General features: G+C 38.0%; 1 protein-coding gene across 1 annotated transcript; it reads left to right on the top strand.

Moving 5' to 3' along the window:
* The first annotated feature begins 32,822 nt into the window (after nt 1–32,822).
* On the top strand, nt 32,823–107,505 carry HHIP (hedgehog interacting protein). Its single transcript, XM_027692730.1, has 13 exons — nt 32,823–33,397; nt 40,442–40,637; nt 47,797–47,953; nt 48,807–49,008; nt 84,822–84,973; nt 85,397–85,570; nt 86,887–87,030; nt 87,922–88,043; nt 90,083–90,206; nt 90,865–90,995; nt 91,591–91,672; nt 101,849–101,997; nt 104,212–107,505. The coding sequence occupies exons 1-13, from the start codon at nt 33,131–33,133 to the stop codon at nt 104,403–104,405; spliced, it is 2,094 nt and encodes a 697-aa protein (XP_027548531.1). The 5' UTR covers nt 32,823–33,130; the 3' UTR covers nt 104,406–107,505.
* Nucleotides 107,506–144,179: the final 36,674 nt, after the last annotated feature.

Raw genomic sequence — 144,179 nt, 5'->3', positions numbered from 1 at the left:
CTTTAGAAAGGAGACTCTTCATATCATAGAATTGAAGCCTGCATAAGAAAACAATTAAGCATATAGATCTGAGTGTTTCCCATGTTTTATATGCCTTCCCTCAGGTAAGAACAGAAATACCTGCAAAAACAACATCAGTGTACGTAGCCACATAGTTTGGCCTATGTTATGTAATCCAAAAATATTTAAGTTAACAAATCCTGACAGCTTCCTCAGCATGACCATTGCCTCTTCCCAGTCATTTCCAGAAAGGTAAGTGTTGCAGCTTACTGTAAATCATAGAAGCATAGAATGCTTTGGGTTGGAAGGGAACACAAAGATCATCGAGTTCCAACCTCCCCCTCACCAGACCAGGTTGCTCAGAGCCCCATCCAGCTTGGCCTTGAACATCTCACAGCCTTTATCTGTCTCTTTAGGGTCAGATTTTCCCAAGTCTTGCCTACCTCTCCCCTCCCAACAAGGCCTTCCCCTGACTTCAAAGGTATCAGACACAAGCCAACACAAATTGCTCTAATAAATCGAACCCTCATCTATTTGGTTGCTTCCTTCTCCCCATCTGAGCATCTCCTGTTACCCTGGGCAGCAGCACATGCCAGTTCAGGCAGGGGCAGCAGCACAGCCAGCTGCAGGTAGCACAGTCCTGACTTGAACAGCAAATGAGGAGAACTCCCCACTGCTGCCCTGATCCGTGCACAGCATTCCAGCAAGACAGAACGGTTTGGGTTGGAAGGGACATGATCACAAAATCAATTGGGTTGGAAAAGACCTCTGAGATCATTGAGTCCATCAAGTACTGTGAAGAATCGTTCTGGTGGATGGTATTTTTAGATTATGTTTAGGACAAGCCACAGAGGCTGTAGCCTGGTAAAGTGTGCCTAAGAAATGACACTGCTATGCATAACACATTTTTTGCTACCTGAGAGCAGATAAATAGGGTAGCAGGATAGTTAGAAATGTCTGCTGCCTGAAGAGCACTAAAAGAGAGGCCAGCTATTAGAGAATTGTCCTTGTCTCAAGCATATTTCAAGGCCAGGCTGGAACCAGATTGTACACAGATCCCAGAAACTTGACACAGGTATGTAAAATAGAGGTTGGAATTCTGGATGGTAATTATATTCATACCATATGTCCACTGACATATGGTGAAGGCACAGCTGGAATTAATGGAGTTTTCTAATATTTATTCAAGTCCTGCTGCATGTCCATACCATCCTCAAAATGTTGCCTTTCCTGAAAATTCTGGTGCGATCAGTTTTCCAAATCCCCAAGGATTTGATTTGTTCCTCTTACTATTTGCTAGCCTTTTTAATTCTCCAAGTATCCTACAGGCCCTGGATTGGTCAAGGGACTAATAGGCTGTGCGGTTAAAGAATCCAGTGGACTAAGAGCAACACTCATCAAAGACTTGGATGGAGGTGGCCAAAGGCATCACAGAACTGAGGGTGGGCCTGTTCCACAACTAAGCCCTGCATAGCTTCAGTCTGCTCAGTAATTCTTTTCAATTCATGCCTCCCCCACAGGGTGAGAAAGCTGGAGTAGGTGGCCTGCTGGTCCTCTGCCAAGCTTCTTTCCCCAGCTCCTCCAAATGTCCGGACTTAACTAAGGGAAAACATACTGGCTGACTTATCAAGCCTTCTTTCCCCTGCACTGTTGACCCACTGACCCTTCCTGCCTCATACCTCTAACACCAGTTTAGTTGCTCTCGTACAGAGTCTCACAGTCAGTCTTACCACCCCACTTGGCCCTTGCATTGTCCCCCTCATGTCCCTGATAAATCTGTTGCTATTTCCCAGTCTATCCCATCTCTCCTAACACATGCCTTCTGTGCCTCTGCTCAAACTGTCTCTTAACCCAAAGGCCTGGATGAGCATGAGGGAATAATGGCTTTTATGCTATAAAGTGGGCAAGCCTTGTTCCCAGTTTCAGAGCCCTGGTTCTGATCTTCCTGGGTGGGCTAGTCATGACCCTGTCTTGACAAGAATTAAGGACTTTCCACATGGGTTGGGCAATATTTAGGCACGCGGCATGAGGGAAATGAATCAAAACAGGGATGGGTGGAGGACAGAAGGCTAAGTTGGCAGGGGAGAATCATATGAATGTGAGAAAAGCAACTTAGAAGGCCAGAGGACTTTATAAATCTATGTGGATGGATATCTGAATTCAATGAGTACTGCAACCTTAGGAGGTGGGATTAAGGAGAAGAGGAGAAAAATAGGCCAACGACTTGTACAGCAAGACTTAGCTACCAACCTTCACATAACTACCTAAATGAAAGAGAGAATCCTAATATTAATTTCAAGAATATTTTCCAGGAAAACAAATTTCTTACCCATCTCTATTGAAAACACACAACCTTATCTTTTAAAACATTTCTGTAGCCTAGTCTATTTACTGCGCTCTCCGATGTTTCTGGAAGTTTGGTGTTTAGAAGTAAGTTGCAATTTTCTGGGATGGATAAAAAAATACTATAATAACTTTACATCCATGTACGTACATTCAATGTAGAAATTAACTCTTTGTAATACCATTTATATTACGTTCATCTCAGCAAGTACTTTCATTATGACCAAGGAACTAATTTTAAAGTAAGTATCAGTGAAAAGCAAAACTAGGCATTTGCATCAGAAATTGGAATTTAATAAAATTACAGCATGTATTGACCAGGACAGAGTAGTAATACTGTATAACTTTTATGATCACTAGTAACCAAATAAAATAAACTTTAAAAATATTTTTTTTCAAACAGCAAGTCATACCATGTTCCAAATTTCTGAAATGTTTTGTTAATACATTGTTTCAAATAACTATATTTAATCACTTCACTGGTTTATGGTTATTCAGGAAAGATTTTTTTTTCCTTGGCAAACTTGTCACTACTATTTTTCTTTCAGCCAGTAAATTTGACTCATGTTAGCACGAAACAGGAATTGAACCATCTTATATTTAAAAACACGATAGCTTTTTGATGGACTCTTTAGAGAGCTGGATTAGACCCACAGAGAAGAGAGATTAGGCTGGATTAGGCCCCCTTCACTCCATGATACAGTGTATAAACTTAAAAATTGAATTTCCTGTTTCCTACAAGCACTTCCACTGATTATGCTGTACCCATTTACAACTTGTTAGTTCATTTTTTATTTCTCCATCCTCTCTAGACCATGCTGTTCGTCACAATTCAGGCACAGTTTCACAAGTAGTTTCTTTCACAATCCACATCCACGTTGCCACCAAAAGAGAAAGTTCTCCCTATTTCATTAAACCCTTGGCCCCTCCTTTATGCCAGCTCTGGATTGCTGGGATCAGATGGATTGACTCTATTCAGCTGAAAACTACCAAAATTAATTAATTAGTTTTCAGGCAGATCAGTTCTCTGGTCCAGCCACTCACCCAGCTGCATGAATGCTGGTGCCAGCGGAAGAAAGGCATTAGAACCCATTGCCTGCAGCGGAAAAGTGGTGGGACAGTAGCAGAATAGACTTAAACTGGTTTACACCAATTGTGAAACTGCAGCCCTAAAATCACATGTAACTTTGCTGAACATACCGATCACCATCTTCTTCAATAGAGAGGATAATAAATAAAAAGGGAGAGAACAGTGATCCAAACAAAACAGCACTTGGAATACTAAATGGTCAATTAAATAGTTGTTAATGTGACATGGTGAATATGTACAAACTAGAAACTAACATATGACATTATGAAGCACTGTATCACTTGTTTATTAAAATGCACACTATTCTGCATTGTTTGTTCCCTTAGGATCTTACTGAAAAAGGGACCTTTTAGATAAATTTCTGCTCCTCAGCTGTTTTTTATGCTTCACAAGTGCTAATGTTTTTATTATTAAAACATTATAAACCTGTTATTAAACCTGTTATTAAACCTCACCTAACAAAAATGCCTGGATTGCCATTTCATCACACAATGAAAATGTTAAATAAATTTTATCCTCATCTTATGTCAAGCCAAGCCCCTTAAAAAATAACTTTTACTATTACTGTACACATACCAGTTATATATTTTTGAAAAAATTGGAAATGTATTATTGTGATCAGTCCAGCAACAATAAATATATTCATGTACAGGTTTCATCCACTTCCTCACTGTTCATACACTTTGTTTTATTTGTTCCTGTTACTTTTAGCCCCTAAAGAAGATCCTAACAGGTAAACATAAATGGGTGTTGCATATGTGAAACAAGAAAGACATATCAAGTAATGTACCTGACTAGGACACAAGGCACTAATTTTCTAGAAATGTACTATTCATATCTGTTGAAACTATTTTGCTTCTAAAAGGAAAAAAATTAGTTACAAACTCTCATCTTTATCCCTTTCATCTTAACTATACAGTGCTCAACATAGAGCATTTCCTGGGATTCCACCAATTTTATCCAGTCAATAACTGGATAAAGTCAGCTCCACAAAATGTTATTGCAGAGCTCTGCTGAAAAATCAAAGTAAGTTTTCTCAAAGAACAGCTGACTATTGTCAGCTATTATATACTACTAGGGAGAAGTTTGTCCCAAAATACTAATGTGATCAAGAAATAATTATCTTCCTTCTCTCAAATATCATATTCCCAACTATTCCAGTAAGAACTTTGTCTTGTTTATTTCTCCCATGGATCCTCTAGACCACACTATCTAAAATATTTAAAATCATCACATTACTTTACCATAACTGACATGCTCCAACCCTACCTAATTTCTGAAGAGCCCCCTAAATCCTGCACTGACACCAGCATATTGCAATCAGGAAACAAAAAGAAAAATCCAAGGAAAAAAAAACCAAACCAAACCCCAAAAAAACGGGAAAGAGCCAGGTATTCTGGCTTTTGTTTTTCCATTTCACCTTAAAATGCCAGAAGTCATTTGTCACTCTTACTGAATTACCTCATAGGCATTCAAAGTCCGCCAAGTCCTTCTCACTATTATTTCCTTCAACCTTTCTGTGTGATGACTAATCTGCTGCAGAACTACATGATGTAACACAATGGTTAAAAATAGTAAGGAGTATCTTTGCTTTCTTTTATTGCCAGTCATTTCGAGAGTTCTTCATGCCCTCACGTAACTTTCTGTCCTTATAAAACAGAATTTTAAGCAGCCTTATGTCCTTCAGTAACACTTACACATCAGTCTGTTTGCTCACACTGTATTATATATACATATATATCTGCAAATGTGTAATTATACACATCAAAAATGTATATATTAAGGCTACAACTTTAAGCACCGAAAATTTAGGAAACACTGGAATAAGTGTTGTTGGTACAACCCTACTGTTGGTACAACCATACTTAAAAAGTAAAGAGTGACAGAGGCCCTACAAAAATATCAGAACAAAATGAATAATTCTACCTTTGAACAAGGATTTGAAATGTCTGCAATAAGTAGGGCTTGGGATCATGCATGATAAGGGCAAAGCAATGTATTTAATAGCTGCTCATTAAGTGCATCCTGTGTGAGGTAGGAATTCTGTGGAAAAATAAAGTAATCTCATAATTAAATGTAAACATATGAGGGACCAAGTTTACTCCATCAAAACCTCCCAGTCTTTTTCTCATTCATTCCCCTTATCGCAGCTCTGTTATCCCCACCGTCCACCCCTCTCTTGGTCTTGTCCCAATTCCTTTTTTTTATTTACGTATATTTGCCTTTTCCTCATATACATTCCACCAAGGCACCTCCTCCTCTCTGTTTCCATGGGAGTAACAAACAGCACAAGCAAAACAGATTCCTTGATTTGCTCCAGTGACTGGACCTAGATCCAATCCAGTCTGAAACAGCCCAGGAATATATGTGCACAAAGCAGGAGTTCAGTTCAAGGTTATTGTATTTAAAGAAGAACACAACTGAAAACTTGATTTTGTCACTGGTGGAACTCTGCAACTTCAGTGATGTGCAATCCTATGAGCAGAAGCCATGCCTTAGGATGTGTTTGTCTGTTCCAAGCACTGTTGAACAAAATGTTGGAGGTCATGTAATTAAATATGGTGAGTACACAAAAGCTCAAATCAAGCTGCACGGGTCATGCTAATATATTAAGTCCTATTATTTGACTTCTGAACTTGACAACACTGTGTCCTTTTAATACAGGTTGTGTATTTATGTAGCTGTGCTTGTATGCAATTTATTTTACAACAAAACTGAATTTGATCAATGCTCCTGATATGAGCACTTCTCACACTGCTTTACAGTACTGTGATTTTCAGTGTAGTTATTTCTGATGCATACTAATTTCCCAGTAAATTATTGATTTCTTTTCATACAGATAAATACTGCCACACATACATCAGGTTTTATACATGCAGTCATATATGTACAGGTACCTGCACACTCAAACATTATAACAAAGAGAGTGTACAAAGCCATTTATGTCTACTACATTTTGTGTATGGCCATGTTGGACTGCATTTGTTCTACTGTGTTTTATGGAAGATTATCTTACTAAGATCCTATTCAAGCTCGCTGCCAGAAAATTTCAGTTTAGCACTAAACTGAAAGCTAAACTAAGGCAATAAACTAAACTCACCCCTTACTCCCGGAGGGAGTCCAACAAAAAAAAGAACATAAAAGCTGCTTGTTCAGCTGTGACACTCCTCTTTTAAAGCCATTGTATGACTGCCTTTATTTCAATGACACATGCTGCCTGTCAGAAGGTGATAGTCTCTGTCATATTTATTAAAAGGCATTTTGGTACTAAGCAGCCTTAAGTAGCTAACTAAAGACTGTGACATAAATCATGTATGACATTATAAGACACAAAAAATGGTTCTCAAAGTAGTTAGCAACAAGTGACCCTATCACACAATATTTTTAGCAACATAAATGAGCAGAAAAATATAGGCTTGCAGGGTAGAAGCTTCAAAACATTTGAGTGTCAAAAGCCACTATTCCCAGGAGTTGAATTTGATTTTGCCTCTCTTTGATAACTGAAAAGGTATAGAATCTTGCAAGCTCGAAGAAAGCTTCTAGCTATGCCTTTTGACGGACTCATGAGAATTGTTTTATCTAACTATTTCTGCATCTGACTAACTCTGTTTTTTTAAAGTGTTCCTGATTGCTGATCAAAACATGCAATAAATTATGCTTTGTTTTAGAAGTACTTATTTACTATGCCTTTTCTAAAGGTAATCTTCTAATGCATTATCTTTTACAAAGCAATAAAGTAACATGGCATTTTATGCCATCAGTAATTTACATCATAGAAAGGTCTGTACAAAAGACTGGAGTGCAGAGACATCCAAGCTCACTTTAAGCCAAGTACAAGAAAACATCCTGCTGCATGGCCATGGAGGAACATATCAGCTTATTTACTTTGGAAAACTTGCATGTTTCCCCAGCAAGATTTCTGCCAGTGGTTAAACTTTCCTATTTATACAGGTATTTGGGTACTTCTACATTGTACTAGATGTGCAGGTTACATTTATACATCTCTGGTCCTGCCTGAATTCCACAAGACTTCTTGATTTGGCAGCATTTGTCACATTGCTGTTACTATAAACTTGAAAAGTGGACTTCTTTTTCCCTTGGAGATACCTAGTATGCAATCCTGATATTATACTAGTATGTAATCCTGGTCACATATGCAACTAAGGTTTTTAAACACACTAGGCATTACTTTTCTCTTACTGTGCAACCCTAACACCAGTGCATTATCGGGTAATCGTCATTAAAATTGGGACACTTATCTTAAATCTTTTCCTTTGAACAGTAAAATACAAGGAAATACAAAATCTCAAGGAATAAACCACAGTTTTATTTTGTGGTGTCACTTTATGAATATTACACGTGATTGTTTTCATAAAAAAGGTGAACAATTACTTTGTAAAGAAAGGAAAAGTTGGTTTTGGCTGCATAAGAAAACAGTAGTAAAACAAGAGACTCTGTAGAAGTCCTCCTAACAATATTTACTGTAAAGCAAACTTACAGCTCTGTAGCTTGACTGTATAAGAGAACAGAAAGACTTGACCTCTGCTTGGCTAAAGGAGGAGGATGTGAAGAAAGACAAGGAGGCTGATATGGGGAGTGCAAAGGTTGAAGTCCTAAACCAAGCTACTGCAGGCCTTGAAATGAGTATAAACCACCAGAATCAAATGGCTGTGAGATTCAGTGCTGCTTATTTCTTTCTGCAAGGAAGTAGATAGCAATGTTCAACACATATTGAAGTACATAAATATTAGGTCTTCAAATTACACATAGAAAATAGATGGGTTTAAGGAAAAAAAGAGATGAAAGTTAAATGTACTGTCTGTACTACTTAAGAGTTTTCATGTTAAATTTCTTATTCCTAAAGACTCCATTATCCTTAGACTAAGCAGCCCCATTTCTGTAAAGCAATCAGAAGCACCATCCTATCAAAAACCTATTTTGTGGGTAAGAATTTGAAATCTCAAACCTGGACAAGTAATCACTTTGAATGATTGCTGCTGACAAGTTTGCTTCATGTTATTTCTTGACATTGTAACTGGGTGGTAAATAGTTCTTTTCCTGTGAAATTTTGAAATCTCAAAAATATTTCTTCCCCACATTAGAATTAACCCCAGAAGTTTCAAAGTTTCCCCACATAAAAGCAAGGAAAACAGAGTCCAGAACAGCCAACAGGCATTGTTGCCAGTGTCTTTATTTTAATGTCAGAGAAGGGATTTGAAACTCAGCCTTCTGCAACCCAATCCCAGTGTCCCCTTTATTTCTCATATTTTTCATTCATTTGTTTTCTTTCCTCTTCATTCCTAGTAAAAGTGTTCATGAATTAGCATTTGCAGGGGAAAAAAATTATCCTTCCTTAACAGTTTTTATAGAAACAAAGAGGAAAAACAGCCAGGCATTTTGCTTGCTCTTACTTCACCAAGCAAAACCAGGTATGTGAAGAAACATATTAATTTGCTTGATAAAAATATATTTGTTTTAAGCAACTTGAGATTATTAATCTAGTCAATTCTAAGATGTAAGTGTAAGGATGCAAATCATTCTGTTAAATAAGATACTACAATAAATCAACGTACTATTAACAACTATTCCAAATATTCTAGATTAAATTGGAAGTAAAGAGATCGGGCTAACATTATTACTCAAAGAATTTTCACCACTCATATGAATTTAAATTATTTAAGCCAGTTTCAACATTTGAAGAACTTTCCTACTCTCAAGGGAGATATTAAACGTATACGTCAGTAATTCACAGATTGCTGCTGCTGCTAGTCATCAGAATCTGGCTTTAATTCCATCCAGTTAAAATTTCTCTTCAAATCAAGAGTGTTTAATTCACTAAAAACATACCAAAATCAAACAGAAACTAAATAAACTTCGTAATTATAGACAATTTAAAATGATACCTTTCCTTTAGGACCTGAGAAAGGGAGGTACCTTAATATCTGAATTATCTGGAGAGAGAGCTGTGAGCTAATTTACATGGTAGTAATGAGCACATAGCTTTCAAATTACTTCCTGAACCATTTGTAGACTGAGCTGACTGAACCTGGAGTCCAGGGAGCAAAGAATATGACACTATGGGGAAAAGGAATAGTTAAGCAAAAGGAGGTTATAATAAACATTTGGATGCAATTTGCATGGGCGTGAGGAAAAAAACCTGGATCATACTGTGGCAAAGAGTTCACTAGTCTTCATTTCCCACCCTTCATACATTTCAGGGCTACTGTAATGCTGCACTGTTCCCAGAAGAAACAGAAGATGAGGTAGTGGTCTTGACATTTCAGCCTGCCTTAGGCAGGGCTCTTGTTTGTTGTCTCTTCTTGAATGACAGCGTGGTTTCAGAACGGCCAGCAGAAGATGTTAAATTGTTAATTTGCCCTTTCATTCTCCCCAGCTATTAATCAGATAGGCAGGGGCTTGCACTTCTGTTCTCTCTGAAATTCTCTTGTACCATTCCTCAATAAACCTGGCTATAAAAGATGGCTTTCAGAGCAGTCGCCAACCATGGAAGGGATTAACAAATCATTTAACTGCTACATGGCTACTTGAGGAAAGAGGGGCTTTATACTCAAGATCTAACATATTCTCTGCAGATACTGAAGCTGAATTGCCAAAGAGTTTTCAAGGAATGCAAAGTGGACCCATTGCTATGTAAGAATTCATTTACAGTTGTATTTATTGAACAGCAGGGTAAGTCATTCCTTTTCGATTTCTTTCCTGCAATGAGACCAAGTGTCAGCTAGGCTTTAGCAGAACTATGTTACTTTTACACCAGAGGGAGAGCTGGCCTGACAACCTTTATTTCATGTAGACAGTCAGATACACATTTTAAAACTCCCAGTGACTACTCTGTTCCCCTAAAAAAGTTTTTTTCTAGAAACTCCTGTTTTTCAGATGAATCTGGAACTTTCTGTGATGTTAGGCAAATAATGCTCTATCTAGGAGTCTTCTAAACCTTTGTGTGGTTACACACTGATTTAATAGATTTAAGCTCATATCTGTAAAGAACCAATAAAGTGCCTTACTTATACACTTCTGCTTGTGTTAAAAAATTCTTATAGCTGTTTCACTGAGAGGGTCTTCAATCTTCCTTCTTTGAAGAAAGGACTTAAATTTGGCAGGGTCCCTTTCACTGTCACTATGCAGTCTCAGCTTATGAGGATAAGCTCTAAACTTCTGAGAAAAATCAGGAGTTTGCACGTGCTCGATGAAAGCTTGCTAGAGTGTATCAAGCAACATTCTTTACAGAGTCTGTTTTCACATTTTGTCTTCCAGACTGAACAGAGCTTTTCCTTGCAATAGCTCCTCATGGCTGCCAGAAACAATTATGGCACTGGGCACTTGAACAGAAAAGAGGCAAACAGTCTTCCTGTGTTCTCAATGTTCTTCTTGTTATACACAGAGCTCAGAGAAAGAATCACTTGGGTTGGAAGACACGGTGCTCATAAAAAGAGTGAGTGAAAAGTGTATGGGAAGACTTGACAAGAGAAAGGCAGAAGGTGCAAACTGTTGGGATAAGTGTGAAAAAAATTAATTAGTACTACTAATTCCAACTTAGTACTACTAAGTACAACTACTTCCCACAAGAACCTGGAAGAGGTCACAGAGTTCTCAATTTTTAAGATTCCTCTGCTGTAGGTATACTGTTGGGAAAGTCACTGCTAAACTGCATGAGTCTTCTTCATGCTGTGGTCAATCCCCAAAGGAGGTGATAGCTTATGGCTGTTGCCATATACTTCATTTGGAGATACGCAAAAGTCTGTGCTACAGGTCTGTAAAATCTCTATTTAATATCAAGATTGCAGTCTGTGTAGCTCCACCTAAGAACAAATTCTGTTTTTCAGGAAGGCCTTATTTCCTTCAGGTATTCTACCTTGTCAGATAAGATGGTACATGAAAAATCTGGATAAAATATGATACATGTTGCACAGTCTTATTCAAAGTTTAAAACATATCAGCATTAAGTTCACCTGTGCAATCTTTAACTGCTTCCTGTGTGGATAATGATTCTATTTCAATTTTTCTAACATGAATTTGGGATCCCTGCCTCATTCAATAGTCAGGAAGTATAGTGTTTTGGGAACAATTAAGACTTAGGCTTTGAATAAGGACATTGTCATTAGACTTCTGCCTCATTTGCTCTAAAAGGCAGACAGTAGCCTGGAATAAAGCAAAAACAAAGATTGGTCTTCTCTTCTGAGTGTGAATTTAAAAGTCTCTGTTGAGCTGAATAGGAGGAGATCCTGAGGGAAGGAACAGCACTGTAGCCCTTGAGGGAGTAGACTGTGTCAAGAGAGAGGTGAGGGAAGAGAAAGCAAGGTCTCACTAATGCAATGGAAGACTGCTCTATTGGAACTGTGCTCTGCCTCTGAAGTCTGCCAGAAGACCCGAATTCTTACAACACTGACATAAGTCAAGAAGATCTCTGTTTTTCACACTTCAAGCTCTATAAGCACCTCAGAACCATAGGAGCAATCAGGCCTAAAGTCTCCTACGTTTCTGAGGACAAAACAGGATTTGCTTTCTCAGTGTTTCAAGTACACAGATATTTCTGTGGGGACATGGAAAGGAGCTAATTTCACAAAATAAATTATTTCTTGCTTGCAGGAAATTCATTTAATATAGCAGTAATTGCATAGAAAATCCCACATGGAAATTAGTTACTCAAAGCAGGGTTTGGCTAGAGGTCACAAACAAAGCAAAAGAGGAAAACATTGATTATGCAACCACAAAGTTATGCTGTGTTGTCAGCTCAACAGAGGTATATTTAACTGGAGCAACACAGCACCATATACGGATAGACAAGCTTGCCTGGACGACAGACACTGTGCCTTCTGGGACTAAACACCCTACTGCTCAATAGGGCTATTAAGATAAAAGATTCCTGAATTAATTAAAATAAACTTATTGCCCAGAATTTGTTGATATTCCTGTAAATAACAGGTGCATGCTAGGAACTAGGATGTAGGACTACAGGAACCCAAAAGGACTAAAACATCCCCAGCTTCCATGTGAGTTCAGAAGCAGCCAAGAGAAGAGTGTCTGCTTTTCTGCACATATAGTTGGGAAGCAGATAACTTTTAACTCCTTGCCCTCCACTATGATATGTTGCACCAGAACATAAAACTACAGCATGTCTTACACCTTGAATAACTTTGGAGATACAATTCTGCCTCTTTTGGAGGGCTGCAATTTCATGTCATTTCCTCACAGGACTTAACTTGGAAAGCACAACCAGCAACTGATTTAGTAACCCATGTGTCTCAGACAGGATAAAATATTGCAAAGAGTCCTGAATTCACATAATTTTAAACTTATGAAGGAGTGTCTTCATGTCTGAGGATCAGATTCTTGAAGTCCAGTCTGTGCAAATGTTACTTACATGGCTCTTGGCTCAACGGAGGGACCACAAACGTTGTATACTGTGGAGCCACTCAACATAATCTGAAGAGAATATTTCCTTCAGTGCAGCTGCAAAATACCATAAATAGGCATTCCCTCTGCTTCCTTACAAAGATCTCAGACTTGGCTCAATAACACATCTGCTTCACTTGGGGGAGAGAATCCCCTTCATTTCTTTCCTGCAATTATGACTATGTAATAGAATCAGTATTTGAAAAAAAGGACAAGTGTACATTATGGTCATCTTCTCTGACTTCATTATCTATAAAAGACAAAAAGGTTACAACACTGTGCTGGGGTAAATTTCACTCCCTATATGCCCTCAAAGAAAAATTAATGCTCAACAAGGAAGGGAACAGAATAGCAAGGAAATGAAAGGCCTGTTCTAACCACTCTCTGTCCCACTTGTCCCAAACACTATGGCTTGGAAGCTAAGTCAAGTTTTTTCCTTTTCTGTCAAATGGCTATTGACTTGAACAGATTAACTTGTTATGAAAGTTGTTTAGGTATATGTATTATAGTAATAAGGGATATATGTGCATGGTTCACTCTGATACTGAGACAGTTTACACCCATTGCAAGTGACAAAATTGGAGATTGAGTGCCCATAGCCATCCAAAGTACAGTATTGCCTGTTATTTCTCCCCTATTGTCATTAAATTGCTGTAAAAATTAATAATTCACATGTCAAAATATCACAACTGTAATGAACTTCTAACATGCAATCTAGTCCCAAATAAAATGTTCCTTTGTTTTTCAATAAAGAAAACATTTTTATCTACATTATTTTTCTCTTCCTTGAGACAACAGTTGAAAACAATTAGCATGTAGAACATTTTTTACTCCCCATTTTTTATGTGCATTCACCACAGACACAGTGGGCATAGGCTACAGCATTTTGTGATGTCCTCCCTTCTGACTTTGTAAGTCGAGTATTCATAGAACCATAGTTTAGGTTTGAAGGGACCTTTTAAAGAACATCTAGTTCCAACTCCCCTGCCACAGGCACATATATCTTTCAATAGATCATAGAATCATGGAACAGTTTGGGTTGGAAGGGACCTTGAAGATCATCCAGTGCCAACTCCCCTGTCATGGACAGGGACAGAGTTGCTCAGAGCTCCATCCAACCTGGCCTTGAACACTTCTGGGGATGGGGCATCCACCACTTCTCTGGGCTACCTGTTTCAGTGTCCCACTACCTTCACAGCAAGTAATTTATTCCCTGTGTCCAACCTAAGCCTACCCTCTTCAAGTTTAAAACCATTACCCCTTGTCCTGTCACTACATGTTCTTGTAAAAAGTCTCTCTGTCTTCCTTATAAAGCCCCCCAAAGTACTGAAAGGCCACAGCAGGAGCTCCCTGGAGCCTTCTCCATGCTGAATAACCAAAACTGCCTCAGCCTGCCTTCCAGCCCTTTGGTAATTTTTGCAGCCCTCCTTTGGACTGTTTTAACATGTCCATGTCCTTCTTGTACAGGGCAACCCAGAACTGGCTGCAGTTCCCCCCCAGGTGGGGTCTCACAAGAGTGGAGTAGAGGGAGAGAGTTACTGGCCACGCTTCTCTTTAAGCAGCCCGGGATACAATCAGCTTTCTGGCCTGCAAGCACACACTGATGGCTCATGTACCATTTTTCATCCACCAGCACCTCCAAGTCCTTCTCTGCAGGGCTGCTCTCAAGCAGTTCATCATGCAGTCTGTACTGGTACCAGAGACTGCCCCACCTCAGGGGCAAGACCTTGCACTTGGTTTTGCTGAACTTCATGAGGTTCCTATGGGCCCAACCCTCCAGTATGACAAGGTCCTTCTAGGGAACATCCTTTCCCTCAAATGTATCAACTGCACCATTCAGCTTAGTGTCATCCAGAAAGCTGCTGAGAGTGCACTCCATCCCCCTGTCTATGTCATTAACAAAGATCATAAACAGTACTGGTCCCAGTACGGACCCTTGAGGGACATCACTCATTGCTGGTTTCCCTTTGGACATTGAGCCATGGACTGTAACTTACCCTTCTAACAGTCCTTCCATCAAATCAATATCTCTCCAATTTAGAGGCAAGAATGTTGTGGGGGACCACATCAAAGGCCTTACAAAAGTCCAGATAGATGACATTGATAGCTCTTCCCTTGTTCACTGATGCAGTTATCCCGCCATTGAAGGCTGCACGATCGGTCATGTACAATAGGCCCTCGGTGAATATTTGTCCTTGGTGAAGCCATGCTGGCCATCCCTAATCTAATTTCTGCAAAATGTCGCATGCCTTGTTGATGTTTTAGTTAAGGATATGCTTCTGTCACTTTAATTTAGCAAAACTCATGGTACTCAAGTGTGTGATACCATTTCCTAGACTGATACTTCCAGGAAATGCGGCTTTTAAGCAGAAAAATGTTTCAGCCGCAAACATTGTGGTATCTGATTATTCACTGGGCTGCGAAGCTACAGAGGATTCACTGGTTTTCAGCACGCAGTATACTGTTATAACACACAACGCCCACTCATAATCTTTCATAGCCAATGAGGGGTGACTAGCATTTTAGAACTGCTGACAAAGCTACTAAAATGATCTTTTATTTTGGAAATTGAGTTCTTACACATATTGCAATAGAAAAGCTTGTGAAGTTTTTATAGGACTGTTACTCCAGCTATGCCAGTGACTGACTAGATTCTGCCTGTGGTTGTGCTTCTACTAAATCAGGGTAACAACTCAGAAAATAAATCTAGTCACAAATTTTGGATACTATCACCAGTAAGATCCAAAAATTTTGACAAATCGCTGCTCAATGGGTAACTAAGACCTAAATTCCTCTAGTTGAGCACTTCCTGCATCCAAGCAAGGAATAATTTAAACAGTGTGAACTACACCCTTTTTCAAACCCATTAGTTTCCTAGCACTTCATTGTCTTATCAAGAAAATTTTGCACCCTGCTTGAAATTGCCTTAATGAATAGTGTGTGTCTGGTACCCTCAGTAAGCTGGTTCTGCTGCCATTTCCACTGATCCTGTTTTTTCCATCGTGTGTAACAGAATAGTCACTGCTTGTTCTCACCTCTGTGCTACTTCTTCCTGGTTTTCAAACTGCACCAAATACTTGCTGCATATCTTTATTGCCTCTGATTCACCATCTTTTCATACTTCATGTATGGCTATGTAGTTTCCTCATCTTATTTATGTATCTGCTTCTTTCACTAACTCTCCTTATCCTCCAGTGCTATTTCTTTCTCCAGGAACATTTCCAGAGACATGCACCCTACAACTGTTTGTTAAATATATTTAATATTTGTAACTATGTTTTGCCTCTACTTAAACTTTATCTATTTTAAAATATGCTGTCACATAGTCCTTCTACAACATGGCTGACTGTAATTTTCAAGTAAAATTCAGTTCACTGATGAATTATTACCCATAAATAATCAGGGTATTTGTTGCTGTTCCTGTTAGAGGCTTTAATTCAGTTATTTATTCCTGAACAAAAGTTTTCTCTGAAAGTTAGCATATGTCTTAATTACTTCAGCTGTTGTCTTCCCTTCCTCTTTTCTGTCATCATCAGTCATCGCCCAGACGTAAGGCAAGGTTAGGGAAGACAAAGGAAAACAAAGAGGGGTGTAGGATAGTGCAGGAAAGTGAACAGAGCAGAAAGAAGGAAAACGACAGACTGAAGGATATGGGGAGAAACTGTGGAGGGGAGGAACACCAAAGGAAAACAGGGATGAATCAGTGTGAAAAAGAGAGCTGAGCATGAAAGGAGAAAGGAAGGAAAAGGAAAGAAAGACTTGGGGAAAACACTATAGCTATAGACAGCATAAAGAGTAGACAATAAGAAAGAACAGGCAAAGAGGAGACAGAAAACAAAATTAATCAAGACCAAAAAACAAAAGCCCCGGGGAGATGATCAGTATCAGAAATAAGGGGTGTTTTTAACCAAAATTGGAGATGCATGGTATAATGGGGAACACTACAGACCGGAGTAGAACAATAAACAGAATAAATACTTTAAAATAAATGAGGACAGAGTGACTAGAGCAGTTGTGCTGCTGTACACTCTAAACAGGAAAGGAGTTGTAAGTTATGAATATTAAACTGGTGTTTCTCTACAATTTAAAAGGAAAGCAGGATGCTAAAAGGCATTAGTATAAAACTAAAATGTGATATTATGTTGGGGTTTTTCAGCTACATTCTCCTTGATACCTCTATGTCCTACAGTATATTGAATAAGGATAATAAAACTGGCAGAGCTCTGCTGTCATCACACAATGATATACAGTAACAGTAAATGTACATTTTACATTTGGGTATATTCCTCCTGATTGCTTATTTCAGCCTTTTGCCAAGCCGTAGTCTGCCCCATTCTTGCTCAACATTATAAATATTTTTAATGGAAATGGAATACACATCAAAAGATGTGATATTATTGTTTTATGAGGCACTGGTTAGACCTCATACTTAGTTGGGCTCATTTTGCTACAAAAAGGCTATTATTGTACAACATAATGGAGTACATGGGACAAGTTCAGCTTTTGAGATGATTTCTTATGAGAAATTGCATGCTGGCAGATGCACTGATTCTAAGTGAGGCACCCATGTGCATCGGAAGGTAGAATATTCTCCAACAAAAGAAAAGTGCAAAGTAGCCAAATGAAATCCTTTGAAATTCCATTGTCAGTTTGACAAAATATACTTAGTTCTTATGGTGCTTTCACTGCATGGAGCTTGGTTACTGCCATCATGCTCATCTTGCCTAAGGAAAAACGGCAGAGCGACCTGACAGAGGGCACTTGGCAGATGCAAAGCCTGAAATAATACCCTGAATTAATAACATCAGCCTTGTTGAAGTTGATATTAAAAAATTCTAACTAGCTCCAACTGTCTCGGGGCTCAAGCACAGTTTTCCTCTCTGTTTGTCTATTAATTTATTAATCTAACCAGGAAAAATGACTGTGGCCTAGTTCTTTTAGGGACAGGTGCTAGGTTCCACTTGTAGCATCTTCTTTGAAGACTTGTTTTGAAAGGGCAACTAGCCCCTCTAGACACCTGGCTGTGCTCAGGAAAAGGGATGTCTAGTGCCAATCTCTTTTTCTGGGTGGACATGGCACAACAGTTGGACTTTGAGTGTGCTTATGTATCTGAGCAATAGATAACATTTGCTTGTGAGGGCAGTGCATGCCCTTACAGGCATTTCCTAGCTCCTCCTTGGCAAATGCAGCAGGCCAGATGGAACTGTTCCTTGGGCTGCCAGTTGGACCACCCTGGTTTGTACCAAACAGGATTTTAAAAAACCCAAGGGGATGGAAAACGTCTGAAAATTAGCAACTAAAAATAAACAGGAAATGAAGGCAGAACTGTTTCACATGAAGAGCCATAAGTAAATGAGACAGAACCATCCAGTTAGAGTTATCAAAATTATGAATTTAAGTAAAAACACTGAATAGTGAAAATAATTCCAGGGCAAAAGGGAAAGGAAGAACTATATTTAAACAAAAAACCCTAAACAACCACAGCTATAACAATGCTATCACTAGAACCACACCTAGGTAAAGGAATGTGTGCAGCACCTATGCTGTGCAGCTTGAAATTATTCTTCCTTTAAGTAATAGCTTTGAGATATTAAGGCTCACAACAAGTACATGATGGAATTTTGTATTCTGTGATTTGTACTGCATAACCATGAGCAATTAGATAGGAGAAAGTTACTGCATAATAACAACAAGAATACTTCAGCAGTTATTCAGGATCAGTTAAGATTTAATGCAGATCTTCTTTCCAGATGGATATAAGACACTGTTGCGGTCTGTGAGAACACATTATTTTCAAAAGACATTATTTAATGGAAATATCATGCCAAAGAGAAATAGCACCACCTACAATTTGATAGTACTTTTTAAAGCTGAACATGTCAGAAGAATCTCTCAAAAAATACAAGGCCCAATCCCCTACTGCAAAGATAAAAACTAGATGATCTACACATGACCTTTTCCTTCTGTAGGTTCTGGTACGGCAAAGACCTATGAAATTGCTTTCTGACTATTCTACTTTTCCCTCAAACCAACAAAATGTAACACAGAAAGTAAAGCATAAATGGATTTTATTTACACAATGTATCGTGTATGCTAATATTGAGACATTGAGTGAAATACTTCACTATGCAATTCCTTTCGGTATTTCACTCATCTGAGACCTCGAGACACTAAAGGCTGTGTTTTATAATTTTGGAGTTTTACACAAATGCGGGCACTGGAGCACTTTCGTCATCTAAACAGTTCCCCAAGAAATTTAAACACAGTGAAGCACAATCAAGCATTATCAGATAGCTTATTAAGTAGGACTTGCTAGGATACTTGAACTGTTAACCAAAACAACATAAGCAGCCCATGTTTGTGCAGCAGACTGGGAGCCCTGGAAAGTCTCGCTCTTCTGCAAGGTGAATGCCACTGAATAACACTTGATTCCGTGGGAGAGATGGGGGGCTGGGGAGGAAAACAACAACAAAACAATAACAAAAAAGAGACTTTCCTTTCCTGCAGGACATATGGAATGCAAAGCATATGGGACAGCAAACTGAAGAAGTATCACTCCAGAGTTCTTTGGATTTGGTGAACTCTCCCTACAGCAACACAGTGAGAATCTTAGGTGTTTCCATACCATCTCTAACTCAGCACTTTTTGAGGCAGCTGCCTCTATAAAGTGGCATCATAGAAAGGATGTCTCAGTGATTGCGCTTGTCTGCCAAACTTCTTAAATTAACAGGTGAAATAGCACTAGGTCTTTTTTTATTTCATCTTTTTTTCAGTCCCATTGCTACAAGCATAACCTGAAAATTATACTACATTTTTCTGGATCACCCTGCCTTATGATTACTAGCAATATTTCTGTATTTGCAATATAAAGTAATGGGGAGAAGACTAATTCAATACAAGACAGGTTGACTAACAAAGAGGACCTCATAAGACCATTTAAGAGGGTGAAAGGAAACTGCATCCTGCTTTAGTTGGCAGGCCATTTTCCTTTCTTTTGCTACTACATTTCAATATTCTAAAGCGATAATGCACAAGATGGAGCAAAAGGCATTTCGTTGCTGATTTTTGGGTATGTTTTTATGCCTTTCAAAGAAAATAACACAGAAGGGTCTTTACAGAAAGACCTTGGGGCAGATCTGTAGCTAGAAATTACCGTAACTGAAGTCAACAGAGACGTGACAGTTTCAAACAGCTGATGAGCCTCCTCTTCTCTTTTAGGACTGAGACTTGAATGTGGCCATAAAAGGATCACAGAAAGTCCCATCAGAGAATTTCCATGCCTCAGACATCAAGCACAAAAATCTGCCTCTGATACAGGTTTTAATGAAGCTTAGTTATTTTTACTTCTTTAATTGTAAGAGCTTGGATACTTCAAAAGCTTAGAATTTTTCAAATTTTCTGTAACTTAGAAATTTTCAGTCTCTTAGAGAGTAATGGCCTGTTTTCCTTTCCCAAATTTAAAATTTACATTAAAACCTAAACAATAAGTAAATTAATAGACCTATTAATTTGAGATTTTCTTTTCTTTTTAAAATAAGATGCAATCTTTACTCATTTAATTAGAATTATTCATAAGACAAAATCAGGAAATTATCATTCTGAATATTATCTATAGCTCAGAGTTCACATCAGAGTTCAGCAAGTCTCAATTACTGCCCAGAGATGTTTAATTTAATAATAGAAGGAAGCATGCATTTTCTCCATATACAACAGTATTCTAATAAATGTTCATTCTACAATCTCCATATTTCCTTAGTTTATTTAAAATTTACCCTAAAATTAATCTATAGACTACTGTAATATGAATTAGATGACAAAATCAAATGCAGATTGCCACTGTGCCCAGTAACATACAAATACATTTAAAATACACATGGAAAATTAATTAAACAAAAGACTAGAGTTATAGTGAACTAACTTGCATAACAAAGATTCTTAAAATAACTGTATTCATCTTCCTACTTCATTACGTGTCTCATTCCAGTGCCATCACTGTAGTAAGTAAATTTCCAAAAGCCAGGTGATTCAAACACCGTTTTAACCGTGACACCATGTGAAAATAAAATTATTTTTGATGCACATTGTGTCAAAAACTCAATGTAGCTCCTGAAAATAGTGCTTTGTAGCAATACTCATATTTTTTAGTGTCAGCCAAAGTATTTAGTGAAAACTAATTACCCATTCTCAGTATGAAACATGGATGGAGTTGGCGGTAGAATCATACTTGGGTTGCAGCATTCCTCGCCATCTCAGCCAAAATTCACACAGCCAAGGGTGTTGGCTACCTGTAAAACAGTGATATCATCATTTCCAATTGTCTCCTTTCTACAGATATGTAAACAAGTCACAGCATCAACCAATACGGCTCTTTGCAAAGCTTTATTTCCACAAACAAAGCAAATTCAAGAAACCGCAACAACACAGTATTTTATGTGTTTTCAAAATGTAAAACTATTAATGTGAAAAAGAAGGAATATTTATCATTTATTTGAACAGGAATAGTTGAGTATTCACGTGCTTCTGACACATATTGATGCAACAGACCCTCAGTTCTTTTCCATCAGGACTATAATAAATATTCCAAAATGTTTATAAATCTGCAGACTCATAAAGCACTAAACCTGTATGACAAAGCACAATAGCTCTCAATTTTTGTTGCTTTATGTTAAAACAGTTATTCAGAGCACTTGATACCAATGAAAAAATGCATGTTTATCACATATAATAATTTAATAATAGAAACTGCAGTGATACAGTTCTTTTCTACTTTGTGGATTGCCATACACAATGACGATATCTTACATGCCAAATGAAGCAATGAAACATTATTCTCATTTAAATACTACAGAAAGTTACAACACAGTCTGGTTAAACAAATTACTGTGAAGATCTTAGGTTTGGGAGTGCAAGAAAAATTTCCTATTATAAACAGTACTTAGCACTTAAGAAGTGCTTTGCATTTCCACAACACTCCTCAAACAAGCCTTGTACAGGTAAGGTCACTGAAATGGATATCTTTCTCTAAGAAAGATTTAAAAATATGTGTTTTCTCAAATAAGAATCAGAATACATTGCAACTGTTTCTGTTTCAGGGCTAATCAGAAACCATGGCTTCCTCAATTGCTCAAAAGTTAAGTGGTACACGAACCCATTTTATTGTCCTATCAACAGAAGACTGAAAATATTCCATATTAATGTAATATTAATGAGTATAAAAATAAACATAGGTATGTAAGTCAACAAATACTGTACATGTAGATAGATAGCATCTTTGCACTCCTGAGAAATAAAGTATCAGCTGAAGTTCAGGTCCTCCACATTAAGGGGAGGATCAAGACAGAACAAGGGGTAATGACTTTAAACTGACAGAGGGCAGGTTTAGATTGGATATTAAGAAGAAATTCTTCACTGTGAGGGTGGTGAGGAACTGGAACAGGTTTCCCAGAGAAGCTGTGAATGCCCCATCCTTGGAAGAGTTCAAGGCCAGGTTGGATGGGGTTTTAAGGAACCTAGTCTAATGCAAGGTGTCCCTGCCCATGGCAGGGCGTGGAACAAGATGACTTTTAAGGTCCCTCCAAACCCAAACCATTCTATGATTTTATGATATGAAATTCAGGGGAACCTGTTGAATGGGCTCTGGATTAAGCCACAATGGAGAGGATAAAGCATATCTGAAAGAACCTTGATTTCATTATTCACTTTTCCTTGTCTATTTTATCATTAATTATAGTTCTTTTCCTTAGTATTTTTTCAGTACTAGTTTAATTTTATTTTTATTCATAAACTTTTATTTTCTTCAAATAAAAGGATCTTTATTTAGCTCTATCCATCACTGAGTGAATTGCTGCCAGCTTTGTGAAAGGATGTAAAAAAATCAGGATTAACCCATTTAAATATTATATCTTTTCAGAATTCCATCTCATCCTAATAGCTGTAGGTAGGTGGATCTCAAGATACAGTATGGAATCCTATTTGAGAAATCTCTAATTAAGGATCAGCAAGAAAGAAGAGAAGCACAGGACTGTTTCCCCATCAAGTTCTTTTTCTAGAGGTGTTCTATTTATGTCCTATATGATTCCCTTCCTGTAGGAAAGCAGAAAGATAAACAACTTATAATTACTATATTATCTGCTTAAAATTACATTTTTAACAGCATGTTAAAAATTAGTATTAAAACTTTAAAACTCTGTCTCCTATGCAAAAATTTATTATACCTGTCCATTCAGCTCTGTCAAAACAATTTCACTCTGCAGACTTCCAGACTAGTTCATTGATTTCTTGGTACAACAGCACTCTCAGGGAACATACAGCTGTCACTTAGAAGTGTTTCCCCAAAGTTTTGTCTGGACAGATTACCTACTCCTGAGACATGCAAGTGCCCCTGATGTTAAAGTTCAAACCCTTTGGAAAGCCATGCTTGGTGGAGCGATACGCAAGCCTCCCACAAGAACTGAATGTTTGGTGTGAGGTTCTATAAAAAAACAGAGATCCAGAGAGAACAACCCACACAGTCCCTCTGCTCCTTCAAGCTGCCAGAGGCACAAGATTCAAACGTCCTCAGAGGCTTCCTTCCTTACGTATATTCAGATAAGTTTATGATAAACAGTTCCACAAAAGTACAGTGCTAGCATCTCAGACTTCATATTAGAAAAAAATGACTGCTGGAACAAAGAATTTCCTCATGAACATCCAACTGATCCTTGAGTTTCCAAAAAATGTTGAGTGGCAGTAGAAACTCACTTGACTTACACTCATACTTGACTGATTTGCTAGCAAAATTCAACAACTGGTCCATGACATGCACATTGTTCTGCAAACAATGTATTTCCATATTAAAAATCATTAAGTATCATTATTCCAGTGGATGGGTCTTGAAAAATTGATCCTGATTATTGTCCTTTATGGAAGTCAACACTTAATATCTGAGTGGTGACCTATACCTACTAGTCTTACCCCAAACATAGAAAGTAGTCTGTAATTTTCTACCATCCCTGGAATGCTATGATTCTGTTCTAAATAATCATTTAGGCCCTACTCTAAAAAATTATATGGGGAGTAGGAAAGGTTAAAAAGCTGCAATAGTGACCACTTTATACCATGTTTTTGCCAGAACTAGAACTGAAACTCTGCAGTAAGGGTTAAGTGCAGTCTGTTTACCTCACTCAGACAACATCTAGTCTGCAGTGACCATTCCTTGGGAAATTAGGGATTCCCTCACATCTGTAACAAATTACGTGGAGCAGTACAGCTCATCCTTAAAGTTCATTTGATAGTGATTGTAATACATGCCTTAAGGTTAGGATGGAGTGCTTAACCCAATCACTTGATTATATGCAGAATTTCAAATGCTGCAGAAGCCAGGCTGCTTATAGAAGTTCTGGGATTGAGGACAACTCACCTGGAGATCAAGGCCATTATTGTTCATATCCTACCACAGGCAGACCACATTCATAGGGAGAACACTACTATCTAACAGGGAAACATACAATAGACTAGAAGAAGTTTTTTATTAGAGTTGTCCAGGAACAGATGGTTCCAGCATCTGCTATTCTGTCTCCTTATCCTGGGTAATATATTTATTTTTTAAAATAAGGTTTGGCCTTAAGTTCAGTCAAAGTTCATCTGGCATCCACATCAGTTTACATCTTTATCCAAGGATCTTCTTTGTTCATACATCTTACAGTCAAATGAAAGAAATTATTCACACATTGCCACCTGTGTGTGAACCTACCACCTACTTAGATTTATTTCTCACTGAAGTTAATGGACTCTTCATCTCAAGGTTTAGAAGAACGTACGCAGTCCAATCTGTCTTTGAAGACCACATTCCTGGCAGAATAGTATCAGCCTGCAGAACCAGGGAGTCCCAAAACCTGATGGCTTGACAGGGCTCTATGCAGATAAAGCAGCTTTATGACCACATCCTAAACTACTAGCCAAACTAGTGCCTACATTCCATTTTAAGTACTATGAAGTTGAGCACTGTCTTTCAGTTAAAGCTTCACTGTTGTAAATAACCTAAGATCCATATGCTTGAAATTTGCTGTGCATCACATGAGTGTGAGGGGGAGTAAGCAGGCCAAACTCAGTGACTTCAATATCACTGAATATCCTGAAGAGCACCCTCTGTAAGAATTAGCTTTTTACAAAATCACCTGCTTCCTCCAGCTTTTTCTTTACATAGCTGGGACTCAGGCTATAGTTTTAATCTTCTCCAGACTGATCTCATCTGGCCAGGATTTAGGCTGTTAACACAATGTTCTCAACACCCCTTCAGGGAAACAAGATAGAAAAAGTTAAGAAAAGAGAGGTCAAAATTTGTAACCACAGGCCAGTGGAGGCTAAATGGACACTAGGAAGGATGGCCCGATGTATGGATCACACTGCACAGAGAAGACAGCCCAGCAGTGCACATGAGCTTGCAGAGGGATGTGTGATGCCAGAAACCTGAGGCAGCGTTCAGCACCATTCTGAATCGCTTAACATGGCAGAATGGGTGATTCTGAGCACGCTGTTTGCACGTGTCTGAGAAGAGTGCCAGGCACACCAGTACTTTCCCCTGTGTGTCAGAGCACTGAGTAGTTGTGTGAACAATGCACTGAGGAGCAAATATAATTGAGATGAACTCCCTACTTTCCGAAAGAGAACTTTTGATACTGAATTAGAAGCATCTTTCTGAAAGCTGCATTACACATATGAATTAGACACATGCTGTTCCAGAAAAATATGTAACAATGGTTGCTGACTCTATTGCTATTTTCCACCTGTGTGAGAAAAGCTTTTTTACTGTTTGGAAACTATCCTTAAATAGCACAGTTAACGCAGCATATATGCCCTATACACAGCAATCCTGTACATGGTTCCTTACCATGTATTATATGAAAGCCACTATCAAGAATTTCCCCAGGATTCCATATCAAACAGGAATTGACTCACATTGATGTATGTAACAAAGTGAAATGCATGTGCACTGCATCAACATAGGGAAAACCTGTAGAATCCTGTCTGACATCCCAGTCATTGAGCAGCTTCATGACCGCTTAGTTTTAACACTGTCAGGCTATAATTTCCATCCCCACACTCAGCAGGCAACAAAGAATACTGGGCACAAATATTTCAGTCCATTATTTAGTTCTGGCATGCAGAATATCACTTATTCAGAAAGACCTTTATTGCTTTGAGAAGTATTACAAGCATTTCCGAGTTTCCTTGATGACATCTTAAGCAAATTGTTCCTACACCAAGTTATGGATACTTCAAACACTGGAGCAAGGGGCAGCATACATGTGGCTGGTAAACTGCAGTACAGAGTGGGATTACTACAGTCCCTGGGAGGAAAGAAAGATTTTTCCCACGGCAGCTTCTTTTGTCTCTTTGTAGCACACATAAATAGAGACCCGCCATTGAGGTGAATTACAGCAGGTAGTGAAAGCATGCAGATTATAGGCAAGAGGGCCTCTTGAGTCTTCATTCCCTCACAAAAATGGTTTGCTTTATCTGTCTTCTAGTCAGACCAGCCTACATTGCAAAATTGAACACATGTAACTGAAGGTTTGTGTTAGCAGCTGACGTGATGTGCTAAAATAATCTGCAGTTCTTACTCCCTGATGGGCCAATCAAGTGGAGTTAACATCAGCCCAATGCTGCTTTTGTACACAGACAGGATTCAGGTTTTTTTGAAGTCATGTTTAGAGAGTAGACACATTAGTTCACAGACCCAAATGGTCCAGGTGGCTTCAGCTGAGCTGGTTTAGAAGATTTCTAAGAGCCATGGGGAACTCTGTGGTAAAGACATGCGCTAAAAACCTGTCTGTGACTGTCTGGGCACCTATTTTCCCATAAAAAAATATCCTAACAAGTCCTGTTCATTCATGTTATACCAGCTTTCACACCTTGTATTTGTGGTATGCAAAGACAAGCAACATGTTATTCTCAACCCCATGAAACGGTGTGGGCTATAGTATATGGTGGATAGAACCAACCAGAAATGTTTTGACCAACTGAAAAAATTCTGTTACATCACAAACAGAAACATAAGCAAAAATATAATGGTTTTATAAACTCCTGACTAACCACAAGATGCTTTAGTGAAACCATTCCAGCAGTTTTCCTTCTTCGTTACCAGAGGAGTTGCTACAGCACATGGGATTGTGGAGTTCACAGCTGTGGGGAACTCCTGCCATAAAGACTGTCCCAGAGTCAGAGTTTCCTGATATTTCAGTTCTCTGCCTGAAGCCACAGGAACCCCAGCCCCAGTGATGCAGCTGAGAGCCAGAAAAAACTCTCAGCTTCACTTCTAATGGGACTCTCAGGACACTTGGGCTTTCACCCAAAAAAAGCCAGAAGCACAGGAGCCCAGACTGCCAAACCTTGAGATTCCTGCCCAAGTCCTCATTCCAAATTTCCAGATTCCTGTGTCTCTGTCCACCTAGCCAACAGAAAACAAGGAGACAAGAACTCTGAGTTTCAGGAGCCGCAGCTGAAGCAGAAGTCTCAGAGCTTGGACTCTCAAGCTTGGTGTTGTTTCAAAATAATTTAAATTAACTCTACGACTATGTGATATTTAGGAAGATTTTTCTGTTTTCCTTTCTAAATGAAAAATAAAAAAATCCAAATTAAAGGCTTCCCCCCCACCACCTCCCTGAATTGAATCTGGAAATGGAACTCTAATTTTGAACATCTACAGTGGAGAATCCATGATCAAGTGTTTCTCACTTGTCTACGATAGAGTGACCCCAACAAGAACACAGAATTTTAGAACATCTCAAGCTGGAAGGGACCCATAAGGATTATTGAGCCCACATCCCTGCTCCTCACAGAACTACCTAAAACTAAGAAATAAAGTCAAATCATTGACTTCACATTGACATCCCACAGTTTATAGAGAGGGCTTAAAACAACAAGTATAATGGACTCAGTGAAAAGTGTAATGGTGACAAGATACGGAGAGATTCCATTCTCATTTCATCTGACAAGGAAGTGGTTCTAAAAAAAAAAGAAAAAAGCTTTTTTCTCTTTACAAAATAATTTAAAGAGAAAAGTGTATTTCAGAAGTTCAACTCAAATGCCAGCTAAAACAAGAGCAGAGTCACTCTCCCAAAAACTGAAATCCACCTGCTTCATCTAGTTGAGTGCCCTTGACACAGAGGGGTGATGTTCCTCTACTAGTACTTTAAATACCATAATTTCTCAGATGTAGACCAAGGCGAGTGATGGTTTGTCTCCTAGCCTGTTCTAAAACTGCAATATTCATTGTCATGGCATGCCAGGTATTTGCCACCAGTGTGGAAGGTTGGAATTTAGCCCTGATATCAGTGCTGAGAAGATACATCTCATACTACATGGGCTTAGCTGTGAAAGCAAGGTGACCACATATAAAGTTCTCCTGTGAATCACAACAGTATGTAAAGCTGGGCCATCAGAAAACATCTGTTGGGACTTTAGGAATAATTTGATGTTACTGTTTGCTTCCATAAAATCTGGCATCATGGGATCACTTTGCCCAGCTTCTGCTCCTATCTGCAAACTCCTGTGATAACTCTATTTCCCAAAACTGACACTAGCTGCTACACATAACTACACATTTCCTCTTCTGTTCAAACTACTGGGGAATTCACTGACTTAGAATCACAGAATCATTAAGGCTGGAAAAGACCTCCAAGACCATTGAGTCCAACCTTTGACCGAACACCTCCATGCCAACTGAACCATAGCACTGAGTGCCACATCCAGTCGTTTCTTGAACACCTCCAGGGATGGTGACTCCACCACCTCCCTGGGCAGTCCATTCCAATATTTAACCACTCTTTCGGTGAAAAAATTCTTCCTGTCCCTCCCCTGGCACAGCTTGAGGCTATGTCCTCTTGTCCTGTCACCAGTTGCCTGGGAAAAGAGACCGACCCCCACCTTGCTGCAACCTCCTTTCAGGTAGTTGTAGAGAGCAATAAGGTCACCCCTGAGCATCCTCTTCTCCAGACTAAACTACCCTAGCTCCTTCAGCTGCTCCTCACGTGACACTCTCCAGACCCTTCACCAGCTCCATTGCCCTTCTCTGGACTCGCTCCAGCACCTCAGTGTCTTGTAGTGCGAGGCCCAGAACTGGACACAGCACTTGAGATGTGGCCTCACCAGTGCTGAGTACAGGGGGACAATCACTGCCCTGCTCCTGCTGGCCACACTATTTCTGATACAGACCAGGATGCCATTGGCCTTCTTGGCCACCCGGGCCCACTGCTGGCTCATGTTCAGCAGTTGTCAACCAGTGCTGGGCCACTTTTCCAACCACTCTTCTCCCAGCCTGTAGCACTGCGTGGAGTTGTTGAGACCCAATGCGGGACCTGACACTTGGCCTTGTTGAACTTCATACAACTGGCCTCAGCCCATCGATCAAGCCTGTCCAGATCCCTCTGCAGAGCCCTCCAGCCCTCCTGCCCTCCAGCAGATCAACACTCCCACACAACTCGGTGTCATCTGTTCACTACCAAGGGTGCACTTCATCAATCCCCTCATCCAGATCATCGATAAAGATATCAAACTGGTCTTCAAACCCTAAAGCAGGTTTCTTGGTGCAATTAAATTCCTTTACAAAATATGTATGACATAAAATAATCTGCGAGATAATAAGTTCAGGTGCATGCCACAATTATCCTCACACTCTTGGAAGGGCATTCTGACACATTTAATCCACATGATACAGGGACTCATGATATAGATAATAATACAGATAATTAAAGCAATGGCATAAATAAGCACAGTCTGCTTATCTCCCAGGCAAAACTAGAAGAAAATCTAGCTACATTCAAACACTGCGTCAGCAACAGCTTCCTTTTTTAAAACTTTCTAACCCTTTCATGTGTAATTGCACTGTAACCCAAAGATTCTCATGTACATCTGAACAAATAATAGAATTTACTCAGCTCACTTATGGCATCACTATGTTTAATCATTTCTAGTAATGAGCTTCGTATGACAGAAGCCAGGTTGCCTTAGAAAAACTGATGTGTTTATTATCCATATTTCCTATGTATATGTTTTTACTTCATAAGTATTCCCTTATCTCTGTTTATCAGAAGCTGGAAGTCACCTAAAGTTGACACCCTGAACTGGCATAAACTAATAATGACCTTAACTTTGCATTATTAAAAAGGTTTATAAATAAAACCCTGTATCATTCAGCTTGAGAAAAAGACTTTGTTAAAAAAGAAGCCAACACGTACTTTTAAAGTGTGGAAAAGAACATGAGATTAAATCAGGTCTTTTTGCACAAAACCCCAAGAAAGAGCAATTTCTATTCAAAGGTTTTAAAGAACATTCAACCTTCTTCAAGTCTTGCTTATACATCTTTACATCACTCTATCACTACAGAGCTTGAAGTTTTGAGCACTTTATGTTATACAAGGTCAATAGTACATTCCATGGAATTTCTGGGAAATGTCTCCATCATAGATCTGTGTAAAACTTCTGTGTAGAAACGGACCCTCTGGAACAAACTGCCAGCTCTTTCTTAGTTTGGCAGCTTGATCCTCATTTCAGGAAATCATTCTCTGTCTAATTAATATACCTCAAACTCACCTCTGAGAACTCGTACAGGTATACATAGAAACGGATATTTATGCAGGCAGCACTTGAAGGAGGAAGAAAGGTTATTTACTAATAACTGCATGACTTGGATCATACAGATTTATATTCTTCACTTCCTCTCTCCTTCAGAGAGACGGGAACTGCAAGGACCAGGCCACATCTGCTCAACGGATATTTTCACTGAACATTTGTTTTTTCAAGAGGGTATCTGCCCCACACTTGCTTCCTTCCACCGAGTTTTACTTTCCCGCTCCAGTAAGGGAGATGCAGTACGCAACCTGCTCGAAAAGTATGAGCACCTGCCTACACAGGGAAGAGAGGCATTCAGACCTCCAGCTGTGTCCTTAGGTCACTACAGTTCTGCCAAAGCAACCTCTGTAAGGAGTCTGCTTGAGAATAAAAGTGACTTCTTTCTGATAAAGTTACTCTGATGTATACCAGACTCACTTTCATTTTAAAATAATCTATGTAATAACCTAGAGCAATGAAAAGGGCATAGCTGTTGTAGCAGAGCTACATTGCTACAGTTCTGCCATGTCAGGCAGAACAAGTTCATGTACTGCAAAGCAGTACTTTTCTCTAAAACTACAAAGAAGGATGCTGTATCACCAGAATACGCTCTTATTTCTCTCATTAACATGAGTGCTGGGGTCCAAGCTGCACCACAGGACACCCTCACTCATGCGGATGTGCCTCAGGCCTTGGTTGGGAACACCACCTTGGCTGGGAGCACTGTCAATCAAATGAGAGTCAAGTCGTGAGTTGCAGGAACCACTAAGCTTCCAAAATGCACTTGAGGGGAAAGAGTCTTTATGTCTACTAAATAATTTATCTGATGTACCATTTATCTATGGCAAACTCCTATTTAGTTCAGTGTGGACTGTGTAAGAGTTCAAATGTAAATATGAAGAGACTAGTTTTGTTTGGTGAAAAACAAATGGGAGGTGAACAGGAACAGGGCCTAGTTGGTTTAGAGATGCTAGTACACATCAGGAACTCTGTGCAATACTTCTTTCCCTTTCTCCCTGCTAAGGGAGCTCTTTGGGTACAAGCCAATTTTTTCTCTAAATACACCTCTGACTCTATTTATCCAGCTGCCCTTTACCCCCAAGTCAGTGGCAGTAGCTGCACCCTCACTTCAGCCACCTCCGAGGGCTTCCCCTCCTTCCTCTTCTCCAGCTCCCTCTTCCCACCCGTGGGGCTCTGCAGCACCTCCTCTCAGCGTTCTCGGCCTCTACCCTGGGCTCGGGTTCTCTGGGCTTCCAACGTTTTTCTTCCCAAATCCATTTCTCCCCTGCTCACATTGGACTGTCCTTTCCCTTTTTGGTTGCCTTCTGGTCAAGCAGGTGCTCTCTTGCCACCAAGTAAAGTACTCGGCTCATCCCACTCTTTCCACACACAAGTCTCCCGTTCTCGGCACACCAGGACGATGCTTACCCCTCCACATCCCGCTCCCTCCCACCTTTAGAAACGGCCTCCATGCCGCCATTACCAACAGGTTGTACTTTGTTATCACGGTCAGAACGAAGCCGTGAGTGTCAACGCGCTCACAGACACCGAGGGGTCTGAGAACCACGGCAACTCCGGTGGCAGTAATGACTCCGCAGCTCCGCTGGAAAAAGCCACCGGGAGCTGAGGGCACCTCCCGCCGTCGATGCCCGCCCCGCGCTTGGCCCCACGCCTCTGGAACCTTCCCTGGCGTTCGGGGATGAGTTATAGGGGCAATGGGCGGGCACGGGCGAGCAGACCCAGAGCCGAGCGCCGAGGGAGCCCTGCCCCGGGCGCCTCGGCCGTCGGGGGCGCAGGACCCACCTACGACGCTCGCCTTCCACCGGGCACCGACGCGGCTCCACCGGTTCCCGCCGAGGCAGGGGAGCGGGAAGGCGCCCGCCTCCTCCCTCCTTCCCTCCGGGAGGCCCGGCTCCCGTTCCACCGGGGGAAAAGGGACAGCCGGACCCCCTTTGGGTGGGGGGGATATCTCTGTGGGGCGGGGCGTGCCGCCTGCCCCGCGCCCCCGCCGCGCCCCCGCGCCGCTCCCTCCCGGCGGGCGCGGCCCCTCCGCCGCTCCCGCTTCCCGGCGGGCGGCACGCGCGGCCGGTGGATGCCGCCGGGTGACGTGCAGGGCGCGCGGTGGCAGCACCTCCCCGCGCGCCGCTTAAAAAGAAGAAGAAAAGAGGGAGCGAAACATGAGAGCCCGGGCGAGCCGCAGCCGCCGCCGGCAGCAGCAGCAGCAGCAGCGGAGGGGGCATCGCCCGGCCCGGCCGCCGCCGCAGTCCCGCCGCGGGGACACCCTTCCTATGGGACGACAAGTGAAGGGCTGCTGCTGCCGCCGCCCGCTGCCCGGCCCGCCCCGAGCCTCGGCGCCTCGGCGCGGCAGCGGCAGCTGCTAAAACCTGTGCCGCTCGCACAACTTCGCCGGCTTCGAGCATCCTCCCGCCGGGGGCTCGGGGGGCTCGGTCCCCCGCTCCTGCCTCTTCGCGTCCGCCTTTTTGGAAGAAGCGAGGGGTGGCCGAGGTGCTGTTCCTCCGTCGGCTTTTTAACCGCTACTGTTATTATTCTCCTCCAGACTTTCCCCTTCTGGGGGAGGGAGGTGGTTTCCTGATCTGAAGTGCAAAGAAAAGTCAGTGGGATTCCCCTCCTTCCTTCTCCCCCCACCCACCCCCCCCATCCCCGGTTTGGGTGCATTCACACGCTCCCTCAGGCATGATGCTCAAGATGCTGCCGTTTAAGCTGCTGCTGGTGGCCGTGGTTCTGTGCTTCTTCGAGGGGGATGCCAAGTTTGGGGAGAGCGGCGCCCGGAGGAGAAGGTGCCTCAACGGGACCCCGCCGCGGCGGCTGAAGAAGCGGGACCGGCGGGTGCTGTCCCCGGAGGCCCCGGGCGGCGGGGAGGCGATGTGCCGCGGCCTCTACCCACGCCTGTCCTGCTGCTCCCGCTCCGAGCCGCAGGGGCTGCCGCACGCCGAGGCGAAGGTAGGCACCACCTGGGGCTGCGCTGGGCTGTGGGTGGGGGGAGATTTTTGGAGTTGTTTCCCTATTTTTTGCGTGGAGCCACGCACCGGCCGCGAACCTGCCGCGTTTCCCACGCGGGTGGGGGCGATGCCGCGGCGGGGGGCGACCGTTCCTGCCCGGGGGGCGAGGGCGCGGCAGGGACGCGGTCCCGGCGCGGGGCTGCTTCGTCGGGAGGCGCGGGGAGCGCGGCAGGTCCTCGCCCTGGAGGGGACAGGCGCCCCGCGGGGGGAGCGCGGTGCCGGCCGGCGGCTCTGCCGGCGAGTTACTTCTTGTCCGCAGCGCCGGAGTTTCTGGCGGTGGCCCCGGCCCCGTCCCGGTGCACCGGGGCCGGGCCGCCCGCAGGTACCGCTGCCCGGGCGCGGCTGCGGGGAAGGGCGGAGGAGCCGGGAGGGCTCCGGCCGCCGCCCGGGCAGCGGCAGCGGAGGGGGCTCTGCCTTCGCCCGGCGGTGCCATCCGGCTTGGCTTTTTTTCTGGGGTGAAGACTCGTGTCCGGTTTGCTCCGCAGGAGCAAAGTTAGGAGGGGGTTTGGATTGCGACTGGTGCCGCTGTAGCAACACTCCGTGATCTCCAGCCGCCTCGGGGCCCGGGTGCTACTCACAGTTACAGGTACCAGCGGCGAAAGACCCCTGAAGTCTCCGCTGCAGGACTCCGGTCTCACGGCTCTCGCTCAGGACCGGTGCCTCGCACCAGGTGCCGTGAGACACTCTGCCTTTTCACATTACCTGGCAGCCTCTCTGCCCAATTTCAAGCTGCGGTCATGTGAAGGGAAGCACCTCCTCTGCCCACCGATTTCTTAAAATCGTCAAGTTCTCTGCATCCTTTAGCAAGTTAAATTCTGCTTATCAGCCTGTTGCTTAGATTTTCAAACGCGTGGGTACCTAACCCGGCAGGACTGTGTTTGATAAGCTCTGCTGTGATGGCCAGTGCCGCATCCAGGGGTACGCACAGGGAGGGAAGTTGCTGAATAGTGTCATTAAGAGTCACTGCACGTGAAATAAACAATCAGGTGGTTTTTTTTATTTTTTATTATTATTATTATTATTATTCCTTTTCTTTCTTTCTTTTTTTTTCCTATTTCATCCTGGTTTAGGTTTAATTAAGAATTCCTCAGTTACAACTCTGTAGTTGTCAAGGTCTGAGAGACTCTTGGAAAACTTGTGTTTCAGTCTTGCTGGCCCAAGCATAATAAAAAAAAATACCCAGCCTGAATCGAATTTTTATGCTCAGTTCACGGTAGATTTCACTCCATTCTCATGTAAACAGCTTCTACGAATCAACATATGTGTCTGGGTGGTATCTCTCACTTTGTTTTGTAACAAAAAGCCATATTGCATCATTTAATTTGCTCAAGTCATGCAAATAGGAAAAAATCAATAGGACAAAAAGGGGTCGACTTATCCTCCTCCCCACTAAACTGCTGCCCACACACAGAGTCCTGTTGCTTATGGCAAAAGAATAACAACAACACCATTGTGTTTGTTAGTTGGTTCACTAATGGGTGAAACTGGAGAACATCATTCTCCTTCAGTCCCCAGCTCTGTCCAAATGTTCATGCCTTTTGAGGGAGCATTTGTCCTACCCCCTCTATTCCCAGATGAGTGAGAACTGTCTTACTGCAGGTTTTCAGCTGCAGATCTCTCTTTATTCATACCATATGCAGCAGCAGTTTGAGATTCAAGGCAGATATATTTCTTCATGTTGTCTAGAGACAGTGTCATTAAGCTCCTGTGTGATAATTGAATTAAACTATAAACTAACCACACACAGATAACCTGAAAGATCTAGCTGAGAAAAAGAGAAAAAAAAAGAAAAAAAAAAGAATCAAGACTGGAAAATATGTCCTTAATTCACCCTGTTTACAATGTCTTGGTGGCATATATGCTACTGAGATTATTCAGTGCTTGAAGACCCTTGTGGTAACTGGTTGAATGCAGTAAACTGGAAGTTCAATTTTGGTTAGTTTTCCATCTCAAGGCAGTTGAAGGGTTTATTCTCTTCTTACTATTCCTTTAAAAAAAAATCTTTTAATTCCTTTTGAGTGTAGGTTTTTCTTTTACTAATGGTACTAAAAACCTGACATAAGTATGAGGAAGTGACCATATATGCCACAGTATCTATTTCTGAGCTGTTGAACCTGTTTATTTGGGCTTTTTATTGGTTGTGGGTTTTTTGGTTTTGTTTTTTGGTTGTTTTTTTTTTTAATATAGATTACACTTTTTAAGGAATATTATTTTACAGGGTTGTATAATCAGACTTTTTTCACTAAAGATTAATGCTTATGGAACTCATAAATCTGCTTTATCATACCAATATATATTTAGAAAAAATGTCAAAGTGTATGTCATTTATACTTGACAGAATGAGGTGGTCATTCTGTGAAAGACATGGCAAAGTATTATGGGACACATTTGAATGTAACTTTTCTAAAAGCACATTTTTAAAGTGCGTTCTACTACAGTTCCAAAACCAGCTTTTTTTAAACTCCATGATATACCTATGTGATGGAGTGGCAATGCTATTAACAGAAACTTGAATGCTACCATCTTAAAAGAAAAAAAAATTAATTAATTGAGCATGCTCAGTAGACATTCTCATAAGAGCTTCTTGGCTAAGATGCTAAGTCTTTGAGAATTTTTGATCAAAGTATTGATCTGTGCTTATAATGAAAAGACCACCATTGCCTGCTGCTTTGGGAAGAAAAATGGAGCTACCATAATAAGCAGATACAACATTGCACTGGCTCAAGTACAATATTTGCATCCTGTTGACATTTAACTCTGTCTTTTATTTTTCTGCAATATCCCCTTGTTTTTGAAGGGCTACTACATCCCAGTCAAACATTGTAATATCAGTTTTTCTAAAAGTTTGCTTGCAGCCTGACAGGCAAAGAAGTCCTCTCTACCTTGGATGGTTTCACAGCCAAGGCTGTCAAGGAATGGGTGAAAAGTAATTGTTTTCAAGTGTGCCCTTTTACAATCATTTGTTTGCTCTGGCTCTTTCATGAACAAAGGCTATTGTTGAACACATCCAACTAAACAAATAACTCATCTTGGGGTCCCTTTAACAGCTGCCTTAGTACAATGATCTATTTAAATATTACCCTAAAATTGAAACCGAACTCTTTAATGACATAATCCAGCACTATAATACAGAAGAGGCATATGTTCAACTCAACAGCTGAACAATCTCGTCAGCACATGATTTTTAGACATAAATGCTTGTATATCAAATATGGCTTAATGCAATGACTTATTTCACTGGGTTTTTTTCTGTTAGTATCAAAATTGTACTGCCTTTCTCCAACTAGATATGACAGAGTACACAAAACAGATGACAATATTAATCATAAAGATTTTCTGTCTATTGTGTCATCTTCTGTTTCTTCTTTGCACTCTTCCTTTTGTTGATAAACCAATTTAGTATGCTATGTTTTCCTGTGCATTCCAGGATTTATCTTACCTTTAGTCTACCCATTTTACTTTCATGTGGCTAGAGATTAAAGGATGATCTTACAGATGTTGTAAATTAGTCAGCAGCAGGCATAATCATTATTAGGCATGTTGCAATAAATGTTTGGAAGTTTTACATATTTTCCAGAGCACAGTTAGTTTAAACCACTGCAGTTTGATGGTTTCACATACGACTTTAAAAATTGAAGGAGGAAATTAGTTTACATTTTTTCAAAAGACCAAAGCCATTGTCAACTTTAAGGTCACTTTCAAAGTAGACATCCAAAAAGCTTAATTCAAATAAGTGTTTCAGAATTCGCTTAAAACTGTTTTAATATACTCCAGGATAAATACATTATCAATTTACTGAAATTCAGAATAGAGAGGTTGTCCTATCTTCAAGCCAGGACAGAGTTACACATCAGACCTCACACAGAGGAAATGTTACCACCTTATTTTGCTTGAGCATTCTAAAAGTTAAGTAACATTGTACTTGATTTTCAGATAATTGATTGACTCTCTTTCCTTAATCTTCCGATTAGCTATTATATGACCAAGATTCATTCCAGAAATGACATGAGGGGGTGAATTCCTGTGGTTAATTCCTGGATAGCAGCTGCTCAGGGGGATTAGGATCCTTTTGTCTTAACTTTGAGGACTGAAATGTTGGCAAGCCTGTATCACCAGGCAACGTCAATTACGTTTTCCACAAGAAACAGTAAATTAGCTTTGCTATCCTGTAATTTATTTCCCCCCCCCTTCCTCCTCCCTCCGTACACAATGTGTTCTGGAGTCTTCCAGTAGAAGTACAGTTTTCTATCTGCATCACTGTGGAGTTAATTCAATAAGCACACTGAATAATTACCTAGTAATACCTTGAGTTTACTTGTACTTCTAAACACACCGTCATACTGCTACCACAAGAAAGCCTACTGCCTGAGATGAGCTCCCTGATGAAAACATCGGAGAGTTCTGCAAACCAGGTGATACTACTGAATGTAGGCAAGTACTTTGAAGGGTCTGTACTCAAGGTACAGTTTCCTTTGGTGGAAACACCCAAATGGGCCATTTCATCCTTACTTCAGGAGAGAAGTGACATAATGTTCTTTAAAAGTAGCATTTATGGATAGTGCTTTTAGTCATCCCCTATTGGCTTCAGACTTTGTTCTCTTTGGCAGACAATGACCTCAATGAATTATACAGGCCCCTTCCCATCAGAATCACAGCATCCCTTAATAAAGTGCAGCTCATGCAGAAGATTACCTCAGCAATCACGTCAAGTCTATTTTTTTACTACCTGGACTGCAGTCCTAGGCAGTATTAAGTCAAGCTCAAAGTTTTAGTTGTTATGTATTTTGGTTATAGTTTGTTGTAATTATCATTGTGTTTTTAGTTCTTGACTTCAAGGCATTTCCCTCCACATTTACCATATCTAGAACAACATACAAAACTCAAGAAGACTAAGGTTAACAGTTGCAATGCTATGGCTCAAATGAGCAATCTAGCAAAAAGAAACTATACTTTTTCAGGAGAGAAGAGCCTGCAGCCATGGAAAGAATTCCCAAAAAAATTCAGGACCAATGCAAACCTTCTGCCATACATGCACCATGCAATTAATTGATTACTGTCCTAGAGGTTTTTTTTTTTAAAAAAAAAGAGAGAGAGAGAAGACAAACCCTTTCCAAAATATGTGAGACAGTTATATTCTCAAGAAGGGTCTGAAGAGAGATAATAAACAATATGTGGGGCAGATGTTAATCACATTACTGAATTGCAGGTGCTATGAAGCTGAGGATAGTGTGAGAACAGATAGTCTCAAGAACAGAACATTTATTGCATTTAATGATCCTGGCAAATCTGGAGGAATTCTTTTTGACGCCAGTGGCAGCATATCGAGAATAAGGATAGAAGCCAAATGGTGTTCTAATCAGGGTCCCAACTTACAACATTAAACTTTAGTACACATTTCAGATGGCCTTTTGACAATGGTAAGACTAAATTTTCCTGGGAAGAGTTTGCCTTCTAAATCAAGGTTGTTTTAACCAGGATTTTGTTTAAATGTACAGGTCGTACATATATTGTGTAATATTTTGAATACCTATCTGTTGAAAACAATGGAAAGTGCATTTCTCTCAAGCTTTTGAAATTCATGTAGTTATGATCTGTAAATAAAAAGATGCGTTCAGAATTGTGTTATCAAAGTACAGCATCCAAGAAGAGAACAGATGTATGAGACAGCACACTCAAACATATCAGGAGCCTTCCTGCATTGAATAACTTACTTTTTCAAAAGTAAATTAGATAATTCCCCTTTAATGTTACATTGCAAGGGAATGACATTGAAAAGTCCTTCTACAAATCAACTCAGAGATATGAGCTATAACAAAACTAGCAATGTTTTCAAAATGCTATTTACAAATATTTACAAATTTTACAAACACAAATATTTACCACATTAATATTTCTTAATGTTTCTTACAGTCCTTGTTTATAGCTGTGTTAAATAAATAGCAGAAGGAACCTGAGCTTTGTTTTTGTATTGGATCAGATTGAGTCAATCTCAATGGAGGGAACACATTTCCCACTACCCACCATTGGGATGAATGATCAAAAAACAATCCATGTGGTTAACAATAGATTAACAAAGTGCACTGCATTCAAAAGCTAATAAAGACAACTATGCTGTTTTCCATTATTTTTCACGATTTGATGACATTGCGCTCCTTAGGCTCCTGTGTTTACTTAAACACATCATCAGTCGTGGTTTCATGCTTCTTCAAGTGCTATGCATACATAATATATCCTCTTTTTTTCAGGACAAAGTTACAGATTCAATATTGATGCAAACAAGATGTTACAAATTCTACTTTTTCACTTGTAGAAAGATATGTCTGAAAACACACAGGTTTTCCCGCCTCCAAGTAGTTTGCACTAGAGAGACCAAAAAGCAGAGCAGCATTTAAAGCATGAAAAATCCATGGCACCTGCTCAATTCCACAGCAGTCATTTCAGTAGCCAGGCAGTGGTGTCGTTCAAGATACACCTCTTTTACACATACCTAGACATGTTTTTCCTGATGTGTTTTGATGGTAGAACTTTAATTTTTAGCCTCTAAACACCTTACAAGTTAGATTTGTAGGTATTTCTCATAAGAGAAGTGGATAAAAGGCCTGCTGCTATAACTCCTCCTTATATACATATCTCTCTAGTTGAGAGATTGCCTATATGATTAAGAGATGGCAGGCATGAGTCTTTAAAATAACTTGAGTGCTATTATTCTTATCTGAGAAGCAAGCTCAGATAAGAAATCCTATAGAATCTTATGTAAGGTTCTTATAGAATCTTATGTAAGAAATCAGAGAAATGAAAATCTCACCGTACTAATGGCATATCGCACATTTCATAATAATAACTTTTGCACTTGAAACAAAATGCATTGATACTAACTGTATTTGTCCCACTAGCATTGTTTATTACATTAGGTCATGCAGTCTTCCTTTGTGTAAGATGGGGAAACAGATCATATGTTTATTTGTCTCTGGTTTGTGGCTTGCAGATACTTTCTGTTACCAACAACACAGAATGTGCGAGGCTACTGGAGGAAATCAAATGTGCACACTGCTCACCTCACGCTCAGAACCTATTCCACTCACCTGAGAAAGGGGAAACAGCTGAAAGAGAACTAACTCTTCCCTACCTGTGCAAAGACTATTGTAAAGAATTCTATTATACTTGCAGAGGTCACATACCAGGTAAAACCTACAATAAAATACGGGGCTAAAAGATGTCTGTTTTGATATGTTGATATTGTCTGAGCGGTTATAGATCCGACTTTTAATTGGGAAAAATTCCCATTTATATTCAGGGGATTTTGCCCAAGCAAAGACAGAATGTTTCAGTTTTCACAGTGCATCTTATGTAGGGAGGTAAATATTTTGAGTACTTTCTTGCCACCCTCCTGTTAAACTCTCCATGACACACACATGGCTTGATTGTTGTCAAAGGCACCTCAAACTTTTACCTTTGCTGAAATATTTGCGTGTTAATTCAAATCATGCAAACAAACAGTTGGCCATCCAAAAGGCTATTCTAAACAATAGATTGCTCTAAAATGCAAGAAATAAAAGGTCCTGGCTGTTTGCTTTAGACTCTAAAAGCTGATGAGTAAAGTGTTTTTTTCTGGTTTTGTTACCCTAGAAACTGATGTTTTTTTCCACAGGGTTTAAAGCCCATTGAAATCAAAGGGAGCTATTTGATAGACTTCTGTGATCTTTGAATCACTTCCAACGTGCTGTTAACGACCAAATTCTTAACTAACCTAACACTTCCTCACTGTAGTCAGTAGAGTTAGCTGGACATAACCAAAAGCAGAATTTACCCTGCCTTGTTTAAGGCAGTCACCAAATGTGTGCTATCACTTGTAACTGTATCAACAAAATAACCGCAGAAGATGGTTCTTTTAGAAACACTGTCTTAATACACTATTATGTTAAATAACATCTTTGGTATTCTCAATAGTAAATTATTTATATGTTTAAGACTGTCATTTTTAAACTATGCTTTTTTCCCTGTCCAAACACTACTTACAAACAATGCCACACAGGAGAAAATAATTAAATTGATTGAGATTTCTTTTTTTTTTTTTTTACTAGAAGACTGGAAAAAAGAGTTGATAATGAGACGAAAAATGAATTTGTGAATAGTCATTTTTTACATATGAACACATCTCTTCAATAGAATATAAACATATTTGAGTAAAGGGGATAGTTTAAGTGGATGGGATTTGGAGGAGGGTTTTTTTATTGCATGTGTACAGTGTGTACTTGTTTTCTCTGAAATCCCAAGAGCACAGGAGTTTTTTTGCAGTGTTCTTTTATTGACTTGAGAAAACATTTTGAATTGACTTACATTTTCCCTTTACTGTGGTTTAACATGTATCTCAACCCATTCAAATATGAAAATATTATTATTGTCTTTATAAACTAAGAGATGTTTCTAAGGCTTTCTTAAACCAGCTGTTTCTTGCTCTTTATCACATTCCCCAAAGCAAACCAGAATAGATCATAGTTGCCAAGACTGCCTGCTGAACAGCGATAACAGATTAGATATTCTAAATGTTTGGCCCATTTAAGAAGTCCACACAAAGACATTTTTGACATGAGTTTGTAGCTAGTGCAAATGATTATCATATTCTGCAGAGCAAGACCCTCATAGTTGTTTTGTGAAATTCTGTGTTTATGAGGAAACAATTTGTTTAATTGAAAAAAGTGAAAGAGGGAAAAGGGAGAAAGAAGGAGGAGGTGGAGGGAGGGAGAGAAAGGGCTGAGCAGCACAGGAGCTGTAGCCACAGGAACCTCGCTCCTCAGATCAACATATGTGGTGACGAATGACAAATTTATTTTTCTACAAAGTTTGTGTATATGTAAAACTGCTGAAGTGCATCAAGATGTCAAGTGCTTTTTGTGACCACCCAGGTTGCCTTGAAAGATAACCAGATGAAAGCATAACTTTAGCACTGGGCAGAGCACTGTGCTTTGCAGGAAAAGAGCTTACATACTTCAGCATCAGTTAAAATTGGATTTTTCCTACATCAATCAAATGCTAATAATCGTTCTAAATAATTGTTCTGAAAGTAGGTTGTGCTAACAAAAAGTTGTTGCATACTTGCATCCACCAACAGGGTTAATTTGGTGACTTGACTGGTACATATGGTTCCTGATACCTATTTTAGGATTCCCAAAGATATTAATTAAGATTCAGGTCCCTCTTTTTAAGAAGATGGCCTACAGGATTTTAGTATAGTTTAATAGTCTTATACCTTCTGAAATATAAATAATTACAATAACAACTCATTTGGGGTTTCTATTTTACTTGTGAGACTCATATAGCCATAATAATATTTATTGCGAAAGACAGAAAAAAATAGAAAATGGGGAAACTGTGTTTTCAGCTTAGCCTGGAGGATTAAACAAAGAGTTGAAAATTAACAGGCCCCCAAACCCAAGGTCTCTGGCAATGATTCACTGTGCATTTGTTAAAAAGTCGAATAATTACTCTTCCTCCATTAGGGAGTGCTAATTGTTTCTGAACACCAATACAACGGAGTTTAAGGAAATTGCTGACTACAAAAATAATTTTATCCCTTAAGTCCTGCACATATTATTAGCATTTTAAGATAGCAAGCATCTTTTCTGGGATTGAAATTTTAGCACTACATATTAACCAAGACTGAGTTAGCTTCAAAAATTCATTTATTGTCGGTCTCTTTTTGCAAAGATGAAAACTGTAGCAGATGCTTGGTTAACTCTTTTGAAGACAGCAGTTTGCCCACCAGTTATGACTGTGTCATAACTTCCATTGACTTCTTTAGGAATATTCAGAGAAAAAGGGGACCCTATTCTTTCTTCAAACAGAATAATAAAAATAGCTGTTAGGATTGTGTGGATATGCAGGAGAGTGTAATGTTTCACAAAGACTATGAGATTAGAACTTCCCTGCTTCATTCCAGGTAACTGTTGTGATTATTTCTCATCTAATCTTTACTGTAAGCCTCAGTTTAAGTGATTAGTGGTGGAGACACTGGAGTTAAGTGGTTTAATGAGGTATCTTCAAACAATATGAATTTTAAGTTTTACAAGGTCATAAGGGAAGACTGTCTAATATTTATTATCAATGTAGCAAGTAAAGAAAGACATGGCTGATTCTGCCTTTGGACATAAGCAGAAACTTGATCCATGCCAGTGGAAATGGCGTATTCTAAGGAACAAACCTGTGCCACAGCCACAGTGCCATTCAAGGACATGGGAGAGATTTTGAACTGTCTGGTCTCCATTATTTTCATTTGAAAGAATGGGTTCCAGATGATTGTGGGTGAATTCAGATCCAGGCCCTGATCTGAATCCAGGCATTACAAGAACAGATGCTTGATAGGATTTTTTTAACAACAGGGGCACCCCACCCCCAAACGCTGGAATTCTAAGAAATTCTACAACTCACACAGCACTTCCAGAAGTTCTAACGTGACTGATTAATAGTCACAGTCAACATAGTCAACCTGCAGAAAAAATAGTAGTGGGTCATAATTTTGCTACTGATAACAAGGGCATCGAGGGGATTAACCCTGGCACTGCCCATGTGCAGGTACATGCAACATCTGAGTATGACAAAAGGGCCACTGGTCACTTGAAAACCAATAGGAAATGATGTAAACTACCAGTGGACTTAGTACACTTTGAAACAGTCAGTCTGGAATCATGTCTCTGATTTGGTTTTCACTGGCAGTTGAGAAGAGAGAGGCAAATGCGGGTTTTTTGTGAACAAATTCACATCTAGCTGTCAAAAGTGCAAATCAGGAAAAAAAACCCCAAAGCAGGAAAATGCTTCTTTTACACAATACTGAACTGTGTGCTCAAGGTCACAGCAGAAATAAAGCAGGTGAGCCTGATTTCCAAATGTCCTCAAAGCCAGGGTAAGTCTACTCAGATGAGCGGATGATACTCAATCCTGTGTGCAAACAGGAAAGGGAGTGAATAGGAACTTAACTTGTTGTAAAGACTGGGACACGGGCTACCACGACATTGGAGTTGTATGTCAAAGAGAAGAGGCAAGGGAATGGATAAGCAGGGAATCCAGCAAAATGGAATTTGGTGAAGGTAGGGTAGGAAGGGAGATACAGTGTGAGGAACAACTGAATGCAAATACAAATGGAGAGAGGAGGTGGAGATCAGCTCAAAGCAGAAGTTTTCCTTTGAAAAGGCTTGTAATCATGCAACTTATTCCCACAGTGTTTTATAAAGGCGAACACAGAAAGCCTTCACTGTAACTGCCTTAACTGAAAAGCCTGTCATTTGATTCTTGTTTGCAAGACAGAAAGTTTTAAAAGCACAGAAATGCAAGCCTGTGCAAAATCTGACACTTAAACATGATGTTTAATCTTCCTTTGTGATTTCAATTTTCTTTGTTAACACAGGCACTGCTCTGTCAACACGTACACAGCTGGTAGGAAATTTGTAATAATATGTATGAGTTTTAAAATAAAGTAGTAAGTACAGAAATTCACACAGGACCAAGGGTTGCAGTCCTTGTTAGGCACAGTTCTCACAGAGGACAGTGACGGAGCTGTATTTGACTGAGCAAAATGATCTTTTTTTTTTTTCCCCTCCAAACAGTTCTACTGCTTAGGGGCACTTGTCAGGGACCATTCTTCTGAACACTGTACAAATGCTGAACAAAATGGCAAACTACACTAAAGACCTTACAATCTAAGCACAAGACAGAAGACATTAAATGGCTACAAGCAGATAGGGAGTAGAAGCAAATGTTTTTCTAACTGCCTTTAGTGATTCTGTTAATATGTTAAATTGAGCATATATAACACATGCAAATTTTTTTCTTTTTTTTTTTTGTAAGTTACTATGGTTTTAATACAACAAAATAACAAAATTCCACGCTTAATACACACGTGAAACTGTATTTACAGAGGTTACATTCCTTCCTGTAATGCAACATTTTTCTCAGTTTAATTCTAACCCCATTTTTTTACAAGCATTTTTAATGAAAATGGAACATAAGCCTTATCCTTTCTTGGAACCTGCTGATGGGCTTGCTAAATAGCAAAAGGCAGCTGCAGTGCAACATGTACTTAAGTGCATGATAAAATATTTCATAAGGAAATGGGATTAGTCTTACATGTAAGAAAAGACATTGCACTAGTCAAGTGAGTTTGCATCTGATTGTTATTTGAAAGGGACATGTACCGAGTGAACAACATGATCACAATATGCTCTCAGCTTTCCCAACTAAAGAAACCATTCAAGCCAAGAGTAATTTATCTATAGTAAATAGTAGATGGTATACTTGGAAAATTCTAGAAATTCTTAGTAATCGTACACCTCTAATTTGCTGTTGCCTTTTTTTGAATGACTCTCTGTGCCTAGAGAAATAAATTATTACAGACAAAACTCTGTATTCTTAAGTCAAATAATTCAACAGCAAGATTTTAGATTACCTTTGATTTTGGCTTTATATCTACAAGCCTTGGAATAGTACTCTGTGATTATATCAGAGTTCCTCTTCCGTTGTTCCACTTGGAATTATATCTTCCATTTTCTCCAAATAACTACTATAAATTAAAACCAGCTCCTCAGAGATGAAATTTACTGAAGCTCCAAATCATGGTAATTAAACTTTTACACCACAACACACTACCATGTGTTTCCAGATATTATTTTATAGAAACCAAAGGATGGCTTTGTCATGTTATTTTTCCAATATTTTTAAAGGAAGATGTATATGAAAAGAAGTACAGTTGGGTGGGAAAGGCTTTCCACTCCACAAAAATTCTGGGATCTAAAAAATTTTCCTATTCCACATAAGGAAGAAATTGAACTCTTTCGAAATTTTCCATGAAGAAAGCCACAGAGAGACCACCCCAGGATAGCTAATAAAGTCGTTGTTAGGACATTTACTTGGGAAATGGGAGACTTAGGGTCAAACTCTTGCCTGACAGATGAGGGGCATTGACCTGAATATTCCTCCTTCTAATGAAACACCCTAATTACAAGACATTGGAGTATAGTGATATGAGGCTTGCTGTCTGTTTCTTTCTCATTTAGACCAGAATTTTGAGTTTGGACCAGAAACATCATGTTAACTAAAATTTTGTCAAAACTGATAATGTTTCTGAAAAAGCTTCGCTTAAAAGAAACTGGCACCTTCCAATGAAACACAGCTGTCCCTGATCAGCTCTTACTGTACATTATAAACCAGAGGGTTTATGGCCAAGACCTATGGATTACTGCATTATTCACAAGTGGTAAAGCCATGCATAAATTAGGCCTCTAATTCCAATTAAGTGCTAATTCTGTGTATCCTATGAGTTATGTCCTGGACCATAGTACATCCTAAGACAGTTGCCAATAATACAAAAAGGAACGAAAGCAACTTAAGACATATTATCTTCACGTTCTAATAACATAGCACATGTATAACTAGCCAGACTCTGTCTCCTTAGATTTAATACTTGTGATTAAAAACTGGATAGAAATTACTAGAAATAGGTTTGTGAACAGAAATAGATACTTTTATGTCATTAAACATAGTGTAATAGCAGTAGTGGCAGGTTTTTTCCTCAAGGGCCCTCATTTTACCAGCTTCTTGTTTATCTGGGCCTTCGAACTCCTTCCCATTTTAACCTAAAAGCTAAAGACCACTTTTCATCAAAGCCAGCTCCAGTGCAGCATGAGGCATATCCCCCTCATGAGGGTTTGGGGGCTGAGAAGCTAGACCTCATGATAGGACACTGTGTTCACCCACTTTGATGCTGGGAGTCAGCCAGAGGCCAAGTGAATGTCAACCCAGGGCAGTTTTCAGCAGCACTTCTGCCTTTCTGAGATTCACCTGACTGGTGATTATTCACCTCTCCAACCAATGCCCTTTGCTGGCAGCACTCCACAGTCTTTACTTCGTGCCTTTTACCAAAGTCTTTACTGAGATTTTGACTACAACAAGCCACTTTACAAAAAAAAAAAAAAAGTTACATAGAAGCTACTCAAGCTATTTTACTGCAGATACTTGATTGATAGCTTAAAATCAGGGAGAAGTGTATCATAGCCTCAACTCTGAGCTTTGTCTCTTAATTTTTAGTCAGTGAATTGTTGTGTCATTTTGAACGAATTGGTATTTTTACATAAGCACACTGAAAATCAGGTTTAATACAAATACAGATGAATAAACCGTAAAAGGTAATACTCAGTTTGTGTTTATTCAGAGCAGGCCTTTTTTTTTGCAGATAGTGCTTTGTTTAAAATGACCTCTTTTTCCACTGTAATCTATTTAAAGATGAGTTTGATGACACTAAACTGCAGACATGACAACACACTAAATATTTGTATGCTCTTTTGCATTTTTAAGGTTTTCTCCAAACTACAGCTGATGAGTTTTGCTATTACTATGCAAGAAAAGATGGTGGTGTGTGCTTTCCAGATTTTCCAAGAAAACAAGTGCGAGGGCCAGCCTCTAACTCCCTGGACCACATGGAAGAATATGACAAAGAGGAAGAGATCAGCAGGTTCATAAAGATAAATGCTGCTTAATCTGAAAAAAAAAACCTCTATCAAAGCCTGTGGTTTTCACAGTGAAACAGCTCAGTATGTCCTTATGCTCAGCAGCTGTGTTTTCCAGATGTTACTTTCTTTTGCTGCTGCTAGTGTACATCAAAAGAGAAAGTTACATTAACTTCAACATTTCAGTACCATTTGATATTTGCCTTGCTGAAAAGGTGTTAGAATCCTGGTTTGATCCACTCTGTGGATCTTGGTTATCGTCCAGCCTGTGGATCATACATAGTTCTGGGAAGTAATTTCTACCTGAATGTAATATTACTTTACTTTATTGTAAACAACTACAATAAGTTTATTAGTAAAATATTTATTTCATGATCTTCAATTTATTTCATTAATGTATTTTTTTCATGAAAATGATTAAATTAGATTATCCCATTGTAAGTCATTATTTTTAAATGGGTTTTAGAAGCCAAATTTTGTCAAAGTGATGAAATTTAGTATGTTTATTTTATGGTAGAAATTCTGTATTTCTAAATTATTCTCTTCTTTTACCAATTTTTTTTTTCTCTCTCATTCTTCTACATATTGGATCTAAGTTTATTTAATTTTCTCTTTCTTGTACACAGGCCAAATTTTGCTCAAGTGGAGTTCAAACTGATACTCAGTATTATCTGCTTCCCTACATTCAAGGAAGTAATTTATTCTGGATATATGATTATATATTTAAATACATAAAACTGGTTTTAATATAAACTTTCTAGTATCACTGCAGAACAAAAATTTCATCTTATAGGGACATTGTTGTGTCACGGTTGCGAAAAAGAAGAAGTGTCTCATGTTTTCTTTAAATTTCTTTAGAAAACACAAGCACAACTGCTTCTGTATTCAGGAGGTTGTGAGTGGACTAAGGCAGCCTGTTGGAGCAGTACATTGTGGGGATGGATCCCATCGCCTCTTCATTCTTGAGAAAGAAGGATATGTGAAGATTTTCACTCCCGAAGGAGACATACTCAAGGAACCTTTTTTGGATATACACAAGCTTGTTCAAAGTGGAATAAAGGTTGGATTTTATACTTATCTCTACCTTTTTATATTTTAGCATGTATAAGGGGGAAAAGGGAAGAAATGTTTTTCAGAAATTATTTTAATTTAAATAATGAAATAGAGTAATGACAAGAGACACTGCAATTTTTTCTGGCAAGGAAGTGAAAACTTCCTTGAACTGGGAATGGAAAACATAGCATTTTATAACTCTTACCAAAGTTTTTTCTTTCCCTTCATCTTTTCCTCACTTTAAATTCAAATGCAACTAGTCAGCAACAGCATTCCACAGCATTATCTTTGTATTTTCATCCTTTGGGCTCCTTTCCATCCTATTGAATTCAGCCAGGTTTTGCTGTGATGCCAGTGGGAGCAAGTTTGGCTTAGGGTCCCCCCCGACCTGCGGGTGCTCAACATTCCTGTGGGAGCCGTGGGACACAGGAGGGGGCCTGGGAGTGCTCAGGGATCCCAGGGAGAGGGGATCTCTCTTGGCTCAACCTCAAATGTAGCACAAGCTGCCCTTGGTGGGAAGCTGCTTTAAAACTGCACATATTTGAGGTGCACATAAAAAGCAACTGACCCTCTAAATTCAGACAGGAGGGAGGGTTGATGCAACAGCTTTCATCCTGTTTAATGGGGGTCTCCCATTTCACGGTCAGAGGAGTGAGAGGTGAATGGGCACTGATGGGAATATGTTGGAGGGTGGAGGTAAGAAATAACATCTAGTTATGGGGTAAGTACCAATGGAAGACTCCCACATCTACTGGGGGATATTTTACTCTGGAAATGCTGTTGAGTGTTGTTCCATGTTGATTTCTTGTCACAATTTAGAGTGGTGATACAAGTAAAATCCAGATACATCAAGAAAATTTAAATTGTAATCAGGTTATGCCTAGAACAGTGAGATCTATATATCAAAAAGCTTTATGGATGATAGATGTATTGACATACTCTTGACAGAGTAATCTTAAACAACAAACTATATCAATTTAAAGTGCATAGGACATGCTAACTGATAATTTTGTGTTTCAGCTATAAGGGCAATAAGCAAATTAAGACAGTCTTTTCTGTAAGAAAGGGTTTTGGTTTGTGTTGAAAGAGTGAGAAATGAAATATATTGCACCTTTTTCAGGAAAAGAACCAATTTATATGATTCTGTGATTTGCTGAATGCTTCCCTTTCTGCCCCTGTAGGTAACCCTTATGTGTAAGGTATCAAAATAGAAGGGACTTATCAGGGGTGTTTTTGAACATCCATCTAAAGCTGTTTCATATTTCTTAACCAAAAGTTCTGATAACTTGTACTTGTGAAAAACTGACAGCGAAATTCCCACAGAACTGCTATTGGTCCAAAACAAACCTTTTTTGAGGAAACTTTTACAGCTGCAACTTAGAGACAAGGCTAAAAGAAAAACTGATTTTCCGTGCTTCTGAATAGGCAATAACCTGCTTGATATGACTCTCAACAGGTACCCTCAGGATCAAATTCAACTTTTAGTTCTGTTTTAAATCAGTGACCTGATCTTTTTAGTCTTTACTACCCTAACCATCATTTAGTGCTCTAAACTGGATCTGTTTCAACTATAACATTTTGTGTAAATAATTTGATGTTTCTAAACTAGGAAGTCTAATTCAATTCCCTGAGATAACACCAGTGACAGAGGATAATTGTATTGCAGTGTTTAATGCAGGCTGGCAGGAACAGAGGCTTTATGTACTTTGCAGGTAAGAAGGAAGGGAATGTGCCTAGAAGCAAGACTCCAGCTTTTAAATAGAAAGAGTAAAGAATTTGAGGAATGAGTACATTATGTAAAATAATAAATAAATAGCATAAAACAAAACCCACGTAATCCAAATGGGAGTTTTAAAACAAGGGTTCTTATAACATTTTTATGTTTATCCCCTGCAGTCTGATTCCTACAATCATTGTCCATGGTCCCTTACCTACAAGGATGGGAGATCGCTGTGACAATGGTAGCAATTGTCTCTACTTGACAGACTACTTGAAGGGTATTTGGTTTTGCTTACCTGTTACACACTTTAAAACTAGAAATCAATGATGGAGAATACTATGTGGATAGACAGTTTTCCAGCAGACAGTGCAGAAAGTGTACAGTCAGCAATTAAAAAAACCCAGCAAACCAGTGTCTAAACCACTGCATCCCCACACAAAGTGCAAGGATCACTGAATGTGTACTCTGTGCTTACTCGAGAAGAGTGTGTACTGCCAGAATTTTGACTGCATGTATTTTGCACATTGTGTCTGATTCTTCCCATATACTGGTGTAGTAGAAAATGTTAAACGGAATCAGTGAATTTTTGGTTGTCCCTGATCAAACTTAGGCCAATGTATTCCAGTGAAGTGTTTCGCTGAGGTAACTCATTGCCTTTTTCAAGTCCTCTATTCATTTACACGTATTCATAGATGTTAACCCAAATATCTAGTCTATTCCATGCTGTGGAAAGGGACCTGGGGGTCCTGGTCGATGGCAAGTTGAATCTGAGTCAGCAGTGCCTTGGCAGCCAGGAGGGCCAACCGTGTCCTGGGGGGCATCAGGCAAAACATTGCCTGCTGGGCAAGGGAGGGGATTGTCCTGCTCTGCTCTGCACTGGGGCAGCCTCACCTTGAATATTGTGGCAGTTTGGGGCACCACAATGTAAGACAGATATAAAGTTATTAGAAGTGTCCAAAGAAGGGCCACAAGGATGGTGAAGGGCCTTGAGGGGAAGCCGTGTGAGGAGCGGCTGAGGGCACATGGTCTGTTCAGCCTTGGGGAGAGAAGACTGAGGGGAGACCTCACTGCAGCTACAACTTCCTCGTGAGGGGGAGAGGAGGGCCAGGCACTGATCTCTGCTCTGTGGTGACCAGTGACGGGACCCAAGGGAATGGCCTGAAATTGTGTCAGGGGAGGTTTAGCTTGGATATCAGGGAAAGGTTCTTTCCCCAGAGGGTGGTTGGGCACTGGAACAGGCTCCCCAGGGAAGTGGTCACAGCTCCAAGCCTGACAGAGTTCAAGAAGTGTTTGGACGATACTCTTGGTCACAACGTGTGACTCTTAGGGCTGTTCTGTGCAGGGCCAGGAGCTGGACTTTGATGATCTTTGTGGGTCCCTTTCAACTCAGGATATTCTGTGATTCCATTATGCATATAATGTTATTCTTTAATTAACTTAGAGACTCTTCATTGAAGTAAACAAAAACTGTTCACCTCTTTTCCAGCCTTGGAGCAATGATAGTAACAAAGGGCAAACAATTCTTTTTCCCTAAAAAAAAATATAAAAATTTTCCCTCTTATACATAAGTGTCTGAATATAGCAGTTTCTGTTATTTTTTTGTCTCTATCTGCAATACAAACAAATACTTAATTCTACTGGCAGTAAAAACAATAAAAATATTTTTTCAAATTTTCAGGTATATATGTTATATCCAGTAAATAATTATAATGATGATGATGATGATGATGATGATGATAATAATGCATCTGTGGTTGAATGAAAGGTAATTTAAGTTGATGCCTCTGAAAAACATTTTGGACAGCTATCCCTATAAGATGGGTTTTTTATGTTGATAGGTGCAATAAAATAGTGGTAGTTGATTTTCTCTTCTTTTTCTAACATGAAGAGGAAATTTAGCAGTGATAAAATCATTATATTGTCACAAAGCAGCGAATATGTTGCATGATGATTTTCCAAAGAATCAACTTAAAACTATCTTGAGGCTCTGATATAACCAAGAAACTGAAGGGACATATTTCCTTCATAAAAATAATCCTGGAGTTTAGTTTTGATCTCACTAGCATATTTCACTCATCACAGCACTGGCAGTCAGATAAGTAGGAAAACAATATACAAAAACAGAGGAAGAGAGGTGACAGCATTGTATAGCAATAAATCATGTTTCCCTCCTAAAAAGATGCCATTTTGTTTCTTTAATGGAACTAATGGTTCCTGTGTTGATGAAATTCGTTTGGAGCCTGACATTGTTTTGAGCAAGTTTGTAGGGCTTCTTCACTGATCCTGCACATAAATAGGATAGTCTGGAGTTGCTTCTTGTCAGTCACTCCTGTGAAGGTCTGTGGATATAAATATAAACTAAGTAAGAAGAGTGGTACAACCTGATGCATAACTTTTATTGGTCCATTGGCTTTTAGCGTTCATTGAAGTCATTGAGGTATCTGCCTGAAAATTGTTACTGCAGTAAAATTACTGACAGTGACTTGATTTAATTTTAAGGAGTTCAAATGAAAGAGAAGAAGTGATAATCTTGTCTGCTGCCAGTATCTCAGGAGGAATTAGAACAAGCATGTAGAAGTATTTAATAACAGAGATAGATTCTATGAACGGATGATGATTACTTGTGCTTCTTGGTGGCTCTACTCAAGAGAAAATTAGATGCAAATTTAAAAAAAAAGAAAACAGCTTAAGAAACAATTTTCTTTGCACATCTCCCAAATTCTAAAACTCTTTGACAGCACAGTTATCAGGAATGCTTTTCTGATCTTTTATTTTTCAACTTAGTTATTGGAAGCCATCAGTGGATCAACATCTGTGGCCTTCTCCAATGCATTTTATGTCACACTGGCTACATAACTATTGTCGTATGTGTGGATGCATTGGGCACTTGGCCAGGTCTCTCCTGTTACCCTTCAGCCTTTTCTGCCCTATGTCCAGAACGTGGTGACAAGAAGCTGTGTGCCTCAGTCTTGCCTCAAAGTTGAGGAAGAACATGAGTGAGACATGCACCTGTAACTCAAATCTAGGACATGCACCTGGGTTCAGCTATTTAGGAATATATAGCTCAGTATAGTGGAGAAAACACTGATTCCACCACTCAATATAATATTAATGTGTCCATTAATATTACAAACTACCCTTAGTATGTGTTATGTATTCAGAAGAAAAGAATAAACTATTTACTAAAAAAACCCAAACCTAAAAATCTGCTTCCCTGTTCTGCTAATTTACTGCTCCATTATGTTGTGGTGAAGAGAGTTATTAGTTACAGAGCAACATTTTACAGTTCTTCCTTCAAAGTCCTGTAGCAAAGACAATTTTTTAATGAAAATATCAGTACCTGTTTTTTCTTTCAGACTGATTTTCATTAGTGTTATTTTCTTTTTGTTTTAAAATATTGCCAAGTAGAAGAGAGGTAGAAAGTTTGAATGAGAAGCTACTGAACTAACAGTGGTAGCACTTTGATTTCAGTGACATTTAAGGAGACCTTTATCAACTGTCTAGAAAAAATAGACCTGATGTGTCTGAATCTATTGTCAAAATTTAGGCATAATAATCAAATGTTTTAAATTTGTATATAATGATTTTTTGAGGTGCAGCAGTGCTGAATATGTTATTACTACAAGATCAGTCACCTTGTATTCCATCTCTATCTAATGTAGAGAAAAATGGTGAATACTGTAGCATTTTTTCAACTTTTCTTACTCCTGTGGCTGTATTTTATCTTATTAACTGTATTATTTCCTAAGATTTGGAAACCTTTAGATTAGTAGCAGCCACCATAAAATGTAGCACAACCTATTACATCAATTTTCACTCACTTTCTTGTCTCCTGAGCCCAAAAACATGTATTGGTCTAAAATGTATTGGTGTAAAATAAATTATTCAGAAGGGAAGTCATCAAGGTATGGTTTGGCAACAACAAAAAATTAAGAGCCTACCACTTCTCTTGGGAGTTAAATGCTATAATCACCTTTCAAACTACACTCTGAAAAGCTAAGTAGCTCTAGGGCTGCAACTGTTAGTCCTTAAATCATTTTTGTGGTCCTTCCCTATAATCATTCAACTTCCCAAAATCCCTTTAAAATGAAGGACATCTGAACTGTACAAAGTAGCCAAGTTTACGTCTTACTGCTGCCAATGGTAAAATCAAGTCCCTGTAGTTAGATGGTAGTTTTCTACTTATAAATCCACTAACTGAATTAGCTCTTTAGTTATGGAATCATAGTAGGGCTTCAGTTCAGTTGCTTGTCATCTCTGATCCTTAACTTATCTTCAGTTTATTGCATCTTTTCTTTCTTTCTTTCTTTTTGATTGTGACTAAGCTGTGGTGTGTATCTGCTGCCTGCAGGGTCATAAATTGTACAGCCAGCAAGAATGGCTGCATTCTGTTGCACTTTGCCTCACACAGTGCCAAGAGGAGAAACCCCTATAAAATGGGTATCCTTAAAATTGCCATTATGGAATTACCACTTGGACTTGTGTAGAGATTTTATTATTTTTTTTTTTAGCTAGTAATAAAATATCCCTAGTATATCTCATGGGAATACTGTGATAAAGAGCAAAGTCTCTGAGGAAGGAAAGGGCAGGGCAGAGGAGGGAAGGGAAGGGAAAAGGGACAGAAAAAATTAAATGGTATCAGAGATCACTGTTAAGAATACATGAGTTAGACTCCTTGATGTCTGTCACCTTCTTCTCTGCTCTAAGACTGTGGTTTTCCTTGTCAGAAACACTTAAACTTTAACAGAAACTTCCCCTAAATCCTAAGCTATAGTCACCTTTTTATTTCATCTTGCTTTCAAATTAATCAGTAAGACTAGTTTTAGATGAGTTTTTAATTCCCAAAGTATTTTAGATGTTATATTCCTATATAACTCCTTATAAATATAGTAATATCCAGTTTTCTTGGCAGTGGAAAAAAACCGTAGAAATATCTGCTCAGCAGATCTCCAGGTAATAGTCTTAAGATGAGTTAAAAGTTAGATAGATCTCTTACTGTGTTTTGGTAGTTTTTATGTCAGAGCTCAAGTATTTTCAGTCCTGCAATTAACTAATTATTAATGAATGATCCAGTGATTCAGATAGGAATTTTCTGTGATGCCATGAAGAGTACTGTTAAACATAGCAATCTGTATGTTCAGTATAAAACTATGAAAGTAGACTGTCAGGCATTAAATATGTTAACTGTGCTCCTATGAGCCAGTTATTCCAGAGCTACTCAGGGTCAAATGAGCATCTTGTTGCCATAGGCACCTTTTTTCAGGAATGCATGGCTAGCAGTGGAACATCTACTATGCCTTCATGTTTGTATCCAGACATTGGAGTAGACTGCCCAGAAAAGTGGCGTTAAAAAGGCACATGAATGTGACACATGGGGATATGGTTTAGTGGTGAACACGGTGGTGCTGGGTTGGACTTGATGATCTTAGAGGTCTTTTCCAACCTTAATGATGCTATGATTCTATAAGTTTTAATCACGTGAATATTTATTACTCAGATAATTAAATATAAAATCAAATAATTTTTTTTTTAAATTACCACTACCTTCAGCACTGGCACAGCCTGTTTCAAGGAGCTTATAGTAGGTTGTACTGCCTTTGCAGTGAGGAGTGCTGCTACAGAAAAATATAATAAACCAGGGATAAAATATATTTAAAACTTAGTGTGTGAATAGAATCAGATTGTTTGTGTTATTTGCTGAATTGCTCAGTTCTATCACCAATAAAACTTCTCAGATATTCCTCTTGACAATGGATATGTATATTTGGTTTTGCATCATGTTGATATACAGACAGACCTAAGTTAACGTATGTACTGTCCATCAATACCGATGAGATTTATGTTAATGACAGAAGACCCACAATTCACACAGTTCATGCTAATCCTTCCATCCAAGTCCAGTAATTTCAATTTGTTTTCCTCTGAAAACTTACACGGATGGGGGTGAAATCGATGAACCTTTCTTGAACTTCTTTGCCTTGATATCACAGCAAGCTTGGCTTTCCCCCACTTAGCACTAGTTTACAATCTCAACAAAAGTTATCTTCTGGTCTCTGCTTCCTAGAAAGCCAAACTTATAATGACTACTAAATTTGTGACCAATTAGTCCCAAAACGGATTATTTTGATGTATGGAGAGAAAGGGCAGCAGTGGAAGGATGTACTTTGCTCCAGGCTTTAGAATTGGAAGAACAAAGGAGAGATCCTATCTGAATTTCTTCCTTAGTCAACCCAATGGGCCTGCAATTCTTCAGAGTTATTCAGAAACATTGTGAAAACTCTCGAAAGTAAACCCTCATTGTTCTACCAGACCAAGCTCTCATCTGCCTCTGAAGAATAGGGACAGTCCTCTAAAATAACAACATTAGAGTACAGAACATAAGTATGACATATATCCTACTGTGAACAAGTAAGATTTCATTTTACAATTAATTCCACCAATGCTGAGTGCAAATTGTATTTGCTGTCTTGCTCCTGTACTTCTAAGACTAATTAAATGGTAAGTCCATTTAAGATATAGGAAACTCTAGGATGCCTTTGGTGAGAAGCTGATATGCTGCATTGCCTGTGTTATCGTAAAAATGATGAGGCAAACATTACAGAACTTGGCTTTCTGATGGAGACTGCAGAGGGAAGTGATGAAGACTATCTTTCAGCACAGGACTTGCACGTGAAGTGATGTGAGGTCATAGGATATGGGGGTCAGAAGAGCAGCAGTCAGTCCTGTGGAACAAGACATCATTTTTGAGGCCACACCTCACCTGTGACCTGCCCACTAGGCATCACAGTTAATTGGTTTTAAATGTCTTCACACAATTGGAGCAGGAAACTAGGAAAGAAACAGTGGTTAAAGTGTGCAAATGGCCAAATGTGAAAAAAACCAGGACATTGTAAAGATAAACCAAGTAGAATATCCTTGTTTATAACGATCTTAAACATTAATGAAATAGGCACAATGCACACAGCACAACAGCCTGCAGGAGAATTCACCCCTCTTCATGAAAAGGGTGGGCCTTTTTCTTTTTTAGTGCTAAGTTCTTTGTAATTTTTCAGAGGGTGATAATACTTTTGTGAGGACTTAATATACTTCAACTGTATTCAGCAACTGTAAAACATAGCATTTTAACCAGCTGTATAATGACAGTGAAACGTGCCTGGATTTCTCATTAACAATTTGCAGATTTTGGTTCTAATCCTAGTAGGGGCACACCAGTCCTTTGAAAGAGCCTGTATCTCAGCACCATATAGCTCTGTTGCTTGCACAGAAAATGAAGTCTCTTACAATTCTGAAAAGCATGTGCCAAAAGCTCTAGAGACCTCTATTTTTGTGAGAGAGGCTGCGCTAGATAACCATACCCAAGCTAGCAATTGTGGAACAGAGCAGTGATTCTCAGGTTGTAAGCTGACCAGATGAAGAATTGCCAGTTTATTCTAAGGAAATCTGAATCAACAAAACAGTCGTTTCTGTTGATTTTGGGTAGCGTGTCTTCGATTTGAGAGGCTGAGAGGGGAAAGAAGATAATACTTTATCATTTTACATGCACATGTGTAGATTTTAATGTTCTGTGTTTCCTTGGGAGGAATCCCATGGTGCCAATTAACCTAACTTATTCCAAAACAATTCTCTGTTTGGAAAGAATAATTTTCATTGTGGGTGTTCCATGAAATTGTATGCCTCATACCCTGTTATTACTGAGATGTGTGTAGTGCAATTGAGAATGCCAGTTTCTTTTCCATGTACTGTATAGATTATAGCTGTATCCCACACACAGTGCTAGATAATCCCTACTTTAATTTTGTTATGTGTACAAATCCTTTTTGAACATTTAGCGGTTTTAAAAATGTAAAAATCCATCATCTTCTGAAAGTGCATTTGTTAAAACCAAAAGCTGAATTTAGAAGTGATCAAAACCAATGAATAACATGGCAATTATCTAATTAAAAGGAAATTATTGCGTTTGCTGAAATATAACAGGCAGATCATGATAGCCAACACAAAATGGCAAAGAAGGAATAAAGTTACGCAGAAAATTCCATGGTTTTTAGCCAACACAGTTTCAACCACATGTTTTTCTTTAATGGGAGGAGGTTTAACAGTCCACTAAGGCTCCAGGATTCATCATCCCTTTAAGCTCTTGGACACCCCAAAATCTGTAATGAGGTCCCTTCAGGGAACCCATGAAGTAATGGAGCTCTCAGAAACAGTACTGTGTCCTTGAGACTTCTATGTACTTTCCTGTCCATCATAACTATGTGATTTCCTCTGGTGCTACATCCCTTGTGTACTGTGGCACACAGAAAATGGGTCATGTCTTTGTCTTGAAAGAGATGAAAAATTGAGTAACACATATACTTTCATAGTTAATACAGCCCAACTGCTATTCCTATATATACTTCCCCCAGATGCCACAGAACAATTTTCCTTTATATCCTCTTACACACGTTTTCTCAGAAGCTCTTAAGTCCTATTCCTTAGACAGGATCAGCAAGTTGGATTGAGGGAGGAACACTTCCTTCAATGGAGCAATGGTATATTATCATGTTTTCCACCCATTTTATCCCTTTGCAGTAAAAGTTGGACAAATGATCTGCCCTTAATTAATGGTTTATATATAATTTTAGCTTTAAAAGCAGTCCGAACTAATTTTTCCCATTACCAAAAACAGAAAAAAGCTCCAAAAGATGAAACCACTTAGAAGCTGACACTTATTTTTCTTCAGTGTCAGTGTCTGCCTACATTCTCATATTGCTGGAATTTTTAAAGAAATTATTCCATAAATCTCAATAAAGTAATATTCTCTCTTAGATTTAATTTGGAAAATGGAATATACAATCTGTGGGAGAGAGGTCTGCAAAATACTTTCAACCATTTGTTTTTAATTTACAGCAGATACTTTTTAAAACCTTGATCTATCTTCACTGGCATTAGATTGCAATCCCTACAGCTGAATTGCAACAACTTTAATTTATGTAATAATCATTATTTTTATGTTAACTGAATGCCTTGAAAAGAAATAAAAGAGGGAGTAAATCACAAAAAAGTCTAAATTTTTGACATTCCTAAAAATTTGGTGAATGTCTATCAGCTGGATTCTCAATCACTTTAACAGCTCAGAGACAGCAGCACACCACAAGTGCTAGTAGATGAATGGATCTGAGTCACACTGGAATGTGAATGAGATTTTCTTAATATCAAGATACATAAGAAAAAAAGTTACTCAAGCTCTTCCTTAAAGAAAACACATGCCTTTCCATGGCAAACAGAATGCTTAATTGTTAGTAATGAATGTAAAATGATATTGTACACCTCATAGAAGCCTAGTTGAAGATGTGACTGAGCATTATTGACTCTCTTTATCAAGTAACGGACAGTGTTTAAGAATGTTAACGCCTGCACTAAACCTTGAGCACTTTCAAGATCTCATCAAATCAGTAGAATTTCAGATTAGATGAAAGGCAATACAAAACACTGGCAGCTTCCATTGCTGCTATTTCTCTTCCCAATAATTGCCTTGCAAGATATGACAGGACGATATTATCAGGACACTGTTGCTACAGTGACTTTTTGAGGGGAAGAGCAAGAAGTCGGGTCTCATCTAACAAGCATGTGTGTGTGTGTGTGTAAATGAGTCAGTACAATCAAATAAAACGTAACAAGCCACCTATGAGATTACTCCAGTTTGCCCCTGCAGTTACTTACAGATCACTGCCCTGCCAAATACAGTGTAGCTCCAAATGTCATGATAAAAAGTTTGAAGTAACAGACAAATCCAAAAGTAGGGAGAATTAGGGAACTACCAGCAGAAACCAGCCGCTGTTGGGTTTTACCCCTCTGCAAGTTTCCCCTCACTGCAACAAACTATCTGACAGACAGTATCCATGTTTCTCCAAAGGCCTATGGGGCTGGGAAGGCCACAGGTAAAATTGGATCAAACCCTTTATTTACAAATGCTTGGTTAAAAAAAAAAGGGTGATGGATTACTTAATTTAAAAGCAATGTCAGTTCTTGAAGCAGAAGCATTAAAAACCATGGTTTTGCTGTAAATTAGTGAGTCTGTATTTTGCAACTTGCAACATTTTGCACTTCTTGTAAAGATACATTCTCCTTGCAAATTATATGGTCCTTTAAAAATATTGCTTTTGAAACAGCCTGTTAAATATATAGCACACAAATAGAAGAACAAAAGGAACACAGTTCTATACGTTCCATATAATCCTCTATTTTGTATAAAATGCCTATACATTTTATCAATCTGTATAAATTTTATTATATTTTACTATCTGCATAACTATTTCAACTTCCAGAAGTAAGTATTTCTAAGGAAAAACAGTAGCAAATGACTACAGGAAATGAACTTAATTAGCTTCTTACTAACCTAGTAACTTCTGAAATCACTTAATATGAATGGTAAAAAAAAAATCCCAAACAAAATGCATGAAAGAAACTATTACGCTACTTTCAATCTGAGCAGAGGTAACATAATCTTTTAATAAGGCCTGAGGAATCCTCTGTTCCATAAAACAAAAATGTACCTTCAACAACCAGTGAATAATTTAGGTGAATGGAAACAAAATGAAATAGAATCCTTAGTACTGAATTTGATTTATTTGGTTTTCTTAGGTGCTATAGATCATCAAAATAGAAATTACAGATCTTCTCACAGAAAGTGAAGAGAATATCTTATTCATGTGTTGGATGTACCAGATATGCAGTGAAGGAGAGGTTTTTGGAGAAAAACAGCTTCAACACTGAAAGACTGGATTTTAAAACAGGCTCTGCAATGTGCCAATTTGGTTAGCAAATGTGTATTACCACTCAACGGTAACCAGTGATAAAATAGAAAGTGCAAAGGGTATTGCTGCTGTTACAGTATCACTCTGTCCGGAGTATTCAGAGAAGCTCCCAAGGCTGGACTGCACAGAACTTGCACTCCTTCCATTATGTTTCCTTGTTTTCTGTGTGAATTCTGCCCATTTGCAAAAAGGTAGAATAGTGTTTCCTTTATTCTGCCCTCAACTACACAATTCTTTATTTGATTAAAAACTAGTGGAATTAGGATTTGTGTTTGACTGATTAAAGGTCTGGGTTCATGATACTCTGTTTTAGTTGTAGCTGTTTGAAACTTTATCGTCTTAATTTTGAGACTGAACATACACTGTGTTGTTCTAATTGCACTGGCTTTTTGCAAAGAACTTTGTACTGTATTCAGCCAAGTTACAGGGTTTCCAAGATCATGGTCTTGGCTCAGGATAAATGGAGCCAATGAGCTAAACAAATTCCTGCTTTCTTGGTTCTTATAGTACGAGAAAAATGGAAAGAGCAGAATACTTTTACTGCTTTGTACAAGTGAAACAATCCTGGAAACTGAAAAAATATAAGTTAACTGTGTTTATGTCAGCAAGACACACTATTTTAGAAATTATTTTTAGCTTTCTTTAGAAATGTGAACCACAAATTATAACATTAATGAAGGAAACATTTCTCTCTTGGCAAATTTAAGAAAAGTTCGATTTAAAAGTAATCAGTTTGGGATTTAAAAGAGTAAAGAAATTCAGTGTAGTACAGACAAATATTATTGTTCTCATATCATGTAATAGCAATAACTCTCTTGCACTCTGCTGAACGAGGATACACATGTCTGTATTTGTTTCGACTTCTGTTACTGAGAATGCTTTTCTAATGAGCTAGATTTTAAAACCAGGATTGAAATAAATGAGTAATGGAAAAAAAAAAAAGAGAAGGGACTTCTAATCAGGAAAACAGTGTACATTCTTTCAAAGTCATGTTTATAAGTTCAGAGAAACAGTGGATCTAGTTCAAAGACAAACCATATTTCAATCTGCTTTTCAGAACTACCATATAGTTCATTACTGAAGTTTGTTTTCAGCTGAATCTCAGCCTCACAACAACTGATTACTTGAGATACACTACTGTACATCATAGCAGGCTTTCACTTGTAAGGTATCACAATTTCTGTTTACTACAGGTCACAGAATCCTTAATTTACAGTTTGGGTTTCAGGTGGGTTTTTTTTAAGGAACCAACTGCTGTTTCAGTGGGCTTAGGCTCTCAAGCCATGGGAGAACCAGTAACTGGCATTTGCTGATTTACAATAACCGTGGGATATTTGACCTGCAAGAATTCGCGCCACACAAACATGAATTTCAGCATATGCAGAGTTAGATGTGTAGCTGACCTCCCAAACATACAGCTTGATTCATGCGCAGAAAAGGAATATTTGAATAAAAAAACCTCCACGTGCTTTCACTGACAATTAAGCCCTTTAGACTTTCGGCACACTTAAAAGTGCACTGAATAAACAAGTATTTCCGGATGACTTTTTCATGTATATCACAGACACATATTTTTATATAGTCTCTCACTATAATACTGGAATAGTGTGTAGACACCAAAGACAATCATTTGTTACAAGAATTCTGGAATACTGAAAGCGCAAATCTAGTCTTGATGCAAGTCTTGAGCAAAATATATTAGCTGATTCAGGAAGTTAACGTGGCTGAGCCACTAAATAAAAGTGACCATAATATAATTAAGCTCGACATCCTCCCATGGGAACCTACCATAAGGTAATAATATTACAGTACTTTTCAAAAAAAGGAAGATTTTTATATTGAGGAAGTTAGAAATAGCCTGAAGGGGAAAGTTAGGAAATTAAAATCCATAGAAGCAGCATGGAGGTTCTTTAAAAGTACCTTATTAGACTCAGAGAAAGTGTGTATATACTGAAACAATTAGGAATCAAGAAGGTGAGAAATATAGCAAGGTACAAGGGAATGTTCAGGCCCCCAAAAAATAATAATCTTATAATAAAATGGAAATCCAACTCAAGTGACACTAATAGAGCAGAATATAAATTCAGAACACCAGAGTAAGGGTTATATCCTGCCATTGTTTCACTGGCAGAGTAAGTAGGAGTTTCCCATAAATATTTATGGTAGAACAACATTCTGAGATTTGAGAGGAAATTTTTAAGGACAAACAGGGAAAAATACAGAGATTTTTTAATACATTGTGATAAAAGAACTTCCTCAATCCAGGTGATGGTCTTTGGCAGAGGCCACTTAGCTAGACCAATAGAGTATAAAAGCAATAGCTGCAGCTTGATTTCTTTCCTTAAGAGAGACTGGGAAAGACACATCCTATAGTTGCTGTTTAACATTTGCCATTTCTCACCCTGTAGAATGAGAAGGGGAAAAAAAAAAGGAGGGAGAAGGGAAATCATGGAAAGAGCCAGCATAAATTACCCTAAAAATAAGTGCTCCAAAGGAACTCAAAACTGGAGTAGTTAAAATGGTGAAGTTGTACTATTTGTTTTTACAAAATTTCACAATTATCTATGAGTCTGACTGTAAAAGGGCTCTGAAGATCATCTTGCAAATAACAGAAAAGGGAGAACCCCGAAAAAACCCTAGATGAAAAATTGAGTTGTAAGATTAGGTCAAAAAAGCACCTTGTTTATGTGTTGATTTGTTGCCACAAGCAGAATGCTGTCAAAGAATTAGTAAGATAACAAAGGAAAAGTAGTTTATATTTCTAGAAGTTTTTATACAGTGTTTCTAAAGAAACTAGTATGAGAGATTGCTAGTCATATAATAAAAAAGCCTCGTTGTGGTTCTGACTGCATTCAGGGAAGAACTTCTCTATACCACTACCTCTGGACATATCTCCAGAACACTGCTAAATTAGGAGTGAAAAACAAATAGAAGAAATAAATAACTGATATCTTTAAAATAATTTTAAAATGTGTCATCTAGTGTTGCTTCCAGAAAATCAGCTGTTACTTTGAAAAGCTCATGATAACTGGCAGAATTTGCTGGTGATACAAGATTAGAGTGCATTGGTAGGAAGTCTAGAGAAATTTTCTAAATCTAAATAATGAAATGGCACGCTAAATTCAATATAACAGCAAGAATCTTTAAACACACAAAGAGCTCTCACCTTATTCTTTTCTATCCTGAAAAATATATAAGAAGCAAAAGTGCCAACTTAGAGTAGCTATCCAACTATAAAATAATAGGTATTAAGCAATATCTAAAAGAGAGTTTGAAGTACTTTGGATAATGAACACTGTCACTATTTAACTCAGTAGCATTTTCAGGAGTTCAGCAAGATACAATTGGATAATAGTGTTGAAAAGGGGTTTTGTTTGATGGCATCTAAAAATATATTTTATTTGGAAAAAATAAGATCTAGGAGAAATAGGTGAAGTAATAAATTTCAGAGAAGGCAATATTGCCTTTTCATTCTCTTCTTTTCTTTGATGAAAAAGTTTAACAAATTGAATTGTCACACTTAAAAGGAATGACATTTGAGCAACATAATCACTTGTTTGTTACATGCTGCTGCTTTGATAGTTTTGATTCAACACCAATTAATGAAGTATTCGCCTGTAGCTTTTCTACTACTATAATTTATTATCCAATTGTTTACAAAAATACAGCAGCCATGTGGCTTTTCTGATAGGGAATTGGGTCATCTGTCAATAAAACTGGGCTCAGGTAGATCCTATCTCTGCTGATGTGGTAGCCTGTACCAGTAGCACATTTAATCTTTGCATCGGATTCCTTGTCCAGAAATAACGCAGAGTTAATGTTTGTTTTCTGTGTGGAACTGAACCAAGCATCTCAAAAATAATCTTTTATGTGAAACTTGAGGTATGCTGCAATGCTTGGTGACTTGATAACTCTTTTAGGCTATTAGACTTACAAGTAAAGTCTGGTTTATAGCAGGGCTGGATGCTATAGTTAGCATTTCCAACTAAGTAACTAAGAATTCTCAAGATATGCTTCTGGGGACAATTATACAATTGCAAAATATTGGACACAATATACAAAGTGACAGATGAAGTTCAGAGATGCAGCTCCAAAGGCACATATAAAGTCAATGGACCTTGCTCATAGAGACCTGCTGTGCTACTCCATGAAACTAAATAGTGTTTGGTAAAAGAGACTCATTGCTCTATATAGATCAAGGAAGTTATTCAGGGTATGCAAGTTACAGATTGTAGTTCCTGTCATGAATCAAGTGCAGAATTCCTCTTCCAATTTTAAGGAAACCGTTGTTGGGAAACCTTCTCAGGTTAAAACTAGAAATTCTAGTAAAGACAGAAAAAGAAAATGAAAGGAAGTCCATAACAACATAACCATTGGCTTGATAGGTTAGATTTTTAGATGGGATGTGTGAACTGATTATTATTTTATATCAATTAGGATTTTACAACACCACCTGCCACAGAAATGTTTTGCCAAAAATCCTAGGCTAGCATAAGGGTCATAGACTCTCATAGAAGATGATTACATCAGTGATATCATTCTCTATATTCATTACCACACTTGAGTGCCCCACTTGCAGAACAAGGTCCCAAAGCCTTCTCTTCTCAGGGCTGAAAAATCCCCACTCTCGTGTCCTCTCCACAGAGGGCAAACACTCCAGTCCCCAGCCACCCTTCACCAAACTCACTGTGGTGTAGTGATATCATTCTGGCACTGAGGGGCCTGCAGATCCAGATGCAGTATTCTATGTGCAGCCTTGTGAGTGCCGGGTAAAGGGAGGATGATGGGTTTCTCTGCTGCCTGTGCCCTTGTTATACAGCCCAGTATGCAGCTGGTTTTCTCTGCTGCCAGGGCACACTGCTGGCTTACGTTCAATTCGCTGTCTGCCGAGACCCCAAAGTCCCTTTCAGCAGAGCTATCCCCAGCCAGTCACTCCCCTGCCTGTATTGTTGCAAATGTAATGGGATTTGAAAAAGTCTGCAGGGATCTGTGTCTGTAGTTCTGATTCACTCCCTCTGACTGGGCTAACCAGTCAGAAGTAGTTCTTCTCCAACTCTGTGAAGATCAAGTTTTCTCTTTAAAACCCTAATCTAGAGACAGCCTCCCCTGAGATATCTTTCTTATCCTTCTGTCCCTCTTCCCACTATAAAACTCATCCAGTTGCTTTAACCACTGTAAGGTTTAGAGCTTCATATCAGGCTGGCTCCTCTCTGTCTAAAGAATTGCTTCAGAAATAACAGATGCTGTCACGCTGTTGACTGAGTGGCTGTGAACTGCACATGTGCATAGAAGGGTGTGAAAGAAGCCTCGCCACTCACACTATTTCCACTGAAGACTGTCTTTTAAGGGGTTGATTTTCAGAACTCTTAATCACTGCTGTAACCAGATACTTAGACTTGAATATTTATTATATACATAAGGCATTAAATACTTATTGTGATTTATAGCTTGGGTTAGGATGTTATTTTTAAATAAGCCATATAAAGTACCTTCAATCCTGTCCATTCACACACTCATGAGGCAGACTCCAAAATCATGAAATTGGCTTTAAAAGCCACGTGCTTAAAAAAATCCATTTGGAAACAGGGGGAGTGGAAATTCACTGCCTCCTTACTTTTTAGCTTGATTTGTGTTCTCAGACTTCTTCCTGCAATCAAGAAGTCTAAAGGTTTCAAATTAAAAAGCTGAAAACCTACTTGCAGTGTTTTATTCTACTAATTTCAGCTTTCAATATACCTCTTATACTTCACAAGACTTGTAATTTAATTGCAGGCATTGGCTACACTACATACTAAGATGTGGACACACATCTATGTAGCTGAAAATTCCACGACCAAATGAAATATTAGTTGTAATTAACAAGATTCTGGATTGCTGAAGTTCTGTGGCATGCCTTCAAATGTTTGAGCCCACATTCCTTCCATACAGTCAGCTCTGACGAAGTTCATAAGTCCCTCATGCAGTGAGACTGTGGGAAGAGCCCATATGGGCAGGGAACAGGGGAACCTGCTGGTGTTCTGGAGAATATCTGCTTTGTTTCAATCTTCATGTGAGAAAGGACAATTTTCATATTACACTTATTACATTTCGTGTGTCCCTGGGAAATTTTTCTCAGTTCCAAGACCAATTGCAAGGAAACATTTCTGAGTTTATGAATTTGTAGAGGAAGTTGAATTTGCCACTTTTAAATATGTTTAAGCAGTTACATTTGTATTCCTCAGATACAGCAAATTGTGTATAGCCTGTCATTTTTTTCAGAAGTTATTGTTCTTTTTCTCCTAAGGGAATATGATTTCTGTAGCTTTAGTGAGGCTCTGCTAATTATTACCTTGTAATACCTTGTATTTCTAAAGAAGAAATTATATTTATGTTAGCTATTTTTCTTTCAGAAAATGTTCCATTCAGTACTTAAGTAGAGAGTGCAAATGTGTGAATACCTTATTCCTTTTTGGGGGAGGGAAGGTAATAAAAAATGTTGGCATTTATCAAGGAATAATGAATCAGCGTATGACAATATTCTGACAACGCTAGTATTTTTTTCTATTTTGAATATCAATAACTGTCACATTTAGCTAATGTCCATTCAAATGCAAAAGTCACCATGTGTAAATAGTGACATCACTTAAAACAGATGCCCAAGTTTTCCAAAAAACACAACAACAATAAATTCAAGAATAATGAATAATATTTACCTACATTTAAGTTTATATTAAGTAATTCCATGTACTATCTGAAAAAGTTGTCGGGGTCTTTGGATAAAATTGGTCTAAATCATCTGTGTACTGCATATCTTTGAAAGATGACTTGAAATGAAAGATATAATTCCAGTTGATAATTTTGTTACAAATTAACTCAACTGGTACATATTTGTCTTGATCAAAAGTATGTTAGGGACAAAGATGCTGATGAGCCAGTCATGCTGTGGAGCAAAACAGCACAGATGGTTTGGGGAAGGCAATGGGGACCATGTCTCACCACCACCTCTCTTGCTCATTTGCTCCTTTCTGGGAGTGGAGAGATGGCTCAGACACCCTTGGTCTGCATGTGGGAAAGGACACAGTAGGCAAGACACAGAAAAAGCAAGACTTTATATTCCACTTGTAGAACCAGGCTTGTTGCATGTGAAATACAACTTTCTCATCTTCTGTGTATGTTATTAGCATGTGCTGTTGCATAGAATTGTAATATTGTGGTGCTGACGTATCTCCTGTCACTAATAGAGAGCAATAATGAAATGAAATTAGCATTGTAGAAAACTCTAGAGTTAAAAGAAAACAGAATATGAAAGGCATTGGCTGGCTGTTCTAAAAGCATAAATTATCAATTAATAGACAGTATTCTAATTAATGTAAATATAAGACTAAGATTTTCAAATGTGGGTTATTGCTTGTGGTCAGTATGAGACTAGTTTTGAGGAAATACTGATTGTTCTATCTGTGATTCCTATACACTTTTTAGTTATTTTAAATTAAACATTAAAAATGAGGAATCACTTTTAGAAATGTCCTTAAATGCTTCATATCTCAAAAGAGAAGCATCAAAAAATGAATCCATGGCTCCTCTGAAACATATTTTTAAAGTTTGAGTGATTTATTAGAATAAGAAGCCTTTGCAAGTCACCCGTGATTAATGGGCATATATCACAAGGAAGAGAATATTGTTTCCTACGTAAAACAACTATGATGATGCTTATTTCTTTTTAAAGACACCAACACTGAAAAGCATCATTTCTTTTTTATGTGAGCACTGGGACTCAGGATTGAAATTTTGGTTCTTATAGATCGTCACATTTTTGACAATTTGCTACTGCTGTACTCCTATTATTCCTGGGCTGTTTGGGTTTTTGTTTTGTTTTGTTTTGTTTCAAACAAGTTACAAAGATGGCTTAACTTCAGAGAGATTTCCTTAATGAAATCCATTCCACCCAGAAGGTGTTCTCTCTAACAAATGGGAAACATCACTAAATTTAACCCAAAGTCTGAGCATATGGAAAGCTACATAGATGATGTCAGACATTACAAATATTATTTGTACTTGCTAGTTTACTTCAAGGGAAATTATGAGAATGACATCATAATGATGACTGACTAATTTTTATTAGTGTTTTCTCTCTGAAACTCAAGACTTACAGTTATAAAGAAAAACAGCTTTTAAAATGCCATATCTGTTATTCTTTTCTAACACTTTGTATTTTCTTATTTATAAAAGATATTCATATTTTAAAATACCATAGATACTATTAGCTCTTATTCTACTCCTTTGACATGTCAAATATTTTTTGTCCAAAAGGAAAAAAAAAGTATTATTGAATGCTCATAAAAGATAGGAAATGATCACATCTTCTTTTAAATTAATTGCTGCTTGGGTTGGCCTACGAACCTATAAACTCTGCTGGAGCAGTTGTAGCAAATTTCTTTACAACTGTTTCTTACTATGGAAATGAATTATGCTGATGAAGGGGTGATGACCAGCTTAGGAATAGCGATATGTTTCTTCAGTCAGCAAAGACAACCTTAGAAACATCCAAAATCCATGGAGCCAGTGTAACCCTATTTTACAGAAAGAAGTGTGGCAATCCAGGGCTGTGCAAGTACTTTTTAGAGAGTTCTATTGGGTAATTTTGCTGAGGACCTCTTACCAAGAGGTACTGCATCAGCTCCAGCTCTGCAGGACTGCTCAGACCTTGTGTGTTATCTTCAGAGCTGGAGACAGCTGTAGCCAAGGAGACCAATAGAACAGGATCTGCCACAGCAAGGCAAGAAACATTTTTCAAGCCCAGACAAAGGGCATCCCTACAGGGATACTGAGTGAGTCATCAAGGGACTAGATATGATGATTCAAGTCACTAGAGACTCTATAACTAAAACCTGTTGGGTGACACAGCAAGCAAAAGGCCCTCTCTTGTGAAGAATTCCCCTCCCTATTTTTAGGAACTTGCCACCACCAGACCGCATTCTTAGGCCCTTTATTGAGGATGAGATGAAGCCACAATACCACAAATCTCCATGACCATATTAGGATCTTTCTCCCAGTGCTATTGTCCCATTCAGCACCATGTTTGTATTGGACCTCAAAGGCAATTATTGATGTGTTTATGGTTGAGCATGTTCATAGGTGTTTCATGTAATAGGACCTTTGTTTATCTGTGAAGACTTGTTTTCATGAGAAATCAGTATTTATGGTGTCAAAGTGCTTACACACATTAGGGTACTTTAATGCTGTGCCCTAATGGAGCACATAATTCATAGTCTTGAATTAATTTAATATGCAAATTTCAGGGATGAATTTAGCATCAATAATCCCTACCAGACCTGTGTATATGTCTCTGACTCCTGGCATAAAGTGATGCACTTGCAGTCTCAGCTCCCACGTAAATGTACATAAGTATATGAGTTAAGTGTGCAAAGGCAAGGTTGACCATGTGACTCCTACGGCTGAGTAAAGCAGCTCTAGTGATTTGAAAAACTGCCCCCCTTCTTTGTCATGCTCTTGCCTCAGTTAATGCTGAGTAACTGTCTAACTCCTCCCATGTCATTCCAGTGCAAAGCTAATAAATAACTAAGGGGTGGTATCTTCATATAGTGTTACAAATTTTTACTTGCAGAAAATCCAACAGCATATTTGGTAAATTATATATATCTGATATCCTGAAACAAGAGGTCTAGACAGTATCAATGGCATCATTCATCTCAGCACTGGGAGGAAGTTAGTTCTGATTTGCAGAGCTCTTCTGGAGAGAGTTACACCACCATGTAATGGGCCTGTGCAACATTGAATGCTCCACTAACCAACCCCATTTGCAAATGATTTTCAGGATAAAAATGAACAAATGATCTGTAATGGATAATGAACAGCTAATCATTACATCACACATACCACATCAATTAATATAGATACATTTATTAAACCTCTTTTATATATGACATATTAAAGCATTCTGTTTTATCAAGGATTCAAAGGGATTAGATTTTAATTTGTTATTTTAGTATACTATACCTTTAAATTGTTGACATATAAGTTGTATAAATAGAAACACCATAAATCTCTTAAAAAATGTACCATAAATTTTTTATGTATGACCTTTAAGTAACAGCAGTCTGTTGCATAACTCTGCAGGGGAAGTCACATGGTGGAAACCTCATATTTCCTTAAATTTATGGTTGTTTCTTGGTGGTCTAAAAGACTTTTTTTCTTTTTTTTTTTTTAGTTTCCTTTCAAAGTTGTAATCTTAGTAAATTGTTTAATGTTTGGTCTAATGCAGGTCAATGTAAGTTCTTATTTAGATTTATAATGGGAAATATATAATATCAGATACCAATGAAGCCTGGCTAATAAAGTCAAGGATACCAGTGTTATGTTTCATTATAATGATGTGAAGATAATGCCTTTAGCTGCATAACCACCACGTTAGCTACAGACCATAAAAAAATCTTTATGAAATCTCAGGGTAAGGTTCATTAGGAGAAAATACTCCATTTTGTCCAGTAATTTTGTTGCCTCCTCAATCAGAAGCATTTTTGATTGATAAATCCCCTCATCACCATTGTATCAGATCTCATTTACTGACACCAAAAGTCAACTAAACTCTGACGTAAAGAGAATTGGCTGCCTCATGTTATCCTGTTTTGCTCTAGACAAAAAATAAGTGAAGTTTGGGCATGTGCCTAAATACTTGCTGAATTAGGGCCTTATGAAACAAAATTTTATATTAGGGTAATTATCATTGCCATTACTTGGAGGAAATTTTACTCTTCCCTACTCCAAAAGAGTTTGGTCTACACTCAGAACAGTGTTATCGGCATCAACAGAAAAGGTCTGCCTCAAGTTAAAACATGCAAGTGAATATAAGCTGCGTGAACAAGAAGAACTTATTAGTGGTTTTCCACCTCCACTGAAATCCTCAGAATCCCAAACTGGAATTTACAACACTTGGCAGAATAAAAATTAAACCCCACTCAGAAATGTCAATATTTAAAATACGTAGTACAACCATAATGTAATGAGTTCTTTAAAAAACACAGGCATATACATGAAGTGCACAGTTTTCAAACCCCTTTTTCCCCAACATTAGAATTGAATTTTGTAGGCATAACAATATTAACTTATTCTATACTATAAAATAAATTCTTCTAGGTGGTTCAAAGACCATTTATTTAAGCTTTAAGACATGCAAATCAAGCACTGTTTATATCCACTGATGTTCCACCATTGGGACTACAAAAAAGAATTAAATTTGGGGAGAATTTAATCTACAAGGACAAGGAAAACTGTGTTCACCTAAATGCTGGAGGAAAGTCTGTGTAGGGAGTATATGCATGATACATAAGCATAAACAGCTTGGAAAATTCAAGCCTTGCACAGTCATAAATTCTCACCTGAAAGGCAGATGCGCACGTTCCACCGTAGATGCAAATGAAAGCAGTGCTTTGTGTGTCCAGCCTAGCAAAGGATGAGGGTAGGTTTAGATTAGACATTAGGAAGAAATTATTTACTGTGAGCATGAGGAGGCACTGGAACAGGTTGTCCAGAGAAAGTTGTGGATACCCCATCCCTGTAAGTGTTCAAGGAGAGGTTGGATGTAGCTTTAAACAACTTGGTGTAGTGGAAGGTGTCTCGGCCCATGGCAGGGGTGTTGGAACAAGGTGATCTCTAAGGTCCCTTCCAACCCAAACAGTTCTGTGATTATCAGTTCACAGAATTTCACAGAATATTTTGAGTTGGAAAGGACCCACAAGGATCATTGAGTCCAGCTCTTAAGTGAAGGGCTCATATAGGGATCAAACCCCACAACCCTGGTGTCAGTAGCACCGTGGTGTAACCAACTGAGCTAATATCAGGCTGTACCATTCTGTAATGAAGCTGAAACAGGTACCAATAATTCATTTTCCAAGAATAAGGAGTGGGTTTACCATCAAGTCATACATTCATAGGCTATTAGGTAGCAAGCAGGGAACTCAACCCTGATGATCTGCTCAGACTTGCAGTTGCAGTGGACTCTGTAATGGGCTGCTGTTCCTACCTCAGCCTGACTGCTTCTTCAGGTAGCCCATGCCAACCTGAATGTTATCCATCAATCAAAGACACACAACAGTGTGTCTTTAGAGTCTTAATAACATTTGGTTCAATAGACTTTGATCATCCTGTCAAAAGGTCTCAGGTGTTACGCAGGTTCAATTTTTACTAAAAAAGAATGGAAAATAAACCAATCAAAATTACCATTTTAATTTTCCGTCTTTTGGGGTTTTCTGCATTCTGCCTTCTGGATGAGCACTAAAACAATCAATACATGTTAACTAAATATCTCCAAGAGTGTTTAACAGTGATACAAATAAGCCTGTTCAGATATGTCAAAAATCTGCTGAAAATCAGACCAAGATACAATTACAGACAGTTTAATGTTCTCATTGAGCATTGCTCAGTTAAGGAACATGTAATTTGTATAATGAGTATCTTTGAACCTGGAACAGGGCTAATCTAGAATCTTAACAGACATGAAAGACTAGCAAACCTTTTATCTTCCCAATAATTTTCTTTTAAAAGAGCATTTAGAGCCTGAACTTAGAGAAAGGATGATAGTACTAAAGGCTAGTCTGGAGGAGAAGGCAAATGTGCACCAAAAAGAGAGCCTGGAACTTTTTCCTATCCATGCAAGGCATTCATTATCCTCACAAATAACAGAAAAATCAGCACTGCTGGGGCTTTCACAAGTAGATGAGGGTGTCAAGGGAGAGGCAAAAATCCATCCCGCAGGCAGCGAGTCTTAGGAACCTCAGAATGCTGGCAATGGCTTCGTTAGAAACCAGAGAGCCTTCCTATGCCAAGAACAGACACTAAAATCTCAGACAGTTAATGCAAGAACAGGATAGAGAGGAGTGAGAATATTCTGAGATTTTGAAAACATACTCTCACCAAGTGTGGACTGAAAGATTCTCAGAAAGGGCCAAATGAAATATTTCATTTCAGTGTTGACATTCTTTTAACTAAAACTAATTTCTAAACTGAAAACAACTCACTGAAAGAATCGAAATCTCCAATTTTACAAATATTAGAACTGGATGTTTCAAGAATTTCAAAACTATTTTACTTTTTGCCCTGCAAATACAACACGTGTCACAAGCAAACCTCCCTTTCCATCAGGGAAAGCGGAGGCTTGGACAAATCAGCTTTTTTAAATCCTGTCTTTACTCAGAGAGCTTCTGGCCAATTATACTGAAGACATTTTTCATATTAATTTACTGGTTGTCTTAGGACAAACGAATTCTGAAGTTCTATGTCTGCATCAGCTATTGACGCACACAAACATATTCCTCCAATTACTCCATATGCATGCAGTGCCTCACCCTATTTCATTTTTATAACTGTGCATGCTTAACGCATTCCTTCTTTGCAATGTCCAAAACTATCTTTGCATTCTCAACAAGAAACATATTTCTCATTCACACATCATGGGCCAAACCCAGATGGTATTAGTTTCCTACAAGGGTATTTCCTGTATGTCTGAATTGTCAACACGGCTGTGGATTGCCATCATTCTCCTCCTATATACAGATTCTAGTCATGGAGAGCAAACCGTATATCCTCCACCACCCTGGTTTTTCCACTTGGCACATTTCATAAAAATATTCATGTCTCTCTTCAAAATATTAATATTTTTCTCACTATTTTAGTTGAGAGGTAAAGACAAGATCTGTATGAGTGATCCTCAAAAAAGCTTGATTATTTTCGCTTCCTCTGGTGTTCGTGAAACGTCTGAGGAAAGATCTGGATTTCTCTGGATTTATTTACTCCTTGTTTTCAGGTAGCTGGCAAATTACATATATTTTTTAAGACTCACTGAAAGAACTAAAGTAATTTGATTACTCAAGTCAGTATTTGAAAGTTTAACTGCAGTGGTGCAGGTAAGTTGCACACTGGCCTTTCTGCCCTTGGGCTGCACAGCTCAGGAGGATGATGGGATTGGCAAAGTAACAGTGAGAAAAATGCTTGGGCAGTATCAGAAAATTGAAATGCATTTTTTCCCCAGCTCCCATGCAGTGCCTTTTCAGAAATGCCAGGGTTCGATGCTTAAGTGTATTTCTGACCCAAGTACAAACATGACGAACATGCACAATTTTTGTTGAAAAAAATTCAAGAATAGCATTTTCTGGGGGTTTTATAGCTGTATTTGTATCAGGACTCCAACAAGTGCAGTCTTTACATTTCAAACAGTTTGATTTTGGGTAATAAATACAATTCCAAGGCTCACGCTCACATGTGGAAGCTTGAAACTCAGTAGCAGATGCCAGACCTCTAAATAGGTTTTCTCTTTGCATTTATGCCAATGAGACAAGACTGTTTACTTTTTGGAACAGTTGAATGGACAAAGAACATAGGTATAAACAATTTCAATGTTAGAGTAAAGAGACATAACAGACTTGCCTAGCATCCATCCAGTAGTGCTGCTGTATGTCCACTGGTAAACTGTTGGAGAATACTTAACAGAGCTTCTAAGAATACAAAGTCTGACTTTGCCTATTATGTTTAGCATCATAATTACTGAGAAAACAAGCAACATATGCAACCAGCATTTGCTTTGAAGATATGACACATTATTATCAAAACTATGTTGAATGCTGATGCTAAATATAGGCTGAAATATGCCTCTCCATGCATCCAGATTTCAGAGTCCGAAAGTTCTTCGGATATTAGAGAACAGAATAGCATTTGCTTTATCACTAGAATTTGCGCACACATTCTTTGGCAATGGAAAAATGGTCCCATCTTTTGGTGCCTGCAGGCAAGACTCACATTCTACTTGGTGTTTGCCTTCAGGAGAAAATCTCAGACAAGATGATAGGTGGAATATAAGCATCAATTGCAGTGAACCTTTCATATGCTTCCTGTCTCTGCCCTGTGTTTTTATGTTATGTGAACTCCTATCCTTCAAATTGTCTCCCACTCCCCTACTAAAAAACATTCAGATAATGCAATTTTCCAGTTAATTACAATAAGAAAAGGAGATTTGAAATATTTTGCAGAAATCACTTTAGAACCTTTACTAAGTACCTTCAGAGCCTTAGTGACTAAAGCCAGAAATCCGCTAAAGAAATAACCTTCAGTGAAGAAGGTTACCTTTGTATTTTGCAGTGAAGATGAGCATCATTTTGATAAGCCACTGAACTCACTCTTCTCTCAAAAGAGTGAAATAAAGCCCACAGTTTAATCCAGGTTACACTGCAAACATGAATGACTGTCATAGTAATACTTGGCAAAGAAGCAGAAACAGTGTGGACTGAGTGAAGTGCCTCTGGTCCTTTATTACCCTCCGGCAAAAGATATCCTGTTGAAGCGGTACTTTTTAAAATCTTTCAAAAATTTTTTTTGCGAGATGCAAACTGCTAGGGACTTACTTTTAGCACTTGCTGAGCAAGTTTTAATATCCATTAGCATACAGACAGCAGTAAAGACATGGGGACCAGTCTAAGTGGAAATCTGTAGCTTTTTTTCCTTCAAGCTGGCTGTGGTTTTCTGCTTTCTCCCCCCCCTCCACAATATTGAAATACATTGCTCATGTGATGCAAGTACCATTCCTCTTGCAACCAGAAAAAGCAAGTATCTGCTTTTATAGGTGACAGTTCAGTACTGAGAGCCAAAGGAGAAAGGCAGAATTGTTTGTAAGAGTAATGCCATCTTTCCATTTGCATCTCTCTTTTTTGAAACTAGTTATTTTTTAATGCCTACAATTAGACAGATCAACATTTCTGGTTTTAATTTAATGCAGAGAGTATGATAATTATGTTATTCTGTTCTGAATTATATCCCTAAATTTCCATATAAAGTGGTCACGGTAAAACAGCATGAATTTGTTTTCGATTATCGGAGTACAGAATTTGTTGTAGGTTCGTTCGTTTAACATAAGCACTGTCAAATTTGCTCTGTGTCACTATACATCCTCTTTTTTTTCCCTCTCTCAGCACAAAGAAAATAAGTCTTACTGCTCATTTTAAAGTGCTGTAAAACTTTTTTGTGGACATTCATGAAAAGACTTAATTTAGCAGCTCAGGGAGATCTTTGCACCATAGTAAGATTTTTATTTTTCCATAGCATATTTTTATCTTTAGGAATGACAAAAGTGACAGCAGTGGTTGGCTGAAAAGTCATGCCATTAAAAAAGCAACTTATGTATACAATTATAATTCTTAGAGTCTTTTGACAACTCTCTGCCATTGGATCTGTATTTTAACTAAAATGGAAAATTTTATGAAACATGCTACTGACAAATAAAGATAATTTTTATATACATAGTGAAGGAATGAGGGCATGAGAAAACCAGAACAGATGGCTGAAAGGACCACGGTCAAATTAGAGCATTGGTAGAACAGTAAATCACTAATAAGATTAATTTGTATTGTTTGTGTGTTTACAGAAAAATAATGTTAGATAGCACCAAAATAGGGTGTAAGTTTAAAAAAATCATTCTTGATTGGAAGAGGTAAAGTCACAGTTTTGGTGAGTGCAAAAGGGATTATTGGTGTCTTGTCATCATGTCATGTATTTGTGAATGTTAATGGAACGCAGTCTGTTCTCTGTGGGGTATCATCTGAGCCAATTTTATTGGACTGCACACTGAAAGAGAGCTGTAAAATTTGCCTTTATCACAGAAGTGGCATGGAAAGGTGGGTAAAGCTTCAGAGCAACAGAAAGGAGGAGAAAAAATACAAAGGTCATCAAGTCTATTCTCCCTATTAATGAAGGATTTTCATGGTCAGTAAATTTCTTAACACTTACGGCACTCTCATTCACTCGAAGGAAGCTTTCTCGCTTTCCTAAAAGGCTAATTCTACAGCACAATGGGCCTCAAACCAATGCAGCTGAAAACCTGTTAGGAAAAGACAGTCTGAAGTGGAAGAATGCTGGAGAGGAAAAGTGTAGGAGAGCAGATATGCCAAATAAATAAATAAAGACCAGAAAGTGGAGGCATGCCAGGGAAATAAGAAGGAGCATGCTTATTTTTTACCTTCCCATAGTGGCCTCCGCTGGTGAACCACTCACTGAGTTGCTGGTGGAATGTAAAGCTTCCTTGAAAGTAAATCCAGCTGGGGACAGAGGTGGAATCACCACCTGTGTTCCCAGAGGATAAATGCTGCTTACAGCTCAAGAGGCCTCTGTGGTGCAGGGAAGTGTGTAATTCACACCTTCCTGAGCCAGCTTTACTGAATGCAATAATCATCTGGTCTTTATTTGAATCTCCCTCTTCCGGGACTGATTTCCACTGTCTTCTGTTATTCCAATTCTCCTAAAGCAGTGCAGTACATAAAGTTTCCCAGTCCAGATGCAGACCTCACATGGGCTCATGGCCACCTCCTTGCAAGCACACTCGCAGTCGTATGTCACTCTGCCCAAAACCTCCCAATTATTGGCTGGCTCTGGGCAGTCTCAAAGCTTTCAGCTGCTCCCAACCAATAATTGGCGGAGTTGGGAAAGCAGGATTCATGTCGTACTGGAAGAGTGTGAAGGAGGCAAGCTGTGGGTTTGTGTTGGGTTGGTATCTGCATTTATAAGTTTCATGTACTTTCTTTAGGAGGACGGGAAGAAAGAATTGTATTATCAGGGGACGAGGATTGTCATTTGGATTAAACTAAAGACTTGCCCAGCAGAACAGCAAAATCTGAAGTTGAGGAATTAAAAAAATAAGTACAGAGGACTAGAACTAGAAGTGAAAGGTCCTGCATTTAGTGACTGGTTTCTTCAAAGGACTGTGAAGGTAAGGAAAAGAAAAAAATGATCCCCCCATGTCGAAATTTTGTCTTTGCTGCAACAGAAGCAAGAGGAAAAAAAGAATTAGGCTTTAAGTTCCAGTGCTATCTTTAGATCTCAACACCTTTTTATTTATTTCTGTTCAAGTTATGGCCACTTCAGAGTTCTTTTGCTGGAAAATTATGCTGCAAATAAATATACAAGTGTAATTCCTGTGAACAGGTACTCTGACTTTTCTCCAAGTGCAGAGAAGCCTCATCTAAAATCCATGCAGAACTGGTCTTATGAATCACCATCTTGATACCTTTTGATATGTCTGTCATTTGGACCCACTGGGCTCTAAAGAAGTGGGACATCATTACTTTATTGTGAATTCAGTTCTCATTAAAAAAAAAAAGGCATTTAAATATCACCACAAACATCAGAACAGACAACTTTGTGATGGATGCACTTTGGCCATTTTCAGCTAAATCCTGCCCTGCACTGAGCTGAATAAAAAGCACCTCTAACTTCAGTAGGATTTGTGCTTAAATTCCAAGTCAGAATATGGCCCTTTAAGTATTTTTCATGTATAAATTAAATTGTAAAGCATTCCTGTATCTATAGTTATTTTAAAGTCAAGTATTAAAATAGTGCATTTGTTAAAATCACTAAAAAATATTGAAAATGTTTTGAAAAAATCCTTAGACAAGTGTAAAGCCCTTTATAAACAAGGAAAATAGTGAAGCTCTGCAACCCAACAGGAAAAGGGAAATGCTTTGGAGATAGGGTCTCGTAGGTATACTATACTGAGCCATGACATCAAGGTAATTATTTTCCCCTAAGTTAAATCTCTTATCTTACAAATCCTTCCTTTGCCAGAGGCCTCAGGCCCCACAGATAGCAAAGCACTTGAGTTCTCAACACCCAAGAGGTCTAATAGGATCTCTACTCTTACACCCCACCGACAAGCAACTTCTGTCAGTCTGTGTTTGTTGTCCCCTTTTGCCAGTCAGAGGCACTTCCCTCCTGTGCTTCTCCAAACATCTTTGAAAGGCAAGGTGTACCCTTGCAGCAGACCTTTTGCAGGCTTCTACTCCTGCTGTAGTCAAATTTCTATCCCGTGCTAGGGCCAAATTTCCAAAATGTGTCTATTAAGCAAACACTTCCCACTGAAAAACATACCTGACATTGATCTTCAGCCCTACTGAATCTCTTCCTGAAGAGTTCATATGGTGCTGCCTGATAAGAGATTTAGGTGTTCCATGACCCCTTCACCCATGTTTTTTTTACAAATCTTTACAATCTAACTCCTTAAGTTCAAACAGATGGCAAGGCATATTGGTTATGATATTTATTATATAGGAAATAAACTAAGTTAAGGGTGATCCTACTACTTCAACAAGTTACCCAGTATTTGCGCTATAATAATAGGGGAAAACAAACAATACAAAGACACTACAATAAAGTTAAAATATTGAGTCACCATTGAATATGCATATTTTAAGCACAACCCCTTTTAAAAAAGGTTGCTACTCCTTTCCAGCATGACAGTGGGATTGTTCAGATAAAAAAGCTGATAAGTATAAATACAATGATTTTTTAAGTATTCTATAAGAGTGTGAATTGTGAAATCAATTTTAAAGAAAAACTTGGAATATGCTACCTACATTGCTTACTATTAAGGCACATAGAGTAACAGAAATAAATGGTCATGTCTGGTTTTGCTTACTAGAATTAATTACTACTAAGGTTACATAATTAAGGGTCATACTTACAATATGATCTGTTTTAAATTAAATATTTAACAATACCAGTTAAAGCATTCCTGTGTATTTCTCTTTCCTATAGGTAATAACACATGTATTGACATAATTAAATGGCAACATGTCTTAAAAATAACTGCAGCATATGTTTCTGTATTACAGAAAAAGTATAATATCTTAATAATGTAATAAAACGTCTATCTCTAATATCAGAGATATACCAGAGTACATTTATAAGTACACAGGTTGAAAGCAGAGACCACTTCTAAGGAGTGGTTACATGAAAATAGTACCTTTCTATAATATTCACATGCAACAATTCCTTCTCTTAGTGTAAGTCAAAATACAAAGTGGATCATGTTGTGCACTTGTTTAAGATTTTTGCAAGTGTAAATATATTATAACAGAAATTCCAATGCAAAAAAGAAATATCAAAAATCATATATATCAAATATATATTTAGGTTAAGAACACTTACTGGTGTAACATACTTTCAGAACCAACATAATGTAGCTAACCAACCATTTAAAACTGAAAAGTAAAGAAACACTTTGTTTAATGCGTACAATTAATCTTTGCTTGGCTTTATACTAACTTAATAGAATTCTGATTAAATTCTTTTCATGGTTGTGGTCCTAAACTAGATCAACCCGGGGTTTAAAGACCCTTTCACAGAACTCCTTAGCTGAAACATATAACCTGGCCCAAGGAAATCAGTTTTGAAATAAGTGTGGTGTTGGTGCAAAACGTGTCATTACCGCGAAGAAGAGAGAGGAGCATTCAAGCTCCAGAGCAGCATCGAGAGCGTCAGCTTCCAGACTTACTTAAAACAGAAATTTCACATTGGCCCCAGTCCACAGAATGTTTAAGTAATTAATACTCATTTCAGCCAACCATCATTCTTTGTCTTCAACAGACATCCCAATGGAATATAAAGATTTGTCTCATTCTTCTTGCCCTTCCTTACACAACTGACAAACTTTAATGGTTATTCCATCAAATAGTGTAGTGCAGAATCTCATACAAGCTCCTATGTTATCTACAGTTTGTTGGTGCTGGTTTCATCTAAAGGGAAACTTTAAAAGAAGAGGCTGTCAATAAGTTATTAAGCTGCCAAGAAAAATACATAGATATTTGACACGTGTTATCTACAAGAAAGACAGCCTGGGATGCTGGTTTCACATCAAAAGTCCATTGATAAACAATTAAAAGTGAGGAATATTCTATAGAGAAAGTCTGAAGTTTTGTACACAGTTATTCAGTTTGATAGTACTAAAATGACTGCTCCTAAGGGATTTTGCTGAATCTCTCTCAATGTACCCCACAATATATGAGACAACACTACAGAAAACTATATATACTTTCTGGCACATAGAGAACATTTCAAAAGCTATGGAAGTTGTGTCAGTGATTTAATTAGAAAGAATGGGTTTGCCAGTTAGTGATAAAGCTGAAAATACACATGAACAATTATTTTCCAAAATCAGGAAAAATTAATATGAAAAAACTCATCTGGGTTTTGAGTTGACCATAAGCCATGGCTTGATACTGCACTGATTTCAGTATCTTGGAGGGATATTCACAAAGTTTTTATTAAATACATGAGTAAATAGACTTTTTGAAACAAAATGTGTATGTCTCGCTTCAAAAAAACCCCAGCAAAGTGACTTTTCAGGAAGCAACAGATACATTCCACAAACTAAGTAATATATTACAGTCTAATAGAGTCACACAAGACAGCAAAGAGTAGAAATAGTGGCCTGATCCTATGAATACAACTTGCCATAGTTACTACTTTGCAAGTCCCGTTTTTCATTCATTTTTCAAATTCTTGCTTCATGTGTACTTCATTAAAAGCTCTTAATTTAATTTTCACCTGTTTACGCTTTCAACAACTTCACTTTCACACTGAGACGGCTGCCATGGCATCAAGCACTAAATAAAATCTTCAGCTTAGTAACAGAAAGATCTTTTCTTACTAATACTTTCAATATCTCACCTTGCATGGCAGACCTAGTGTGACTCATTGACATTCCTGGGCCCCTAAATGAGCTGAACTCATCTCTCAGGAGAAGAAATAGGACTGTCTTTGTCTGGGCACAACAGATAGAATCATTCGTCAGGAATCTTTGAAATATGCCTTCCTGTTCCCAAAGAAACCGATTTGCCTCCCTTTGCTTCAGACTTTATCAGAGCAGCTTGGTCAAAACTCTTAAAAACTCAAACAATAATATCTACAATCAGTTCAGACTCAGCTGCAGAATTATTTTTGGCTCATAAGGGAGAAAGAGCCAGATTACCAGTCCCTTCATCCATGATGACTGCAACTGATTTGGCAGCTCTAACTAGACTTTCAAAACTAACCTCTCTGATAACCCCCTGAAACTAATTTTTTCTAACAAACAAACTAGCAAATTTTGTCTGCCTCTAAATTAGCAGGATCCAGATTGCATTGTAGAAATCCGTTTGTATGGAAATCTCTTGACCTATTTACATCTCCTTTTCTGACTCAGGTTTCTCGTTGGTGGTTGTGATTAAAAAGGAAGTACAGCAATCATGTTGAATTAAAATAAATTAAAGCTGTGCACTTTCCCAATTAGGCCTTTTGTGGGATGACTTTCAACAGGAAGACAGGCCCATCCATCACTCTGAAGTGCAAATACATTTTAAAAGCTTCATTCTTTCTTATAATTTAAAATTTCATAATTAGTTATCATGGGTGTGGTTGGAGTTTCAAAATGTTGTCTCCTTATGGGTGCAGAGCTGGAGCACTTGAATCTACAACAGAGTCACTAGTTTTGAAGGGCTGGCAAGCCCTGAGATAAACTCCAAGACAACTGTCACCTTGTGAATAATCACATATATGAATTGAATTTGAATTGTTAATTATGTACTCTGTTTATTTCTATGCCTCAGCTTCTCTCCCCTGTATTACTTCAAAACCAACAAATGAATCTTAAGTTTTATTCTTCATTTATACAAATACAATTTTAGGCATAGTTATATTAACATACATTTTTAGAAGCCAGAAAGAAAATTACCCTCTCTTTAAGTACACAGAGTATTTGCATTGTCACAATACATTACATGGACTGGATGCTTCACATGTAACTGTACTAATCTTTATGGCAAACATAATAACAAAAGAAAGTCGTTCCGAGATTTTTCTATTTTTATTTTAAAAAATAACAAAAAACCTTTCCAGTGAGGGACCACATGTAAAACTATGGTTTCTCTGCACAGAGACCGAGGCTGCTTATTACCTACAGTACACTAGCTATGATGAACAGACCACCATAGTTGTGACAACTGATGTTGCTGCCTCCAGGGTAAAACAAAGGTTTACATATTACACAAGCAATTTAACTGTTTTCTAAACATATTGCCAAGACAGTGGGAGTTGGCAGCCAGCACTATGTTTTAGGTTTTGGATACTTGGATTAGAAGTGACTGCTGATTATAGACCTTTTTATTCATCTTCTACGAATTACAAGCAACCTAGTAACCCAGCAAAGAATCCTTCACAGCACTTAAACTTGTCTTCATGGCTTCCCAAAGATTACATACACAAATCACTCCACAAAAGTGGTGCAACAGACTTGTGCATAGATAACTACATACGGCAATTGTCTTGTTCTAACTCTTAAAGACTTCCCCAAAGTGAAATGTTTTATAATCCTTTTTGTGCAGTAGTCAGGAAAGAAATAAAAGAGTTTGGGGAAAGATTATCCACAAGAAAGAAACTTTTTTTTTTTGGGTTCCAGCTGAAACACAATAAAGAACATAATTAACTTCACAATTCTTTGTGTTTTTCATTTGACTGCAGGGAGGAGATGAAAGAGGACTGTTAAGCCTTGCATTCCATCCCAATTACAAGAAAAATGGAAAGCTGTATGTGTCTTATACCACCAACCAAGAACGGTGGGCTATTGGACCTCATGACCACATCCTTAGGGTCGTAGAATACACAGTATCCAGGTATCAGTAAAAGTCTAAAATTCACAAATTCTGTATTTCTTAGCAACCCTTGCATGTTAGTATTTCCCATTTCTAAAATAAGCTATCAGGTTTAAAATGTATATACTTGGGCACCTGCAGAAAAATAATAATTTTGAAATGCCAGTAAGTACACTATTTTTTCTTTTTAAGACCTTTTTTTTTTAGTTATTGTCTAACTTTTTTTTATTATAATTATTTCCTACTTATTGTGTATAGGCAGCAAAATAATTTTTCTGTGAACGCTACAAAATTGAAATTTCTCAGCAACAACTGTTTGGCATTTTTCCACCAAGTTACAACATCCAAATCTTGAAGCATAATTTGAATGAGTCAAGTTTATTTTTAGAAAGAAGTACATTGATAGTGAACTATGAAAACTGTGCTCATGTCTTTATCTTGCAGGAAAAATCCACACCAAGTTGATATGAGGACAGCAAGAGTGTTTTTAGAAGTAGCAGAACTACATCGAAAACATCTAGGAGGACAGCTGCTGTTTGGCCCAGATGGTTTCCTATACATTTTTCTTGGAGATGGCATGATCACTCTAGATGACATGGAAGAGATGGATGGTTTAAGGTACAAAAACTACCAAGGGATAGACTTCTATTATTGTCTTTGCACAGTATTTGGGGTCAGAATCCAAAGTGATCAGCAGTTGTCAGGACAAATCTTGCTCCCTCTTCATTTACTAAATAATCCTACTGGGTTTAGCAAACTGCTGATTTTCAGAACAGTCTGACTGCTTAAATACATCTTCTAGTAGCTGTGTGCTACCAAATCATTTAAATACTGGAGTCCTCATCAGTAAATGCAATTTTGTTTAGGCTTCTGCTTTCTGAACTGTTGTTCTATGAACAGAACAACTGTATTGAGCAAAGATTCCAAAAAGTGTCTACAAACACATACCAGAGTCAATAACAACAATGCATCGCTTATGAAAATGTCCAGAGAACATATGAAGCAATCCTACTTTGGTTCTACCTTTACAATTTTACCAACCTGCTTTTTCCCTCTGCTTCATTATTCTCTATTAGAGTTGCAATATTTGTCTTAATTTAGAGAAGGTGTGGTACTGAGCCTTTACAGACCTAAAAGGAGTTGCTGTTCAAAGGCCTCTTTGGCTCAGCAAAATTGCAGGTGCTCCTGCAATTTTTAAGTCTTTTTTAAGTATAAGGATATACTTTAAAACCCAGGGCAGAGGGCCATTCTAATACTTGGTTTTAAATTAATGTAAAACAAGAAGACTAAAACAAATTAATAATGAAGAAAGACAGAAAGGAATCAATTTAAATATCACATCTTTTCATGTTTATAAAGAGAGTTTTGATGATCTACTCCTTGTCCTTTCTTCCATCACAATCATGAACATAATGTGAAACATTTTACTCTCTCCTGTTTCATATAACAAGAAAGTTCTGAATCCTTACCAAAAAATTAAAATTGACATTTTCATTCAAGCAATACAATTTATTTCTTGCTTGCTTTCTATGTAATTAGCCTTTGGATTGTACTGTGACTAGAAATCATTGAATTCAAGAGTAGGATTCAAAGTGTTAGCAAAAAGCATTAAGCATAGTTACTCTAGAGGAGATATTTGAAGCCATAAAACAATGCTGATGTTTGGAAAGTTGTTCTTATGATCAAGTTGCTTCCCAACACCATGGTCAGAGGTGTTCTAGTAAATAACAAGGCAATATATTGGCCACTAGTGAATCTTGAATAGGCTCTGCTATTATTTTTTGGACTTGCATGTGCCATAAAATCAACCTATATGTGATTAATCAGTAAAAGTGGGTGGTTTATTTTTCTGTCTCACTATAGTATTATATGGATTAAATCTACCAGTAAAATACTTTAAAAAACCCAATTATTTTATCCTCCACCTTTCTCAGTGATTTTACAGGCTCTGTATTGCGTCTCGACGTAAATACTGACCTGTGCAATGTCCCTTATTCCATACCACGGAGCAACCCACATTTCAATAGCACAAACCAACCTCCTGAGATTTTTGCACATGGACTCCACAATCCAGGCCGGTAAGTAAGTTTCTGAATTACTGAATTACTCTGGAGTAGACACTGCTTTCAACCAGAAATTTTTTATACAGTCAGGTAACAACATTTTAATAACAAAGGCACTCGTGAAGTTTTTAAATCCTCCACTCCTCCTTCTCCACACATATTTCACAGTTAGAAACAAATGTACATTGGCAAAGGGGAAAGCGAAGAGCATGCACAACTACTAAAAGTCAAGACCAAAATGACAGAAATGAAGTACAGGATTTTTGGTTTTAATGAATGATAAAATGACTACCCTTATGAAAGAAAAGAGCTTCAAGCAGAGGGTTGGTAAAGTACAGCTGAGATGGGAATCTTGACTGGGAATAATAGGCACGTGGAAAACAAATGAGAACATCTGGTGATATCTAAACAATAGCAAGGAGGAGAACAATGCTTTAACTAAACAACACATAATTCAGCGAATTAGGTGGGTGGTAGTACTGAAGTGACATTTAAAGTCATGGTTTGAAAAAAATCAGAAAGTCAAGTTGTTCAGATAAGGATTTGATTCTTAGACCTTTTAACAGTCCAAAATTCCTACACCATATAAGTCAATTCATTTCACTTGGTTAAGGCACTATTCATTTCAGGTTCTATGGAGCAGAGTAGATTTTATTACTAGGAAAAAATAGTCTTACATCAGATTATATAAAAAATGGTGTAGGAATGGGAAAGTTGTAATATCTTTTGGGTATGAATCTAACACATTGTTGGATATTTTGGCTCCGTATAAAATAGGTCCCTCACATGATTAGGCACCAAAAAGACACAATAACATTTTAAAATGTGATGCTTCATACTATTTAAAATTATGACCTCATCTCATCTATTTCATGAATTTTCTTCTTTTTTTTTTTTGTTTTACAGGTGTGCTGTGGACCGCCATCCAACTGATGTAAACATCAATTTAACTATACTGTGCTCAGATTCAAATGGAAAGAACAGATCTTCAGCAAGAATCTTACAAATAATAAAGGGCAAAGACTATGGTAAGTTCCATCCAGGGTAAAGCTTCTGGGAACAGTCAGTTTTTATGCCCATGGAATAATAAATAGAAAGCAGAAGAGAATAGATAAAGGACTGTATAGCCATGATAGGAAACTTAGAACATAGATGGGAGAGGTAACCTACCAAAGATAGAACTTCTGAAAAGTTCCATCTTTTCAAGGTAGAACTTCAAGGTACAAGCAGATAAAAGATTCAGGACAAAACAAAATTTAAATGACTCACTTTTGTTCTTATTGGTGTAGAATATTATGTAAATAAGATTTAACAAATTTGACAGTTGCTAGTTTGTCAAAGGTCAAACTGTTGCTGCATATATTGGCTCATAAAGAAAAGATTTTGGAATATCAGGAAGTGATGAAAATGTATTCTTAGTCATTCATAAATAACCTTTTAAGACAGAATGGAAACCTCATGTAATGGACCTCCTATAATGGAAAAAATGAGATAGACAACAACAGACCTCAGCCAAACAGGGAAATGACTGAGCTCTGTTTAAATGTTACTAAAAATAAAAAACTTAGAAAAATGCTCTATGCTACTACTTCATGATAAATGGCTAGTTTAGGTTAGATGACAAAAAGATAAATATACTCAATTAGGGATTTTAAATTATTAAAGCGTTTCATGTTCTCTCTGAATTAGTATGACTGTCAGTCACAATTTTAGTTTAATGTTTAACTCTGACACTCACTAAGGTCACTTGCTGGTTCAGGCAAGCCAGGTGACAGCTACTCTGAGCCATCATCCACCTTGACTGACTATTTAACAGCTTGTAAATCCACGATGGTAAGATATGATAAATGCCACTGGTCTATCTCCTGGAATGCAGCATTTTCCGGTTTTATTCACATCCCTGGTTCCCCCACCTGTACTTTACTTACAGGCAAAGCAGCTGTGCTGTCTAGTACAACAGTACACAATAGTATCATGCAATTGCACTGCTTCAGTTATTGTGTGTATTTTCTGTGTCCATTTTACAAAAGCCAAACCAAAGAATAATATTTGGTTAACCACTGCTCTGATGGAATTTTGACTGCATCTTTATTGCAGAGTAAACTAAGCAATACTGTGTCTATCCAGAACAGCTTGCCAATATTAATACTAGGCTATGGGTCAACTCCTTCAATAAAAAGAGTTCATCATCCTTTTCTCCCCCATAAAATTTCAGGTCTTACTCTTGTAGAATAATCTGGAAAATGCATTTATTGAAGACTTGCAGATAGCCTTCTGACTAAAAAAGTTCCTATAAAACAAAATGGTCTATTGGCTGTGGCTTTTATTTAAAATTACGCAGTTATCATGTCAAATTGAGCCTACTTTTACCCTAAGCAGTATTTGATTAAATGAATAGGAAAATGTACACTGAAACTTCCTCGAAGAATTATTCGATAGGACTAAACTGCGGTATTGTGAAAAAAGAAAAAAATGTATAGGAATTGCAACTACAGCAACAGCATAAAATTGCCACAAGAAGCTATGGCAAGTTATACTAGTTTTTATGGGATGTAACACACTCATCATGTTTAAAACTCTGATTTTGAAAGAGTTTCTCAAATCACTGAAAGGCTTTGAAAATAAATTCTGTTGAAAATCAGTGGAATTTCTGCTCTTAGTTACTGGACTTTACAGTAAAGGGGGGGTCAATTGTACTCCTGAAGTTCAAGAGATCCATTTTGCAGACTGTATTGACACTAGAAATTAATAGCAGTAACAACATCAATTTCAGTGAAAGTCCAACCTAATCTTTGTGTAGTTTTATTGTCCCAGGTTGTGCACATGGAAGAAAGCAACTATAGCCTCTCCTATTGAAAGTCTTTAATGGATTGTTTCACAAACAGACTTGGTTGTAATTTCATAATTTTTTTTCTTTTTTTTAAATGTTTCGTTTCTGGCAACACATCTTGAATTTTGAGGAATCTTTAAACGGAATTAACCTGTTTTCTTCAAGTAATAGCATTTTCATAAATGTGAATCAACATGAGACTGCACGTGATCTAATGCTACGGTAGTTCCTTTTCAGAAAGCGAGCCTTCACTTTTAGAATTCAAACCATTCAGCAGTGGATCCCTGGTTGGTGGATTTGTCTATCGAGGCTGCCAGTCTGAAAGGCTCTATGGAAGTTACGTATTTGGAGACCGCAATGGGTACGTTTCTTACAACTCACTCTTAAACACAAATGCCTATAGGGTATATTTAACCACTCAGTCTGCTGTATGAAGGACCACCAAAGGTCTTGTATATTGTGTCACTTTGCCAGGTTAGCACTGTGATAAATGCAGATTAAACTCTAGATTTGGAAATAAAATAGCACAGCATTCTAATGGTGACATGCATAACATAGTCAAGCCTTGCAAAAAAGTACAAAGATACTCACATCATGGTTCTCTTAAGATTTTAGTTCTAGATATGCTTACATGCCGCTTTTACACTATGAGGGGAATAAATGTTAATCATGAAACTGTTTCCCAAACAAACTGGTAAGACATTGAAAATTTTTGGGATTTTATGAAAACATCACTGATGGAGCAACATGAATGTTTCTGTAATGAATGGGCATAGTTTCCCCAAACCAGATAGCTGAATATTCACAAATGGTTGTGTAGTATAGCTTGAACACAATTTTGCAATATTTGAATGACTGGATGGCTTTTAAGCATCTGAAAAATAAATCATAAGACAATGAACTGCACAGATGTATCTATGGAGCTTCTTGAAGAAAGTGTTTACTTATTTATCTGGACAATGAAAACTCTCTATTCCAAATGTAATGTAACAATTTGTTTTATGTGTTCTCGAATATAGAAATTTTTTAACACTGCAACAGAGTCCTGCAACCAAACAGTGGCAAGAGAAACCCCTCTGTCTTGGCAACACTGGCTCGTGTAGAGGTTTCTTTTCAGGCCCTGTCTTGGGATTTGGTGAAGATGAATTAGGTAAATATTAAAAAAAGTTCTTAAATCATGAGGCTTATCAGTCATGCCTGCTGAAGTATTCACAATTCTAGTAAATGTTTAAAAAGAAGGCTATCTTTCCTTTGCCAAAGCTGTCTACACTGCTCTCAGCTACACCTCAGCAGCCTTGTAAGAAGAACGGGGAAGGGAATGTGTGGTTGGAAGGGTCAAAGGTCCTTATTGTCTCTCACACCCTGTGAACTGTGTCACTCACTATGACACAATGTATCATATACTTGCCTTTATTCCCAACATTACAGACTTACGTGGCAAAGAGACTGAATGAGCAGACTGATCCCCCTCTTCTCCCTTCCTCAGAAATTTTACCTTTTTTAACCAATTTATACTATATGAAAGACAAAACACTCATGATAGAATATATATCACATTTTAGCATCAATTTGGGTAGAGTGCTTATATACATTTTCAAATACCAATGGTTCTGCTGTATATTTCAGTGTTGTGTGTTTCTTCTGAAGTTTTTTTAATCTCATTTGGCAAATACAGCTAGATCACAAAAGTCATGTATTTTCCTTAGAAAAGGAGAACTAATTTATTGCATTGGCTTTCCTAACAGGTGAGATTTACATATTATCAAGCAGTAAAAGTATGACACAGCCTCACAGCGGAAAACTCTACAAGATTGTTGATCCAAAGAGGTGAGCATTGCATTTCTCTTTCAAATCAGCCTTTCCTTCAACTGGTTAAAAACCAAAAGGTAACCGTAGTTCTTTCCATGTGGCTGAATTACGCAATAGTGACATTCAATAAAAAGGGATGGTCCTGGTAGTTCTGAAGCCAAATGGCTTTTAGGTACCAGATGGAAAGCAGATGCTGGAATTCTCCTCGGTGCTACTGCTTCCTTACTTGACACTATGGTGGGACAATGCACAACAGGAGCTGGCTCAAAAGAGTAGTACTGGGTGGCAATATCTATTCTAAACAACTACAGAAAATCATTTGACAGTACTAGCTAGCGTCAGTTTTGCCACAAATAAGTTCTGAGGGAGTAGTTCAGCCTTTCCCAAATATCATTTTGGTTTTATAGGAGATACCACCAGTGGGGAATAACACAGAGGCCTCACTCAGTCCTCAGTGGGTGTGAAGTGTCTCTGCTTACTAGTTTTCAATGTCCTTCCATACCCCTGCATTTACCTGTCTCTCCCTGGGCAGGTTTGGAGCCCCAAGGAAGGAAATCCTTTGTCCTTGGGCTGTGTGCCAGAAATACACGAAGTTCTTTAACAGTTCTTATAACTCTGCTTCTAAAAGGCTTATAAATCCCACTCAAGTGATTTATAAGACTCAGATTTAATAGGATTGGTCTAATTATTTAGACTAATTTACCAGTTTTAAAATGAGGATAAATTAAAATTATCAAACCAAAGTTTCTTGAGATGTGATCTTTACAGAGCAGCTAGAGCCACGAAAATATTAGGGAATATGAAAAAAAAAGCCAATCCCCAACATGACCCATGGGCCCCAGCAGCAGTAAGATCTGATGACTAGCAGATACTCACTTTGGCTGGGGGAATACCATTTTCTTCATGATGGATCTTGCTGCTCTATCAGACCAAGTCTGGCAAGTAAAAGTAGCACATCCATCCTGAAAAAGCATCAGAAATCAACACAAAATGAAAGAGCCAACAGAAGTGAAGTTTGTTGTATAATTACTTTGACCCCATCATACCCTGCAAAAGCTACTGTCTGTTTTTTTCAGCATCTACTTTAGCATGTTTCTCCATTAGTATCAGATACAATCAGACTTGCATTTTTGGGTTTGCTATTAAGAAAAGAATTTTCCTGTTCAACTAAAACTCTAAAAATTGTTATTGGGACAACAAGTGAATACAACAATAAAATCATGAAATTGGATGCACGCTGTACTATAAGTTACAGTAGAGTTTCAGTGTTTTATAACTGTACTATCCCAAAACAATAGCAAATAGTCTGGAAGCAGATGTTACTACAGGTTAGTGCAGTCTGTCAGTCAAGGTTATTATGTATGTTTTATTTATGCTTTCTGGTATTGAAAACATTTTTTCAGAACAAAACTTGCCATTCTTACTGGGATTGTTTAGTCTGTTGGTGTATGGTTTTAAGTGAATTTTACACCCTAAATCCACTATTAGTATCTAATTACATGGGGCTGCCTTGTTTGACCTCGGCTTTTTGTTCTTGTTACCTCTTCCAGTAGGGTGGTCTTCAGCTGACATACCTGAAAGGCCAGACCTCCCATTGCTGCACTCACGGTTGGCTGTTTTCATGTATGGAAAAGGGTCAAGACTGTGTTTGGTTACTGGTGAAAGTAACCAGAAAACTACGGAATACTTTTGTAAATTGGCACACAGTTGAAATTAAACAGACTGTGGCAAAGGGATTTAGTTTTTGGTAATCTTTTTTTAGAAACATGGAGTAATTTTCATTCAGGCAAAGTTTTGAGTTTTGTTGTTTTTCAGTCTCACACCACTGCAGGCTTTTAAGGGAAAGATAATGAGATACTTCCACAAAAGAGAGCTGTAGCTCTATTTACCATTTCGTGCTAAGTTCCTATTACCCATGTAAACAATTTTTAAAAATTCTGTGGCTTTGGAAAATGTTCATGTAAACTTTTATTAACAGAATATTATTATTCACATGCTAATGTTCTTTCACATGTTAATATTTTATTGCTTCTTCCTCATGGTGTGCATCATACCAATACAAAAATATATATATGTAAACACTGGCACACTAAAGATGATACAGGTGGACTATGAGCATCAGGTATAAATAAAATCATCAAACTATTGATCTTTCATGTCTTAGAAATTCATTACTTAATAACAAAACCCTGTGAGAGGTGGCCCCTGGCAGACTTGTTAATTTGCAAAGAGAACTTTCCATGCCTGGGGCAGTGTAAAAGAACAAAATTATCATTCCTTGTGGTAGTCCCTTGCTGAAAATCAATACCTTCATGCAAAACCCAGGCTTCTTCTGCTAGTGGTCATTTGTAAACTGCTGCAAGCTTGCAAAATTATTCTTTTATTTCAGATAATGAATGTTACATGAAGGTGCAGAATTTGTATTCTTTTGATCTTTGTCGAATCATAGAAACATTAGGGTTGAAAATGAGCTCCAAGATCATCAAGTCCAACCTTTTGAGAGAACACCACCTTCTCAACTAGAACATAGCACTAAATGCCAAGTCCAGTCATTTCTTGAACACTTCCAGGGATGGTGACTCCACCACCTCCCTAGGCAGCCCATTCCAATGCTTGACAAGTCTTCCAGAGAAGAAGCTTTTCCCAATGTCCAACCTGAACCTCCCCTGGCACAGTTTGAGGCTGTGTCCTCTCATCCTGTAGAAAACTACTGCATAATCAAAAGTTGTTCTCAACCATAACCATGACCCGGACTTTCTTGTCTCAAATGTGGCTTAGGACAGAAATCTACTACTTGGATATTGCTAGCAATAGAAAAAAATCAAAATAAGTGGGCAGGTTAAAACATTATAATATCAGAAGATGAGGGTAATCCAAGGAACCCTTTGAATTAGTCTTCAATACTCAGCAATGGTAAAGTCCTATCCCAAAAGAATCCTTCAGATGTAATAAAAATGAGGTGTTAAACTGAGGTGATACATGACAAATTGATAAACATGATCAACAAAGAGGTTCTGAATCCCACGATTGTCGAGGCAGTTTGAAACGTACAATTCAAGGTACCACAGAGAAATTTTTGTTCAGTTCCTCCAAAGACTTCATGTCAATAACTAAATAGATTCCCATCAAAAGCACATAGTGAAATAATATTTCTTTTTGTAACAAGGTTGTTAAAATGATACATTAGTACTTGAAAGTTTGTAGACAATAAAGTGATTAAAAAAAGCCCAAAGTATGTGAATTGCTGCAAAATACATATATACTATCTATTACCAAAAATAGAGTGAAGGGTATAGCCAATAGCAAATTTAGCTTTGAGATTGGAGGAGATGTTGGAAACACTAAGAATTACAAACACATAAAACCAGCATGAGGCACATCAGTTAAACTGGCAGTCAAGAGGAGAAGTTCTCAAGTTAAAATTGTGTCTCTGAAAAATATATCCATTTTTTGATGATTATCAAAAAAACCAACACTTTCCAGGAACTGGTGAGAAAATACAGGGAGAAAGACTTATTTTCTTCTCAACTAAAAGGGTTAGTCAGATATCCTGAAGATTGATGCCAATACTAGTATTTTATAAATTGCCTCTGTGACCAAAAACAAAACCTTTTTATTTTGTGGTTTCCCACTTTCTGTTTCATAATTTTTCTGTTGTGCTTTCTACAAATACATACTCATATCAATCACAAAAGCATTGATGTATTCAAAGGCAAAATAACTAGGTGAACAGTGATGTAGAAAATGTATAGAGGTTCAAATATTCCAGCTGGTTGATAACAGAGAAAATAGGAGACAACCCCATTAGAAAAGAAAATGTAATCATTTTTCTAGCATGATGAGAGGAGAAAATCAACTGTGAAAATGAATATTTAAATAAGTAAGATCTGTTGATAGGTCCATGTACTCCATAACTTAAACATTATTACCAGACCAAGAAGTAAGAAAATAAACTTTGGATGGTAGTAGGACAGCCATGAAGTGGCTTTGTAAGTCTTCTTTTAGAATACTTGCAACGGGATCACTTTTATTTCTAAGGAAATTATAGATAAAATGAAAGACATCCAGAGAAGAGATCTCAAACTGACAGACAATGCAAAAGTTTTCCATTTGAAGATGTGCTGTATCCTCTGTGAAGTTTTAAGAGTTTGCCACCATCCATACGGTGATTCCAAAGGGGATGAACAATTCTTTTGACCAGGATGGCTCACTGAAGCCAGAAGGTGACTTTTACAAAAGAGGACAGAGCTTAAGTGTCCCTGCACACATAGGAAGATTTCCTCTTCCTCTCCTTATAACACCTTATAGATCTGGATTTCAATGTGTTTCCTATCAACAGCCGGAATAGCTGCTTTCCATTGGGTTGAAACTTGAACTTGATTCAAACCATCTCACTCCTCTTTCATGCCCCTCCAGGGTATATAATTCCACTTATCATCCTTTCCATAATCACCTTCTGGGATTTCCGCTGTCAGAGAATATTTCCAAACAACTGATTTCAAACACGAAGGGACAATATCTAGGTCATACCTCATTCTGACATTGTTCAGGCTCTTTAGAAAACTATTAGTGATTTTGTTTTTTAGTATGAGTCAAGAGTGTTTGATGGTATGATAGAAGAAAAGCATTTACGAAAGTGGAACCCTGTTAAAGACTTTAACTACTATGGAAATGCAAACTCAGAAACACACAGTTTTAGTCTAATCTGCATCAAGATGCTCAGTTCTGATGGATTATAGATATACTCTGAAGCTACTACTGGAAGCTCTCTGTAGAATGAGCCAATTTTGTTGGTGAATGCGCTCACCAAGCCAGGTGGGCCATATGATTTCTTTCTGTTCAGAAAGTTACTATCCCTTAAGTCATTTGAGGGAATGGAAAGCCAGAATTAATGTCTAATTATGTTTAGTTTAGCCAGAGCATGCAAAATTCTTATCTCATTTACCTACCCACATGCAGTTACTATTCCCATAAGAGACACTAAAGAGAAATTAGAGCTTTTTGCGAATACCAGCCTAGAGAGTTTCAATTTACAGAAGTACTTCACAAAAACTCCTTTGTAACCACGATGGAAAAACCTAAGGATTTTTTTCAATCACATCACAGCTCACTGACTGTAAAAGTTTTTGTTTTGGTTTGGGATTTTTTTTTCCCCTTTTTTTAAAGTCTTTCTAGCATTGGCTATTAAGGAGTTCTCACTTTTTATCGCTTTATAAGGAAAAAAACAGCTCAGTTTATCTTTTGCTTATTTTCTGGAGCCTGCAGGAAGCCTCTGCCATCCTAAAGAAAGTCACACATAATAGAGCAGCTTTAGCGCAGTAAGCCAGTCTTTCCCAATTCATCAGTCAAAGTGTTATGCAAGTGGCCCCCTAAATTGATAAATTCCCACAGTGCCTGTTGACCCAGCTGCCAAGTGCTCATGCAGCAGGTGTTGTTTTCATGACCACCCTGACAGTAATACAAACTGTTTAGCAGTTGCATTGACCTCTTAGCTATTAACATTGATACAGGCTTCACTAGGGACTAGTTTTCAAACATGACAGAATTTCTTAAGACTAGAGGTCATGAACAAGTATACCATATAAGAATAAATTTGATATGCTGCTGAGTTTAAATCTTAAAAGCCATGAGTTTTTTCCACATTATTCCCATGTAGTAAATCTGGAGACAAGTAACGAGCTTTTGGCATCTCTCCCAGGACTAAAGGTATACTTTTTAATTTTAGAAGCTGTACCTGAAGAGATGCTATATTTATTCCATGACAAGTAGTAAATTTAGTCTATGACAAGGAGTGAAACAAAATTATTTTTTCTTGACATTTTCCCTTATAAAGGAAAAAAACCCAACAACCAGTGCACAAATTTTGGTGAAATACTTTAGGATCATTATAATGCCTAATATCTTCTGTGCAGGTAATTGAAGCATAGCATTCCATATATTTTGTGTCACAGTCAGGATTTCTACGGCAGTGTGTCTTGTTTGAATCTGAACATCCAGGAATTTTGTCTGGTTTTTTTTTTTCCTCTACTTTAGTGGAGAAGGAGAGATTTTGATATTGTGTCAAAAGCATGGTGAAGGAATTGCTTTCTGTTCAGTACCATTGTTTTACTCCTGAATTTGGCCCTCCATTTGCATCTGAGTTACAAATAGCACATATAGCAACTAAATCACTCCGTGCATTTTTGTGGAGAGAAGTGCTAAAGAAAGCATGAAATCCTGAGCAACACCAGGATGAGTCTTAATCTATTAAAGCATGTTAGACTTTTATATGCCTCTAAACTAACAGCAGAGGCTACTTTCTTATATTAGCTACGGTAAGGCAGCAAAAATTTCTTTACTCATTGTAGAGTCAAGAATTCCCAGCTCGCTGCACACGTCAGCGAAGGGATCCAGTGAGGGCCCCAGCCCCCAGTACAACTTTTCCTCCATGTTCCATACATTTAGAGTTGTTATACAGTTTCATGAAAGCCTGTTTTAACAAGCAAGATATACTGTACTGTACTGTATATATGAACAGCTCTTTAAGATAACTAGAATTGTACAGACCATATAAATAGTCATTATCAGCTACATTTTTGGCTGACTTTCTGTGGACCAAATAGTGCTTACTGTAAGAGTAATCAAGCTGTACCCTTTAGAGTTTTATAGATTGAGGAATACAAGGAAAAAAATTCTCTCCAGCCCAGAGTGTGGCTCCATCTACTCCCCTCCATTTTCCACGTCAAGAGACACAGCGAAGCACTAGTTATATAAACAAAATCATAGGCTTGTCTAAGTGCAGGAAAGATCAAGTCCCAACAGTCCGTTTCGAGACTTATGTTATCTTCATGAAATTCAGTTCAACTTGTACTGAGACTGAAAATTTCCACCCCTTTCAAGCCTTAAAAACACAAAGTGTAAGTACTGAGGGGCAGTGACTTTCTCTCCACACACGTTGGTCCCATAACAGCATTTGAATCCTGAGAAAGAAGTGTGGCTTTTCCTTTCCACAGCTAAGGGAACCCAGCAATTCTCACACACAAGAAGGATTCTGCTGCAGCTGCATTTGTATTCCTCTTCTCCTAAGGCACTCTGCCAACCACAATTTTTTCCATCTTTGTTTCTACTCCACCCCACCATTAATAAATAGTACAAGTTATTGATTGATGGTAGAATAAAAGGCAAGGTTACATTCACAAGTACCAAGAGCAGTAGAAAATTTTAAATTATAAAAGTGACCAGCCATACTTGGCTGGATACAAAAAAAGCATGATTTCTGCCTTCCTATTACATACAAAAAGAACCATATATTCCAGCATTATCATAGATAAATACTTTACATCTTTTAATAAAATAAATCATTATGTATACAAATAAAATATCTTTGTGACTTATGAGGCCATTCTTTGCTAAAGATTTGCCACTGGAGCTTGTTCCCAAGAGATGCTCCAGGAACCTGAGGTTATACTTCCTGCTAAACACAGCACTCTACTTGTGTTTGAGCAAGAAGAAGAGAAGACTCCCATTTAAAGTAACTTGAAATACATGGGCTTTAATAGTGCCAGATGAAGAAAGAATCTTGCCTCCTATGCAGCTGGCTATAAAGAAATCATCTCAAATATAGACTTTTTTTTACTCAGACATAGGAATGAGAAAACAGATCTTTTTCCTTTAAATCTGAACAAGTCTCCACTGAAAATCATATAATTTTGTAGAACAGTTTCCAAAATATCATTGCCTGTGAATATTGCATATAATTTTTAAGCGTAGAAACTTTTTTAACCAGATCATGTGTAACACACTCATTACTACAGAACTGGAATTCCTTACAGGTCAAAAAAATAATGCATTATATTTAAAAGACAGCTGTGGAAATATGTAAACACTAAAACTGAAAGGGTTTCAAATATGCTGTACCAAAGGTGTCAAAACATGTTTCAAAGCCCTTAAATAATACAGGACCTTCAGTGATTCTCAGAAATGGTTTGGAAATCAGAACTTAGTGCCACGCTAAAGATTCATCTACACATTCTTTCTGCCCTTAACATCTTTGGGGAACCAGTTCCTCTGTATGAATGTTTAAATAATCATGGTAGTAATTAAGATTGAGCAGAGAAAGTGCTATGGTGAAACAAACCAGTGAGCCTGTACTCTATTAGTCTTTCTCAAAGAAAAATGCAAGAAATCCTGTAGTGTACAGTTAGCAAGCTGCATGCCAAAATGGGAGGGGGAAATGTAAGCCCAGTCAGCGAGTGAGGGACTTCGATGACATTAGGTATGAATGCTTATTTTTCTTAAAAATTATTTTTACTCTATCTAATATTACTTTGAATGGTCCCATTGTGCATAGAAATATCTTTTAAAAATCCTACTAGAACATGGGCTTCATTGATATTTTAGAAGCCATGAGTTCAGCTAGTTAATTTTATTTTCTTTAGCTTAATTTTTTCCCCTTGATATTTCTTCTAATGTTGAAATGGGAGATAAACAAGAATGCCCAATTTTCCTCCTCTTTTTTTTCTGTCACAGTTTTCTGCACCTCCATCATACCCATTCTTTCTCAGACTCCAAAAACTATCCTTTTCTCCACACAAGAGTATCAGTCTAGGATTTTAATATTTGACAGGGTAATCAGGGCACAAGTTGCTATTCCAGCTATTTGCATATAATTGGGGGTGTAATACTGATGTTAGTATTATGAACAATGTTATTTTCTATTCTATCTAATACCATTTTGGTTTGGTTTGTTTGGATTCCAGCTGGACACTTAGCCAAGCTTTCTTAAAGCTCTCCAGAAAAGTATTAGAATCTTTGTCCTGCAAATATCAAGCTTAGGAATGTATGCCAGTAGTTCAGATTTTTTCCTTGAGAATGAGTAATTTTGTATTTGTCACTAATTAATTTAATTTACCATGATGCTCCAATTCAATTACTTGATTAGAACACTTGGGAGATCCTGACATTCTTTTCTAAACTTATTCCTGTGCAATGAAACCTACAGCAGAGACAAAACACGGTACTTCTACTGGGAACCTGTAGCCTTGTGATGATCCTATCAGTCTCTATCTGCTGAATTCAGACAGCAAATGAAAAAAGTGGTCAGTATGATGACATACAGCTAAATTTAAAAACAAACAAACAGTAAATACCTAAAAAACCGTAGGAAGTTGTATCAACAGTTAGGGCACACTTAAGTTAAAACACTTAAATCTTTTACACACTTGACACTGCAGAAGGAACACCACAATTACTCCTTTGTTAAAGAAGATAATGCTGTTCTTTTGTAAACAAAAAAAAGGCTACTGGATATCCAAAATATTTTGTAGAGAGTGACAGAAACAATTGCATTACATAAGACTTGACAACAAGAAGCCCAACAAAAAAACCCCAACATCTGAAATATTCTAAGTCAGCTGAACTAGAATTTCCTTTGTGCGTACATTTTACAGAATCACCTACAGAAAGGCTGAGTTTGGAAGGGGCCTCTGGAGGGCACCTGGTCCAACCCAGGGCTCAAGCAGGGACACCTACATCCAGTTTCCCTACATCCAGGACGATGTCCAGACAGCTTCTGAGTATGTCCAGTGATGGAGACTCCATAACCTCTCTGGGCAACCTGTGCAAGTGCTTGGCCACTCTCATAGTGAAAAAATCTTTCCTGATGTTCAGATGCTTAAATAAGCATCCAAAATGCAGAATCCAAATATGATTCCATGAAAATATGGAAGTAAAAAAGCCGGCAGAGTAAAACTGAATTTGTAGGCAGAGGTAATACTTTTGCAGAATTATTATACAGGTCATAATGTATGACATAAAACTTGTTCAGGTTACTCTTCCCAGCATACGGTGGGGAAGTCTAAATCAGCTAGAAACACAAAAAGACACCATCAGATGCTGCCTGTGATAAGCTCTTCAGCAAGCTGATTTTGCCGGGTTCGTGCTTCAGGAATTCTCATGGACTATTATTCAACCTTGTAGAAGATCTCTGAAGGCAGTTATAAGAAATAACAGCAAATAGTACTGTATTTTTCTGTAATGTAACATATCATCTCTATGCTTATTGGTTTTCCTGAGGAAGAGCGCAATCCCCTTAGCACACAAGTTCTCCCACTGCCAGTACCATAACAGAGAATCAGGTCTTTAAAAAAATATCGAAATTTTTTCTCATTGACCCTGACTTTTAACTGTTTGCTTGGTTTGTATATTTTTATTCAGGCCTTTAGTCCCTGAAGAATGCAAAAGAACGGCTCAGCCTGCACAGATACTGACATCTGAATGCTCAAGGCATTGTCGGAATGGGCACTGCACTCCCACAGGAAAATGCTGCTGTAATCAAGGCTGGGAAGGAGACTTCTGCAGAACTGGTTTGTATATAGATTCATAGCAACAGTGGAAAAAAGCAGTGACATGTCATAATTTGCTTTCAGTTATTTTTTCAGAGAAGTTTTAAGTACAGAATGCAATTAATAGCATAAATATGACATACAACAGTATTCTTATTTGTTCCACCAAGACTGTAAAATGAAAGGAAGTCAATACACGTTCCTTGTTTGGACATTCAACTTCCACTTGCAGTATTATCACTGTCAGTGTCAAACAGGGGTACCTTGTCAGGAAAGATGGGAAATAAGAACTTGAAAAGTCTAGTTTTGGTACTTTTTTGATTTTGATCCTACAAAATGAAATGGCTCCAGTTTGTTAAAGAGAATTCTATGTACAAATTACCATAAAGCAGAACATTATTGTGATCCCTTATTACAGTGATTTCATTAACTCTTGTTGCTTTAGCTTTTAAAAGTCACTTGAAGAAAGTGTAGTCAAATTAGATGTTGGGTGCACCAGCAAAAGGGTGAGGTGAATGAACCTGGAGTGCTGCAGCTGTGTTATCACTGTCCCACAGAGGCTGTGGTTGTGTCTGAGCTGTACAGTAACATAATGGCAGTAGAACTCAAAGGAGAGTCAGGAACTAAGACAAAGCAAGGATCCCACAATGGACCAGGGATAATTCCGGTTGGAAGGGCACTCAGGAGGGCCCTGGTGAGGCAGGGTCAGCTATGAAGTCCTTAAGCCTCGAGTGTAAATCTCAGCAACCTCCAGGATTTTAGCGATGAGCAGGAGTGACTTTGGAATGACATTAAATTCACAAATGATGGATCTTAGGGCAAGATTCATGAGCTGCCCATCATACCACTCTGCAACAAAAGCAGGTTTGAGAAATTGTCCAACCTTCAATTGTCCTCACTTGTCAGTCAGAGCTTTCCTACATTTAGAGAATGAGGCCCATTCTACATTCCACTTTCTCCAAGTGGAACTTAAAGTAAAAAATGCCTCCAACGTGAGCATAAATGGGTCTTGAATAATCTGGATATTTTTAAAAAATACAGATTTATGGTAGGTAATTTGATGGACGCAATAAACAAGAAAGGTACAGAAAATATGTAGACTGAGGATCTTTCTTTCCTGTATTCTACGCAACATTTAACAGAGATGGTCTAGGTTGGACCTCAAGCCACTATTATAATTTAAATAAGAAAAATTATTCTACAAGATATCAATTTCCTTCTAGTGTCATTAAGAAGCTTGTGGATAAAATCAAGAAACCTTTTTTATTTATATAGTGTATTATAAATATCTGTAAATCGATATTATAGTTTATTGTAATAGATAACATTAAACAGTATAATACCTGCAAAAAAAAGAAAGATATGTTGTGTATATCACAGCACTGTGACTCTACTCCAGAAGAAAATACCTCCACAACTAAAGTTATTATTAGTTTTGCTAACACTGGCCACAATTTAAAATAGCAGTTATATTTCAAAAGCTGAAGCAAGCTGATTAACCTAGAACTCAATAGGTAAATCATCTGTTAAAGAGAGAGGGGAAAACTTTAAAACCACCTATATAACTGATAAAAACTGTTGAAAAAATAACTCTGGCTCTTTTTTCACTAAATGGAATTTAATCCTGGTCCCAGGGTTCAGTGATGCAAGAGCCAAGGGAGTGCATCTTTGCTCAGTTTTAGTCTGCTCTGCTAAGGAAAGAGTGTAGTGCAGAACTCTGTGTGGACAAAGGAGTTTTCCTGAGATTCAGCACTTGCTGACTTGGAGATGGCCATGTGCTAAAACGTCTCACCAACTTCAGGACTTCTTTGGGATGCCAGCATAAGAAATGGAATGAGGTAGACCACCACTGGTCTAGATCTAGGTGTGATGTGTATCTTGTTTTCAAATTATAAGATATGTGGAGCCTGAAGTCTTTTGAAATAGGTTCCTATTCACTCCAATATCCAATCTGAATATGGGAATTAGACATTTAAAAAATATCTGTTATTTATCAGTCTTTCGTGGGTGATGTCCACTCAGACATACAAAATTACTTCCTCCCTCTAATATTTTAGAATTTTTAAAAATATGCTTTCACAATTTCTAATATTTCATTTTTTCTATTTTCTTTAATTTATATGCTTTCTTCATCACTATAAGGCTAGAAAAGCTCTTAATGAATGTCTAACTGTATCTTTTCAGTTTGTGATGTTCTAAACAAATCAGAAAAATCACTGGTTTTTTTCCCCACAGCAAAATGTGACCCAGCCTGTCGACATGGAGGTGTCTGTGTAAGGCCTAATAAATGCTTATGTAAAAAAGGCTATCTCGGCCTCCAGTGTGAACAAGTGGATAGAAGCATCCGAAGAGTGACAAGGGCAGGTATTCTTGATCAGATCCTAGACATGACATCCTATTTGCTGGATCTAACCAGCTATATTGTATAGTTCCTGGGACTGTTTGGAAACTACACTCTCAACGGGCATTTGTTTTGAATCCTGTCATTTTTAAAAGACTCTTATCCTGCAGCAAATACCGGCGATCTGAGTTACTTTATTAATTTAAGTATAATATCCACAAATGTGCAGAAAAATTCCTCGTATGTGTGTAAATATTCCTGTACGTCTCCACAGACGTCCCGATATCCAATATGTGCACACATACCCATGCACACGCGCTATCACAAATACGGTTTTGCAGAGAGTGGAATCTTTTTTAATATTTATTTCTTCATGAGAAATAGTTTACAAAGTAATTCCACTGTAAAACACATTTTCGTCACAGGACTTCCATGATGTCTTAATGGATTCTTTGATATCCCAGCAATCTCGTGTCTGTACTTATCTGATTATAGCGGTGAGGAAGCAGTTTTCAAACATCGCTGTATAAACTGCTGGACTTAATAAAATCCAGTTTCTAAGGTGAACTGAACTACATCATGAGACAATATTTCAGAACTGCTTAATGCATTCCTATCTAGGCAATTCATTGTAAGACTGTAACCTTCACTTTCATCAATGTAACTCTATTACAGAATGTTACCCATTTCTTTATCTAGCATAGATGCAAAAATCTGGTTATCGCAGCTTAATATCAAGATTGTTTCAAGTGTTTAATAATTAAATTATATTCGCATATTTCAAAACCAGTCATCCTAGAAGGTCTGCTTTTTATCATATATTTTATTTAACGGTGGGCACTGGGTTCATGTTACATATTTATATTATTTTATTTTATTTTTATAATATAGACATCACCTAGATGAGACAGCTTTACCATGTCCTGTAAAATACTAAAGTTACATTTTTCACCAACTTAATTGGCAAGACGGGGAAAGAGAGAGCAAACACACACACTTTAATGTGTTGTGGATCTAATCTAGAAATGTATCCTTGTGTCAACTTGTGTTCATTTACGATGGATGAGAAAAAAAACAACCGCCAATCGATCACAATAAAATTTCAGCATGTGTTAAAAGTGTCCATAAAGTGGTTTTCACTGTAACAGGACAGTGTAAGAGGTTATGCAAGCAGGCTGCTGCCAGTGTCACACTGAACAGAATGTCCCTGGTCGGGAGCTCACAAGAGCACTTGTTGCCTGTGCACGGTGTCACTTGTAGAAATCGTATAGTGATTCTTGACAAATGTGGTTCTACATGTAAATGTTCCTTCAAGAGCTAACACAAAACTGAGTCTTTGTAAATGTATCAATAAATATGGTGTACATGCTATAGTCAGGTTTTCTAAGGTATTAAGAGTCTAATTACATGTATATGCAGAACTGGTGCCCTCTTATCTCCAGCTCTAGGGTATTATTGGCGGTTTCTTTGCTCACTACTTACCATCTATCAGGTTTCCTTTGCACTATCTGGCTTTTATAAAATCTTGCCTAAGAAAAGAAAATAAAATAGCCACAGTGTGCACATCCTGTGGTCCTTATAAGCAGCTGCTCATGCATCAACAATTGACAACACTTTAGTCAATGAGATCTAAAAGACTGTAGCCATATTACTCTCCAGTAGCAAAATTACCTCTCCAGGGCAGCGACATGCAACAAATTTTCCTTTATAGAAATTTGTCAGTCTTTATTTAGTAGGTATTAAATCTGAAATTACAGAGCGACTGATACTTGCGTTTCTGTGTCTTACACATTCCAGCTCAGAGGAACAGAAAATTACATTTGCCCTCCATATATGTTTGCCTGGGTTTCGAGTGACCTCATGCCACATGGAAATTGGTTGAGAAATCTTGGTTAAGTGCTCAGAGAACAATGGTCTGCATTAAAAAGTGCATGCATAATTTTGCACAATGTAGATTCAACTGACAGTCCATTGAAAGACATCTTGGGATTAAATGAGCATGAAGACCAAATTGCCCTCTCACCCCAGAAAAGGGTGGTCCCTTATAGTCACACGAACACTTCATTGGCTAAGCAGTGTGACCAATCTTAAAATGAACCCTGTGGTAGCATCTGTAGGTTAATAGCAGCTCTTTGTCTCCGCTGCTTTCTGCCTTTAGTCTTTTCCCTGAATTCCATCACAAAAAGTTTTACAATTAAAAAATGTCCTGACAACCATTTTTGTAAATTGACCTTAGCATCTAATCTTTCCTTATTCAACGTGGGTGACAAAAATGTGAACTTCTCCTGAATGAGCCAGCTGTCTAAATCTGTCACATAGCGCGGTTTTATTACACTCTTCATAATCAGCAAAGCAAGAAAGTCGCTGAAGTATTTTAGCAACGTTTAAATATCTGACAGAGATAACATCTTTAACACTTTCTTCAATGAAATATATTTAAAAATAAACCCAATTTTAATTCCACTGTGACACATTATTTTCAACAACCAGCTGGGGAGATGTGATAGTTCTTTTCTCACTGCTTAGTTCCTTAAAAAATACCACAGATGGCACCTAAATTGAAGACTTACAATAATATATATGCCATAGTCATGCAGAGAAGGGATAACAATGATCTTAGAGTTTTGATCTTAATAATAAAGGCAATTTAGTTTACTAGTGAAATCAGAAAATAAAATTCCAGTAAGAGCTAAGAATTAAATCCAGGCCTTATTCAAATCAATGGCAAAAACTTATATCAGCTCTGCTGCACCCAGAAATCACTTTCAAAATTTAAGCAAAATACTTCAGCTTATTTTATTTAAAAAACATTTTCTGTTTGAATCATTCCCCCAAAACTTGAAAACTAAGAAGTAATCTAAATGAAGATTAGAGAGAAAGGGGAGATAGTTTGTGAAAGTGTTTTGTTTCATTTTTAAATCATCTTTTATATCATGGGAAAGCAAACATCTGCATTAAGCCCACATGTACATAGGAAGTCCCACTGCAAAAGAAGTATTCTCAAAAAAAAAAAGACACAAAAAATCCTAGCTGCTTATTTATCAAAAGAAATTATACTATTAAAAAGAGTGAGCAAACCCCAGGCCTAGCCACCCAAGATGCTGATATAAAAAGGGCAACTGCAGTAATTGCCCTGAGAATTGGCATACAAAAAAAAAAAAAAGGGGTCTGTAGAAAGCCTGTTGCCAGTTAGGTCATTCTGCAGCCATTCTCACACAACCTCCGAGAGTGTCCCAGAATAAAACTGAGCTTATAAATGAAACTAGATAAATGAGGCAATTAGATAAGGGCCTCCAGAAGGGATTTTATGTATGTGCTCAAGTTGTCTCTGTCTCTGTGTCTCTCTCTCTCCTAATCTTTTATTCCATTCATTTCTTCCTTTATTCGGAGATACTGCCTCTCTGTTCCCAACACATTGTACATTTCAAGCATTCTCTAAGGCTTTCCACTGTTAAAAGAGAACAAACATACCTGTTGCAAGAAACATAACTCTGTTTCTGGTGTCTGCTAGTTTTAAACCTCTGTTTTATTATTTGGAACAGAAAACTTTCATTTTTCTCTTTTTAAATGCCACTGATCAGAAAGAAGGCATATTATTGGAATATAAGGAGAAACATCTTTACTCCATAGATAAGTAAGGACACAGGAAGATGTTATGTAAAATCAGCTCCAAATTGTTTCACTCCATTTCAGAAAAACAGTAAACTCATTTTTCTAATGCGTTCAATAAGAAATATTAACTCAAACCCTCCCCCTCTGGGAATAAATTCCTCCTGTTAACAGTCAGGGACACAGATGCAAACCCCTTGTACCTTTAAATCCTTGCAGGTTATTATATGTCATGCAAACAAATTGTATGTTAGTTATAAATAAGAGGACAAATTCTGTATCACCAACATGACACCTCTGTTTATCTCCTTCTTTCATTCACTTCTCCACATTTGGCTTTGCAGCTCCTTCCTTTCTAGAACCACAGCAAACATCAATAATCCCTGGTTGCTTCAGGTGATGCTTATTATTTTTGAAACTGCCTGACAGACACGTGCAACAAAAAGGCTTCCCAGCAGGCTGAGGCTTTTATCTTTTGATCATTCCACAGAACTTTGTTATTTTATAGTGACTTCTAATACTGTGTCTTAGCTGGATATTTACAGTTCAGGAGTACCAGTCTCACACAGCTCAGGCTCAGGCTGAGAAGTTCAGGTACAGATAGACTGAAGCTGGAGGAAGGGAGAAATCACTTTGTTACTTTACAGTCACTGTGCTTGTCAGAAAGTTACCAATTTCAATTCAATGATCAGATGCCTTAACTGAAAAGCATAATGATATTCCTGGGATTCTGAAATATTGCTTTTCAGTATACACTTCCTATAATTTAGGATCAGAAATTAGGACCTTTTCATGTAAAATTATGCAAAATTGAGATTCTGAAATTATGAACAAGTAATTTCCCAGGTGTAAAGTCCCACTGTGATAAAAATGTAATGTAATTCTACTTGTATCCATGAAATAGGCATTTATAAGATTACGTGTACATGGAAAACACAAGTTCGAGGACATCCTGTTCTGTTTATTTTTCCTTAATTAAGTAAATTCTTTAAAAGACATTAATGTGTTTTAATTTATTATCCTTTTATTTATCAGTGTATCAGTTTATTTAGGAATTATACCATTTTGATCTTCTTTCCAACTTAAAATGTGATCCTTGTCTCAGGAAAAAAAACAAAAGGAAGCCAGGAAGTGAATGAAAATTCACAAATATTTTGCAATTAAAAAAAAAGAGTAACGTTCTCACCGAAAAGGCAACCAACACTTAAAATTTATTCCAATTCAAATTTGAAGAAAATTTATACCAATTAATCTAGGTTCTGGCTAAAAATACTTGATAAATATTTCTGTAAGTAGTTTCAGGACAAAATGTTTTAGAAACATTGAGAAAATACTGTTTTGCTGAAAAGTTTGTTGTTTTCAACAACAGAGTAATTCAGTGAAATAAGACACGTACTTTTTGGGATATAGGTGTGAAACAGCAGAAGCCACCTGAAAGCTTAGTACGGGATTACTTTAATCTTTGAGGGCCTGACTCCAAGTCCATTGATGTCAACTGAAAATCTCCTATTGACTTCATTAGTTATAGGATTAAGTCTTTAAAAGATATCCACTTAGCTGGCAGAAGATCTTAACTTCAGACATCAGTGCACACATGACCTCTCTGTGTCTGCATCTCCAGTCATTAGACCAGTGTTTTGCAGAATCAGACTGCAGATTCAGCCCTGCACAAAGCCATACAAAGCATATCCAATCCTCTCGGGTTTCCTGATAGGTATTGCCAACGTTTACACAAAATCTGCCAGGCTTCTTGATACTTCTTGGAAAATGTTGAACAATTAGCTCCCGTGTGTTCTCTTTCACACATGTATACGCTTGTTTCAAACAGCATATGCCAGTAAGCAGGAAAGTAATTGAAATATCAGGTCATTGTCCCCATTTTATGAAATGGCCATAGTAAGATGGGGCCCAAGGTAGACCCCACAGATGCTCATGAACATCCATGCAACAGTTCCCTTGGCTGTTTTGAGTCCAGTATTACAAGGGATGATTTTGGCAGTATTAGGTGAGTTTTCAGACCTTTTTTTCCCTGTATATTTAGCAGGGATGGTGTAACACTTCAATCGAGACTATATCCTAATCCAAAAATGTTGTTGTCACCCTTACTAGTAAGACTAGGGAGACTGAAAGTGGTGAGAGTCCTCAGTACTGACATACCAGGCCTAAGCGATAACGGGGTGGGACATGAGCAGACACTCCTTAGACGTGTCCTACACGTGGGTTTGCTGCTTGCCTTTGTTCTCATTGATTTCAGTTACAACTCTGCACACAGAATTTATTGTGCTCTAAAATGTTTTCGACATCCAAAAAATCTTAGCACAGCGATTAATTCTGCATGGATTTACACTGGGTAGACTAACTAATCAGACAGTATTTCTAATGCCATTGCTGGGAAAAGAGAAATGTTACTGTTTTATAGCACAAGTGGGTCAACTGACACATCCACCTTTTTCCTTCAGTTCACTCATGAGTTATTAGTAATTGCTATTTGGTTTATATATTAGCAAAGGATTATCCTGTTGTTCCATAACCCAAAGAAAACTCCCATAGGCTTCTGTAGGAAATTTTTCTTCACATTACACTGTACAGATTGGTTTGAAAGCCAAGTGACACACCTGCTTCCAGAGCTCTCAGTACTGAAAAGATATCATCTGGCAATCATTTCATGCCACAGAAATTCACAAGCACTTAATATTCTGTGTTATATACATATAATGTGTGTCTTTGCCTATTGTCTACACAGACAGGCTTCCACAAACAAAAATGTCAGAAATTATTGCACAGACAGCAAGCTGCATTATTGGAGAAGAGTTCTATTTCTACTAATAAAAAACAACTTTCCATCTGCTACAAGTTATCAATAGGGTCCAATGTATCATATAGTAAAGTTCCTCTTATGGTCTATGAGATTTTACTATTTATTTTCATTTTGCAATGAAAAGAGAAGTAAAAAAGTAAAAAATATTTTACATGAAAAATTGCTTTAATTCCAAGGAAACTTCAGAAAGGAGGCACCAGCAAAAGACTGTGAATGTACACAGTGGCTGCGTTCACAATATTCTTGGAAAGAAGGCAGAGAGAGGTGGCTGTTTTGGAGATTTTTTTTTCTGTAGGATACATTTTACTGTAGGACAAAAGGGTGTTTTGCATCACAAGGCAGTAACAATCAATCCTGTTTTCTGAATGTTCCTAGGAGGAGCTGCTAAAAAGAAAATGTTCTAGGCAGTAAAAACTGGTGTGCAGAATTAACTTAATTCATATCAAGATATACCAAGACCAGAAACCATCTGGTATTAAGCCACCAGATGTATCTTGTAGTGATCTCCATTAGTACCAGAAGCAGTAACCCTACCCTGTGAATGACCCAGAAATACTATTAGCTGTCCCCCACAAAATATACTGCAGAATTAAAATTTCAAGTCCCAATTGAGAACAATTAGATTGTAATGGGAGCCAAGCAGAAAAGGAAATAACAAACTTCAGTCACTTGAGAACATTACTGTTGTGACATTCCCCTGTTCAATTAGTTTTATTTTATAGTAGCTGTCAGGTACTGTATGTACATTTGAAATGTGGGGAAATAGCTTAGAAAATATCATTCAAACTAGGTTTAAGTATCTTCTATAAAACTGTATTATACTACTAAGCATATACAGGCACCAATCTAGCAGAGCACCGGGAGCACACAAGTAATTTTAAGCATATGAGTCTCACTGAAGTCATGTGCTTAACATTATTAATATAATTAATTAAGTGCTTTCTTGGTTTGAGACCTTACAAGTCTTTGCAAGTCTACCTACATAGACTACATAAGCTATATGTGCATTTCTTCTTAGGGAGACAGCATGACTGAAGTTCACAACAAGAGAATTCAGTTACTGTCTGTCACAAATTCTATATATCCTGAAATAATGCATCTTTGTGCCTCCATTTTCCATCTGAAAATTAGTCAAATCAATCCTTGTAAAGCGCTTTGAGCTCTTCAAATGAAAAGTGCTATAAAAACTACAAATTATTATTATATTATTGAACACCATGTATGTATACACACTATTATGTAATATATAATATATGTATAATGCATATAAATTCTAACAAATGTATTTGTGTAATATCTGAGAAATGGAACAGTTGTATCTGGAAGTGATAAATACATAGAGTTGGATTTATTGTTAATCTGTGGATTTAATGATTTTTTTTAGACAAAAGGATGTTTAAGTGTATAATTGCTTTTCTTAATTTAATATATTTATGTAAATGCATGCCTGAAGCTCTGGATAGATAGTTATTCTGTGTCCCTTAAGCTAATAAAATATATTAAACTTTATCTTACTATATAAGGTACACCTGCTGCTTTAAATTTTTTTGTTTTAATATTTTTTTATGACTAAATGCATAATTTAAAGTTCATGAAATTTTAATTTTAATCGGCTCTTTGATCCCTGCAGTAAAAGCAAAACGCCAGCATTTTATATATTCTTTGAAATGTACACTAGTCTTGTTTATATAAATTCTAAGATGCTTTCATGAAATGTGACTGAACACCGCTATTATTTTTGGAATGGGAAGTTTGGAGTGGGGTTTCCTGGGTAGAAAATTAAGACATCCATATTGAAAAGATACCTGTGTCATTGCAAGCAATACCTGAGTGGACATGCAGCTGGAACAAGGGGATTTCATGTACAGGTATCTTGGAGAATTAGTTTGGTAACGATGGGAGAAACATCGGGGTCCTTTACTTGTTTTGTTTATTTAATATCTTCAGAGAAGCACGTCATCAAATCAACATACATTAAATTCAGAGGTACCATTTCCAGTGATTTAGACAAGGGCCATAAAAAATGGATGCAGTGTGGAATTCTTTCTTTTCTCCCCACCTTAAATAACAGGTTCTGTACCATTGAGCTCAACACCTAAGCATACATGTGGGAGCAGGGCCAACTCAATATATCAACCCACTGTATTTTTTTGATACAAAAGAACAATTAATCACAACACTTAAATGCCAACTGCACTTGCAGCTTATAACTGGGAGAGCAAAAACCAGTTTGGACAGGGAGCACTAAAGAGCCAAGGGCTTCTTCACACACTAAGTTTACTTTAGTGGTTTTGAAATGCTGTTGAATTAGTCTTACACATTTAACTTAACTTAAGTCTTTAGCCTGTCCTGTGTTTATTTTTTAGGCTAAAGAGTGAAGCATTACCAACTACGATATTGATGCTATCTTTACATTTCAGGTCTAAGCCAAAATAATCTTGAAATTTTCATGAAATTGTTTTTCCATTTTTCAGCTAGTTATACCATTAGTGATATGGGCTGGTGGCCAGCCAGAAAACTAGGGTCCAAGGAAAATTTGAACTTCACCCAAATTTGAGGATATTTGGAAACTGTATTTTACTTCAGCTTTTCAATGAATAAATATAGCAGTTGCAGCAATGTTCTTTTAAATACATTTTCTTTAAAGTTTTCCTCATTTCGAGAAGTGCTCAGAACAAGAAAACAGCAAATAAACATGGCAAATAAAAAAAATAATTAAGAAATCCATGAGGATTGTTTTGATTTTTTAGTGGGACCTATTATATTCATGTAGAAAGTAAAAGAATTCTGTGAGGTATAGTACATAATTACAATAAATACAGTACAGCATGTAGTTCTGGTGACATCATGAGTCACTGAGTTTGCTCTTGTAATTTATTAAGACATTATGAAAACCCACTGACATATTTATAAGCCTTGGAATTAACAGCTACCTTTCATTCCTTTTACAACACATCAGACATGAATTTTACTTAAAGAATTATATACACTCAGCTGTGTACAGCAAGACTGTAATTCTACCTAGAGCTTCTGATAGTATCCTAAAGCTGAAGGGCCAAATTCTGCTCTGCATTTGAATGAGCCAAAGGAGGTATCCTTGGCCCCTTGAAAGAGGCTTGTGTGGTTTGTCAAAAGTCATCAGAACTTTCAAAAGGAATTCAGAGCTTAAATGCACAATTCAGCAGCATTTCATTTTAGTAATACAGTTACTACTGATATATTTTATTCAGTATTTAATCACTATTCCCAAAATATACACTTTGAATAAGCTGCCCTTTTATTGCCTTCTCTTTATTTCCACATACAGCTCTGTTCTTTAAATCCTTCGCTCTTTATTTGTTTTCCTATAGATGTGCTGCTTCTCCATTCCATTGCACTAAACTCACTACATATTTACAAGTTTTTAACAAGACTGATTATGGCACAAGTGCTTTTTTTCTATTTTATTTTAACAAAAACAGTAAGGGATCAGCCCCTGGTTTAACTCTAAATTAAAAATGCACCACAAGTAAGTAGGGTAGAATCTTTAAAATGCCAAAGAATCATTTCGGTCTATGTGGTTGCATTTATTTATTTTGGGGGAAGGGTTGGTTTGAGTCATATTTGATGACATGTCTACGGATGACATACATCTCTGGGCAAAGTGGGACATAGCTTTGGTTTTGGAAAACCTCACTGAACAGTGGCTTTCTTGTTTGCTTGGTTTGGGGTGGTTTCTTGGGGTTTTTAAGTTCTTTTTTTGTTTATTTTTTTGTCTTTCAAAGCTGGGACTACTCCTGGATTTTGTCCGATTTCCAAAATTTTGGGCTAAAACAGTTGAATGAAGGACTCTTATACTGGTTCAGTGTTCAATATTGAAAATTTCAGGTATTGTCAATATTTCAGTCATCTTCCAACTGTCGCTTACCTTACTTTAGTACAAATTCACTGATGTTGATGTTGTCAGGAGGTGAATCAGGTTAAGTAGTTGCTTTGCCTTCTCACTCATTTTGTATCACTTTAAATACATCTCACTCTGAAGTGTCTGTCACATTGCTCCACAATGAAACCAGTGTCACCATACTAGCAGAGTTGTCTCCAGTTGGTCACACTGGAGCAACTTCCACATGTTTCATCTTTCACTGTGTACATTCCATTACTCAGAGAAGGACTGACTGAGGGATGGAATGTAGGAGTTGTATGCCCATCCGCCATTAGATCAAGTGGTACGTTCTCCTTTCAGTATCAGAAAATTGAAATTCTGCAATACACATGCAAGCTACTTCCACTTCAGGGAAGGAGGACATAGACGTGAATCAAATGGCTGCACTTGGTTCAGGAGGTTTATAAAGAAGAGATCCAAACTCTACAAGCTCCCATGCAGTGGAATTTGTGCTTTCCCGGTCGGATGAATAGAACAGGTGCAGATACAGCTTTCAGGTCTTTAAACTACACCAGCCCAAATAAATTACAGCTACGGAGCACGTTTAGCAATTTCAAGCAAACATTAGAAATGCAATGCCCATGGTGCAGATAAAGTGCTTATGAAAAAGGTGGACATAACATCTGTACTGGCACAGAACGCCTGTTCTACGGTAATAGCTGCAAAATGCCTCCTATAAAGCATAAGACTGTTAGTACAGCTGCAGCTTTTAATAGCTATTGAATTTCTTGATCAGGGAGGCAGATCCAGAGCAAGGGAAATGGACAAGTGAAACTATAAACTGCTATTTTACACCTATGAATGTAATATCAAATAAATGTGGTCAAACCCACTTCTATTTTTTTAAGAAATTCATCCCTAGAGAGCCTCGTGCCACATCTTACCTAGCAAGCCATCAGAAGGCACTTATGTCAGCCTAACCCTGAGGTTTCCAAGATGTATAACTGTGCAGTCTACATATACCTCCTGCTTATTATATCTGTAACAGAAACCTGCAGCCACACACGCATGCATAATACCTCATGCATCATTTCTGCACTTGCTCAAAGCTGTTTGTTCTAGATCGATGCAAACAAGCGGTGAAAAGGTAAGCAAGAGCTTAGGTAGCTTTAAAGATGGTTCTGCAAGAAAAAAATTATAGTGAAGTCACTGAGTTGCATAGACTTCAGTATAGGGAACAGGATGCAACTATTAAAGGACGCAACAGGATGCAACATGGTAAATCACCGTGGTAGCTTATTAAAATTATTCCAAAGAATACAGTAGTCTGGCATTTTCTGGGTTTTCTTATTTAAATACCTTAGTAGTAAAATGAACTTGGGTCTAAGAGGCCCCTCTGAATTACTAGAATTGTATTTACTTTGCATTTATAATTACAGCTTTTTGTTTCTGATGGAATGTCTACGGAATTATCAGATTTTCAGTATGCAGATAAACTGTATTTTAATACTTTTTAAGCTTACTGTCTTGAAAATTCTTCACATCTTCTATTAGCCTGGAAATTAAATCCATCACATAATACTCAGGCAGCAGTGACTGCTGAGACTGCACATTCACCTGAAATTACCCCAGGTGGAACACTCTTAATATCTTCAAGTCTGTCATACACATATTAGACAGGATTGTTTTCTTTTGTTGTGTTTGTGTTTAGGACCACTTTTGCCCCCAGGAAGATAGCAGGTTTTAAGCTACATGCTGTTGATATCTACTCAAAGTGTTTTCCAGGCCTGTAAATCCTTCTGAGTCCCAAACAACAATTCTATCTACCCAGTTTCCAGTAGTACTTAAATTTCCTGGCACCTGAACTCACTGTGTTACTTTTAATATGGCTAAAAGTTCTTCTGGCTGGCATACATCCTCAGACGTACCTGAACAATATGGAGATAGATAATTATCTCCTTCTAAAAGCAATGCAGGATAAGACATACAACTGCCAAAGCTTGCTTGAGACCTTAGAGAATCCTGAAAAGTTAGTCATAGTCAGCACCTCAATTAACTTCATGGGTGGTGGTGCCAGTTTAGTGATAAGAACACCACTACAATTCAGAAAGAGGTGGATCTAACTTCTGGTTACTTCCCAAGAAATTGCTTTGACTGCCATCTTTCTGGTTGAATCCAAGCTACAGTGAAGCCAGAAATGATAAAAAATGGTAGATCAAAAGAAGAGAGAGAAGAATGGAGTCAGAATCTTCTGGCCTAGAAAGCTCATTTGAAAGTGTAAGTCAGCCCACTAAATTAGTCCTGCTTAACAATTTATATTGAGGAAGCAGGACTGAGTGCCCTCATTCTTCCTCCTTCCAGGTGAGTCAAACTCCCTTTTCTGCCTCTAAGTGGTCTGTTTGCAACAGGCAGCACTGGGAATGCTGCCTCTTCCACATTTCTTCACTTACAATTCACTGTGGCAGAGCCACATATATATCTCTGAAATATCAAGATGTTTTGTAAGAATTTAAAGACAAAACCCAAAGTGTTTGTTCATAGGGAATAGTCAGGGATTTTTTTGATTATTACTATTTCACAAATAGTAATACTGCATCCAGCTCTGGGGTCCTCAGCAGAGGAAAGACATGGATCTGTTCGAGCAAGTCCAGAGGAGGGTCACAAACACTATTAGAGGGCTGGAGCACTTCTCCTACGAGGAAAGGCTGAGAGAGTTGGAGTTGCTGGAGAAAAGAAGGCTCCAGGGAGACCTTACTGCAGCCTTTGAGAACTTGAAGGGGACCTATAAAAAAGATGGGAACTAACTGTTTAGCAGGGCCTGTTGCTATAGGACAAGGGGTAATGGTTTTAAACTGAAGGAGAGTCAATTTAAGAGATATAAGGAAGAAGTTTTTTTACAAAGGGGGTGGTGAAACACTGGTGCAGGTTGCCTGGAGAAGTTGTGGATGCCCAGCTCTGGAAACATTCAAGGTCAGACTGGACAGGGCTCTGAGCAACCTGATCTAATTGAAGATTTCTCTGCTTGTTGCATGGGAGTTGGACTAGATGATCTTTACAGGTCTCTTCCAATCAAAGCTATTCTGTGATTTACAAAGAAGAGAAGACTGAATAGAAAAAGCAAAAGCTAGCACATGAACCACTAAGAAAACAGCCCCAACATAAAAATTACCACCTGAGAGCTAAAAGTTTTTGGCTTTCAAAATCCACCTGCAAAAAGAAAGAAAAAAAAATCACAGCGTAGATCCAGATTTGTTGATGTCCATAGGAGCTATGCCTGTGCTTTCAGTGGTGCCAGAATACCAACCCACAGAGCAATTAAAATCTGATGAAGTTTAACAGAGTCTCTAGGAAGGCAAGTTCAGACGGCAATGGGCTTCAGTGCAGCATGTGTATATTATTGTAAGTTTTCAGCTTCAGATCCCTGACAAATGAATATACCTACAAAAAACTCAAAACAAAAGGTTTGTCAGATTATGGCACTGAGACACTAAAAACCCGCAAGCTTAAATGAATCCTTTCATGCTTCTTTTGAACAGGTAAAATAAAGTGCTGAAGTGTTCTCTATCTTATAAAAGGAAACGAAAGTGAAGACATCTTTGCTGAAGTTTTTAGCAACCACTGAGTTGTACAGAGATCTGGGAGACAGCTTTGAGTCAGCTCAAGTATGAGCAATAGTCAGAATCCACCACCTGAAGTGGTGGCATCAGGAAGCAGAGAAACATCTCGGGTAAGCCTGTGAAGCTCTGCATGACTATTTGAACTGCAATCAGTACCCTGAAGTGCTTACTGACACCTCATTCAGAAATTTATGCTCTGTGCTGCAGTCACTATCAACTGCAGCACAGACACAGCAGGAGACTCATCTTTAGTATCGTTACTCAGGTAAGCAGAACCTTCAACAGGTCAGAAAACGATCACTCAAATTAACAGGGAGTAATTAACAATCCCTAACCCTTTTACAAAGAAAAAAACCAAGAAAATCAGATTCCTTCCTCTGCCTATTTTGAAAGCTACCTGCTCAGAAAGAGCTTTCTATCAATTATCTGTAATGGAATTATTAGCACAATTTCCTCTGTAAGTTTCTCCTCAGATATAGGCAATGCTGACAAACTTTCCGCAATAACTGTAAGAGACAAAAGATTTTAAACAAACTAATATTCTGTGGGTTGCAAATATTGAGATTAACATAATCAGGGTAGCGATTAGCACTCCTATAAAATGACAGTGCAACAGAGAACAATGTTTGGAGTAAATAAACTGGATTTTGCCTATGTAAAATATTTTCACCGATTTTAATTAAACATAAAACTCTCCTGCATTTTCTGCCTTAACAATTATCCTATATTTCCTGCTATTATAAAACAACTGCTACCTTGCATTTCAACCACACAGATAGGTTAGCTAATATTACTTACCTCCTGCTTTTCATGTGGCCGTAAAAGCATGAAGTTTGGCCTTCTTTCTGCTGCTTTTCAGTGGCCAAATTATTTCAGGCATTATTTTAGCCACAGCACAGTTTTGCGCACACAGAATGTAAACTGCTTAGCACAAAAGAGAGAAGGGGTCTGCAGGCCCATATCCTGCCACCAGGTGAAAAGAAACAAAGTTCAATCCAAAAAATCAAAGAATTGACTGAGCTGTATGAGATGTGCAGGCTTATGTGCAGAAGTGTAATTAACTCTTAAAATTTTGCGTGCATAAAAATTGTACTTATCTGAAAACTAGAAAATCCTTCAGCATCAGCTGTATATGTACAAAATATACATTTATTAAAATATAGCAAAGTGATGCATCACTTGAATATAGATGGATCAACATAGTAAATCTAAGAATATATCTGCAGGGGGTAGTCCCATCTATAAAAAATGCTTCAAATCAATAGGGATGAAAACATCTGGAAGTTGCTATTCAGACTGAAAAATGACATAACACATGGCAGAAGATGCTACCTACAATGTCCCATTCTTAAGATCAACTTGCCATCTGATCATGACAGACAGGAAATGAAAGAACACGTACCAGGGGGAGTTTGCCTCCTAAAAAAATTAAGGCTTAAAGTAATTATTTGTGTTTGCTCCTATCAAGGAATGGCTATAAGAATTTCCAAGCAATATGCAGGGGAATATTTTAATAACAGGAATGGAATAAAACTCTGAGAGAAGGAATTAGAACCTGATTTTTAAAATCCTTTGCACAGAAAATTGATGTCTGAACAACCTTGAAAGTCTGGCTTTTATTTCCTGATCCTGTAAATTGCTCTACTTGCCAGCTTTAGAAGCATAAGCCATTGGAATGAACACAGAGCATCTGTCTATGGATTTTAAAGTTTCACATATATAATATGTTCCGAATCATATCTTGAGAATAAAAAGCTTCTTTTCACTCATGATTTCCTACGGTATGATATTATATGATAATCTCTCCAGTGTTTAAGATACAAGATAGAACTTTTAAAGTTATACAGCACAAATGTGTTTACATTTTTTTAGACACATCAGTCACTTACAGTAATTTTTTCTTTCTCTCTCGATTAGTACATATCTGAATGCCTCAGCAGCCCAAACATGAATGTGAATAGATAAGCTAAAACCTGAGAATTTCAAGAGCACCGAAGTGCATGCTTTCACCTCTCCCCCTTTTTAAAGTGTCAAATGCTTCCTGACACGCTTGGGTCCATGGAAATGGAACATATTTTCTCATTACGTTAATTAATGGGTCTGCTTGGGTGGCATAATTCAGTATAAATTTCCTTTAGTATTCTGTCATACCGAAAAAGGATCTTATTTTTGTGATGTCTTTAAATTTTTATGACTTCTACTCTGTTTAGTCTGTGTGTAATCCTTCTTTTGAAACCTAATGTCCTAGAAAATCTGCAGGTTTTTCTCAAAACTGGCACACTCTGTAGTTTACAGTCATTTCTTTTTCTTGCCTTCTTAGAACTCCATGCGAGTCCTTAAGGTGTAGTTCACAGCTCAGGGAATTTATGATTACATCGTCAATGTAAACGAAAGCACTGCGATATATTAAACCTGACAAGATGCTGTTCATTAATCTCTGAAATATGGCCAGGTGTGATGTAATGAAGAGAGGCTTCCAGCTCAGAGAAGCTCAATACAGCTCCCAGCTCAGCTTGATGGTGGCTTCCTTTACCTCATCTGGGAGCAGGACTGCCTGGGTGGGGACTCTCACTGGAAGCGTAATTCCAGAAAAATGTGGTTTGGGGAAAAGGAGACAGGGTAATCCCTTGCCGTGCCAATGTTTCTCGAATGGCTCAGCTTCTGCTTTCCTTTCATTTCCAGGTTAGAACACTAACTTGGTCATGCTGTCATGAACCACAACTTCCCAAGGAAATGGTTTGATGGGCTGGAGGTACATTTTTATGCATGAAAAGAAGGAGCATTTGAAATACCGGAGTCCCAACCAGTGAAGAAAGCCACGTCAGGCTCGGAACACAGGACAGCAAGTGCTACAATTTACACACACATTATATCTTGATCAAAACAAGGCTTTAAGTTGGTTGTGACTATTCACTATTTTTTTTTTTTAGTGAATAGTTGTATCATTTCAACACAAAAAAGGGCAAAATCAGAAGAGAGTAAATATAAGGAAAAGCTCAACATTTGCACATCATTAAATCAAATCTCAGAGTAAATTGATAAATGTTATTTACCCAATTTTACTTCATTAATAGTGCACGTGGAATATGTATTGAGTAAAATTAAGACTTTGAAACTCATCCCCGCCACAGTAACAGAAGAGACTTTGAGAATGAAACTCATATTCCCAAGTTGAAAACCAAACAGACATTTTCCAAATATGGAAATAAAATGTGAAAATAAGTTTTTATAAACTCCAGGATTTAGCATTTTTTATCCACAAAACACTGAAGTCCACATCCTAAAACAAGTTATGGCAATTAAGTAGCTTTGCTCTCCGGTTATGATTTTCACATATTACTTGATTTATCAATTTTATCCAGCTACAAAAGATAAATTTTGAGTACAAAGATAGCTCCTAGTACATATACCCTGGGAAAAAAAGACAGATCTTCTCAGAAAAACAAGAACTTAGGCAACATTTGTACTACCTTCTGAAATTTCTAGAAAAGAATGCAGAACAAGACTAGCCCTTGAATTTTCTTCTGAGCATGGAAAAGTTATAAGGCGAATGCTCCACTTTTTAAATTGTCATTCTATTTTTTGTGATTGTTGTTATTATTATTATATTGCATTCTTTCCTGTTTATATCAGAGGAGATTCCTATTAGCTATTCCTGAGCTCCTCGTCCATGGACAAAGTGAATAAAACCCCCAGGATAAAATAGTAAAAATATTGTGGCAGATAGATCAGAAAAGATTGAGGGTCTAAAAAATGGCAAAGAAAAGTGAAATGGAATGAAAGATTATAAAGAAAGAAGAGCTGATAGGATAATGAACCCTGAAGAAAAAGTTACAAATATGAACAATAACAGTTTTCCTTACATTTCATTGCTGTTAATTCTTTGTGAATATGATAAGTTCAATTACTTTTTCGTACCTATCTCTACACAGACATTTTTGGTGATGTCACTACTGGATGTGGCACTGGATAGCCCCAGGAGCAGAACAGCAGTCAGGGTCACTGGCTGTGGCATTTCCACCTCTGTGTCAAACTACGTAGTGCTCGAAGCCACTTTGTGAACCACCGTGTTGCAGTAGCGGTTGTGGGTCCAGTTTGCACAGAGCTGTCCAGGCCCTTGGATAAGACTATGTACTCCTTCATATCAGAATCCAAATCTTAGTAAAAAATGACTCTTCTATGTCAATTATTAGCATGTATGCCTTTCTGTCTCAACTGTTTCTATCCTACTATGCATGGCCCCAGTCACTGAATGCCATCTTTAGAAGAGAAATTACATCAGTAAATAGATATAAATACATTGGAATTAATCTGCAGAAGAATGTTATACCTAAGAATTTAAATTTGTAATGGACTTACTGTATTTATGCTCAGGACTGTCAATTATTTTTGCAGCTATTCTGGCATTTCACTGCAGAAATGATAAAGCAGATACCGATGAACATTCCCAGAAAGGGAATCGTGCATTTAACAAGAAACCGGAATTTTAGAATTGTATTCATGCATTAGATTAAAAATTTCTCTTTTGGATATGTTATCTATCAAACTAAATTTGAATATGATATCAAATAAGTCCTGGAGTGATTTTTTTGGTTGATTATCACAGAATCATAGAATGATTATGGTTTGGGTTGGAAGAAAACAATCCCAAGCCAAACAAAACCCAGCTAAACCCACAAACCCCACATACTGTGGATTATGTTTCAGACATGGAATCATAAAATGTTAAGTAGTTGCAATGGACCTTCGAGATCTTCTAGCTACAACCCCCCACCCATGAGCAGGGACATTTTCCACTAGAACAGGTCTCCGTCCAACCTGGCCTTGAACACTTTCAGGGATGGGGCACCCACAGATTCCCTGGGCAGCCTGTTCCAGTGCCTCAGCACCCTCACAGTAAATTATTTCTTCCTATTATCTAATCTAAAGCTGCCCTCTTTCAGTTTGAAGCCATTTCCCTCTTGTCCCATCACTACATGCCCTTGTGAAAAGTCCTACTTCAGCTCTCTTGTAGCCTCTTTAGGATACCACCCTTTAGAGAAGGTGCTTCAAGGTCTCCCTGGAGCCTTCTCTTCTCCAGACTGAATAGCCCCAACTCTTATATTTAATTTAACTACATATCTCTTATTTAACTACATTAGTTGAATTAAATTAATTACAAAAATAAAATTACTCACTCCAACCACTAAGTTTGAGCATATCTTAAATCTTCAGAATTATTTTGAACTCATTCACAAATAGACAAAAAGGTGATGTACATCAAATTAAATATCCCACAAGAAGAATTAATTTAGCAATGGTCAAAGTATGTTGCAATTTCCTCAGTTAGCATTGCATTCTAAGTTAACATGCCCTAAGTTAACATTACATCGATTCTGGATCAATTCCTGCCTTGTAAGAAAATTTAACACAAGAGTTCTTGCTGTTGCTAGAGGTGTACCACTCAGATGCCAACACTTTATACAGAGCTATCTCAGCCTTCCACCAGAGTGTTTTCTATTACAGAAAAGGCATTTGGCCAAGAAAGAAATATTTCTTGTTAGATAAATATTTAAGAAAGCAATAATTGTGAAACAAAAGTACTCCAAAACTGACACAATATCCACCATACTTTGACCCTTTTTTCTTTTTCTTTTTTTTTTAGCAATAGCCAGATTTATCACATTTTAAGACTAAGAATGAAATTTAAATTCTCTTGATGCCTAGCCAACAATCTTCATTAAACTACTGAACCCTGTAGGCCTCTTTCTGTACTAATTCTACATTTATTAAAGACCAAAACATGATTTGATCAATCATTTCAAGGTAAAGGTGGACCCAAAACCACTTGAAAACTAGTTACTTAATCCCAGGCTCTGTAAAAACTTGCTTCCAGCATGAAAATAATGAACAAACTTTTAGATTCAAGGATCTATACTCATATTTTCCATCAGAAAAATATTAAACTGAATTTTTTTTCCACAAGAATGAAAATTACAGAAACTTGCTGTAGCCTTAGTTGCAATGATCAGGAACCAGTTATGGTTTCAAACTGAAAGAAAGTAGGTTTAGGTTAGATAATACGAAAAAATTCTTAACTGTGAGGGTGGTGAGGCAATAGAACAGGTTGCCCAGAGAAGTTGTGGATGTCTCATCCCTGGAAGAGTTCCAGGCCAGGTTGGGTGGGGTTCTGAGAAACCTGGTCTAGTGAAAGGTGATGATACTTTAAGTTTCCTTCCAACCCAAGACATTTTATAATTGATTCTATGATTCCATTCCATTTTTATTTTATTTGATAGACTGTGGATTTTCTAAGCTAATATAAGTTGGTTACCCTTCAAATATTAACTCAATTTCCAATACAATGATAACAGAAGCCCATAAAGTTCATGTTAATTGCACAAAAGGTTTTTTTAATTGATCATAGATCTTCTTATCTATTAGAAGGGATTTAGTGTAACTTCATTTACCAATAACCACTATCAAATGATACTGCAGGAATTTGAAAGCTTAGACTCTTTTAAATATTTTTAAAACAGTAGGATTTATGTTTTTTGAGACACTTATCAAATTATGCACATAAAAGAAATGCAAGAGCTATTCTGAGCCAGGTTTTACTCTCATAAGTTCACTGACATACGGAGAATGACATCTATCACCTGTATTATGTATTTCCCCATCCTTATGCCTCCCCTGCAGTAAAATGACGTCCTAATGATTGTGTATTTAACATCAATTATCTAAAAATAAATAATTAGGCAATAACTCAGAATACAACAGATTATTGTAACAATTTAGGCTAGTAGTAGGGAAAGGGATTCACTCTTGATGGTCTTGGAGACTGTCAGAAATACCTTTCATCACTTAAAAAAGTGACTGCTGCCCCAGATTCCAAAAGCAAAAAGACAAAATACCTAGGAATTCCATGTCTCTTGCAAGAGCTAGTGACAAGAGTTCTGTTAAAATCTTTTCAATGCTAGAGTGTATTCAGTATCGTTGACCAAGAAACCTAAAGCTCAGCTACAGATAGAAATTAAGATGTAACTAATTACCTCTCAATAGCTACTAGAACTATTGTACAGATGCTTTATTCAGATAAACTAATAGCAAGTAAATACTGCCTCCTGCACATAAAATCTACTGTTAATACCAGAAACGAATATTCCCTAAGAGCATTGCCTTTAAAATTAGCCTGTCTTTCTTCTCTTTCCTCTTGGCTCTTGGCTAAAAGTTCATGGCCAAATTTTGTGTTCTAAAATTAAATATTGACACCCAAAATTTGTACCTTTATATCACCTTCTACCCAAAGTTTCAGAAAACTTTGAAAGGGCCAATTAATGCTCTAAATATATATTAAATATCAGTTACATCTTACAGAAAAGGATCCAAAAAGAAAGCTGGCACAACAAATCTGAACCTAATTTTCAGTGCTGACTAGTCTAAGCTCTGAAATCACACCATTTCTGTTACTGGAAGACTATGAACATAGATACTGAAAAGCAACCTGTAAGTTTGAAAAACATACACTAAAATGGTGCTCAATAGATCTGGAAAAAACCATGATTGGCATTATCCAATAGCTACTTCATTCTCTGCATTATCGTAATCATACTCAGTGTATGAACATCCACCACTGACAGGCATATTTTATGGCACAACTCCCCTCTACCTGAAAATAAACCTTCTCCTTTGCAGAAGCCTCTCTGCAGGTTCCCCAGAGCACAGCTGCATGACTTACAGGAAAAAAGTTTGAGCTATTTATTCAGTTGTGCTGGCACACCTCACTACACTTCTCAGTAAATTTAATACAAAACCTCAGGTGAACCAGAAGGCTTTTCTAAACATCTGTGGAAGTCTGTCATACCTATCTATGCCCACAAACTATTTGCCTGTTGAGATATCCAAAGGCTGTCACGGTCTTTAAAAAGTCAGCGTCTAGTGAAACAGAATCCTTCTCTAAACAGAGTGGGAGGTTAACTGATTTCATTCTATCTGCTTCTATTCTTTGATTTTATCTTTTAATATTAATATTCTTAAGACCACCCATCAGCTAACCTGCTTAACAAAACTTACTGCCCAGTTATCTGATCAACAATTGCAGTGAGGTATAACTTCCTAAAAAGACGCAGAAGGTAATTATTTAATTACATTCTTGTATCATGGATCATTCTGTTTGATTTTTTTTTAATATAAATACTTAAAACAATATAGTGGATAGAAGTTCATGTTTAAGGTAGTGGGACACTTTGAGATTTGGTTCAATAAGATATTTAAAACCAAGTGGTTCTACTCCAATTAGTTTGCAAATACTAATCCTCAAATTTGTTACCTTTAGAAAGTATTGAAAAAAATCATCCTCTCTAAAATTTGAAAACCTAACTTGATGTGATTTAAAAAATAATTTCTATGCAATATACAAGATTTACTGAATTACCTAAAGCTAAAGGAGTGTGTCAGGACTATTTGTGGTAGACTTGGGAGTGTTAGTTTAATGCTTGAACCTGATGATCTTAAGGGTCTTTTCCAATCTAAATGCTTCTATGATTCTATTTGTAAAAGTTCTGAGGGAAAAAAAATACAAGAACAAGTGTTGTATCTCTTTATCCTACACTGCTTATGCTATTTGCCTCAAACAAATTCTAAGTGAAGGAAAGCTAAAATGGAGCATTGCTAAAGTTCTATGGAGCCTCAGAAGATTGTTTAGGAAAAGGAGGTTTGCAGGAAAGATCAGATATTAAAATAGCTGGCATTTCAATCTGGATAACATTCTACAGTCTAAAGCATACGAACACGTTCTGAATGCATGACTGCTCTGAAAATGCAGCCTCCATTGCAGGGAAGGAAATATGGGATTAATAACGTGTGCTCCCAGAGCAAAATTTACAACTTGTAAAAGCATGCAACACATGCTGTATATTGATCAAAGAAAAAAATTTCCATCCAGTTTTATTGATGTATTGTCAACACCATGTCACCAAGTCTCCTGAAACATGCCACCTAGTGGAGCCTGTGCCCAAGTTCTACAACCTAGAAGCAGCCAGCTCTGTTCTGCAGCCCTTGGCTACCTTCCAGCTCTTGCCTGGGACAACTGTTTGGCATTTACCATTTCTCACACTGCACATCACTCATTCTCCTTAACCCACCCTGAAAACTTTGCTCTGCTAAGAATTGAGCCAAAAGATTTCTAGAACATCTAGTACTCATGACCAAAAACACCTAAACCCTAAACCAGTACCAAAATTAGTTGATTACACAAAAATGTGCCAAAAGGCAAAACCAAATGCAGCAATTTCTTGGTTGTCTGCCTAAGAAAGGATTTGCATGAGACATTATTGCAATATAAGATATTTATGACTATTTTTCCCTAACCAGCAGAAGTATATGATTGAGACAATGAGAAAAGAGCTGCCCACCGCTAAACAGCAAAACAGACACACGCATAACTCACATGCCTTTGGAAAAGCTTGGGAAATTAATCTGGACAGCAAAGAAAAGACATGAGACCACATAACATCCAATTTCAGATATCTAGAAAATAGTAACTTCTGAGTCTAAAGACTACTTTAGTAGTACTACTTTTTCCACAGGATGACTTTACTTTCCAAAGACTCCCAGCTTTTCTGATAGCAATACTAGCTAATTGCTCCAATAAATTTATATCACCTTCACCTTTCATCAAAAACTAATTGATTTTTTCTTGAATTTGAATACCAAAATACATAGATTATTTCAATCTTACATTATAATTACACAGAGTGGAATTATATTTTTTTAAATAAATCTAATTGTATTAGATACAGGAATATACTTCCAGTACAGAAGGCACTATAGGAACAAACAAAAATTACATGAGTTCAAAAATATTCAAGTTACAAGTTGTATACAATATTCAGCTAAAAGTATGAAGTTCTCATTGGTGAATCTCTCTTAGAAGAATACACATAAGTCATGTTCACAGGTCCTAAAATACTCTGAAAGCTGTTATGTGCCCTTACCTATTTTCTAATTGCAAGAAAACTTGAGGATGCCAGAAATAACTGATGGTGAGGTGTAATTTCACTGTACACCTTCCTTTAGCATAAAATTTTCTGAGTTTAGGTATCCTTTTTGCATGTACAGTATGCAATAAACGTAATAAAACACAGATCCAAGACAGGCTCCATCAGTGCTCTGTAAAGCTCTTGTTCGTGCTTTGAGGAGTAGTCAGAAAACAGATTTGGTTTGCTGGTAACAGGGAAATACAGGCATTTGAGAAAGCACCCATGTGTTAGGATCACAGGGATGGATGTTAAACATCTGCTGAGGACAGTGAACATAAGCTAGATTTTTATCATGTTGCCCTCTATACTAGGGTAGAGCCCAAACACTCCATTTGCAGCTACTTTATTCAAACAAACAAAAAAAAGATAAAACTTTGCCATGCAGCCAGATAGCCTAAAAGACTCAGCTGAGTGAAAAGTTGGAGAATGCTTTCACACTGTGAAGTGAAAAAAAAAAGGAACCTACAAAAGAAGGTTGGTTTTGTTAGGTGAGACACCTAGACACACCTTCCCACCCCAAGATACAGCTTGTTCTGGGGAACAAAATTTGGCTATATTTGTCATTTCTGGTAAAACTAAATTCAGATGGTTATTTTTTTTTTCTCATATCTCCAAAAGCCTATACACTTTTGCTGCTGGGACCCTAACTTGTAGATTGAAAAGCTGAAATGTTTTCACCCTTGGCAGGTGCAAAGATGAATAAGGTATTCTAGAATATCATGACAGCTGTAAAATTACCTAACTAGTCTCATAAAGATTGATTTCCTTTGCTTTCAGATTGTCATATGGTTATTTCCTCTTCTTGTAAGAATATTCAATATTTTGATAAGTATAAGCAGATCCACAGTATTTCAGAACTTTGTGCACTGCAGTAAGTGTGGACCAGAGCATCCATTAGTAATTAAAGAGGGATGAGAAAAGCAACTGGTAACAGTTAAAGCAAGTGTTCACGGGCTGCTTTCAATGGCTCTGCATTCTTTTGCAATGAACAGGGAAAACTGTGATTGGCTCCATATGACTGGCAAAGGTGATGATAACATGACTTATGAGCAACCTGCCACAAAAAGTATTTATCTTGCGATATATGAGGTGTACACAAGCAAAGATGCTCCTCTAGAGGCACATCACACGGTAGTTAAACACACCATTTAGGAAGGTGATTATAAAATCACCTCAATACTCATGGATGGAAAGAACTTTTGCAGCCACAAGGCAATCGCAGATAGCAGAACTGTGAAGAAAATAGAGGAGTTTACTCTCTTCCCACTTTTGAAAACAATTCTCTATTAATCTCAGACCTTGCAACCAGCACAACATGCCAAACTAATTAGGCAGGTATCATACTTAGGGAAAGTGAAAAAACTTTCCAAGTCAAAAGCAACAATTGTGTTTGTGTCCTGCTGCGTGACACGTTACCACAAAGCTCTCCTCTTGGCTACTTCTGTTCTTTTCCAATCTATTGTAGTCTGGATTCTCTCTTACTAGTTGCAATTTGGGTTGTTTCCCCTTTCAAGTTAGTTTCCAGATGTTGCTTACCCATTTTTTCCTTGCCACACTGCATCCTTTGCCTGAACTTCTACACCATCCCCTTCTGCGTTTCCCCCCACTATTCAACTCCCAATCTAAGTTAAGATTTTGAAACCTGTTGTAAATTACATTAATTGGCAGTTCTTTCCTGCAGCTGTGTGCATTTCTTAAGACCACATACTTACAGGGCTTGGGGGGCGTGTGTCTTTTTTACCTTCTTTGGACAAATTTTATACTAAACCAAATTGCACCTGGTTCCAACACCAGCTGAATAGTCATGCTGGTACCTTTCAGGGGTCCTGGCAGGGACATGTTTATAATTATTTTGTACACTATTCAAATGGAAGAGAGTTCTACTGGAAACTTATATGGAAAACTGGTTTATGCATAACATGCTTGAATGCTTCACGCTATCATGGGTAGCTCATCAATTATTTCCTGCTTGCTAAATGCAAAAATACATTAATGAAAAAAGAGCTTTAAAAAATGTGAGTCATGAGGCTTTCTGGTAAAAAAGTAAGGCTGCATGGGCATGGGCAAAGAGTTTTTTTAGCCCTGCTAATAAGGAAAGTTTCTATTTTTATTTAAAATCAATTCAATCTACACAGTTTAGAAAATAATTATTTAGAAAATACTTTAGGTTACCTTAAAATTACAGTAATAATTTCCACAGTTCACTTTATAATATGGTCTCAAATTAAAAAAAAAAATCCTGAAATTATTCAAAGAAAATATGAGTAAGGTCTAGAAGTAGTATATAGTATGCCAAAATAAAACCCTGAAACTGTTCAATATCTTTGAGTCCTATAAAATCATTCAAGAAAAGATACTCTGTTTCTTAGTATTTGCCCTGCAAAATCAGTGAGAAGAAAGCAACGGGGAAGAGAAAATCAGAAGGTAACACTTTTTAGTTTAGATATTATAGTGACTTTTCCACTTAAAACTAGGAAAAAAACCCTAGCTTCCTTGAAAAATGATAAAATGCCATCAAAATATTTTCATTTATACATATATCTGAACCAGAAAACTCAAAACCACTGTGGCACACTATCTGTAAGTAGTAAGGCTGTCTTTGGAAGGCACATTTACTCTGACCTCTAATTCCTTCTCCCCAGTAAAGTTGACCAGCCTAAAATCTTGATTGCAAATCCAAGAGACATCTATGGTCATGCGTGGAAACTAAAATTGCCTCCATCAGACATATCCGAGCTCCCAGTCTCTGTGCAGCCACTCTATTCAGTGATCAGTGAAGCAAAGGCAGCCTTGCTCATTGCAAGGTCTGTGTCCTCTGTCCCTGCTGCCCTTTCCCTCTGCTCCGTAGTACTCTGGGTCTCCCACGGAATCACAGAATCAAAGTGGTTGGAAAAGACCTCTGAGATCATCGAGTCCAACCTTTGACCAAACACCACCTTGTTAAGTAGACCATGGCACTAAGTGCCACGTCCAGTCTTTCCTTAAATAGCTCTGTGGCACAGTGACTCCACCAGCTCCATGGGCAGCCCGTTCCAATGTCCAATCACCCTTTCTGTGAAGCACTAATACTGGTCTACATCCAGTTACCAATTATCCACAAAGATTGTAGGAACGAGTTATCCCTTAAATCTCTATCTTTCTGCCAAAGAGAATTTAAATTAGTTAGTGTTTTTTAAAAAATGTCACATATGTTAGATTGTGAAAATAGTGAAAAATGTGGTATGTACAAATGACTGTCTCCATGCCTAGAAAAATTAATTTCCTATACATTCTGGCTGCATTTCACGTTCTGATGGCTTTACTAGGCACTGGAGGGTAACAGGCTGACAAGTAGCTTTCTTTACATGTCTAGTAGAAGAGTGATGCCACTTACTCCAAATCTTACACTCTGAGCTGTGAGACTCTATTGGCAGCCTTTTCACAACTTTTAAATGACAGCATACTAACCAATTTAAAGTTGAATACTAAAACTCATGCAAAATAAAAATAACTTACTCTCACTTGTTTTCATCTGTTTTAACAACAGATTTTATTTACATTTCCTCCAAGAATATATATTATGAAATTAGGCCAACAAATGCAGTATCAAAACAAGTACACATGTCATTGATTTAAATTTTCCTACACACTTTTTCTTTCTCCTGCTGTGTTGCCAGGTTTCTAATACAAAGTTCCTGAAAACAAGGAACTTGGACAGGGTTTAAATTGATGAATGTTTGAAGGTAGTGAAGGTCCACCAACAGATCTGGTGAGGCTGTGCACACAATATTGTGCTTTAAAAAGTAAAGCTGTTACAATTAAATTAACATGTAGTAAAAGACAAATTATATGCATTTTTTAGGATTACATACAAAACCATGACAAGCATCACTTATCTGAAGTTTGTCAGCACCCCAAATGGCTTTACAGTGATTCACCAGCCTGCTGGCCAATCTATAATGAATTAGAGACCTTCGGTTGCATCCAGTGTTCAAAAACACTTGGGTTCAATTATCATCAAATCAACTAATAAAAAATATAATCTTTTATTAAAAAAAAAAAAACTCGTACTATCGATCAGACTGCATGGTTTAAATCAGCTGTGGAATTTGGACAAACAAATAAGAACTATTTTACATAGCCAGCTGCACATCAAAAGTAATTTTGCAACACAAAAATTTTTGGCCAGACCTGCCTTTTAGACAGTTATAGATCCCAGTGGAGGCATGGGAAGACCAGAGTTCAAATTCAGTTTACTATGGCAGTCCTCCCAGCTCTGAATCTTAGCCATGTGACTGGCAATGCTTACTGTCACCACAGGGGAGTCTTAAAAGGGAAAAGTGGTAGCTCTGACATTCAAAGAAAAAGCAAATACTACCATACATAACTCATATAAGAGTAACATGTTTCTCAGCAGAATTTCAAGCTGTTTCTTAGCATTGTGCTGGTATCTCATTGTTGCTTGAGAATGATAGCAGCCATAGAATAAATACTATTACCCAGCAAAGTGCATTTGTCAGCATATCTGCCTCACTGAGCATACTCTGAATAAACTGGATACACCATGATGACAAGGTAAGAGAGACAACAACTACACCTACGTTAGCAAGCAGTGTAGCACAACAGAAGGGGTCTACTAAAATAACTAACACTGAAGTATCTATTGACACTGACAGCATTGAGAACCTGACATTCCTGCATATATATGTGCCTTTTGAGACTTTCTGTTTCAGAATTGCTCTGGTTTGGGGTTGTGGATAGCACACCAGTAGAGTCTGGAGTGTGCACTCCTGGAGTGCAAGTTTCTCTTGAAAGGAATCCAGTTTTTGTCCTCTGGGACTTTACTGTGATACAAACCAAAAACGCAGCAAGTGGAGACTACGGTGAGGTTTGTTTCAAAAGCATACACGATCTGAACTGTAATATACATGTAGCTGAGGTTTAAAAGCATGAAAAAGTGTTCCAGGGCAAACAAACAAGCACCTATTATGATCATCCTCAAGTCATGAATATTTATCTTCACATTAGATAATAAACTGGACACAGTATTCTAGATGTGGCTTCATTAGGGCCAAATAGAAGGGCAGTATCACCTCCCTCAACCTGCTGGCCAATGCACCCCAGGATACCTCCTGGCTGCAAGGGCACACTGCCAGCTCATAGTCAGCTTGTCATCCACCAAAACTCCCAGGTCCTTCTCTGAAGAACTGCCCTCTTCTCTTCTTCTGTTAGCTTCTTTCAGTGAATTACTTATACTGCATTCAGCATCATGAACTTAAACATACAGACTACATGTTTATATGAATATAACTTGGGTATTGTAATCCATCTGGAGCCAAACAAGAAAAGGGAGCCCAGGCATTGCAGTGTACTATTGGTCAGATTTACCCTTATAAAATATACCTATATACCAAGAAGCTGTAACACAGAGGTTAGCTACAGAGAATTTCAAGGGATCAGGCAAAGACAGAGCACCTCTTCATAACTGGGAAGTATCATAGATGAGGAGTGACAGGTAAATCTAAATTCAGGATACTGACACTATACATACTCTGCTGGCCGTTTGTGACCTCAGTCAGTTTATACTAAATGAAGTGAGAGCATCTAAATCTGGCCAGTGCACAATAATAGCTAAGATGAGTATAAATGCTATTATCATAGAAGCTTGTTGAGAAATCAAAATACAGCATATTGGTGCAAACAGGTAATGTGATTTGTGAGGAAAACCTGTGCAAATCCCTAGTTGATTTCTATTTAAATTCTTGAGGGAGCTAAGTATACGTCTTTCTGTGCCAAAAACACACCAAATACGAGCAGATTGACAAGACACTTGTTTTGGGGAGCAGTCACCAGTACTGACCCAGTAGCGATACAAACAACCTCATTTTAGATTCATCAGTTTTATTCGTTCGTACAACTGGAAGTAATGATCTCTTCTCAGCTTTAGCATAATGGTGATTAAGCATTTAATCCAAGCCTCTGGCAAGCTGGTAAGCATAGCTAATCACAGATTGGAGGAACTGAGGTATTCACAGGCTGACCCTGCAATAAGAAACATTGTACACTACTTCTTCTGTCACTTTTGAAAATCTATAAACTCATAAATGCGAAGTCATAAACTATAATAGATTACAGTTAATGAACAAGACAGATCCTTTCCATCCCAGAAATTACTGAAATTTTGTACAAGTGTTTTCATAGTTGAATTTACCCAGATACTTTAAAAACAAATGGAATTAATGTTGTCAGATGGTAGCCAATTTGCAAAGCATACACATAGATTTGGAAAACTCTCCCTGCAACAGACTTTAGCTTTGCAAACTTTTAATAATTCAACATCATTCTCAACAACAATACAAATGCCATTGAGATGTCTTCTTGTTAAAAAGTGTCTCCAGCTCTGCATTATAGAGTCAGTGACAGATATGACAATATGGCTTTGGCGTTTAAAGCTGTTTTCGCTATCAAATTGTTCAGTTGAACAAAATGTTTCAGGAGTTGCAGACAATACAGGAATTTTTCATCTTTAGGTCACTCTTCACCTCCAGTCAGGTCACACCTCCAGTCAGGCCACCCCTAGTTGGTGTGACAGTGACTCTCATAGAACACATTGGTGTTCTAACAGTAACTATCAGATAATCAACCACATCAATAAAATTGTTGCTGTAGTTACCAGCATTTGTGAAAAAGACAGTTAAGAGTTCAAAAACTATATGAGCATAAAAAACCCCACCAGATATTGAATTTCTTCAGATGACTTTTATAATATATTTTAAATCTTCACTGCTGACTGCACTCCAGCTTAAATATAAGAACATTTAAACTTGTTTCAACAAGCTAACTCCAGGATGAGAAACAATTCTGTTGAGCTATCTGCAAGCATGGTATTTGGTTAATTATCCTGCCAAAAAGCAGGAGTGATTAAATTAGCTAAGTGCCAAATGTAGGGAACATTGTACAAACACTGCTACATGTATTGAACCTGTTCTGTATAATCACCAGATTATAGGGCTGTCAGTCTGCTACATGCAGAGCTGCATCGCATTTGTGTGGCAAGGTTTTGGTAACAGTGGGGCTACAGGGGTGGCTTCTGTGAGAAGCTGCCAGAAGCTTCCCTCATGTCTGATGGAGCCAGTGCCAGCCAGCTCCAGGACGGACCAGATGCTGGCCAAGCCCAAGCCCATCAGTGACGGTGGTAACGCCTGTGGGATAAAGTATCTAAGAAGGGGGAAGAGTTACTGCGCAGAAGCAAATCGTGGCCAGAGAAGAGGGAAGTGAGAATATGTGAGAGAAAAAGCTCTCCAGACACCCAGACCAGTGAAGGAGGAGAAGGAGATGCTCCAGGCACCAGAGCTGAGATTGCCCTGCAGCCTACGATGCAGACCACGGTGAAGCAGCTGTGCCCCTGCAGCCCCTGGAGGTCCATGGTGGAGCAGAGATCCACCTATAGCCTGTATAGGACACCACACCAGAGCGGGTGGATGCCCAAAGGAGGCTGTGACCCCATGGGAAGCCTGCACTGGAGCATGCTCCTGGCAGGACCCATGGAGAGAGAAGCCCACACTGAAGCAGGTTTGCTGGCAGGGCTTGTGACCCCCTGGGGTGGACCCACGCTGGTGTAGCCTGTGCCTAAAGGACTGCACCCCATGGAAAGGGACCCATGCTGGAGCAGTTTGTGAAGAACTGCAGCCTGTGAGAAGGACACACATGGGAGAAGTTTGTGGAGAACTGTCCCCTGTTGAAGGAACCCCACCCTGGAGCAGAGGAAGAGTGTGAGGAGTCCTCCCCCTGAACAGGAAGGAGCTGCCGATGGAACATGTGATGAACTGACCGCAACTCCCCTCTCCCCCTGCACTGCTGGGTGGGGAGGAAGCAGAGAATTGGGAATAATATTGAGCCTGGGAAGGAGGGAAGGTTGGGTGGAAGGTGTTTCTAAGATTTGATTTTACTTATTCTACTCTGATTTTATTGGCAATAAATTGAATTAATTACCCTGAGTCTGGTTTGCCCACGATGGTAACGGGTGAGTTGTCTCTCCCTGTCCTGATCTCAACCCATGAGCCTTTTGTTATATTTTCTGTCCCCTGTCCTGCTGAGGAAGGACGTGATGGAGTGAGTGGCTTGGGTGGGCTCCTGGCATCCAGTCAGGGTCAATGCACCACAAGAGTCTAAATTCATGCATAAAATGATGGAAAAGCTGGTCTACACAAGATATGTGCACAGAACAAAATAATGAATTTTGGCAGGACGTAATTATAATTGCTGAGTCAAACCTGTAGTCGTACTTCTCAAAGCTATTTAAGAGACATATTTCTGACATACAATTTATATATAAAATCATAATTATGTTCTTGTTTTCTCTGCCTTACTGTCACTTATTTTTAAAACAGCTGCAAAATTTCTTTTCAAAGAGAAAAGTAGTGTGCCATTTTTACCCCTCAGACTGAGAAAGTTCTGAAAAATATTACAAACATTTCAAATGGTTTCTTTGGATGTTTTTCATCTAAATGAAATTTTTAACATTCCCAAACTGTAAAATTTAGAAGGCAGTAAGTTCACTTGAAGGCTTCTTCAAGTGCTTCATAGCTCTAATTCCATGCAGTGCAAATTTTTATCTGTGATGAGATTATATTTCAGTGATACAGCTTGGCTACTACACTAGAAAAAAGTTATAAAGATAAGAAGGTATGTCACAGGATTGTAGTCCTCAGAAAGAATAGGACTATTACTCTACCACAAGTAGTCACCTACCAATCTGATGGCAAAATAAATTATTGCTATTATTTTGAACAAATCAAAAATGCTCTGTTAAGGAAAAATCAACCGATCTTTTTTTAAATTTTATTTCTTGTTAAGGTATTTTCTATAAAGAAAATGTTACGGATAGAGAAAATTCAATTTTTCCTTCAGAAGATATAAAAATAGTATGTCATTCTCCACATTATTTTAAATTCTGTTTTTAGTGGGGCAAAGTATAGCTTACATAGAGTGTACTTAATATTCTTTTAGATTAGGAAAATCTCTACTTGGAGTCAGGTCTTCCTAGTTCAATGGCAACAGTCAAACTGAGACTCCATGTGAAGTAAACAGGCTCACTGAGTTATTCATAAAGGCAGGAAAGACAAACTTGTTAAAAAGTTAACAAAATTAAAAGGAAGAGAGCATATTTTGATTCATTCCCCTGGTTGCACCACAGCCAAAGGGACTGTTGTCCTCATGAGGAGAGTGAAAAGACACCAGTCTTTTAAGAGCCCAGAGGGCTAAAAGTGGATAACAACCAAAAGTAATGGCTTGAAGCCATCAGTACATTTCCTTCATTTACAAAAAGAACTTCAATATGTGCTTGAAACGCTTTGTTTTAATTTGTTAGCTGTTCTGCAAAGATCTCTTGATAATACAGAATGTTTCCACAATAAATGTTGGCCAGAACAAGTTTACTCTAGAGTTTTACTCTATCATTGAGCATTTACAAAATAAAATAAATTTAAATAAGTCAGGTTGGCCAAATTCAAAACCACAAATCAAAAAACCACCAAGTAGGACCATCCTCCCTGCCAAAGCTTAATGTGACCTAATGGGAGAGCTGTAAGAGGTTAGAGTTGGTTTTTTATGTAGCTTCATGTAATACTTGGCAAACCGAAGGGGCTGGGTCAGGACTCCTGATCCTTAAACAAACATTTGATGTAATTTTTTTCACTTTTTCACTATAATAATACTCTGCATTCTGCCCTCCTATGACCTCAGCCCCTTTTCCCCAGGGTGGGTCAGATTTAGAACCTCCTTCTTCACTTACGAGTGCCATTTGAATCAGCCCCTTCCAGATGTGTTTCACCTCCACCCACAACAGGCCCTGCAGGTCCAGCAAAGTGCAGAGAGGGAAAGGACCACAGGGAGAAGGAGCCGTGCCCTGGCAGCACATCAGTTGGCTTGCAACTTCTCCCTGAGTTTATTATTCATAGCACTGGTGGGAGGGCAGGGGGCAGGGTGACTCACACAACATCTTGTCTAAATTGAAAACCAACACCAATCCACACCCCTGCAACTGAGAAGCAGAGCTGTGGTGGGTCACTGTGGTCAGTTTTGCTTCCAGTGAATATCTGGGCCCCAGGGAATTGCTGCTCTGGGCTAAGCAGGTCATTCGCTATCATCTCAATGAGACAGAACAGCAAGTTTATCTTTCCCTCCAGCCTCTTCAAAGAAGTGATCTCCACTGCCTGTTCTCTCTGAGAGAAGTTACATTAATGCTTGTGACAAAAGTGAGAGTCAATGTGAAGTCATTCAAAATATTTTCTAATTTGTAGCAAATATATGGAGAACTGTATAAAAACCCCCAGCACCCCAATTTAGCGCTACTCTAATAATACAGCAAATTAAATAGCCACCCTACCAGCATCCATCTAGGTAGAAAAAGGAATGTTATTTAGCATGAACTCCAAATTGTTTCAAATGTACGTGAATGAGAACACTGTGGTCCTAACCTCAGATTGAAAGAATAGTGTAGTAAGGCAGAAATAAAGTGGCATTTCATTTCAGGTACTGCCACAGAAAAAACCAATAGTTTATTGGATTTAATAGCAAAGCATTTGCCTAACAAATGAAGAGTTAACTCTCTGTTCAACCATGTTTTAAACTAAAAATTCCAGTGGTTTTGCCACCATCAGAGAACTTACTACCTCAGGATATGTATGTATCTTCAACAGTGATGATATGACTTTTTTTACTTGTACCGCTGTCCTGGCCTTCACTGTTTAACAATTCTGTAGAATCCTGCCTTCTGCTTGCCCCCCAGTGTTATTTTTGATGACCAAATACCTAATCCTGTTGTCAATACACCCTACCCTGAAGAGGATAAGAACAAAGTAAAGAACTCTAAAACCCTGGAACCTGCAACAAGTGCTCTGAGATGGACAGGGAACTGGGATGGGCATCCATCAATGCTAGTCCAGGGCTGCCAGAGAACCTCCACAGCTGAGTGATAGGAAGCTCCCAGGATGCTCGAAGTTGTTTCAGTCACCTGGAGTCAAGCAAAGGCAATGAGGACAACAGGAAATTGTCCTGCCTATATGCTGCTGCAACTTCTACCTCCTAAGAGCTCCTTCCTACCTGGGATCCAACAGGGAGGAGATGCTCCGCGTTTCCTGCTCAAGAGTGCCACAGTGGCCCCAAGTGGTAAATAAGGAAAACTTCAAGCAGAAACCTGCAAGTCTTCCCGCGGCAGAGCCAAACCCAAAATTAAAGGAATGTGTGACAAAGCTGCCAAAAGTGTGACACTTGGCAGCTCTCCCAGCTGCCTTCTACTACTTCCCTTCTAGCCCCCAAAGTATCTGTGATGTGAGTAAGGGGCACTCTTAAGTAGCTGTTGGCCCTTTCCCACTGCAACTGCTTGGAAGGACTCTTGGCTTCTTCAGGCGTCACTGGGTTAAGGTAGAGAATGTGGCTCCTGGGCCCTCTGCCCGATTCCTATTCAGATGGTGGAAAGCAGCATAGGAGATGGCTGGCTCCTTCTGAATTGAAGAAAGCTTCTAGCAAAATTAGGCTCCTTTCTTCACAAAGCTACACTGAAGAAAATAAAGCAACAGCCCTTGCTTTCTCCGAACCCTGATGTCAACTGGAGTTAACTCCCACCAAACTATATAGCAGCTAAGGGCAGGAATATCTCACTCCCTTCACATCTGTTCCACAAACCAGCATCCACCCCGAGGTACTGACTGTGCCTTCACAACCTTCTTTCAGTACCTTCAGTCCTGACACCTCGGAAGTGAGGTATGTTGGCTTCAGCTCTTTTCCTTGTAGGTAGCACATGCACTCTTCACCCAAGTCACAAAAGCCATAATTAGAGAAAAATCTCTCCCACCTCGCTCTTGCTGATAAACTCTTTCCATCTGGCTAAAATTAAGTTAAAATTCTTTCTTCTCAGCTTAGATTGATATTTCTAATATTTCATCTCCAGAGGGGAGGAAAAAACAGCAAAATACCAAAGTGTTTCATATTATGTTACGCTCTGCATTGAACTGAACATCTCACTGACTCCTATCCATGTAAGGATAATTGTGTTTTATCTGCTAGCATCAAAAAAGTGTAATTATACGTCATCTTTTAACCCCAAAAGTAGAGCATTGAACAAATATGCAGGTATTCAACCCACACAGCTAGATACAAACCCATGGAAAATTACTATTTGCACACACAAAAAAACACCTCACAGAGGAGCAGAACAAAAATGAAAATATATTATACCTAAGTTATCACAAGGATAATTTAATTATTCAAATTATTATAATTTCAGTTGGCACAGATATACACACACAATATTTATAAAATGTTTGGAATGTATGAGCAATTCCTTCATATCTTACTGATACCATGAGGGGCAAGGGCATGACGTTATTGATCCGGAGGAAAAAACAGCACTGCATTATTTCAAGTAAACTCTTCAGTTCTTTGAAATTCCATCCTGCTACTGCTCTGACATTACTCTCTTGAATTTGAGATACCTGACATACAAAGTAGCACACCATAACAAATGATAGCTCGCTATTTTGTCATTTTTTACAGCCCAGAAGATACAGCTTGATCTAGGGATTTAGGTTCTTAGCCCTGCTGAGTCATTGGCTAATTGTGTGAAATAAGCAAAGTCTATTAATCCCTGTAGTAATCCCTGTGAGTAAAAAACTACCTTTTATGATCTCTGAATGAAATGTAAGATATTGTCATTGCTGAGGTGACCTAAGGATTTAAAAACACATTTAAAATTGACAGAGTCATGTCAGGGAAACAACTTTTATATTTCCAAACAACAGACAGATATTTACAGAGAAGATACAGAGTAGACATATTGAGGCCCAAATCCCTCCTCTGAGTATCCTATCATTACAAAGACACCTCAGAAAGCTGTAGGAAAAAGTAAGACCATTTGTTTTACGTGACAAATGTCTTCAACAATTGAACAATTCACAGATAAAATTTAAATGTGTTTCAATATGGAACTTTTAATGGCATCTTGTCAGTATATTTTTAATAGAAGTTGTCTTAACAAGGAACCATACAGAACCTACTTTAGTATGAAAGAAAGTAATTTCTGCTGCAAAGTCCATTGAAGAGTAACGACGAAAAACCACAGGTCTTTCCTTTTCTACAATGTTGGGGTTCCATTTGGGCCTGAATGCCAGAAACCAAAAGTTTCTATTCCTACTGTCATCCCTAAAGAAGCAATCACACACAAAAAAAAATTGTACAGAATTTTTACATTCCTCGTATTTCTGTAAATGCAGCCACTTCCCATCTTCCTAAATTGAGAGACTTCACCCAAAAGTTAAGGCTGCTCTGTTCAACAGTCTCCCTCTCAGCAACACAGGTTCCTTAGGAGCACAGCTCTGCTCAAACACTCAAGCTCTATTTGCTCATTTGCCTCTGCATCTCAGGAGTCATTCCCTTTTGAGAGGGATTTCAAAATGGAAAATTGGCTTTCTCAATCAAGATCTGGTGACTGGGCCCTCCATAGTGTTCAGAGCCTGGCAGGAAGTTGTCTCATTTGAACTAGAAATGGGAAACTTTCCTTAAGCATATCTTTCTTCCCTTAGTACTATTTGAATTACTTAGTTTAAAATTGCCATCTGTTTATACATTAAGAATATTTTAAAGCATGGGGTTGAGTTTTTTCTTTCAGAAATTTCATTTCCTCCCTTTAAAAAAAAAGGATATAAATTTTTTGGGGGGAGTGGGCTACCGAGGAGCAGCGCTCTAATCTAAAGTGAAGACTCCGCTGGCCTGTGCTCAGGGTCTCTCATGAATTAGTGTTTAATGTTCAGTGGTCTCCAATGTAAACTGTATTGTATAGGTGAAAAGTAGCCTATCAGCACACAGTAGAGATGCTTCCCATGAATACAGTTTGTTTCAGAACCTTGAAAAACACCATAGCTGAGGTTGCTGCTTACACCACAAATCACCCAGGCCTAGCAACCCCAAAAAGAGTATGAAGGCACTGGTTATCGTTACACAGCCTGCTGTTGTTTCACAGCACGGGACAGATAGGGACAGAGAACAGTAATATTTAACAAGTGTCCAGAACATTCAAATCTGCTTAAACGCAGGGGTTTTGTACGACAGGATTAGAGAACTAAATCTACTATTCTACACATCCCAAACAAAAGTAGTTCAGCGACACAGTGGTACCATAAGTGCGTCAGGGGGCCTGTCAGAAAATTATTGAATAGCTAAAGCATTAGGTATTTTAAAATTTATTATATTTTGTGACCAAACTGGCAACTGCAGAGGGGTTGGGACTATATTACAGTGTAATAAAAACCTCATAAAACATTTAAACAAACTCACACATCTGCAGAGAGATGGGAGGTATTATGTAATGCAAGTCATTGCTAAAGTCACCTCTCACCCTACTAGCTGCTGCAGGAGCAACGTGCAGCATAAAGTACCTCTGTGGTTTCTCATTCCCTGTCTCACTCACTCCCACCCCCAATACACACACACTCTCTCATGCATGGATGTTTTTCACAAATGGGACACCCTGGGTTTGAGCATAGGTTGGTAGTTTTTTTCAAAAATAAAACCAAAAAAAAGGTCGAAAAGAAAAAAATTAACAAATCTGGAATTATTTTAGTTTCAAACAAACAAGTGTAGAGGCAAAGGAGATCCAAATCTCATTTCATCTTACTCCCCATAGTAGGGAAGTCTTGGATACAGGTCTTTCCTTTAACTCATATCTAACAACCTCCAGAGGATTTCACTGGATTTAACAAAGAATATTCTGTGGACAAATTCTTGACCTACATCCTAGGCTGGCATTCCTATTGTGTTTGTTCTTAGAAAATGTAACAACAGCTCTACAGCATTCCTTTTGCAGATTGCCAGAAAGCTTATGTCTCAATTATATGCAAATGCAGATGATAATGTGTGAGGTAGGATCCACAATTTCACTCAAGGGACTACCTCAAAACCAGTCCAACAATCAACAATATTCTGTCCAAACCACAAAAGACAATGAGAGATGAGTGCTTGGAATGTTTTAAAAAATTATGTCCGCCAAATTGTTTGAAGGCAGTCAGGAATGTATACTGAGGACTCATTAGAGTTCCTCCCTGGCTGCTCTCTTCACTGCAACATATTCAGATCAGCTCCCAGAAGGCCCTTGATGAAATATTAAGTTACTGAGCTGGAAAAAACAAATATCTTCAAAGTTTCATTTCTTTCATTCTTGATTTTGTACTGACCTACTCTGAGACATGACACAACATGGGATATGGAACACTCTGCAATGCAAAACAGCTTAACCACCACCTTTCCTACTGTTGAAAATATTGTTATTTTTGCCAGCTGGAAGCTGAGCAGAAGCTTTGTAAAACTCTGAAATCCTTTGTAGGCTGGTGGTTTATGTGAACAGATATTATCTTAGAATACTGAAAACTTCCATGTACTTCGTTTTTAATTCATCTCTTTTCCCTTCAGCTCTTATTTTTCTAACTTAAAAACCACATTTTCACTTATAAAGGTGCAGACCAACAGCATGCACAGCCCAAACTCTGCTAGCAGGAAAGCCACTTGAAGCAGCATTATGTGTTTAATCTTCCCCTCCCTGCAACATGCCGTGAGAGTAATCTAGCACAGCATAAAGAGAAAGGGATGAATATCTGAAGAAAATCTACCTGTAATGGTGATTTCTAGGCTGCTAACTTGTTCCTGAAGAACAATTCAAACACAAGGATCCCTTCCCTACTTGGAAAACATTTTTCAAAGCCATCATGAGATAAAACAAGCCATATATTAAAAGAGCTACTGAAGACAACTAAACTCTAAATAACTCACCTATATCTCTCCCAGCTATCAGATCAATTTGAATAATATATGAAAGGATAGAATTACACAATATCTCTTGTTTACCAATCTACCATAAAATAATTTTGTGATCATGGATTGAAGGAGTTCTGCCCTTTTTAATGATATT

Source organism: Neopelma chrysocephalum, unplaced genomic scaffold (assembly GCF_003984885.1).
Source record: "Neopelma chrysocephalum unplaced genomic scaffold, ASM398488v2 Primary Assembly neopelma1_88, whole genome shotgun sequence".
NCBI lineage: Eukaryota > Metazoa > Chordata > Aves > Passeriformes > Pipridae > Neopelma > Neopelma chrysocephalum.
Note: the sequence above shows the minus strand (reverse complement) of the source record. Positions and strands in the feature narration are given on the sequence as shown.

Bases quoted from the DNA above. Each gene is read 5' to 3' on its own strand.
- HHIP (XM_027692730.1), top strand. From the start codon at position 33,131: ATGATGCTCAAGATGCTGCCGTTTAAGCTGCTGCTGGTGGCCGTGGTT. The intron at 88,044-90,082 runs GTAAGTTCCATC...GTTCCTTTTCAG, and splicing joins AATAAAGGGCAAAGACTATG to AAAGCGAGCCTTCACTTTTA. The intron at 91,673-101,848 runs GTGAGCATTGCA...ATTTTTATTCAG, and splicing joins AAGATTGTTGATCCAAAGAG to GCCTTTAGTCCCTGAAGAAT.